Source organism: Hemiscyllium ocellatum, chromosome 29 (genome assembly GCF_020745735.1).
Source record: "Hemiscyllium ocellatum isolate sHemOce1 chromosome 29, sHemOce1.pat.X.cur, whole genome shotgun sequence".
Lineage (NCBI taxonomy): Eukaryota > Metazoa > Chordata > Chondrichthyes > Orectolobiformes > Hemiscylliidae > Hemiscyllium > Hemiscyllium ocellatum.
The window spans coordinates 55352637-55475422 of NC_083429.1; the positions used below are offsets into that span (position 1 = coordinate 55352637).

General features: G+C 44.7%; 2 protein-coding genes across 3 annotated transcripts; both read right to left on the reverse strand.

Annotated features, from left to right (window-relative positions):
• Positions 1-51642: 51642 nt before the first annotated feature.
• c1qtnf5 (C1q and TNF related 5) lies at positions 51643-59372 on the reverse strand. 2 transcript variants are annotated; one of them, XM_060846857.1, is made up of 3 exons: positions 59222-59372; positions 56770-57013; positions 51643-52346 (listed from the first exon to the last, which is right to left on the reverse strand). In XM_060846857.1, the coding sequence occupies exons 2-3, from the start codon at positions 56984-56986 to the stop codon at positions 51829-51831; spliced, it is 735 nt and encodes a 244-aa protein (XP_060702840.1). In that variant the 5' UTR covers positions 56987-57013; positions 59222-59372; the 3' UTR covers positions 51643-51828. The 2 variants fall into 2 exon arrangements, with proteins under 2 accessions (XP_060702840.1, XP_060702841.1); XM_060846858.1 differs by lacking the exon at positions 59222-59372 and adding an exon at positions 58073-58367.
• A 1284-nt stretch (positions 59373-60656) lies between these two features.
• LOC132829676 (membrane frizzled-related protein-like) lies at positions 60657-121080 on the reverse strand. Its single transcript, XM_060847024.1, has 12 exons — positions 120891-121080; positions 119766-119960; positions 113896-114124; positions 106972-107102; positions 93532-93657; positions 90998-91074; positions 74695-74843; positions 73868-73998; positions 72453-72587; positions 66312-66439; positions 62106-62318; positions 60657-60812 (listed from the first exon to the last, which is right to left on the reverse strand). The coding sequence occupies exons 1-12, from the start codon at positions 121078-121080 to the stop codon at positions 60657-60659; spliced, it is 1860 nt and encodes a 619-aa protein (XP_060703007.1).
• Positions 121081-122786: the final 1706 nt, after the last annotated feature.

Sequence of the window (122786 nt, forward strand, 5' to 3'; positions counted from 1 at the left end):
GGATGGGACGTCCTCCTGTCTGTCCCACCCTCAGTGACGGTGGATGGGACGTCCTCCTGTCTGTCCCACCCTCAGTGACGGTGGATGGGACGTCCTCCTGTCTGTCCCACCACAGTGACGGTGGATGGGACGTCCTCCTGTCTGTCCCACCCTCAGTGACGGTGGATGGGACGTCCTCCTGTCTGTCCCACCCTCAGTGACGGTGGATGGGACGTCCTCCTGTCTGTCCCACCCTCAGTGACGGTGGATGGGACGTCCTCCTGTCTGTCCCACCCTCAGTGACGGTGGATGGGACGTCCTCCTGTCCGTCCCACCCTCAGTGACGGTGGATGGGACGTCCTCCTGTCTGTCCCACCCTCAGTGACGGTGGATGGGACGTCCTCCTGTCTGTCCCACCCTCAGTGACGGTGGATGGGACGTCCTCCTGTCTGTCCCACCCTCAGTGACGGTGGATGGGACGTCCTCCTGTCTGTCCCACCCTCAGTGACGGTGGATGGGACGTCCTCCTGTCTGTCCCACCCTCAGTGACGGTGGATGGGACGTCCTCCTGTCTGTCCCACCCTCAGTGACGGTGGATGGGACGTCCTCCTGTCTGTCCCAACCTCAGTGACGGTGGATGGGACGTCCTCCTGTCTGTCCCACCCTCAGTGACGGTGGATGGGACGTCCTCCTGTCCGTCCCACCCTCAGTGACGGTGGATGGGACGTCCTCCTGTCCGTCCCACCCTCAGTGACGGTGGATGGGACGTCCTCCTGTCTGTCCCACCCTCAGTGACGGTGGATGGGACGTCCTCCTGTCTGTCCCACCCTCAGTGACGGTGGATGGGACGTCCTCCTATCCGTCCCACCCTCAGTGACGGTGGATGGGACGTCCTCCTGTCTGTCCCACCCTCAGTGACGGTGGATGGGACGTCCTCCTGTCTGTCCCACCCTCAGTGACGGTGGATGGGACGTCCTCCTGTCTGTCCCACCCTCAGTGACGGTGGATGGGACGTCCTCCTGTCTGTCCCACCCTCAGTGACGGTGGATGGGACGTCCTCCTGTCTGTCCCACCCTCAGTGACGGTGGATGGGACGTCCTCCTGTCTGTCCCACCCTCAGTGACGGTGGATGGGACGTCCTCCTGTCTGTCCCACCCTCAGTGACGGTGGATGGGACGTCCTCCTGTCCGTCCCACCCTCAGTGACGGTGGATGGGACGTCCTCCTGTCCGTCCCACCCTCAGTGACGGTGGATGGGACGTCCTCCTGTCCGTCCCACCCTCAGTGACGGTGGATGGGACGTCCTCCTGTCCGTCCCACCCTCAGTGACGGTGGATGGGACGTCCTCCTGTCCGTCCCACCCTCAGTGACGGTGGATGGGACGTCCTCCTGTCCGTCCCACCCTCAGTGACGGTGGATGGGACGTCCTCCTGTCTGTCCCACCCTCAGTGACGGTGGATGGGACGTCCTCCTGTCTGTCCCACCCTCAGTGACGGTGGATGGGACGTCCTCCTGTCTGTCCCACCCTCAGTGACGGTGGATGGGACGTCCTCCTGTCTGTCCCACCCTCAGTGACGGTGGATGGGACGTCCTCCTGTCTGTCCCACCCTCAGTGACGGTGGATGGGACGTCCTCCTGTCTGTCCCACCCTCAGTGACGGTGGATGGGACGTCCTCCTGTCCGTCCCACCCTCAGTGACGGTGGATGGGACGTCCTCCTGTCTGTCCCACCCTCAGTGACGGTGGATGGGACGTCCTCCTGTCTGTCCCACCCTCAGTGACGGTGGATGGGACGTCCTCCTGTCCGTCCCACCCTCAGTGACGGTGGATGGGACGTCCTCCTGTCCGTCCCACCCTCAGTGACGGTGGATGGGACGTCCTCCTGTCTGTCCCACCCTCAGTGACGGTGGATGGGACGTCCTCCTGTCTGTCCCACCCTCAGTGACGGTGGATGGGACGTCCTCCTGTCCGTCCCACCCTCAGTGACGGTGGATGGGACGTCCTCCTGTCTGTCCCACCCTCAGTGACGGTGGATGGGACGTCCTCCTGTCTGTCCCACCCACAGTGACGGTGGATGGGACGTCCTCCTGTCCGTCCCACCCTCAGTGACGGTGGATGGGACGTCCTCCTGTCTGTCCCACCCTCAGTGACGGTGGATGGGACGTCCTCCTGTCTGTCCCACCCTCAGTGACGGTGGATGGGACGTCCTCCTGTCTGTCCCACCCTCAGTGACGGTGAATGGGACGTCCTCCTGTCTGTCCCACCCTCAGTGACGGTGGATGGGACGTCCTCCTGTCTGTCCCACCCTCAGTGACGGTGGATGGGACGTCCTCCTGTCTGTCCCACCACAGTGACGGTGGATGGGACGTCCTCCTGTCTGTCCCACCCTCAGTGACGGTGGATGGGACGTCCTCCTGTCCGTCCCACCCTCAGTGACGGTGGATGGGACGTCCTCCTGTCCGTCCCACCCTCAGTGACGGTGGATGGGACGTCCTCCTGTCTGTCCCACCCTCAGTGACGGTGGATGGGACGTCCTCCTGTCCGTCCCACCCTCAGTGACGGTGGATGGGACGTCCTCCTGTCTGTCCCACCCTCAGTGACGGTGGATGGGACGTCCTCCTGTCTGTCCCACCCTCAGTGACGGTGGATGGGACGTCCTCCTGTCTGTCCCACCCTCAGTGACGGTGGATGGGACGTCCTCCTGTCCGTCCCACCCTCAGTGACGGTGGATGGGACGTCCTCCTGTCTGTCCCACCCTCAGTGACGGTGAATGGGACGTCCTCCTGTCTGTCCCAACCTCAGTGACGGTGGATGGGACGTCCTCCTGTCTGTCCCACCCTCAGTGACGGTGGATGGGACGTCCTCCTGTCTGTCCCACCCTCAGTGACGGTGGATGGGACGTCCTCCTGTCTGTCCCACCCTCAGTGACGGTGGATGGGACGTCCTCCTGTCTGTCCCACCCTCAGTGACGGTGGATGGGACGTCCTCCTGTCTGTCCCACCACAGTGACGGTGGATGGGACGTCCTCCTGTCTGTCCCACCCTCAGTGACGGTGGATGGGACGTCCTCCTGTCCGTCCCACCCTCAGTGACGGTGGATGGGACGTCCTCCTGTCTGTCCCACCCTCAGTGACGGTGGATGGGACGTCCTCCTGTCTGTCCCACCCTCAGTGACGGTGGATGGGACGTCCTCCTGTCCGTCCCACCCTCAGTGACGGTGGATGGGACGTCCTCCTGTCTGTCCCACCCTCAGTGACGGTGGATGGGACGTCCTCCTGTCTGTCCCACCCTCAGTGACGGTGGATGGGACGTCCTCCTGTCTGTCCCACCCTCAGTGACGGTGGATGGGACGTCCTCCTGTCTGTCCCACCCTCAGTGACGGTGGATGGGACGTCCTCCTGTCTGTCCCACCCTCAGTGACGGTGAATGGGACGTCCTCCTGTCTGTCCCACCCTCAGTGACGGTGGATGGGACGTCCTCCTGTCTGTCCCACCCTCAGTGACGGTGGATGGGACGTCCTCCTGTCTGTCCCACCCTCAGTGACGGTGGATGGGACGTCCTCCTGTCTGTCCCACCCTCAGTGACGGTGGATGGGACGTCCTCCTGTCTGTCCCACCCTCAGTGACGGTGGATGGGACGTCCTCCTGTCCGTCCCACCCTCAGTGACGGTGGATGGGACGTCCTCCTGTCTGTCCCACCCTCAGTGACGGTGGATGGGACGTCCTCCTGTCTGTCCCACCCTCAGTGACGGTGGATGGGACGTCCTCCTGTCCGTCCCACCCTCAGTGACGGTGGATGGGACGTCCTCCTGTCTGTCCCACCCTCAGTGACGGTGGATGGGACGTCCTCCTGTCTGTCCCACCCTCAGTGACGGTGGATGGGACGTCCTCCTGTCTGTCCCACCCTCAGTGACGGTGGATGGGACGTCCTCCTGTCTGTCCCACCCTCAGTGACGGTGGATGGGACGTCCTCCTGTCTGTCCCACCCTCAGTGACGGTGAATGGGACGTCCTCCTGTCTGTCCCACCCTCAGTGACGGTGGATGGGACGTCCTCCTGTCCGTCCCACCCTCAGTGACGGTGGATGGGACGTCCTCCTGTCTGTCCCACCACAGTGACGGTGGATGGGACGTCCTCCTGTCTGTCCCACCCTCAGTGACGGTGGATGGGACGTCCTCCTGTCCGTCCCACCCTCAGTGACGGTGGATGGGACGTCCTCCTGTCTGTCCCACCCTCAGTGACGGTGGATGGGACGTCCTCCTGTCTGTCCCACCCACAGTGACGGTGGATGGGACGTCCTCCTGTCCGTCCCACCCTCAGTGACGGTGGATGGGACGTCCTCCTGTCTGTCCCACCCTCAGTGACGGTGGATGGGACGTCCTCCTGTCTGTCCCACCCTCAGTGACGGTGGATGGGACGTCCTCCTGTCTGTCCCACCCTCAGTGACGGTGGATGGGACGTCCTCCTGTCTGTCCCACCCTCAGTGACGGTGGATGGGACGTCCTCCTGTCTGTCCCACCCTCAGTGACGGTGAATGGGACGTCCTCCTGTCTGTCCCACCCTCAGTGACGGTGGATGGGACGTCCTCCTGTCTGTCCCACCCTCAGTGACGGTGGATGGGACGTCCTCCTGTCTGTCCCACCCTCAGTGACGGTGGATGGGACGTCCTCCTGTCTGTCCCACCCTCAGTGACGGTGGATGGGACGTCCTCCTGTCTGTCCCACCCTCAGTGACGGTGGATGGGACGTCCTCCTGTCTGTCCCACCACAGTGACGGTGGATGGGACGTCCTCCTGTCTGTCCCACCCTCAGTGACGGTGGATGGGACGTCCTCCTGTCTGTCCCACCACAGTGACGGTGGATGGGACGTCCTCCTGCCTGTCCCACCCTCAGTGACGGTGGATGGGACGTCCTCCTGTCTGTCCCACCCTCAGTGACGGTGGATGGGACGTCCTCCTGTCTGTCCCACCACAGTGACGGTGGATGGGACGTCCTCCTGTCTGTCCCACCCTCAGTGACGGTGGATGGGACGTCCTCCTGTCTGTCCCACCCTCAGTGACGGTGGATGGGACGTCCTCCTGTCTGTCCCACCCTCAGTGACGGTGGATGGGACGTCCTCCTGTCTGTCCCACCCTCAGTGACGGTGGATGGGACGTCCTCCTGTCTGTCCCACCCTCAGTGACGGTGGATGGGACGTCCTCCTGTCTGTCCCACCCTCAGTGACGGTGAATGGGACGTCCTCCTGTCTGTCCCACCCTCAGTGACGGTGGATGGGACGTCCTCCTGTCTGTCCCACCCTCAGTGACGGTGGATGGGACGTCCTCCTGTCTGTCCCACCCTCAGTGACGGTGGATGGGACGTCCTCCTGTCTGTCCCACCCTCAGTGACGGTGGATGGGACGTCCTCCTGTCTGTCCCACCACAGTGACGGTGGATGGGACGTCCTCCTGTCTGTCCCACCCTCAGTGACGGTGGATGGGACGTCCTCCTGTCTGTCCCACCACAGTGACGGTGGATGGGACGTCCTCCTGCCTGTCCCACCCTCAGTGACGGTGGATGGGACGTCCTCCTGTCCGTCCCACCCTCAGTGACGGTGGATGGGACGTCCTCCTGTCTGTCCCACCCTCAGTGACGGTGGATGGGACGTCCTCCTGTCTGTCCCACCCTCAGTGACGGTGAATGGGACGTCCTCCTGTCTGTCCCACCCTCAGTGACGGTGGATGGGACGTCCTCCTGTCTGTCCCACCCTCAGTGACGGTGGATGGGACGTCCTCCTGTCTGTCCCACCCTCAGTGACGGTGGATGGGACGTCCTCCTGTCTGTCCCACCCTCAGTGACGGTGGATGGGACGTCCTCCTGTCTGTCCCACCACAGTGACGGTGGATGGGACGTCCTCCTGTCTGTCCCACCCTCAGTGACGGTGGATGGGACGTCCTCCTGTCTGTCCCACCACAGTGACGGTGGATGGGACGTCCTCCTGCCTGTCCCACCCTCAGTGACGGTGGATGGGACGTCCTCCTGTCTGTCCCACCCTCAGTGACGGTGGATGGGACGTCCTCCTGTCTGTCCCACCACAGTGACGGTGGATGGGACGTCCTCCTGTCTGTCCCACCCTCAGTGACGGTGGATGGGACGTCCTCCTGTCTGTCCCACCCTCAGTGACGGTGGATGGGACGTCCTCCTGTCTGTCCCACCCTCAGTGACGGTGGATGGGACGTCCTCCTGTCTGTCCCACCCTCAGTGACGGTGGATGGGACGTCCTCCTGTCCGTCCCACCCTCAGTGACGGTGGATGGGACGTCCTCCTGTCTGTCCCACCACAGTGACGGTGGATGGGACGTCCTCCTGTCCGTCCCACCCTCAGTGACGGTGGATGGGACGTCCTCCTGTCTGTCCCACCACAGTGACGGTGGATGGGACGTCCTCCTGTCTGTCCCACCCTCAGTGACGGTGGATGGGACGTCCTCCTGTCTGTCCCACCCTCAGTGACGGTGGATGGGACGTCCTCCTGTCTGTCCCACCCTCAGTGACGGTGGATGGGACGTCCTCCTGTCTGTCCCACCCTCAGTGACGGTGGATGGGACGTCCTCCTGTCTGTCCCACCCTCAGTGACGGTGGATGGGACGTCCTCCTGTCTGTCCCACCACAGTGACGGTGGATGGGACGTCCTCCTGTCTGTCCCACCCTCAGTGACGGTGGATGGGACGTCCTCCTGTCTGTCCCACCACAGTGACGGTGGATGGGACGTCCTCCTGTCTGTCCCACCCTCAGTGACGGTGGATGGGACGTCCTCCTGTCTGTCCCACCCTCAGTGACGGTGGATGGGACGTCCTCCTGTCTGTCCCACCACAGTGACGGTGGATGGGACGTCCTCCTGTCTGTCCCACCCTCAGTGACGGTGGATGGGACGTCCTCCTGTCTGTCCCACCCTCAGTGACGGTGGATGGGACGTCCTCCTGTCTGTCCCACCCTCAGTGACGGTGGATGGGACGTCCTCCTGTCTGTCCCACCCTCAGTGACGGTGGATGGGACGTCCTCCTGTCTGTCCCACCCTCAGTGACGGTGAATGGGACGTCCTCCTGTCTGTCCCACCCTCAGTGACGGTGGATGGGACGTCCTCCTGTCTGTCCCACCACAGTGACGGTGGATGGGACGTCCTCCTGTCTGTCCCACCCTCAGTGACGGTGGATGGGACGTCCTCCTGTCTGTCCCACCACAGTGACGGTGGATGGGACGTCCTCCTGTCTGTCCCACCCTCAGTGACGGTGGATGGGACGTCCTCCTGTCTGTCCCACCCTCAGTGACGGTGGATGGGACGTCCTCCTGTCTGTCCCACCCTCAGTGACGGTGGATGGGACGTCCTCCTGTCTGTCCCACCCTCAGTGACGGTGGATGGGACGTCCTCCTGTCTGTCCCACCCTCAGTGACGGTGGATGGGACGTCCTCCTGTCTGTCCCACCCTCAGTGACGGTGGATGGGACGTCCTCCTGTCTGTCCCACCACAGTGACGGTGGATGGGACGTCCTCCTGTCTGTCCCACCCTCAGTGACGGTGGATGGGACGTCCTCCTGTCTGTCCCACCACAGTGACGGTGGATGGGACGTCCTCCTGCCTGTCCCACCCTCAGTGACGGTGGATGGGACGTCCTCCTGTCTGTCCCACCCTCAGTGACGGTGGATGGGACGTCCTCCTGTCTGTCCCACCCTCAGTGACGGTGGATGGGACGTCCTCCTGTCTGTCCCACCCTCAGTGACGGTGGATGGGACGTCCTCCTGTCTGTCCCACCCTCAGTGACGGTGGATGGGACGTCCTCCTGTCTGTCCCACCCTCAGTGACGGTGGATGGGACGTCCTCCTGTCTGTCCCACCCTCAGTGACGGTGAATGGGACGTCCTCCTGTCTGTCCCACCCTCAGTGACGGTGGATGGGACGTCCTCCTGTCTGTCCCACCACAGTGACGGTGGATGGGACGTCCTCCTGTCTGTCCCACCCTCAGTGACGGTGGATGGGACGTCCTCCTGTCTGTCCCACCACAGTGACGGTGGATGGGACGTCCTCCTGTCTGTCCCACCCTCAGTGACGGTGGATGGGACGTCCTCCTGTCTGTCCCACCCTCAGTGACGGTGGATGGGACGTCCTCCTGTCTGTCCCACCCTCAGTGACGGTGGATGGGACGTCCTCCTGTCTGTCCCACCCTCAGTGACGGTGGATGGGACGTCCTCCTGTCTGTCCCACCCTCAGTGACGGTGGATGGGACGTCCTCCTGTCTGTCCCACCCTCAGTGACGGTGGATGGGACGTCCTCCTGTCTGTCCCACCCTCAGTGACAGTGGATGGGACGTCCTCCTGTCTGTCCCACCCTCAGTGACGGTGGATGGGACGTCCTCCTGTCTGTCCCACCACAGTGACGGTGGATGGGACGTCCTCCTGTCTGTCCCACCACAGTGACGGTGGATGGGACGTCCTCCTGTCTGTCCCACCCTCAGTGACGGTGGATGGGACGTCCTCCTGCCTGTCCCACCCTCAGTGACGGTGAATGGGACGTCCTCCTGTCTGTCCCACCCTCAGTGACGGTGGATGGGACGTCCTCCTGTCTGTCCCACCCTCAGTGACGGTGGATGGGACGTCCTCCTGTCTGTCCCACCACAGTGACGGTGGATGGGACGTCCTCCTGCCTGTCCCACCCTCAGTGACGGTGAATGGGACGTCCTCCTGTCTGTCCCACCACAGTGACGGTGGATGGGACGTCCTCCTGCCTGTCCCACCCTCAGTGACGGTGGATGGGACGTCCTCCTGCCTGTCCCACCCTCAGTGACGGTGAATGGGACGTCCTCCTGTCTGTCCCACCACAGTGACGGTGGATGGGACGTCCTCCTGCCTGTCCCACCCTCAGTGACGGTGGATGGGACGTCCTCCTGTCTGTCCCACCCTCAGTGACGGTGGATGGGACGTCCTCCTGTCTGTCCCACCCTCAGTGACGGTGGATGGGACGTCCTCCTGTCTGTCCCACCCTCAGTGACGGTGGATGGGACGTCCTCCTGTCTGTCCCACCACAGTGACGGTGGATGGGACGTCCTCCTGCCTGTCCCACCCTCAGTGACGGTGAATGGGACGTCCTCCTGTCTGTCCCACCACAGTGACAGTGGATGGGACGTCCTCCTGCCTGTCCCACCCTCAGTGACGGTGGATGGGACGTCCTCCTGCCTGTCCCACCCTCAGTGACGGTGAATGGGACGTCCTCCTGTCTGTCCCACCACAGTGACGGTGGATGGGACGTCCTCCTGCCTGTCCCACCCTCAGTGACGGTGGATGGGACGTCCTCCTGTCTGTCCCACCCTCAGTGACGGTGGATGGGACGTCCTCCTGTCTGTCCCACCCTCAGTGACGGTGGATGGGACGTCCTCCTGTCTGTCCCACCCTCAGTGACGGTGGATGGGACGTCCTCCTGTCTGTCCCACCACAGTGACGGTGGATGGGACGTCCTCCTGCCTGTCCCACCCTCAGTGACGGTGAATGGGACGTCCTCCTGTCTGTCCCACCACAGTGACGGTGGATGGGACGTCCTCCTGCCTGTCCCACCCTCAGTGACGGTGGATGGGACGTCCTCCTGCCTGTCCCACCCTCAGTGACGGTGAATGGGACGTCCTCCTGTCTGTCCCACCACAGTGACGGTGGATGGGACGTCCTCCTGCCTGTCCCACCCTCAGTGACGGTGGATGGGACGTCCTCCTGTCTGTCCCACCACAGTGACGGTGGATGGAACGTCCTCCTGCCTGTCCCACCTCAGTGACGGTGGATGGGACGTCCTCCTGCCTGTCCCACCTCAGTGACGGTGGATGGGACGTCCTGAAGCAGGGTTACACCTGGAACATTGACCTCTTCAGCTCCTGATGCTGCCTGGGTTGCTGTGTTCTTCCAGCCTCCTGCCTGTCTACCCGCGGCCCACTCTCACTGATCACAGATGACCCTGCCGCTAAAAGCTACAAACAAAGTAAAATGAAAAATAAAGGAAAAGGGAAAATTAACACAATAAAGAAAAATGGTTTATTTATATTCCTGCATTTAGTTATTTAATTCCTTTCAGTTATCTCCTGACCCAGCTCATGCCTCTATGGTGGCTGGGTCAGGGAGGATCGGTCAGTATTTCTCAGGAAAGCAGCTGGTCCACTGAAGGGTCTCCCTCCATTTGAAACTGAGAGAAGAACCACTTTAGTGGCGGCACGGTGGCACAGTGGTTAGCACTGCTGCCTCACAGCGCCAGGGACCTGGGTTCAATTCCCGACTCAGGCAACTGACTGTGTGGAGTTTGCACGTTCTCCTCGTGTCTGTGTGGGTTTCCTCCGGGTGCTCCGGTTTCCTCCCACAGTCACAAAGATGTGCGGGTCAGGTGAATTGGCCATGCTAAATTGCCCGTAGTGTTAGGTAAGGGGTGTATGTATGGGTGGGTGGTGGGCCAAAGGGCCTGTTTCCACACTGTAAGTAATCTAAAAAAAACTTTGTCACAGGTTTCTCAGTCTGTGCAGTGCAGGGGGTGAGGGGACAGCACAGCACAAATCCTTTACGATGAGTCTTTGCCCAAAACATGTGCTTTCTCTTGCAGCTGTTTAGTGACCCATAAAACTTGTTGATATTGTTATAACATTGAAGGCATGTACTGTACCTTTAAGAGAGAGAAAATGCTATTATGAACTGAGAACTTACAGGCAGCTCTGTATATTTCAAGATGATAGTCCCAGAGTGTACTGGAAAATTGAAAATACAGAACAACCTCAATTATCTGAACAAGATGACCAGTGAGTATGTTGTTCGGATATCTGATTGTTTGGATATCTGATTGTTCAGATAACTGATCTGATCATACACAAAGAACATAAAGCATAAAAAAGTATGTTTACAGAGTTTTTATTTCATTCAATCAATAAAATGTGTACAAACACTGGATATCGCTTAAAAATTCATGATATTTTACAAATAAAATCACTTTCTGTGTAAATAAAATCCATTGAGGTGGAAGCCAAATCCTCAAATATTCCTTAAGCACTCTCAGTATTTCCAGAGGAGATTTGAGGATCTAACACTGTGTTCAACCAAATAGTTTGTTTAAATCTATTATTTTGAAGAGTATGCTGTCTAAATGAACTAATTCTGCATTCTGCAAATTGCAGCTGTTTAAATGTTTTGTTCAGCAGTAGCTTGGTATTTTCGCGACAGGAAGTAATACGAGAGCAACATTCCTGGTTGTGAGGAGCAGAGTGCACAAGTCTGGTTAAACTGGCGAGGGCTAAACCCTCCCCATCACACAAATATGGAAATCCCAGCATTAAACAAGGTCCCGAACAGTATCTAAAAACACAAGAGCATTTGTCAGTTTCTGCTGAACTCAGCATCGCAATAGAATGACAGAAAAGCTGCCTCACTCACTCGTGTGTTTACTTCCTCTGCCTTTTTTTAATGAACAGCCAGCAAAGTGATGGGAATAAAGTACTTACATTTACAAAGGGCTGTGTAACTAAACCTTCCATCAAAAAATCCAGTCGGTGTTGCTTGAGCTACTTGTGTTTCTTTGCTTTTGTCAATGTTTTCACATGTTCTTCAGTTCAGGTGATCCGAATTCACTTTTAATCATTTTAAACAAAAGATGTGATCATTGCACCAGTATCGGTAATACATCTTTGATGTAACGTTTTTATGGGATCTTGAGATCTTGTTTGGATAATCCAAAATTCGGGATAATTGATGTTCAGATAACTGAGATTGTTCTGTATGTAACATTTTGGTTGCAAAATGGATACCTGAGTTTTTGTTGCTGTTTTCCCAATAATTTAATCAATCAGTTTAAATTATGCCCCAGGATACTAAAACCCAATCGAGTTTCAATTTATTGTTTTGCCAACATTACACCAATGAGATGATCTGATGTGGTGGTGGTGGGGGACAGCGGGGGAGATGTATAACATGTGGACAAAGAATAAAGAACAAAGAAGATTTACAGCCCAGGAACAGGCCCTCCGGCCCTCCAAACCCGATCCGATCCAAATCCACTGTCTAAACCTGTCACCCAATTCCTAAGCATCTGTATCCCTCTGCTCCCCACCTACTCATGCATCTGTCCAGATGCATCTTAAATGAATCTACCGTGCCTGCCTCTATCACCTCTGCTGGCAACGCGTTCCCACCACCCTCTGTGTGAAGTACTTGCCGCGTGTATCCCCCTTAAACTTTCCACCTCTCACCTTGAAAGCATGACCTCTCATTATTGGATCCTTCACCCTGGGAAAAAGCTTATCTCTATCCACCCTGTCTATACCCTTCATGATTTTATAAACCTCAATCAGGTCCCTCCTCAATCTTCTTTTCTCTAATGAAAACAATCCTAACCAACTCAACCTCTCTTCATAGCTAGCACCTTCCATACCAGGCAACATCCTCGTAAACCTACTCTACACCCTCTCCAAAGGGTCCACGTCCTTTTGGTAATGTGGCACCCAGAACTGTACACAGTATTCTAAATGCGGCCGAACCAAAGTCTTGTACAATTGTAGTACGACTTGCCAGCTCTTATACTCAATACTCCATCCAGTGAAGGCAAGCATACTATATGCCTTCTTGACCACTCTATCCACCTGTGCAGCAACCTTCAGGGTACAATGGACCTGCACTCCCAGATCTCTCTGCTCATCAACTTCTCCCAAGGTTCTTCTGTTTACAGTATAGTTCATTCTAGAATTAAACTTCCGAAAATGCATCACCTCACATTTGCCTGGATTGAACTCCATCTGCCACTTCTCTGCCCAACTCTCCAGTCTATCTATATCCTCCTGTATTCTTGGACAGTCCCTTATGCTTTCTGCTGTTCTACCAATCTTGGTGTCATCTACAAACTTGCTGATCATACCAACAGTGCCCTCTTCCAGATCATTTAAGTATATCACAAACAACAGTGGCCCCAGCACTGACCCCTGTGGAACACAACTGGTCACCTTTCTCCATTTCAAAAAACTCCCTTCAACTACTACTCTCTGTCTCCTGTTGTTCAACCAGTTCTTTATCCACCTGCTAGAACACCCTGCACACCATATGACTTCACTTTCTCCATTAGTCTACAACGGGGAACCTTATCAAATGCCTTACTAAAGCCCATGTATATGACATCTACAGCCCTTCCATCATCTATCACCCTGCTCACTTCCTCGAAGAACTCTATTAAGTTGGTTAGGTACAATCTCCCCCGCACGAAATCATGTTGCTATCACTGATAAACCCAAATATTCTTTTCCAAATATAAATAGATTTTATCCCTCAGTGCCTTCTCCAGAAATTTTCCCACCACTGATGTTAGGCTCACTGGTCTGTAGTTACTTGGAATATCCCTACTACCCGTCTTGAATAGGGGGACAAATTTAATAATCCTCCAGTCCTCTGGCACCTCACCTGTATTTAAGGATGTTACAAACATGTCTGTCAGGGCCCAAGCTATGTCCTCTCTCGCCTTCCTCAGCAACCTGGGATAGATCCCATCTGGTTCTGGGGATTTGTCCACCTTAATAACCTCTAGACTACCCAACACATCTTCCCTACTTATGACAATGTGATCCAGACCAATCAAATGTCTATTTCTAATCTCAACATTTATCATGTCCCTCTCCTCAGTGAACACTGATGCAAAATAATCATTGTGAATCTCACCCGTTCTCTCAGGTTCGACATACAGCCTTCCTTCATTATCCTTTAGTGGACCAATCCTTTCTCTAGTTACCCCTTGCCTCTTATATAAGAATAAAAGGCTTTGGGATTCTTCTTAATTCTGCATCCTAAAGGTATTTCATGACCCTTTTTAGCCTGCTTGATTCCTCATTTAAGACTGGTCCTACTTTCCCAATATTCCTCCAGGGCCTGTTCTGTTCTTAGCTGCCTAGACCTTATGTACACTTCCCTTTTCCTCTTGGCTAATTGCTCCTGTCATCCACGGTTTACGAATCTTGCGTTTCCTATCCTTTGCCTTCAATGGGACGTGCCTATCCTGCCTATCTTTAACCTATCTTTGAAACCTCCCACATCTCAAATGTGGACTTCCCTTCAAATAGGACACTTTAAAAATTGGTCAGAGAGCAACTGCCATGGAGAGAGAAACTCAAAAAGAGCTAATTGTCCATATAACATCTTGCTCTCCAAGAAATTAGGAAATCCTCTCTATTAAAGGGACCTTTTTCATGTGAAACACACTTGCAGTAAAAAGAGAAAGGGGTTTAGAATTGTGAATAGTTGTTGCTTATTATGAAGGTGTAGAAGTATACTGTACCTTTAAGGACTTGGAGAGTGCTGGAGATTTTACAATGTAACATGTGGTCCTGCAGCAAGACTAGCCTGCATACAAAAACAAACTCGAATGTGGCCAATCCGTTTAAATTATACACCCAAAAAAACCAAACTCCAATCAAGTTTGAATTTAATATATTGGCAATATTAAAAGCCAATGATACAATCCGATGCTTTGGGATCGAAGACTGGGAAAACTTGAAAGAACTGCCAAGCCTCCAATATGTGCAGATTGCCAGGAACATTCGCTCTCTTAAAGGTACTTTTATCCATCAATGACCAATGAAAGAGAAATCCTAAGAAGATGAAACTCTCCAGAGGAAGATACAAAGGGAAGGTTTGACAGCTGCCTGGTTTGGGAATATGAATTTTGGTCAATCTTAATCGGGGGTTTATTGGACTAGTATTATAGAAGGGAAGGTAAAGGATAGGTTAGAGGAAGGAGTTGTAAATAGTTGTGAGTTAATTATTCTCTATTATACTTTAAGAAATAAAGTTGTTACTTTTTACTTTAAATAATTCATGACCTCTTGAATTTTCACAGATTACTGCATGGGATAAATCTTTTTTGTGTTGCTGGTTTTAGTTAACAGGGGAGTTTACCTCATGTTGTAACAGGTTTAATGTTCACTTTAAAGTTAAAAAATAAATTGATGTTATTTTCTTTAAATAGTGGAATTTGGGAGTTCTCAGTCACTTGTATTTTAACAGATTATGAGGAGAGGTTTTTCTGTGTTTGACTTAATGAACAGAGGGTCTCAGCTCCATGGCGTAACTATAAGCAGCTGTCTGAAATCTTCAAAACTTTGCAGCATCAGGCACAAATCATATTGAGACAAGTAAAAGAATAATTCACTCCCATCTTTCAGTCTGTATCATGTATAACTTAGTAACACTGCACAGCAAGCTAGTACAAATAACGAAGTTATAATAAATATGGAATTATTACAGTGCAGAAAGAGGCCATTCAGCCCACATATCTGCAAGGGCTGTCTGAGCATTTTAATTTAGTACCAATTTCCTGTTTTTTTGCATAACACTGCACCTATCAAGCTGGTAGGGGAGGAGCAACACAGCTTACAGCTTCCTGCTCAGGATTCATCCACTCGGGCTGCTTTTACTTTCTCTCTTTCACTTATTTTCTCTTCTTTCAGTACTTTCTTTTCTTAGTTTAACCCACTCACCTTATAAGTGGGGCATGTTTGTACAGCACAGGGGAGATTGTTGTAGAAGAGATCAAGCCAGCACAGAGAAGGTGAGCCCATTGTGGGAACAAGAGAGTTCCCTGGCCCCCATGGCAGTCGTCCTGAGTGGCGGAGAGAGCAAGAACATGATGCCTGAGGCAACCACTGGGAAAATGCAGCTGAAGGTGGTGGGTGGCGAGAGCAGGCAGCCCCAGGCCGAGCCCCGAACAGGGCGATATTGAGCCTTGAGTGAGGTGGAGGAGTGCAAACCCAGTGTGGCCAGGCACTTTTGGATCATGGTGTTCAACTGTTAACGGTGTTTCTTTGTTTTACTCCTTTTTAGTCAGAAGGACAGTAATGTTTAACTCCTTAACTTGGTTTCCTTTATTTTTCTGCTGTGTCCCAGGATCTTGTACCTTTGTGATGAATTGTAAACTTTTCATGGTCCTCATGTGAATGTATGTGACAATAAAGCTAATTCAATTTAACGTTACTTTTAAATAAACACAACAATCTTTTGCCCTTTTTTCCTAATTGAACCAGCTTCGACCACACTTCTGCACTAAATTCCAGGCCCAAACCAGTCACTGGATCAGAATGGCGTTTTCTCATCCCACATTTGCTGCTTTTGCAAAACTCTTTGAAACTTCCCTCTACTTCTCATACCTTTTACATGTGGACAAAATTTCTTACTATCTATTTAACTTGCCCGTCATCATTTTGAAATCTGCAAACAAATCTCCTCTTAGTTTTCCTCTCCCCAAGGAAAACATTCCCAACTTCCCCAATTCTCCCTTGTTATGAAGTGTTCCATCCCTGGAACCATTCCCATAAACCTGATTTGCATTTCCCTCCAATCCTTTCACATCCCTGCTATGGTTTGCCTCCCAGAACTGGATACAATATTCTACCTGAAGTCAAACCAGTGTCTTGATTGATTGATTTATTGTCGCGTGTACCTTAGTACAGTGAAAAGCTTTGTCTATGAGCTGTTCAGGTGGATTATAATAAGCAAGGACATACAGATCATAGAGTAAAAAAATCATGGACAGAGTGAGACATACAGGTGACACTGCACAGGACACAGGGCAAGATCAGCATCAACAAGTTCAGCATTATTTGAAGTTATAGAGTCCATTCCTCAGTCTAATAATGGTCAGGAAGAAGCTGTTCTTGAACCTGGTGATGTGTGTTCAGGCTTCTGTATCTTCTGTCTGATGGAAGAGGTTGTAAGAGATCATTACCAAGGAGGGAGGGGTCTTTGATGATGTTGGCAACCTTTCTGCAGCAATGAGCCATATAAATGGAGTCCATCGATGGAAGGCTGGCTTCTGTGATGGTCTGGGCTGTGCACACAACCTTCTGCAGTTTCTTACAAGTCCTGGGTAGAACAATTGCAGTCCCAGGCCATAATGCACCCGGACATTATGCTCTCAGTAGTGTATCTGTAAAGGTTGGTGAAGGTTCTTATGGACAGGCTGAATTTCCCTGAACTGCTTGAGGAAGAAGAGGCGTTGTTGTACCTTCTTGACTGTTGTATCTACGTGGGAAGTTCAGGACAGATTGTCAGTTATCTGAGTAACTTGATGCTCTCCACACTTTCAACCTCTGCTCCATTGATGTAGATGGAGGCATGTTTTCCTCATTTCTTTCTGAAGTCAGTGATCAGTTATAGAGATGTACAGCATGGAATTAGACCCTTTGGTCCAACGCGTCCATGCCAACCAGATATCCCAACCCAATCTAGTCCCATTTACCAGCTATGAAGATGTGGGTGTACTTTTAAGAGAGTTAAAAGCAGCAGAACTACCGGACCCAGCACCAAGTGTGCTCAAAAAGGTAACAATATAATACTGGGCCGAACCATTCAATTAGTTCATTGCTTGGAGACAAAAAAAAATTTGAATTCAGCCAATCAGTTCAAATTACACCCAAAACATATCAAACACCATCAAGTTTGAATTGAATAAATTGACAATCTTAAAAGCCAATGACACAACCTGATGCTCTGGAGTATAAGACTGGGGAAAATTGAACAGTTGAGAGGAGATCTGCCACATCCTAGCATGCAGGAGACAACTTGGAAAAAATATCTCTCTTAAAAGTCCTTTTTTGATCAGTAACCTGTGACACAGAAATTCCTAACAAGGAGAAAAGAAGACACAGGAAGATTTGAAGACAAGAACCTATAGCTGCCTGGTTTTGGGATAAAAAGTGTTGTTTAGTAAATCTTAATTGGGAGTTTTATCGGACCAGTATTATAGAAGGGAAGGTAAAAGGTAGGTTAGAGGAAGAAATTGTAAGTAGTGGTTAGTTAATTGTTCTCTGTTGTACTTTAAGAAATAAAATTGTTATTTTTTTCTTTAAATAGTTCTTGGCCACTTGATTTTTACAGATTACTGCATGAGATAAATCTTTCCTGTGTTTCTGGTTTTAAATTAAGGAGCGTTTACCCCATGTCATAACAGCGCGCTCACGATCCATGTACCTCCAAACCCTTCCTATTCATATACCCATCCAGATGCCTTTTATATGTTGCAAATGTACCAGCCTCCACCACTTTTCTTTAGTTTTTCTGATATTGGGAGAGCGGTTGTTCTTATTACACCACGACACCAAGCCCTCTATCTCCTTTCTGTATTCTGACTCATTGTTGTTTGATATCACAGTGGCGTCATCAGCAAAATTGTAGATAGCATTCGTTTGGAATTTGGCTACACAGTCATGGGGACAAGTGTACAGCAGGGGGCTGAGAACACATCCTTGGGGAGCTCCAGTGTTGAGTGTTAGCATGGGGGAGGTGGAATCTATTTTCATTAATTGAGGTCTATGGGTCAGGAAGCTGAGGATCCAGTTGCAGAGGGTAATAAGGCTAATGGAATGTTGGGCTTTATTTCAAAGGAGTTAGAGTATGAGAGTAAGGGATTCCTATCACAATTGTACAAGGTACTATTGAGAACTCTTCTGGAGTACGGTGGGCATTATCTATTTAAGGAAAGATATCATTCGTTGGAAGTCATTTAGAGGTTTGCGAGAGTGATTTTCTGCTTGCAAGGATCGTCTTATGAGCAAAGGCTAAACAGGTTGGGACTTTACTCACTGGGGTTTAGACAAATGAGAGGGACCTCATTGAAACATAGAGGATTCTTAAAGGGCTTGACAGGGTCAACACTGAGAGGATGTTTCCCCTCAGGGGAGAGTCTAGGACCAGAATGCATCGTCTCAGAAGAAAGGAACACCAACTTAAGATGAGTAATTTAAGATGAGGACGATATGATTTCCTGTCAGAGTTGAGAGTCTTTGGAATTTCTTGTCACAGAGAGCTGTCTGGGTGGATTCATTGTCTATGTTTGAGGTTGAGATGGATTGAGATATGTCCATGGGGAAAAGTGGGCATGAGGAATGTTCAGTGAGCCTTGATCCTGTTGAATGGCAGAGCAGGCTCAAGGGTATGAACAACCTTCTCCTGTTCCTTATCTTCGGGTCTTGTATAAATTAAAATCAGGAACTCCATGCTCTTGTATCCTGTCCCGAGAATATTGTCGGCTTCAATAACAGCTCTTTCTACTTGTTGTGCCACATTTGGAGAGAGAGAAAACAGAAAAGGTTTGCAGATGTTGCCTGGTTGGAGGGTCTTAATTATGAGGAGGGATTGGACAAACTTGGTTTGTTTTCATTTGAACATTCTTTGCAGCTATAACATTGTATTTTTTGCTGTGTTCTATTACCTTATGCACTAATACGTTATGACCTGCCTGTCAAGCACGCAAAACAAAACTTCTCACTGTATCTAGTTAATTTGACAATAATAAATCAAATATATGTTTGAAGTGTCTTTGGATTTTCCTTAATACTGTTTGCCCAAGATAGTCCATGGGGAGGGCTAACTCCTCATTCCTTTCTCGAGTTATTTTCTGCTAACTTTGTAATCTTCAAGGGCCTGACTGTCATAGTCATAAAGAGGTACAGCACGGAAACAGACCCTTCAGTCCAACCCGCCCATGCCGACCAAATATCCCAACCAAATCTAGTCCCACTCGCCAGCACCCGGCCCATATCCCTCCAAACCCTTCCTATTCATATACCCATCCAGATGCCTTTTAGATGTTGTCATTGTACCAGCCTCCACCACATCCTCTGGCAGGTAAAAACAATGACTGCAGATGCTGGAAACCAGATTCTGGATTAGTGGTGCTGGAAGAGCACAGCAGTTCAGGCAGCATCCAAGGAGCAGTAAAATCGAGGTTCTGGGCAAAAGCTTGATGAAGGGCTTTTGCCCAAAACGTCAATTTTACTGTTCCTCAAATGCTGCCTGAACTGCTGCACACTTCCTCTGGCAGCTCAATCCATACCCGTAACACCCTCTGCTTGAAAAAGTTGCCCTTTAGGTCCCTTTTATATCAGTCTCCTCTCACCCTAAACCTTTGCCCTCTACTTCTGAACTCTCCGACCCCAGGGAAAAGGCTTTGTCTATTTACCCTATTCATAGAACATAGAACATAGAACAATACAGCACAGAACAGGCCCTTCGGCCCACGATGTTGTGCCGAACATCTATCCTAGATTAAGCACCCATCCATGTACCTGTCCAATTGCCGCTTAAAGGTCGCCAATGATTCTGACTCTACCACTCCCACGGGCAGCGCATTCCATGCCCCCACCACTCTCTGGGTAAAGAACCCACCCCTGACATCTCCCCTATACCGTCCACCCTTCACCTTAAATCATGCCCCTCATGATTTTATAAACCTCTATAAGGTCACCCCTCAGCCTCTGACACTCCAGGGAAAACAGCCCCAGCCTGTTCAGCTTCTCCCTGTAGCTCAAATCCGCCAACCCTGGCAACATCCTTGTAAATCTTTTCTGAACACTTTCAAGTTTCACAACATCCTTCCGAAAGGAAGGAGACCAGAATTGCACGCAATATTCCAACAGTGGCCTAACCAATGTCCTGTACAACTGCAACATGACCTCCCAACTCCTGTACTCAATATTCTGACCAATTAAGGAAAGCATACCAAACGCCTTCTTCACTATCCTATCTACCTGCGACTGCACTTTCAAGGAGCTATGAACCTGCCAATTCACCTAACCGTTGGACAGTGGGAGGAAACCCACGCAGACACAGGGAGAATGTGCAAACTCCACACAGAAATATCTCCAACTCTGTCTTAAAGTGTGCAATCCCTTATTCTGAGATTGTGCCCTCAAGTTTTATCTTCTACAAAGGGGAAGCAATCGTTCTGCTCCGACCTTGTCACGTTCTCTAAAAATTGTATATGCTTTGAAAAAATTGCTTCTTATTCTTCTACATTCCAAGAAGTACACGCTCAATCTACTCAACTTCACCTCATAAGGTATTTCCTTCATACCTGGTATCATCCATGATCATTGATCTTTGGATCTGATGGGACCATACTAACATCTTTGTGGTTGTGGATGGTACATTGAAAACCTCCATCGGATCATGCCCATGTTATCCATGACGTTTCTGGAATACCTTGACCATGAAATTTGAGTCCTGAACTGATTGGATTCAGTTGGTAGACCATATTAGGTGAAGAATTTGGTCAACATAATTTTGGCAGAGTTTCTCAGGAAAACCTGGGTCCATGCCGGTAAGGATATATGGAGATCGCCATTTTGTTTTGGGCAGGGTTCCCACACAATCCACTAACGGGTCGCTGAATGGTTCCACAGAAGGCATCATGGGAATCATCAGTGCAGGTCTTATCGTGGCTTGGAATTTTCACATTGTTTACAAAATATTTGTTCACGCAAGTTTGCATTTTGCATAAACCAATATGGCCAGCCATTTGAATCTTGTAAGCTCATCCACAATATTTCTCTTGATATAAGTGAGCAACAGCACTCTTTGTTTGCAGATTGGTCTCCATTTCATCCTCAGTGCCGCATTCTTAATGTAGTAACATTCAGGGATTACATCTTTCTCAGCTTCCGTTTGAGCAGTCTGAGCTAGTGTTTTTAAATAGTGCAGGATGTGGTGCTGGAAAAGGTCTAGCAGCATCCAAGGAGCAGGTAAATCGACATTTCTGGCATAAGCCCTTCATCAGGAATGAGGTGTGTGTGTGTGGAGAGATAAATGGGAGGGAGGTGGGGCTGGGGGGCTTGGGGGGTGGGGGGGAAGGTAGCTGGGAATGTAATAGGTGGATGATGGTGAGGGAGAAGGTGATAGGTCGGAGAGGAAGGTGGAGCGGATAGATGGGAAAGGTGATGGACAGGTCAAAAATCGAATCTAATCTAAAAAAAGAGGGTGGTGCTGAGTTGGAGGCTTGGGACTGGGGAAGGGAAAATGAGGAAGCTGGTGAAATGCACATTGATCCCGTGTGGTTGCAGTGTCCCAAGGTGGAAGATGAGGCATTCTTCCTCCAAGCGTCGGTTGGTTAGGGTTTGGAGATGGAGGAGTGGGAGGTGGTGTTAAAGTGTTCGGCCACGGGGCAGTGGGGTTGGTTGGTGCGGGTGTCCCAGAGATGTTCTCTGAAACATTCCACAAGTTGGCGTCCTATCTCCCCGATGTAGAGGAGACCACATCGGGTGCAACAGATACAGTAGATGATATTGGTGGAGGTACGGGGTAAATTTCTGTCAGATGTGGAAGGATCATTTCTGGCCTTGGGTGGAGGTGAGGGGGGGAGGTGTGGGCGCAGGTTTTGCACTTCCTATGGTGGCAGGGGAAGGTGCTGGCAGTGGGATGTGGGCTGGTGGGGGGCATGGATCTGACAAGGGAGTCACAGAGGGAATGGTCTCTCTGGAACACTGATAAGGGTGGGGAGAGAAATGTATCCAGAGTGGCGGTGGGCTCTGTTTGTGCAAGTGGCAGAGGATGATGCGATGTATCCGAAGGTTGGTGGAGCGGAAGGTGAGGACCAGGGGAGTTCTGTCCTTGTTGCGTTACTCTATTACAAAACCATGGACTCCCACAGAGACTGGGACTACACCTCCTCCCACCCGTCTCCTGCAAAAATGCCATCCTTTATTCCCAATTTGTCTGCCTCCACCACACCTGTTCCCAGATGGCCAATTCCACCATAGAAAATCCCAGATGGTCTCCTTCTTCAAAGACTGCAATTTCCCCTCCCACGTGGTTGATGATGCCCTCCAGTGCATCTCCTCCACTCCTGTACCTCTGCCCTAGAATCCCACCCCTCCAATCGCAACAAGGACAGAACATTTTCTCTCTATTTACTCTACTCAGAATTCCCAGTTTTCTTTTCTCCAATGAGAATAGTCTCAGCCTTTCTAATCTACTTCAGTATCTGAAATTCCCATCCATCAAACCACTGTTGCTGACCTCTCCCAGACGCTCTCCATTACCTTCACATACTTCATAAGGTGAAGATCTGTGTAACCATGTGTCCATTCAGTGCTATCCTCCATGTTTCTCTATGATGATCACTACTCTCAATGACAAAAGCCTTGCACTCACACTGCAATGACATGGTGCCACTTATGTTTGTGATGGACTCCGTTATTGAGGTTCACTACCTGTACAAAGTTAATCATTGCTGGGTCTTTCCTTATCCCTTCAAGGGGAAGTGGCTACCATTGTCACTGCCTCCATCATCGCCTCCTATACATCTGTGCCAATCTCAACAGCTGTGCCACCTATTCTGTATCTGACAATGCCTACTAATATGAGGGAATTGCTGGACTGCTAGATTGAAATAATTCTGACTCCTCAGATAAAATTGTCTTCAAGATGTCCACTGGAACGAAACCCTTGACTCTGTCTCATTTTCTATTGGACCGTCTGGGGAAACATGATATATAGAAAAGAATTGTTCTTTGAACTTAGCCCCAATGCTTCAGTTTGATCAGAAACTTTCAGTGTCATAAAAGGCCTTTATAGTTGCCATTGGTCACACAACATAGAATTCCCACCCAACAAGTCCACACTGACCTTCCAAAGAGTAACCCACCCAGGCCCATTCCCCTACCCTATTACTCTACATTTACCCCTGACTAATGCACCTAACCTACCCATCCTGAACACTATGGGCAATTTAGCCTGGCCAATTCACCTAACCTGCACATCCTTGGATTGTGGGAGGAAATTGGAGCACTCGGAGGAAATCCACGCAGACACAGGGAGAATGTGCAAATTCCACACAGAGAGTTACCCGAGGGTGGAAACCCACATGGCTGAAGGGAGCATGGATGCAACTATCTCTCTACTTACATTCAGTGGCTCCAATTTCACCTCACCCTCAGCGACCCTTCCAATCTCCACTGCTTCAGCATTGACTGGTGTCACCACTTTATCGCCTGTCCATTGATGCTCCCTAGAATCAGAAGCACACTTCTTCTGCGGGTGCAGACATATGCCATGTCAGGCCTGTTCCACAGCCTGGCTACACTGCTAATTCAGAGCACTATAAACCTACAGCACCATTTACTGTGATAGCAACAAAGAGAGTCCATTCAGCCATCGCAAAACAATACTCACTTCTAACTCACCATAGGGTTTGGATGTGCACAAACTGGGTGATGGTGCCTGGCCGTGCTTCACGATTGGTCAATCACCTGACCTCACATTTCAGGGGAACACGTTCAATTGTTGGGTAACCAGTTTATTGTACAGTACTGAGGAATATTGCATTACTAAATGAGCCATCTTTCAAATGAGACAATAAACCAAGGCCTCAGCTGGTTCTCAACTGGTTAGAAAGAATCACATGGCATTATTTGAAGAACAGCATGCGATTTCTCCCTGGTGACCTAGGTAATGTTTATCCTCCAACCAACACCTGAAATCAGATCATCTCGTAATTCTCGTCGTGCTGTTGTGAATTAGCTGTGTGCAAATTGTGTGCTGTTTCCTACATTATGTAGTGACTACACTTCAACAGTATTTCATTAAAAATGTTGCAATATCCTGAGTGCTGAAAATCACTATAAATACAAGTCTTTCTTCTCTCAGTGTCACACAGGGAAGTGCAGCTACCTGCTGAGACTCCACAGGATGGTGGAAATTGAAAATGCCTTTCGAAATAAGCAGCAGCCTCTAGTAACTGATGCTATCTGAACTCTATTGATTTTTAAGAAAAGCAATTTGTTCAAATTCAGTTTTTTAAAATGTTTTAGGCGGAAGAACAGTGATTCCAAACATCTTAAGGCCATAACATTCACAAATTAAATTTCCAGCTACAGATTGCAGTGTTGGGAAAGATCACAGTGATCAGATTTTCCTTTATATGTAAAAATAAAAGATTTGAGCTCCACCATAATCATTAGAAGTACCAATAAATTCTATCTTTTCCACTTGAACTCCACATTCAAGTGACCTGGGGCCATATCCAGACTAGGGTCTGATTCTCAGTAGGCAGCAGATCCTCTCAGTTGACTTGTGTCGGAGTACATTTGCACCAATGAAAGTCACAAGTGGCCAGTCTGCCGGAGTGAGACAAAATAATGAATGTTCCCTGTGGATTTGACCAAATAGTGCAAGTATTGAAGCTGGCATTGTCCTCACCCTCTCCAGCAAGGAGCTGCCTCTTACTTGGTAAAAGAGGATCAGAATTGTGAGGCTATTCCTGTTCATCTTTCAAGGTTCTCTGCACTGGCTGAGGGACCACAGAAATGACAAGGTACCAAGCCTTGACCTTGCTTTTTAGCAAAGAAACAGTAATTCACTGATTCAAATTTCTCTTTTCTGTCGTAAATGTGTGCCTGATAAATCTTCATATTTTCAAATAGTCATTTGCAATCAAAAATTCACTTCATGCAGAAATATTTGATTCAGACTGATACTCTAACCCCCCATGGTTTACCACCTGTGTCACCCTCCTGTCAGGGGGAATCACAACTTTAAACAGCTTGGCCCTTCCTTTAAATGCAAATTATCTTGGCAAATCCTGAATACAATCAATTATTTATGGAATTCTGGTTCAAGGATATGTGTAAAGCAAATCACAAGCATTGAGTTTTATAGATGCCTGGTTGAAGATTTGGAAAAACAGAGGAATTAAAAGAAACTCCATTCAAAATCTACAGAATAAAATAATCACTGAGGCTGGTTCAAGAATTTTCTAATCCTTTATCTCAAGATAGAATTTCATTATTTGTGTTTTGTGCTCTCTCCTAATCTTTCCTCAACACTAATTTTTGAGATTATAAATCCATATTAAACATCTGTATCCTCAATGATGGAAGGGCCGAACACTTCAGTGCTAAAGATAAAGTTGAAGCAATCGCAGCAATCTGCATGATCCATCTCGGCCTCCTGCACAAGTCCCCAAAATCACAGGTGCCAGTTTTCAGCCAATTCTGTTCACTCCCCGTGATTTCAAGAAACAATTGGAGGCACTGAGCACTGCAAAGGCTATGGACCCTGATATCACTCCAGCAATAGTACGGAGCACTGTGCTTCAGAACTTGATCCCTATCCCCCCCACCCCCTCCCAGCCAAGCTGTTCCAGTCCAGCTACAAGACTGGCATCAACCCGGAGATGTGGAGAATTGCCCAGGTGTTCTTGCATATAAAACACATGGCAAATCCAACTCAGTCAGTTACTGCCCCATCAGTCTACACTTGATCATCAATAGTGCTGTTAGGCAGCACCTGCTCAGCAACAACCTGGTCCCAGTTTGGGTTCCCCAGGGCCACTCAGCTCCTAGCCTCATTACAGCGTTGGTTGAAACATGCACAAAGGAGCTGAATTCCAGATAGAGGAGGGGAGAGGGACAGCCCTTGACGTCAAGGTACATTTGACCAAGTGTGGCATCAAGGACCCCTGGCAAAACTGGAGTCAGTGGGAATCAGAGAGCAGACTCTACTGGTTAGAGTCATACCTGGCACATAGGAAGATTATTGTGGTTGTTGGAGGTCAGTCATCTCAGGATATTTCTGCAGGAGTGCCTCAGGGAAGAGATATTTTCAAATTACCAGTTGAGAGGGGCAGGTGGGATTGGAACTGAGGCCTCCGGGCACAGAGGCACACTGCCATTGCATCGCGAATCCCCAAATTCCTCATGGCTTTATTCTCAGCCCAACCATCTTCAGCTGCTTCGTCAGTGACCTTCCCGCCATCATAAGGTCAGAGGTAGGGATGTTTGCTGATGATTGCACAATGTTCAGCACTGTTACTGACTCCTGAGATACTAAAGCAGTCAATGTCCAAACACAGTAAGACCTGGACAATATCCAGGGTTGGGTTGAAAAGTGGCAAGTAACATTTTTGCTATGCAACTACCAGGAAAAGACTGGCTCCAATAAAAGACAATCTAACCACCACCCCGGAGATTCAGTGGCTTCACTATCACTGAATCCCCCACTACCAGCATCGTGAGTGTTACCATTAACTGGAAACTGACAGGACTCACCAAATACACAGAGAGTGGTTTGTGTGTGGAATGAAGTGCCAGAGGAAGTGGTGGATATAAGTGACATTGAAAAGACATTTGGATAAGTACATGAATAGGAAAGGTTTGGAGGGAGATGGGCCAAATGCAGGCGAGTGGTATCAGTTTAGTTTGTGAATATGGTCGGGATAAACTAGTTGGACCAAAGGGTGTGTTTGCATTCAGAACATTGGGAATGGATGGTAGGGCAGTTGAATGCTCCTCCTGTAGAATGTGGGAGGTAAGGGTCCCCACTGACATCATCTGCAGGAAGTGCACCTAACTCCAGCTCCTTGGAAACCGCATTAGGAAAACTGATCTGGAACTGGATGAACTTCGGTTCATTCGAGGGGTGGAGGGGGTAATTGACAGGAGTTACAGGGAGGTAGTCAGACATTAGATACCAGACGTTGGTAGATGGGTTACAGTCAGGGGATGGAAAGGGAACAGACAGGCAGTGCAGGGATCCCCTGTGACCATTCCCCTCAATTACAAGTATTCCGTTTCGGATACTGTTGAGGGAGAGACTTAACAGGGATAAGCCATGGGGGTCAGAGTGTCGTGCTGGAAAAGCACAGCAGGTCAGGCAGCATCCAAGGAGCAGGAGAATCAACATTCCTTGTGCCCGAAATGTTGACCCTCCTGCTGACCTGCTGTGCTTTTCCAGCACCACACTCTCAACTCTGATCTCCAGCATCTGCAGTCCTCACTTTCTCCTGGTAAACCATGGGGTACGGGTCTCTGCCACAGAGTCTGTCCCTGTTGCTCAGAAGGGAAGGGGGAAGAGGAGCAGAGCAGTTGTCATTGGGGACTCCATAGTTATGGGGACAGAGAGGAGGTTCCGTGAGAACAAGAGAGACTCACAGTTGGTATGTTGCCTCCCAGGTGCCAAGGTCCGCGATGTCTCTGACCGTGTTTTCAGGATCCTCAAGGGGAGGGGGAGCAGACCAAGTCATGGTCCACATAGGCACCAACGAGATAGGAAGGAAGAGAGATGGGGATTTAAGGCAGAAATTCAGGGAGCCAGGATGGAAGCTTAGAGATAGAACAAACCGAGTTGTTATCTCTGGTTTGTTGCCCATGCCACGTACTAGCAAGGCGAGGAATAAGGAGAGAGAGGAGTTGAACACGTGGCTACAGGGATGATGCAGGTGGGAGGGATTCAGATACCTAGATAATAGAGGCTCTTTCTGGGGTAGGTGGGACCTTTAAAAATGACATGGTCTTCATCTGAACCAGAAGGGGACCAGTATCCTGGGGGAGAAATTTGCTAATAGTCTTTGGGAAGTTGGGGGTGGGGGGGGTGGTTTAAGCTAATTCAGCAGGGGGATGGGAACCAGAATTGTAGCTCCAGTGTACAGGAGGTTGAGAGTAGTGAGGTCAGAAATAAGGTTTCAAGGTCGCATGTGGGCATCAGCAATCAGGAAGGTGTGTCTATTTCAACATCAGGAGCATCCAGAATAAGGTAGGCGAACTTGCAGCATGGGCTGGTACCTGGGACGTCGATGCTGTGGTCATTTCGGAGACATGGATAGAGCAGGGACAGGGATGATTGTTGCAGGTTCAGGGATTTAGATGTTTCAGTAAGAACAGAGAAGATGGTAAAAGAGGGGGAGGTGTGGCATTGTTAGTCAAGGACAGTATTATGGTGGCAGAAAGGATACTTGAGGACTCGTCTACTAAGGTAGTATGGGCTGAGGTTAGAAACAGGAAAGGAGAGGTCCCCCTGTTGGGAGTTTCCTACGGGCCTCCAAATAGTTCCAGAGATGTAGAGGAAAGGATAGCAAAGATAATTCTGGACAGGAGCGAGAGTGACAGGGTAGTTGTCATGGGGGCTTTAACTTTCAAAATATGAACTGGAAACGCTATAGTTCGATGACTTTAGATGGGTCAGTTTTCTTCCAATGTGTGCAGGAGGGTTTCCTGACACAGTATGAGACAGGCCAACAAGGGGCAAGGCCACATTGGATTTGGTACTGGGGAATGAACCCGGCCAGGTGTTAGATTTGGTGGGAGGTGAGCACTTTGGTGATTGTGGTCACAATTCGGTTATGTTTGCTTTAGGGTTAGGTATATACCGCGGGGCAAGAGTTATAGCTAAGGGAAAGGCAATTACGATGCGATTAGGCAAGATTTAGGATGCATAGGATGGGGAAGGAAACTGCAGGAGGTGGGCACAATTGAAGTGTGGAGCTAATTCAAGGAACAGCTACTGCGTGTCCGTGGTAAGTATGTACCTGTCAGGCCGGGAGGAAGTGGTCAACTGAGGGAACCATGGTTTACTAAAAAAGTTGGAGGAAGAAGGCGGCTTATGTTAGGATGATACGTGAAGGATCAGTTAGGGCGCTTGAGAGTTACAAGTTAGCCAGGAAGGACCTAAACAGCAAGCTAAGAAGAGGCAGAAGGGGACATGAAAAGTCATTGGCGGACAGGATCAAGGAAAACCCTAAAGCTTTCCATAGGTATAGCAGGAATAAAAGAATGATTAGAATAAGATTAGAGCAGTCAAGGACAGTAGAGGGAAGTTGTGCCTGGAGTCTGAGGAGATAGGAGAGGCACTAAATGAATATTTTGCATCAGTATTCACACAGAAAAAAGACAATGTGGTCATGGAGAGCACTGAGATACAGGCTACTAGACTAGATTGGATTGTGATTCACAAGGAGTAAGTGTTAGCAAGTCTGGAAAGTGTGAAAATAGATAAGTCCCCTGGGACAGATGGGATTTATCCTAGGATTCTCTGGGAAGCCAGGGAGGACATTGCAGAGCCTTTGACTTTGATCTTTATATCGTCATTGTCTACAGGAGTAGTGCCAGAAGACTGGAGGATAGCAAATGTTGTTCCCTTGTTCAAGAATTGGAGTAGAGATAATCCTAGTAATTATAGACCAGTGAGCCTTACTTCGGTTGTGGATAAAGTGTTGAAAAAGGTTATAAGAGTTAGGATTGATAATCATCTAGAAAGGAATAATTTGATTAGGGATAGTCAACATGGTTTTGTGAAGGGTAGGTCATGCCTCACAAACCTTATTGAGTTCTTTGAGAAGGTGAACAAACAGGTGGATGAGGATAAAACAGTTAATGTGGTTTATATAGATTTTAGTAAAGCATTTGATAATGTTCCCATGGTAGACTATTGCAGAAAATACAGAGGCTTGGGATTGAGGGTGATTTAGTGGTTCGGATCAGAAATTGGCTAGTGGAAAGAAAACAGAGAGTGGTGGTTGATGGGAAATGTTCATCTTGGAGCTCAGTTATTAATGTTGTACTGCAAGGATCTGTTTTAGGGTCACTGCTATTTGTTATTTTTATAAATGACCTGGATGAGGGTATAGAAGGATGGGTTAGCAAATTTGCAGATGACACTAAGGTCAGTGGAATTGTGGATAGTGGAGTAGAGTGGTGCTGGAAGAGCACAGCAGTTCAGGCAGCATCTGCGGATCAGGAAAATCGACGTTTCGGGCAAAAGCCCTTCAACAGGAATACAGGCAGAGCGCCTGAAGGGTGGAGAGATAAATGAGAGGAGGGTGGGGGTTGGGGAGAAAGTAGCATAGAGTATAATAGGTGAGTGGGGGTGGGGATGGAGATGATAGGTCAGGGAGGAGGGTGGGGGAAGGTAGCAAAGAGTACAATGGATGGTTGGGGGTGGGATGAAGATGATAGGTCAGAGAGGAGGGTGCAGTGGATAGGTAGAAAAGAAGATAGGCAGGTAGGACAGGTCATGGAGACAGTGCTGAGCTGGAAGTTTGGAACTCCATGTCCTCAGCAGAGTGGGAGGGGGAGTTGAAATGTTGGGCCACAGGGCAGTGTGGTTGATTGGTGCGGGTGTCTCGGAGATGTTCCCTAAAGCGCTCTGCTAGGAGGCGTCCAGTCTCCCCAATGTAGAGGAGACTGCATCGGGAGCAACGGATACAATAAATGATATTAGTGGATGTGCAGGTAAAACTTTGATGGATGTGGAAGGCTCCTTTAGGGCCTTGGATGGAGGTGAGGGAGGAGGTGTGGGTGCAGGTTTTACAGTTCCTGCGGTGGTAGGGGAAAGTGCCAGGATGGGAGGGTGGGTTATAGGGGAGCGCGGACCTGACCAGGTTGTCACGGAGGGAACAGCCTTTGCGTAAAGCAGAAAGGGGTGGGGGGGGAAATATATCCCTGGTGGTGGGGTCTGTTTGGAGGTGGCAGAAATGGCGGTGGATGATTTGGTTTATGCAAATTCGTGAGAGCCTTTTTCCTTGGATGGTGATGGCTAGCCTGAGAGGACATAGCTTTAAATTGAGGAATGATAGATATTGGACAGATGCCAGAGGTAGTGTCTTTACTCAGAGAGTAGTAGGGGCTGGGACACACTGCTTGCAACAGTAGTAGAATCGCCAACTTTACGGGCATTTCAATGGTCATTGGATAAACATATAGATGGAAATGGAATAGTGTAGGTTCGATGGGCTTCAGATTGTTTTCTCAGGTCGGTGCAACATCGAGGGCCGAAGGGTCTTTACTGTACTGTATTGATCCACGTTCCATGCTGTATGACTATATGTATAAATATACATGCAGTGGCTACAAGAGCAGGTCAGAGATGAGGAATCCTGCAGCAATAACTCACCTCCTGACTCCCCAAAGCCTGTCCATCATCTACAAGGCACAAGTCAGGAGTGTGATGGAAAACTTCCCACTTGCCCTGATGGGTGCAGCTCCAACAACACTCAAGAAGCTTGACACCATCCAGGCCAAAGCAGCTCATGATTAGCACCACATCCACAAACATCCATCACAGCAGAGTGCACTATCTACAAGATGCGCTATAGATATTCACCAAAGATCCTTAGACTGCAGCTTCCAAGGCCACAACAACTATAATATAGAAGGACCAGGTCAGCGAATACCCAGGAATATTGTGTGCAGGTTGGTCTCCTTAATTGAGGAAGATGCTCTTGCTATTAGAGGAAGTGAAGCAAAGGGTTACTAAATTGCTTCCTTGGAGGTCAGGACTGATGTATGAGGAAAGACTGAGTCAGTTCGGAGTGTATAGAAAAATGAGAAGGGACCTCAGAAACCTGTCAGATTCTAACAGGAATAGATAGGTTAGATATAGGCAGGATGTTCCTGATAGTGGGGAAGTCAAGAACCCAGGATAAGGAGGAAACCTTTTAGTATTTTTTTAGATTAGATTTCCCACAGTGTGGAAACAGGCCCTTCTGCCCAACAAGCCCACATCGACCCTCAGAAGAGCAACCCTCCCAGACCCATCTCCCTAACACTGTGGGCAATTTATCATGGCCAATTCACCTGACCTGGACATCTTTGGACTGTGGGAGGAAACCGGACCACCTGGGGGAAACCCGCGCAGACACGGGGAGAATGTGCAAACTCCACACAGACAGTCGCCTGAGGCTGGAATCAAACCTCGGACCCTAGTGCTGTTTGAGACAAGAACTTTCTTAACTCAAGAGAAAGTGCCACAGAAAGTGGTTAAAACCAAACATTCTGGTGTTTTCAAGAAGGAGGGTACACCTATACCTCTTATTGCTAAAGGGACCAAGGGATATGGGAAGGGTGCAGTTAGGGTATTGAGCTGGATGAGCAGACATGATCATACCGAATGGCTTACTCCTGCACTAATCTTTTGTATTATATTTGGAACACCACCATCTGCAAATGCTTCTCCAAGCCTCTCACTATCCTGAGTTGGAAATATCTTACTGTTTTTTTTAGTATCATTAGGTCAAAATCCTGGATTTCCCTCTCCAGTGGCATTGTACATCTATCTACAACACATTGACTACAGCTGTTCCAGGAGGCAGCTCACCATCAACTTCTCAAGGACAGATGAGACGGGCAATACATGTTGGTCCAATACCACGGGTCAGCTGAAGAACATTAAAATCCAGCTAGGTTCAGTCTATCCACCTCCTTCTTTGACCGTGGAGAGGGAGATTCATTTTCTTACCCTAAACAAATCAACTGGTTTAACGTTGGGTTGTGGATGTGTTACTAACACCAATCAGTGCCTCAATATACTATTCTGATTAGATTAAAATCAACAGAATCACAATATTATTGATAAACTCTTGAATCCATGTCACTAGTATAAACCAGAATGAATAGGGTGTGCTTAGTGAGGGAATGCAGAGCTTTGGATCCAGATAGCTTGAAGGCACAGCCACTATTGATTGGCAAAGGAGGTGGGAAATGCTTTGGTAGCTAAAATTAAACAAAGTTCTTGGAGGGTTGTGAGATTGGAGGAAGTTGGAAAAATATGTAGGGCAAAACCGTGGATGGATTTGAATACAAGGATGAGAACTTTAAAGATCAATAAATTCCCATACCAGGATCAGAGATCAGTGGGGTGATCCGTAAACATGATTGAGTATGGACTAGGATATGGGCAGTAAAGTTTTGAATGATCTCAAGTTTACAAAGGCTGGATGCTTGATGCAAGAGGCCACTTGAATTTGGGTTGCCTTTGTGATGTCTTCCTTGATGGATTATGGGGAGCAATGAATGGTAATAAAATAGAATGTAATTCCATTGTAATGAACCCTGTGGGATCTCAGTACATCATTCACCCACAACTGAAAAGGGGAAGCAATTATGGCATCCAAAGTTTCCATGTAAGTGCCACTGTTTTTATGTGAATGGCCTAAAAGGCAGATGGAACAAAATGGTGGAATCAGTGTATCACAGAAAGACAGAATGACTTTGACGCCAAGGTCCCGAGAATTGGTCTGAGCTCAGTAGCAGTCGAATATTTTAATGGAATATCAGGAGCAGTTTGCAATGTTGGCAATGTTTATAAACAAGCTGTCAGAGATGAATAGAAGGGATAGGTGCATCATGTGGTTTGTTTCCGTTGTGGATTGCTGTCTGTTCACTAATGGACATTAATGGGCTACAAAGCTGGTAATTGGCACAAATGGACGGAAACTGAGGTAAGTAAAAGCAATCGACAAATCACTGTCTCATTTTCCAACAGAACAGACCTCACAGAACCCAAAGCCTTATGATGTATTTGCTTTCCTCAGATAAGGTTCTGTTAACATCAAACCATATAAAAGGAAACCTGTAAAGTACAAGCAGAGTTGGTGGCAGAAGCCTCGATAGTTGACATCATTAGAGTGAAGCAGCCGTTAATTCTAGGGATTTCTGTCAATTTCCCTTAGGTTTATTACTGAACAATTTTGTTTATGCCAGGTTTAATCAGGTGACTTCAAACAGTGCAAAATCAGCTGTGTGTTTTTCCATTCTATATTATACTAAATGTGGCAACAATTCAAAAGCATTAATTTGGCTTTAATCGGCTTTGGGATGTCCTCATACGATGAAAGGTACCTTACATTTGCAGATCTTTTCATCTGTGATTCTTTCCATGACATGTTTCCAACTCAGCCCTGATATCAACCGGCTGTAACTGGAACCAGGGAAAGAGGGCAGAGGCAGGGGAACAGTACAAAACAGGCCTGAGATGGTAACCCAAGGGTCTGACTGAACCTGGACCAGACAGGGAGCAAAAATTGAAGGTAGCATAGAAATTGCACAGAGAAGACACCAGGAATATGAGACAGAACTCAAAGGCAACGCATTAGATTACAGTGTGGAAACAGGCCCTTCGGCCCAACAAGTCCACACCGACCCACCGAAACGCAACCCACACAGACCCCCACACTTACCCCTTACCTAACAATACAGGCAATTTAGCATGGCCAATTCACCTGACCCGCACACCTTTGGACTGTGGGAGGAAACCGGAGCACCCGGAGGAAAACCACGCAGACACGGGGAGAACGTGCAAACTCCACACAGTCAGTCGCCTGAGTCGGGAATTGAACCCGGGTCTCAGGCGCTGTGAGGCAGCAGTGCTAACCACTGTGCCACCGTGCCGCCGCATATTCAAGGACAATGAATAGAAACTGAACAAAGCGAAAAGTTGAGGTCAGATGTAGAGCAGCAAACAGTAACCTGGGTGGATAATGAGGAGTGACTGACTGTCCTATTCCATCACCGATAGAGGCATGACTCAATGGCCACGCAACAATGTTCCTCTACTGCCATCTATTGGATAATTATGTAAGATTTTAGTTCCCTCAGAAAATAACTCAAAACGAATATTGATTAATTCCTTTGCATTTTCACCACCTAAACATAGCCAGGACATATCCTAAATTGCTTCTCTTCTCTCTCATCACTCAGCTACATCAGGGATCCATAAAGGCTCAACTTTCGGGGTGACATGGTGGCTCAGTGGCCAGTACTGCTGCCTCACAGCACCAGGGACCCTGGTTTGATTCCAACCTTGGGTGACTGTCTGTGTGGAGTTTGCACATTCTCCCTGTGTCTGCGTGAGTTTCCTCCCACAATTCAAAGATGTGCAGGCCAGGTGAATTGGCCAAGCTAAATTATCCATAGTGTTAGGTATGGGTGGGTTACTCTTCGGAGGGTAGGTGTGGACTTGTTGGGCCAAAGGGCCTGTTTCCACACTGCAGGAAATCCAATCTAATCTCTTTGTTGCCATGAGCAACTTCACAAGGAAATGGGTAAGGGTAAGCAAATGGGTATGGAAATGGGTATGGGTAACTGCCACACACTGTTACAGCTGGATGGCGGGGGATGAAGTGGCTCTCCTTCTTTATTCACCTGCCCCCTCAGTGGTTACAACAAGGTTAATTTAGAAATGGATCCCCTCCTTTTGGATAACTCTCTCTCATACCCAAATAAACTTCTCTAAAAGGAACCAATCTAACCAGGTGTTGTTGAATTAACAAGGAGTGAGTTTATTAGACACTAAATGCCAGAATAATTACTAGCAGAACACGGATTAGAAATAAAATGTGAATCCAAAAAGAAAAAGATGTTTAAAAACAGGTATACCGATCAGTTTGAATTATTTGCAAAAGATGGATAGTTGAATATTATAGCCATTGCAGGGGGGTTACTGACAGTGTTCCCATTGATAGTTGAACTGTCAACATCAGGATACTCTGTTTTGGCATTGGTTGAGATTTAAGTGTTGGATTCCTTTAGATATTGACTGAACTCCAGGATTCAAAGTGAATTTGTTACCCTGTTTGCTTTTGCCCAGTGTATGAGCTGGTTGGCTGCTAGCACTCGAGGGAGTGCCTTTATCTGCAAACGGAGGTGACGAAAGGATAGTTCTTTGACTGTAACATTCTCAGTATGCCCACACCCAAACCCAGGCCTCACACGGGTATTTTAGTCTACTGGGACACACAAGAACATTCAGTCCCTTGAGCACACACAATTAAAGTGAGAACTGACTTTTTAAACATCTATCTTTTGTTGTCTCCTAATGGAAAAGTACAAAATATGTCTGCAGTTTGGGACATAATCTAGAAGGGGTTGTTTGCTGTTGATCAAGGGCCCCATTATGTTCGTAGTCATAAGAAATCATAGTTCAGTCTGTTTTGACTTGCCTCTTCCGCACATCCCTAGGTGTGACATTCCTTCTTCCTGTCTGTCTGGGACAGACACTTCATTTACATCCACAACCATTTTTGGTTGTATCAGGTTTCTTTTAAAAAAACACATTTTGGAATTACGAGTTGAAAATATCCATTGTACTTCAGGGTTCCCACCTGTGGTTAAGGCGACTGTTGCTGCTGAGCTCTGTATCTCCAACAATTCTCACAACACCATTCCAGCATCAGGACTTAGATATTAAGAATTAGGAACCAGGCATAGGCCATTCGACTGAACATGTTTGCTTTGGTATTCAGTAAGATCTCAGCTGTTATCAGTATGGCACTAGCTCCATTTTTATGCTTATCCACTCCCACCAACACCAACTCTTGAATCCCTTGTAGACTAAACAATTCTGTAAATCAAAGATTGGATGTTGTCTATGTCCATTGCTCTCTGTGGAAGTCAACTCCAAAACCTATTGTCTCTCAGAAAAGAAATTCATTCTCATTTCCATTGTAAATGGGGCATAGCTTTTCAATATTTCCCATTGGTTCTACATACCCTCAGGTTGGGAAACATTCTCTCAGCCTCCATCCTGCAAAATCCCCTTACAACTTTATTTCAACAAGATCTCATCTCATTCCTCTGAACTTGAATGAATGAAGGACTAACCTGCCCAATCCTCTCACTACAGGAATCAGCCTTCCCTGATGCTTATTTCTATCCAAAATTATTCGACATCTTGATTCTCTAACCAAAACGCATTTCTCACTATTATACTGACCCATCAATCTTTATTAAAAGAGCAACTACACAAATATATTATGGACAAAAGGGTAACTAGGGAGAGAATAGGGCCCCTCAAAGATCAGCAAGGCGGCCTTTGTGTGGAGCCACAGAAAATGGGGGAGATACTAAATGAATATTTTGCATCAGTATTTATTGTGGAAAAGGATGTGGAAGATATAGACTGTAGGGAAATAGATGGTGACATCTTGCAAAATGTCCAGATTACAGAGGAGGAAGTGCTGGGTGCCTTGAAAAGGTTAAAAGTGGATAAATCCTCAGGACCTGATCAGGTGTACCCGAGAACTCTGTGGGACGCTAGAGAAGTGATTGCCAGGCTTCTTGCTGAGATATTTGCATCATCGATAGTCACAGGTGAGATGCAGGAAGACTGGAGGTGGCAAACGTGGTACCACTGTTTAAGAAGGGCGGTAAAGACAAGCCAGGGAACTGTAGACCGGTGAGCCTGACCTCAGTGGTGGGCAAGTTGGTGGGAATCCTGAGGGACAGGATGTACATGTATTTGGAAAGGCAAGGACTGATTCGGGATAGTCAACATGGCTTTGTGTGTGGAAAATCATGTCTCACAAACTTGATTGAGTTTTTTGAAGATGTAACAAAGAAGATTGATGAGGGCAGAGCAGTAGATGTGATCTATATGGACTTCAGTAAGGCATTCGACAAGGTTCCCCATGGGAGACTGATTAGCAAGGCTAGATCTCATGGAATACAGGGAGAACTAGCCATTTGGATACAGAACTGGCTTAAAGGTAGAAGACAGAGGGTGGTGGTGGAGGGTTGTTTTTCAGACTTGGAGACCTGTGACCAGTGGAGTGCCACAAGGATCGGTGCTGGGCCCTCTACTTTTTGTCATTCACATAAATGATTTGGATGTGAGCATAAGAGGTACAGTTAGTAAGTTTGCAGATGACACCAAAATTGGAGGTGTAGTGTACAGCGAAGAGGGTTATCTTAGGTTACAACAGGATCTGGACCAGATGGGTCAATAGGCTGAGAAGTGGCAGATGGAGTTTAATTCAGATAAATGCGAGGTGCTGCATTTTGGGAAAGCAAATCTTAGCAGGACTTATACACTTAATGGTAAGGTTGTGGGAGTGTTCCTGAACAAAGAGACCTTGGAGTACAGTTTCATAGCTCCTTGAAAGTGGAGTCGCAGGTAGATAGGATAGTGAAGAAAGCATTTGGTATGCTTTCCTTTATTGGTCAGAGTATTGCGTACAGGAGTTGGGAGGTCATGTTGCAGCTGTACAGGACATTGGTTAGGCCACTGTTGGAATATTGCGTGCAATTCTGGTCTCCTTCCTATCGGAAAGATGTTGTGAAACTTTCTGAAAGGGTTCAGAAAAGATTTACAAGGATGTTGCCAGGATTGGAGGATTTGAGCTATGGGGAGAAGCTGAACAGACTGGGGCTGTTTTCCCTGGAGCGTTGGAGGCTGAGTGGTGACCTTACAGAGGTTTAGAAAATTATGAGGGGCGTGGATAGGATAAATAGACAAAGTCTTTTCCCTGGAGTCGGGGAGTCCAGAACTAGAGGGCACAGGTTTAGGGTGAGAAGGGAAAGACATAAAAGAGACCTAAGGGGCAACATTTCTACACAGAGGGTGGTACGTGTATGGAATGAGCTACCAGAGGATGTGGTGGAGGCTGGTACAATTATAACATTTAAGAGGCATTTGGATGGGTATATGAATTGGAAGGATTTGGAGGGATATGGGCCGGGTGCTGGCAGGTGGGACTAGATTGGGTTGGGATATCTAGTCGGCATGGACGGGTTGGACCAAAGGGTCTGTTTCCATGCTGTACATCTCTATTAGTCTATGACTTAGTATATTTTCTTCCCAAACTTTCAAAATGTCAGATTCCTCTGAATATTTAGGTTCCAGCCAAGACCACTTCACAATCATGTCGCTGTGAACATCTTCCTAATATTCTCACTTATTTCTATTTGAGTGCTCAGTTCATTCATCCAGTTATGAATGCTATATTCATAAAATAATTCTTTTATAAACCTTTAATTCTGTCTTTTTACCATTTTTCCTCTGGGATGTGAGAATGGGCCTCCTGGCTCAGAGAAAGGGACACTACTACTATACCATACGAAGCCCAATCCCCTTTTCTCTGCTGGGTCTTGCTGTATCCTAATTAACTGTGAGAAAGGAGACACAGCTATAAAGTCTTACAAGAAGAGGGATTCACCTTGCCTTACAGTATATTGCAGATTAGCTTTCGGTTTTAGTAGCATTAGCGGGTTGGCATAACTATCAGGAGCCGAAATTCATCTCTCCCACATAAAGCTTTAATCCATGAATTCAACTCATTGACCCCTGTCCAAGAGCTGAAATTATCAAGACTTTCCTCATTTCAACATCAGGAAGACTGAAATTGTAGTTCTGTTCTGTGACCAGTTTTTGTCTCTGTTTCTCCCTCAATCCTCACATTGCTTACAGTCACTCTCACCTCCAGTTGGTATTGTTAAAAGTATCTGCTTGTTGGGCTTCAATCCTTTAATTTCCATTAATCCCACCTTCCTGAACATGTTGCATCCTGCATGTGCCTGACTCAACTGCAACCCCACCAGTACTGACTTACGAGGCAGAAGTGGGGACTGCAGATGCTGGAGATGTGAGTCACGGTTAGTGTGTCCTCATTCCTGATGAAGAGCTTTTGCCCGAAATGTTGATTTTCTTGTTCCTCAGATGCTGCCTGACCTGCTGTGTTTTTCCAGCACCACCCTAATCAGTACTGACTGACGCTGGGTAATTATCCTCAGTTAATAATCATTGTCCTGCTTTGTAATTCTCTACAGAACCTTGTCGTACTTCTGTAATCTCCTCTATTCTTTTGCCTCTCTCCTTGTTTTCTCATCCCCCAGTGACTCCTCATTCCCTATTCTATTATTGGAGGCAGCCTTTCCTCACTCTAGCCTCTCTGTCCTCCAGAATTTAACTGGATTATCTGAGCCTTTATTAAATGTTTTCTTAAAATGCTTTCATATGTGAACATAAAGAGATTTGACAGTCATGAGAAGCTTCACCACCTGCCACCGATACTCAGTGAGGATTCCCACTGCCTAGCTGTGTTGACAAGGGATTGCCTGAGTGTTTGATACTCACGTTTATGATTCTGAGAATCAAATTCCTTCAGTGTTTGGGATAATTCAGTGGGAATCTGATTAGGAAACCTCTTTTGCTGAGAACATCAGAGATAAAAGTTCAGATTACAGTACAAATGCTGGATGGAGCACATTTCAAAACATTTTCTTGAAGTAGTCTACATTCTTTCCAATCAGCAAGCATTATATACTCCATGGGGTTATCAGAATGTCTATACAAGATAGTCACAGCCAGATTGACCATAGACATTTCCATGTTTTGACAGAGTTCTCCTAAATGAAAAGGTTTTAGAAATAGGAATAGGCCAATAAATTGAACAAGTCCATTGCTATTGATAGATCAACTCCCAACTCTCTTGCTACAAAATTGCTACTAATTTTCTCTATTCTCTTCAATTACTTTCCCTGCCAATGTGTCTCGCAGGAATTTTATTAACATTGTCACTATGCCAACACAAAGCCTCTCTATGGTTACTTTCATTAATTTGTAATGCATCCTGGAAATATCATATGTTTGCCTGTTATTGTGAGAAACGTCAGAAACAACACTAATCACTCTATTAGTGATCTCATCAAAGCTTTTGACTTAGTCAAATCAGGAAGTGCAAGGGAAGTCCTTGTCAAAGGCTGGCAGTCGAGTGAAATTCATCAACATGCTCCATCTCCTTCATGACATGATGTTGACAATGATCCTAACTGACAGAATCAGTCCCACCCCTTGTCTCCATCTTCATCACCACCATTCCTCTCCTTGTCAGAACAAGCTTCCCAGTTGTGTGGCAATCTCGGAGACAACGTTTCCACCTCAGCCGGATGAAATCCAAGAAGGAAATTACACTGACCTCGCTTGTAGAACTTTAGTCTGTAGTTGACAATGTCATTTCTGCTCTCTTGGAACAGAATCTTCAAGCCTCGCTTAATTCCTTCAAAGAAGCATACTAAAGAATTGGTCTCAGTCTCAACCTCAAGAAAATGCAAATCCTTTATCAAACCATCCAATCTCTCCATTAAGATCAATGCAGAAATTCTACCAAACATGGTACATTTCACCTGCCTGGGAAGCTACCTCTCTTGTATGATACATTGATGCAACAATTTAACACTGCATCCAATCCGTGAGCACCACCTTTGGACATCTAAGGATGAGAGTCTTTGACGTCTGTGTTGATACCAAAAATCCTATGTATAAGGCAGTCAGCCTTCGATTCTATTAGCTTTGAAAATTGGGCTACATAAAGTTGCCATCTCAAAATCCTTGAGACATATCATCAATGTTGTTTGAGATAGATTTTCCACATCAGCTGGGAGGGCAGACACATTGACATCAGGGTCCCTGAAGGAGGCAATAGCACCAACATCGATCCTATGGTTACCCGGAAACAACTCCCCGGAGCCTGCAATGTGCTCGCGATGTCTGAATTCTGATTGTCAAAGCAAAGCTTCTTTGCTCAACTCAAGGAAGGTACAATGAGAGGAGGACCATAGAAACATTTCAAAGACTTGCTAAGACTTCCCTCAAGAAATACGACATAGGTATCAATGGAGACCTTCATTCAGAAGAAGCTAATTTGGAGGAAACTCCTGTAAGAAAGGACACAATTATCTGGGAACACTTATAGGCAGGAAGAGGTAGGGAAAGGAACTGGAGAAAGAAAGGCCAATAATCTCAAGGCCAAGGACTAATTCCCTTCCAGAAACACTTATATAGGACATTGGTTGGCACTCTGTTGGAGTTCTACATGCCACACTGCAGGAAGGATGTGAATGCAGTGGAGAGAGTGCGGCAAAGGTTTAAGAGAGTGGTTCCACAGATGAGAGACTTCAGTTGTGAGGGTAGGTGGGAGAAGTTGGGACTTGGAGAAGAGAAACATAGAAACACCAGCAGGAAGAGCAGGATAAGGCCAATCAGCAACTCAACCTTGCTTTACCTTTCTAAAGGACTGGGGCTGATCTGCTCCAAGCCTCATTTCCTCTTTTGTGCCAGTTCCTCATAGCTCTCAACTCCTTGATTTTTCAAGCACTCTTTAAGTACTCTCAGTGATCTGACCTTCAAAACTCTTAGGGATTGTGAACTCCAAACATGTAGTACCTTCTGAGGGAAGGAATTCCTTCACGTTTCAGTTTTAAGGGAGAATCTCCTCATTCTGTAACTAGGCGCTTGAGTTGGAAATTCCTCCCCTTGTGGAAACATCCTCACCGTGTAGCCTGCCAAACCCAATCAGGATGGGTTCCAAGGAAGGGTTACTCGAACCGATACAGTAGCTCTCCACAGTTTTTCCAGATATTTCCGATTTTGGTTCTGATTTCCAGCATCTGCAGTTGGTTGGGTTTTTTGTGCCATCAGGATCTTATATGTTTAGGTAAAAGGTAGTCCTTCATTTGTCTAAACTGTGATTAGTAAAGGCCTTGACTGTTTAGCTGTACTTGATAAGTTAATCTCGTTACTCAAAAAAACCAGCCAAGTGAATCTGTTTTGAATTACTTCCAACACCAGTATATCCTTTCTTAAATCCCAATACACTGTACAGTTACAACAAGACTTCCCTATTTTTTAAACTCCAACCGTAGTGACAAAGATTGACACCCTATTTACCTCCATAATTACTTATTGCGTGTTAATTTTGTGTTTCATGCATGAAAACACCCAAATTCTTCTTAACTGCAATATTTTGTAGACTCTTATTTAAATAAAAGTCTGCCTTTCTTTATTCTTCTTACCAAACTGCATGACTTTCCTGCTTTTGCCAACTTGCTCAATCCTATCTGAATCCTTTTGCAGATTCTTTACGTTCTCACCACAACAGAACCTCCCAAATATTTTGGTGACAGCAGTAGGTTTGGATGCACAGCACTCTGGCCCCTCCACCAAGTCATTATTATTGATGTTAAATAATTGAGGCCCTCGCACTGATCCATATGCCACTCCACGAGTTCCTTCGATTGAACCTGAAAATATCCCAGTAATGCCGATTCTGTCTTCAGTAAATTAACTCATCTTCAATCCATCCACTCATCTCCAAAACCGGGAGCTCCTCTCTTGTGCAATAGTCTTATTGAAAACCATTTTATAAATTGAAATATACTATATCTACCAGTTCCTCTTTCTCAATGATACTTCTTATATTTTCAAAGAACACTAGCAAGTTTGTCAAACATGATTCCCTTTTACTAAACCATGACAAATCTGTTTAATTGCATTAAACATTTTGAAAAGTACCTGCTGAGGTTACCATAAAGAACTCTCCTTCTCACCTTCTCCCTTTGCCTGAGGTATGGTGACACTCAGGTTAAACCACCACCAGTCATCTCTCTCTCTCTCTCTCTCTCTCTCTCTCTCTCCCTCTCTCTAATGAGGGTCAGCCCTATGGTCTGGTAAGACAATGATGTCTTTATCAATTTCTTCCTCAGTTACATGGTCTGAGCAGTATCCTCCTGCCTTTATTCCTGATGTAGGGCTTTTGCCCAACACATCGATTTTGCTGCTCCTCAGATGCTGCCTGAACTGCTGTGCTCTTCCAGCACCACTAATCCAGAATCTGGTTTCCAGCATCTGCAGTCATTGTTTTTACCTCTTCCTTAGTAAAGACAAATGCAAAGTATTTGTTAAAACAATCAACCATGCCCCCATCTCCATTTGCAAATCCCCTTTTTGGTTCATAATTGGCCATACTACTCCTTTTACCAATGTTTTACTGTTTTTGTGCCTTTCAAAGACCTTTCAAACATGGGCCCGGCCGAGATGCCCTTAGTTTATGTTTGGTCTCCCCAATGTAGAGCAGACCACATCAGGAACACCGGATACAGTCAACTAGTTTGGAGGAGAGGCAGGTGAACCTCTATCTCACCTGGAAAGGCTCCCAGGGGCCAACTGGACCACCCTGCCACCATCCATTTTAATTCCCCTTCCCATTCCCTTTCCAAGATGACCATCCTAGGCCTCCTCCATTGCCACAGTGAATCAAACTGCAAGTTGGATGAAGAATACCTCATCTTCTGCCTGGACAGCTATAGTCTGGAGGACTCAACATTGAGTTCTCCAATTTCAATCCCCCAACTGCCTGGTCAACCCTTCCCCCACCCTTCCATTGCTGTGATTGACCCTTCCTTCTAGTTACCAACCAGATTCATTCCTCCCATCAACCAACCAGATCGTACTCTCTACCTGCGTTCACCTATCCCTACCTCACACACCATTTCCCCACCCCCACTTCCCCACAATCCCGCCCCCCCCCCACCACCACCATCCCCTTTACCTGCAGTTCCCCTTACACCCACCCCAGTTTTGAAGAAGGGTTACACCTGAAACATTGATGTCTCCACTTCCTGATGCTGCCTGCCTTGCTGTGTTCCCTCTGCCTCCTGCCTGTCCCTCCTGATGCTGCCTGCCTTGCTGTGTTCTGCCTGCCTTGCTGTGTTCCCCCAGCCTCCTGCCTGTCCCTCCTGATGCTGCCTGCCTTGCTGTGTTCCTCCAGCCTCCTGCCTGTCCCTCCTGATGCTGCCTGCCTTGCTGTGTTCCCCCAGCCTCCTGCCTGTCCCTCCTGATGCTGCCTGCCTTGCTGTGTTCCCCCAGCTTCCTGCCTGTCCCTCCTGATGCTACCTGCCTTGCTGTGTTCCCCCAGCCTCCTGCCTGTCCCTCCTGATGCTGCCTGCCTTGCTGTGTTCCCCCAGCCTCCTGCCTGTCCCTCCTGATGCTGCCTGCCTTGCTGTGTTCCCCCAGCCTCCTGCCTGTCCCTCCTGATGCTGCCTGCCTTGCTGTGTTCCTGCCTGCCTTGCTGTGTTCCCCCAGCCTCCTGCCTGTCCCTCCTGATGCTGCCTGCCTTGCTGTGTTCCCCCAGCCTCCTGCCTGTTCCCCCAGCCTCCTGCCTGTCCCTCCTGATGCTGCCTGCCTTGCTGTGTTTCCCCCAGCCTCCTGCCTGTTCCCCCAGCCTCCTGCCTGTCTCCCTTAGATTCCAGCATCTGCAGTTCTTTTGTCCCTAACAAAGAGCCAGGTTTAGCAGTTGCCTTCTCTCTGACTGAACCGGATCCCGATTATTACAGACAATTCTCCTGAATGTTTATCCCTCACTTCTCTTTACATCAATTACTCACATATAGTCGAGGATAGTGATAAAGTTCCCAATTGTAACAATCTTATGATCTTTGTACGTGTCTAATTTCATTGCTAATTTGTTCCTCCACCTCCTTTCCAAAGATTAAATTGAGCTATGTAATTGCCTCCTTTTTGTTCCTTAATTCTACATGGCAATCTCCAATTCTATTGACTATACTCAATTCAGAGTCAGTGTCAGAGTGGTGCTGGAAAAGCACAGCAGGTCAGGCAGCATCCGTGGAGCAGGAGAATCGACATTTCAGACAGGAGCCCTTCATACCTTCATGCTAATGCGGTGTAAACCGAGTTTAGATTCTGTTTCCTTCTTCCTTTCTTTAACTCCACCTGTTAACTTATCATTCACAATTCTAGTGCTTTCTGTCAGCACCCCCACGGTGTTTTTCGCTCACTGGTATTATTCTAATAAACTATCCTAGCTCTTGCACCCCTGACAAATTTGTTTAAAGACCTCACAACAGTAATAGCAAAACACCTGTAAAGAACTTAGTCCCTGCTCTATTCAAGTGCAATCCATCTGGTTTGCACAGGGACCACTTTCCCAAAACTAATCCCAGTGTCCCAGAAATCTTAAGCCCTTCCTCATACACCATCTCACTAGCCATATCTTCATACATCTTAACTTCCTATTTTTGTATGAACTTGCATGTAGCGCTGGCATTAATCTGGACATTAATACTTTTTAAGACCCTGCATGCTAATTTTCGACAAAGCTTCCTAAATTCTGACTGCAGAAGCACATTCCCCTTCATGTCCATCATTGGCACCAAAATGGACCTCATGCTGCTGCTGTTCACCCCACCCACAGAAGAATGTCCTCCAGTTCCTCCATAACATCTTGACAATGGCAATGTCCCACCCTGGTGTCACATCTACAGCCCAGGAAACGCCTTTCCATTTCCCCATCAAATGGGTCTCTGTCACAACTTCTGTCCCATCCATCATCTTTTCTTTCTGCACAGCTGGGTCATCCATGGTTACCGTTCCTGCTCTACTCCTCCAAGGAACCCATTGCTTTTATTAGTATCCACATGAAAAACTGATTTGTGAATGGGACATCAGGGGACTCCTGCATAACCTGCCTAGCTTTCTTCAACTGCCTGATGGTTACTTATTTCCCTTTCTTCCTATATGTCCATGTCCTTCAGCGTGAAGCCTCTCTGAATATGGTATCCACAGAGTTTGGCCCAACCAGTCCACACCAACTCCGAAGAGTAGCCCACCCAGGCCCATTTCCCTCTGAATAATACAGGTAACACTATGGGCAATTTAGCATGGCCAATTCACCTGACCTGCTCATCTTTAGACTGTGGGAGGAAACCGGAGCAAACTCACACAGACAGTCGCCCAAGACTGGAACTGAACCTGGGACCCTGGTGCTGTGAGGTAGCAGTGCTAACCACTGAGCCACCATGACACCCATTATATTTTCAATGATCCTGGTTTTAAGACATAGTCCCTAGAATCAGCTGTACTAAACACTTCATTAAGCGAACCTAATTTCTTGCAATAAATCTTACTTAAAGCATTTCTTTCCTGTACCCATGCACCAAATTCCCACTTTTGAATCAAATTCTCCAAGTACTCATTTTGTCTCATCTTACCCTGATATAATTTGATTACGTACTGCTTCCTTTCAGACTACACATGATCTAACCCTTATTTTAGGATTGGACCAAGTAGATTTAAGTCAGGCATTTTTCCAAATTTATTTTGTTATTCTCAATTATTTTGAGAAAAGTTTGGTGAAAAGACACATTAGGTGTAGCTTTTTGAGTAGTTTAGCTTGGAGATGTTTAGACTTATTCTTTCATGTAATATGCATGTCATTTATTAACCTTGAACTGAATGATATGCTAGAACACTATAAAGTGTAAGCCATATTGTAACTTGCAATGTTGTGGCTGTAGAGTCACTAGCAACAATAGACACAGTGGTGGCCATCTTCCAAAGTTCTTCAGAATAGTCCCTACAATTTGTTCGGTAGCTAATGTAGTGCCACTATTTTAAAAAGGAAGGTGAAAGGGAGCCAGGGAATTATAGACCAGTGAGTCTGACGTCAGTAGTGGGGAAGATGCAGGAGTCCATTATTAATGATTTTATACCTGGGCACTTGGAGACAGTGATAGAATCAGATACAGTCAGCATAGATGTATGAAAGCAAAATTATGTTTGACAAATCCTCTGGAATTCTTTAACAATGTAATGAGTAAAGTTCTAGAGTCATAGAATCATAGAGATGTACAGCATGGAAACAGACCTTTGGCTCCAACCCATCCATGCTGACCAGATATCCCAACCCAATCTAGTTCCACCTGCTAGCACCTAGCCCACAGCCCTCCAAACCCTTCCTATTCATATACCCATCTTGATGCCATTTAAATGTTGCAATTGTACCAGCTTCCACCACTTCCTCTGGCAGCTCATTCTAGACACGTACCACCCTCTGTGTGAAAAAGTTGCCCCTTAGGTCCCTTTTCTATCTTTTCCCCTCTCACCCTAAACCTATGCCCTCTAGTTCTGGACTCCCCACCCCAGGGAAAAGACTTTGTCTATTTAACCTATCCATGCTCCTTGAATGTGATTTATTTGGACTTTCAGAAACATTTTGATAAAGTCCCTCAGAGGTGAATGTGTGAAATGAAAGTCCATTGAGATGTTCAGAGAATTGGTTCATAGACAGCAAACAGGTCTTTTATTTGAATGGCAGGCAGTGAATAGTGAAGGATCCATGCGAGACCCCAGCTATTTATAATATGTGTTAATGATTTAGGCAAGGGAACTAAAAGTAATATCTCAAAACTTGTAGATGAAAAACAACCAGGTGGAAGGGTGAGCCGTGAGGAGGATGCAGAGACGTGGCATTGCGATTTGGACAGGCTAAACGACTGGGTAAATGCATGGCACATGCAACATATTGTGAATGCGTGTGATGTTTTCCACTTTGGTAGCAAAAATAGGAAGGTGCATTATTATTTGAATGGCAATAAATTGAGAGGGATGTTCAAGGAAACCTAGGTGTCCTCGTTCATCAGTTGCTCAAAGTAAGCACGCAGAGGATTTGAGTCCAGGAACAAGAATGCCTTGTGATTATTACAGGCCATTTGTGAGGCCGCACCCAGAGAATTGTGTGCAGTTTTGATCTCCTTATCTGAGGAAGGATGTTCTTGCTGCAGAAACAATGCAGTGACGTTTACCAAATTGATTCCTGGGAGGGCAGGACCAATGTATGAGGAGAGATTGAAATGGTTACGAATGTATTCATTGGGGTTCGGAAGAATAAGGGAGATCTCATAGAAATCTACAAAGTTCTAACAGGATTGGACAGTTTAGATTCAGGAAGAATTTTTCTTGGAAGTGCAGAACGAGGGGTCATAGCGTCAAATAAAGGGGTAAACCTATTAGAGGTAAAATGTCTTCACCCAGAGAGTGGAGAGCCTGTTGAATACACTGCCACAGAAGGTGACTGAAGCCAAAACATTGTGTATTTTCAAGAAGGAGGTAGATGTACAGCTCTTGTGGTTAAAAACAATCCAAGGGAGATGGAGGAAGACTGGGATTATGATATTCAGCTCAGTGATCAGCCAAGATCATATTGACTCTGATGGTCTTATGAATGGTGAAGGACACTTAAGGGATTGCTTGACCGACTCTTATTTTCAGTCTCTCTGAGTCTTGTGTAGACCAAGTGAGGATGACACATTTTCATTCCTAGTCTGACAAAGGTATAAATCATGGTTTGAGCAGCAGGTGGCAGAATTGAGATGTGTTACAAAGGTGGAAGTAGGAGCCATGTGGTCAAAAGCTCAACTCAGATGAGAACCGACAGTAGCAAACAATCTGTTTTAGTGGTTAAATTGAAATGAAAGAAGTAGCTGGAGAAAGGAGTTTGTAGTGGAGAGTGAAGATCATGATTTTGTGGGTGGCACGATGGCACAGTGGTTAGCACTGCTGCCTCACAGCGCCTGAGACCCGGGTTCAATTCCCGACTCAGGCGACTGACTGTATGGAGTTTGCACGTTCTCCCCGTGTCTGCGTGGGTTTCCTCCGGGTGCTCCGGTTTCCTCCCACAGTCCAAAGATGTGCAGGTCAGGTGAATTGGCCATGCTAAATTACCCGTAGTTGTTAGGTAAGGGGTAAATGTATGGGTGGGTTGCACTTCGGCGGGTCGGTGTGGACTTGTTGGGCCGAAGGGCCTGTTTCCACACTGTAAGTAATCTAATCTGATCTTTCTTATGTTTAATTAGGAAATTGTGGCTCATCCAGACCTGTATATCAAACAAGCTGTCTGACAATGGGAAGGAACTGTAGATTCAAGTGAGGTAAACCTGGGTGTTTTTAGTGTGGGGAACTTGATCCCATTTCCTCAGGTAATGTCAACAAGAGGCTAGATTAGAAACAAGTGGAATCAAGAAAGGTATTTCAGATCTCCAGAGCCTGAGAGGGAAGCAAAACCATTGCTGGAGAAGTTTTGATAACAAATCAAATAGGTAAGGATAGCATCAGGTAGGGCAGTCCCTGTGAATTGGAAAATTAAGGACAATTACGGTGTCAATTATGTTGAACAAAGATTGAAGTGGATAAGGAAATCATGGTGGGCGGCATGGTGGCACAGTGGTTAGCACTACTGCCTCACAGCGCTGAGACCCGGGTTCAATTCCCGACTCAGGCGACTGACTGTGTGGAGTTTGCACATTCTCCCCGTGTCTGCGTGGGTTTCCTCCGGGTGCTCCGGTTTCCTCCCACAGTCCAAAAATGTGCGGGTCAGGTGAATTGGCCATGCTAAATTGCTCGTTGTGTTAGGTAAGGGGTAAATGTAGGGGTATGGGTGGGTTGCGCTTCGGCGGGTCGGTGTGGACTTGTTGGGCCGAAGGGCCTGTTTCCACACTGTAAGTAATCTAATCTAATCTAATCTAAACATACAGGATGCTGTTTGAGACTTTCATTTCAATGTTGTGACGGGTTGGAATCCTGATTAAACTACTTTAAATATGGAGCTGTGGAAAAGTGGCCATGAATTTGGGAGACAACAATATACATTCAAGAAATTCAATTAGAAATAAGGGAAAGGAGATTGGAGATGGAACAGTAGTTAGCACACAGTGAGTAATTGAAAGTGGTTTAGGGAAGGGGGAAGTAACAAACGCAGATTTCAAAGTGAGGGAATAAAATGCCATGAAAAAGAGCCATTCATGACCAAGCAAGTATGGGAATCAGGAATTATTGTAACTAGGTTAAATTTATGAAGAATTGCTGCACTGAGGATTTGCAAGTTTGTGGGTGTGTGAGAGCCAGGATCTGCAGGTGTGTGGTTTCGTTTGTTTGCAGATTTGGGAATTTGCAGGTTCACTGGTTTGTCCTTGTACACTCATTGATTGGAGGAATTACTGTGATTACACTGTTGTTTTGTCATGCTACTTTCCAACTTGTTTTGTCCTAAATTTTGGAGCTGATCAACTTTCCTTCCACTTTCATCTGGTCTGTATTTTCATCCTACGTTTATATGATCAAGTGTAGTTTTCACACCATCCGACTCCACTGATTTAGGTAGCTTGGATTGTAAGGTCAGTGCTCACCAATATTATGGCATGGCCCATGTTGGTTATTTGGATAGGAACACTGGTGCAGCTACTGAATGGACTGCCTGTCTTTACCTTCTTGGTGAAAAACAGACAGAAAACTGAATGCCTACAGAACACTAAAGGAAAAAGGTGATTTGGAGATGCCGGTGTTGCACTGGGATGTGCAAAGTTAAAAATCACACAGCACCAGGTTATAGTCCAACAGGTTTATTTGGAAGCACTAGCTTTCGGAGCGCTGCTCTTTCATCTCCAAAGCACAACCACCTGATGAAGGAGCAATGCTCCAAAAGCTAGTGCTTCCAAATAAACCTGTTGGACTATAACCCAGTGTTGTGTGATTTTTTTTAACCCCTTACTGCCTGACCTGGTCAGATCATTAATTTAGCAGAGTCTGAGTCTGGAGGGCCAAAAATAGGTCTTCCTGCCTCATTCCCATGACTGCTGTGACCCTGATCTGTGTGCACCTTGGCCCAGAACATCTCTCTGAGAATGTTCTCAGGTAACTGAAAGGAGCAGAGGTATGATGTAAGAGATCTTCAAAGTTTTTTCATCTTCATGCTGTAACACAGTTGAACACTGGCCAATGTAATATCATAGAAGGAGAAAGTGAGGTCTGCAGATGCTGGAGATCAGAGCTGAAAATGTGTTGCTGGAATGATGAAGGGCTTATGCCCGAAACGTCGAATTTCCTGTTCCTTGGATGCTGCCTGACCTGCTGCGCTTTTCCAGCAACACATTTTCAGCAATGTAATATCATAGTCAACCCATCAGAAGAAAATAGGCAAAGACAAAATAGACTTCGTTTATAAACAGACATTGGATTTGGTTTACATTTCAGGAACAGGATGTAACCGTACAGGTGATGCAATGTACGCAAAGAAGTATTGACTTTCTACCAATATCATACATTTAAAGTTCAGTTTGATGCAAAGTACAATCCATACATGATATAGCAATGAGCAAAAGTAACAACATTAAACCAGAATTTGAGCATTTTGCCAATCAGAATAGACTAAAAACCCAGTGAAGGTGCTGTCTGTCTTTACACTAGAATAAATCCCGTTGTAATCTCCCACTGCCACTTGCACCCACACCTGGTCCTTGGCGTCCAAATGCATGAGAGCCCCACCTGACAGTGAGACAGGCTTTGGCCAGTTGTCATAGTACTGGAAGAAAGATGACATGGAAACATTGTTCTTCATGATGTCAAACTGCAGGCTGGTTTTGAAAACGGTGGAATGGACCACGAAATAGTAGAGCCCTGGAATCTCACAAGTGAATTTTCCTGTCTCCGGGTCATAGTGTCTTTGATCGTTGTATATAATCACATTGAACTGGACTGCTTCCTCAAGCTGGGGCAGGGTGTGAGTTTTGGAACGTTTTGCACTGAATGCTGAGATGTAGTTAATTATACTGTCCCCTTTGACTCCTTTCTCACCTATTGGTCCAGGTAGCCCTGGATTTCCTTGCTCCCCCATTGGACCACGCAAACCTGAAAAGTAAAACCATTATTTAGATCACAGCAATTAGAATTCTCTGTTTCTCTCCTCACAGACAGCAGCTGTAAAAATGTCCTGCCTTACTCTGAATCAAGATCCCATTCACACAGGATTGAAGATGCTCTTTGCCTGGAACTGTATGGGAAGCTGTTGAATTGTATCTCCATTACAAAGCACTACAAAGAATTTTAAACCCTCAAACAGGCCATTAAGGTAATGTTGGTGTTTATACTGTGTGGGATCTTCTTCCAATCTTTCAGCGCCTAATGTTCTCAGTGTATCTTTCTATTTGTTTTGTCCTCATGTAACTATTTCGCCTCCTCCTAAAACACATGTGCTGTTCATCTCATATTTCTGACCAATGAGTAAAAATGTATAATTTCCATATTGGATTTATTACTGACGATCTTAGAGTGACATCCCTTACTTCCTACATGTGGAAACATCCTCCCATGTGCCAGATAGAGAGGATGATAGAATAGTAAATGTTCCATCACATTCGGATAATATTCAGCCGATCAGTGACAATGCCAGCTTTCTGAAAGCAATCTCCATTTGATTGTGCTTTTCAACTAAAACAACAAAAGAGAAATACAGCCCAGGACCAGGCCCTTCGGCCTTCCAAGCCTATGCCAACCATCATGCTCTCACTAAACTAAAAAACAAACCTTCTGCCCTTATTCGGTCCATATCCCTCTATTCCCTCTTACTCATGTAACCATCCAAACGCCTCTTAAAAGTCACCAATGTGTATGCTTCCACCACCTCTCCCAGCAGTGTGTTCCAGGCTCCTACCACTCTCTGTATGAAAAACTTCCCTCACACATCTCCCTTAAGCTTTCCACCTCTCATGTTGAACCTGTGTCCCCTTGTAAATGAAATTTCAACTCTGACTACTCACCCTATCTATGCCTCTCATAATTTTGTAGACCTCTATGAGGTCTCCTCTCAACCACCATCTTTCCAGTGAAAACAACCCCAGTTTTTCTAACCTTTCCTCATAGCCAAATGACTCAGGACCAGGCAACATCATGGTGAACCTTCTCTGCACTCTCTCCAAATCTTCTATGTCCTTCTTGCAGTGTAGCAACAGAAACAGCACACAATACACTAAATGTTCTTAATAGCTGAAACATAGTTTGCCAACTCTTGTACTCCATGCCATCGCTGATGAAGGCAATATGCCTTGTTAATCACCTACCCCGCCTGTGTCGCCTCTTTTAGGGAACTATGGGCCTGCATGCCCAGATCCCTCTGTATGTTCATGTTCCTAAGGACTCTGCCATTTACAGTATAATTCACATCTAAATTTAATCCTCCAAAATGCATCACCTCATATTTGTCTGGATTAAACGCCATCTGCCATTTCTGTGCCCAGTCGCCAATCTATCTCTATCCTGTTCTATCCTTTTACAATCATCGGCACTGTCAGCAATTCCATCAATCTTTGTGTCATCTGCAAATTTACTGATCAAATCACTTGTGCAAATATTTGTTTGAAAATATTTATTCACTTCTCTTTCAATAGTTATTATAGATTCTGCTTTCACCAGCATTTCTGGTCAGGTATTCCATACTTTAACTAACTAGGGAAAAGATCATTTTCCTAAAGTCTCATTTAAATGTATACCTTCAATGTGTTTGTGATTGACGCATGTTAAAGTGAGGTACTCAGGAGAGCACTAGATAATTATTTAGATAAGAACAATGTGCGAAGGTTGGGAAGAAGCAGGAGATTGGCACAGAGTACTGATACTCATTTGGGAAGGTGGCCCGAGACTGATGGGCCAAATGGCTAAACTTCTGTGATTCTGATTCACTGTTCAATGTAAACACATTTACTCTGAACTTGCACTGCTCTAATAGAAAGAGTCTCTATCACTTGTCATTCTTAATAAACTATGCTTTCCATTTTTAGTGTTATGCTGTTAATCGTTAACATTGTCTCAGTGACAGTGGCATCATCCTCAATACAGGGCACCCAATACTGTATGCAAAATCCTATCTGTGGGCCAGCTGACTCAAACTTGACTTGAGTGTGAATTACAACGGAGCTCTTCGGGGAACGAAGCAGAGGAAGGGCAAGCAGAAGGAAGTGTTTATTTTGCTTTGCCTAAACTTTTTCAGCTCGGACTAAACTCCTCATCACACTCAGCACTTCACATTAAAAGTTCTAATCTTTTAATGGGTCAGTAGGTAAATGCACCACCTGTGTAGCACAGCACTGTATGGGTCAGGAGGAATTAGGTTCTTCCCCGGTCAGCCCCGCGTTATGATGTTGCCTTCAGTGCTCTCTGGCTAATGGCCGGAAGAGTGAGTCAGTGTTATTACTCCTGATAAATGTCAACTAACTCTTGCTGGAAAATGGATTATCATGGATGTTGGTTCAATGCCAGGATTAGGCAGCAGCTCAACGTCAAATAGCAGAAAAACAAAAACTCAAAATCAGCATGTCAGTTAGCATTTGGCATTGGAAAAGATGTGTTAAAATTGCAAGTGTGGCAACCTAATCAGAAATTTATTTTCCTTCAACTCTGGCCTCTTCACAACCTTCAGCCCACTGTTGGCAACTGTGCCTTCAGCTGCTTAGGTGCGTCCATTTGGAATTCATCCTCTGAACCCATCTTTCCCTCTTCCATCCTGTAACATACTTCATTAAACTTACTTCTTTGACCACCCTTTAGTCAGCTGTCTTTTTGTGGTTCAGTGTCACATTTTGTTAAAATTTAAAGGGGCTATGTAAATGCATGTAGTTGTTATTGAAATGTAAACTCTACTTTTCAGACGCTGACCCAGCTGTATGCTTCCATCAAATTCGAACTCCACAATCAAAGTCCCAGTGATGCTTCCTGGAGTGAGTTGGTGAAAAGGCGGCTGATGCTAGTGGACCTTTAGCCAAACCACAATCAGTGTCTTCAACAAAAGTAAGGAGGAAATGCTGAGAGACTATGGCTGACTCTCTCAACAGAAGCAAACTTGGGACTCAGTCCAAATTAACTACGGGGCACCATTTCATAAGAAACAATAGGAATTTTTCATCAAAATAAAATAAATCAGACCCAAGGGCATATTCCAACTTGCTTTAAATAAAAACAAAATTACTGAGTTACCCAGATCGTTCCTCGTAAACCCCAGACACCCTTCCCAGCTTCCAGCTGAAAATAATTCAAAACAGAAGTGAGTAATAAGCAATTAATCTGTCCTTGAAAACCCAAAGCATATTCCTTAAAGGGACGCTGCAGTAATGGGGGAAACCAAGTGTTTTGACAAAATGTTTTGATAGTCACAGTAACTGTTAATCTTTCCAACCAAGTAATAACCAATAAATTTTAATATTTTATATTATTGATATGTTTTTAAAAAGCATCAAACTTTGGGATAATGCCTCAGATAGAAGCTTCTGGATAATTTAGGCTGAGATGAAGAAATGCAGTAGCCAGGATGTTATGCTGAATGTTATAAAGTTTCACTGATACCACAACTAAGAATTACCTCCAGTTCTGGTCACCACACCTAAGGAAGGATGTGAATGTCTTTGAAAGGGTACAGTGAACATTTCCCAGAATGGTTCTAAGAATGATGGAAAATGATACTGTTCTTGGAGCAAAGGAAATTGGATAGAGATGTGAAAGAGATGTGCCTGATTGTGAAAAAGTCTAGATGTAAGTAACATAAACAAAACAAAACAAAATAAAACTTCTATTAGCTTATGGTACATTCCTAGGGGGCCAAGAATGCGTTACCTGTTGGATGACATTAAATGTTGGCTGGTAGCCAACTGTGGCAGCATCATAGTTGAGTTAGTACTGTCCTCAACTAAACATGAAATGATATTTGACTACTGGATGTAGGTTTGCTCGCTGAGTTGGGAGGTTCATTTCCAGATGTTTCATCACCCTACTAGGTGACAACTTCAGTGGACCTCAGGGGAAGAAGTGTACATGATTCCTGCTTTCTATTTATATGTTTGGGTTTCTTTGGATTGGTGATGTCATTTCCTGTGGTGATGTCATTTCCTGTTTTTTTCTCAGGGGATTTGAAGATGGAGTCTATCAACAAACACATTGAGGTAGACCCCATCTACCACCCCCTGAGAAAAAGAACAGGAAATGACATCACCACAGGAAATGACATTACCAACCCAAAGGAACCTAAACATATAAATAAAAAGCAGGAATCATGTACACTGCTTCCCCTGAGGCCCACTGAAGATGTTACCTAGTAGGGTGACAAAACATCTGGAAATGAACCTCCCAGCTCAGTGAGCAAACCTGCATCCAGAACCTCAACCTGAGCTATACAACTTCTCAAAACTCGCTAATATCTGACTACTGTTGGCTCTTCGATATAAAATATTTCCAGATTTCAATCTGGGTCATATTAATGAGGTCTGAGATTAGTGGCCAGGCTCCTTACCTTGTATTCCTGCTTCGCCCTTCTGTCCTGGTAATCCAGGCATTCCATCCCTCCCATTTCTCCCATCCCGCCCCGGCAGCCCTGGATACCCATTACGTCCTGGAGTTCCTGGAATTCCTGGATGTCCAGCACAAAATCCGGAAAGGTTGTTATCTTTAATGTTGGCCAAGGCACATGACAGCAACAAGAGCAACACAGATAAGGTAATACAACTCATCCTGAGGCTCAGGGAGAGACTCCAACCCTGTAAAGAGAAACGGAATGACTGGTTATGCCCCACCTGAAGAATTATAACTAATTCTAGGCACCACACCGTAAGAAGGATGTCAAGGGTTTGGAATAAGTGCTGAAAAGATCTATTTGAATGTCTTCAAGAATGCAGGATTGCAGCTTCATGGAAAGATTTGAGAAGTTGGTATGAGCTTCTTAGAACAGAGAATGTGAAAAGGAATGTTAATAGAAGCATTCTGCATTGTAGGAGGTTTAACAGAGTGAGAAAGGGCTGGTACTCGAAGTACACGGCTTTGAGATGATTGCTAAAAGACTCACGGGAGTAGAGCAGAAATATTTTTACACGTCAAATTGTTGGGATCTGGAAAATGCTGCCTGAAAAGGCAATGAAAGCAGATTTAAAAGTAAATTTTGAAAGGAAATTTAATTAATCTTTAATACATGCTTGAAGGACATATTTACAAGACTGGGAAAAGAGCAGATTGACTGGGATTAATTAGAAAACCCTCTCAAAGACCTGGCAGAGGCATGATGGGTGGAATGGCTTTCTACAGTTTGATTTAATTTAGGCTTACTCAGCTTTCTTTGCCAGGGACAAAGGGCTGTTAGGGTGACTGTACAAATATAATCCTCCTTCCCACTGCCCAAATTGAAAGTCATGGGATTTGAACAAGGAATAAACCAAATGCTCACACTTGGTGCCAGTAGGTCAGAGCACCACGGAGGAAATATTCAACACTTCCGTGGAGAACGGACAGATTGTTTTTGACACAAAAGCAGAAATTGTTGGAAAGGTTCAGCAGGAGAGAAATCAGAGATTAGGATTCTGAGGAAGGGTCACTCGAGCTGAAATGTTAACTTTGATTTCTCTGCACAGATGCTGCCAGACCTGCTGAACTTTTTCAGCAATTTCTGTTTTTGTTTCTAATTTACAGCGTCCACAGTTCTTTTGGTTTTTAGATTGTTTTTGACCACTGTTCTGCTGTCAAAGGCAAAGATAGTGCGGGTTGTCGGAAGTTTCGAGAAAAGCAAAAACGCAGAAAAATACTGTTGTGTATAAAGCATCGATTACCTTGTTTCAGCCCTCAACACGATCAACATCAGAAAAAGCTTTAGCATCAAATCGAGCTCACCCACTGAGTTAGGACAGCAAACAGGAAAATTAGCCAGGAAATTGTATTTGTTGCAGGTTGAGGTGCTAACAGCGTCTGGTTCAGCCTTGCAGGGATCTCTGATTGCAGTTGCCTCACGGTCTGTCTCTGTGAACCAGATGTGGATGACAAACTGTCTGCTTGGCTGCAGATCTTTTATGGTCCCCTCATTGCAGCTGCAGCAATGGTCATTGACAGTTTATATACTCTACCCCTTTCCACCGTACAGTATATTCTGGATAAGGTCTGATGCCTGATCAGTGGAAAGGGATGACTGATTGAGAAGGTATTTGTTAGATCCCCAGGGTGGGAAGAGCAGTTTGTCAGGAAAATGTCGTACACAAGCGATATGATCTATTCTCTTTTTTATTCTCTTGCATTGCATATTAAAGGGATTGTCAAACTTTATGAAATGAAAGCCATGCCCCTTTAATTAGAAGTGTAAGCAGAGCTCTGAGCTGCCCGCTTTACTCTGCTGTAGTGTTTCTGAAGTCTTGTGACTGAAACTGTCTCATTTCTGTCAGTATAAACCCAAACTGGCCTCAGGATTAAAAAACAAATGTTCAACTGCCAGAACTGGAGATTTTAAGAATTCAATAAACCATTCATCTTTTTACAAATAGAGGGTACATTACCCAATCAAGACAAACCATCACATACTCACATTTTGGTCAACTTTTTCTTTATTCTAGAAACAAAACTTGTTTTTAAAACAGTCTGCCTGCAGCCAGTCCCCTTTTAAATCCTCTTATTTGTTGCATGAAATTAAAGCCCTCGTTTAAAATTTACTCCATATTTCCAATTCTCTGAATACTGCACAATGAAATAGAATTACCGGATTGGAATTCTCTTAAGTTACAATTAGAACTTTCTAGACAGCAAGCTGCTGTCTATCTGTCCAAAGCGCAGTATTTTGAACCTGACCCATAATCAACAGTGGAAGCTGTCTCTGTCTCCACAGATGGGAGTGTGTACAGGAAGTGCTTAGATTGTTAGTAAGAGTTTTAAGTTCCATTCCTTCATGCTCCTATAAAGGCACAGTTTTCTTTAAAATAATATTAAAAACTTACCAGTAAAGATCAAGTATTTTCCAGTTCTACACCAAGAGTTGCTGGTGACAGCTCTGTTACTGACGGCTTTTGTCAGCGTGACTCTTTGTAGACTCTTAGTCTCTGATTAGGCGGCAACACCACTCAGCTCAGTTCAAAGGGAATGAGAAAACTTTTAGTCACTGGCTCTGACTCCAAGAGGAAATGGTTGGTGCGTTCAGAGGCAAAACCAGGAACAGCAGGATGGGAGAAGACACAAAGAACAGCAACAGAATGAGTAAAAGATTTGAAACTGTGAACAGATTAAGGGGAAACCAATTCCCTATAAATGCATTTTTCTTTTCAAAGAATTACTCATTCTGAGACTAATAAAAGTTATACAAATTAAAATATGTTTAGTGCTGTTCCCAAATTCAGGCCAATCCTGGAGCCGATAATCATAAGCAGCAAATCCAACATTGAGGACTTGCCGCATTGTGGTCCAGTAAATCACATTAAACTAATATCTTAACTCCCATGTGATGGCCAAAGGCATTACTCAAAGATTAGGGAGTCTAATATTCAATCCTCAATCAATACTATGAAAAATTAGGCTAACCCCCGTTCACTCAAACCACATCCAAATTCCATCGGACATGAAGCAGCTCCAAAGGATGTGATAAGAAAGAACCTAACAGCAAGGAACGTGATAAACAGGTCCTCATTCCACCAAAAACTATTTATTTCAGTGAATATATTGTTGTTCTATTTATTTCCATATGTAAGTTAAAATAGTTATTTTAAATTTGCATAGGATACAGGTAAGTTGCAACAAGTGTATTACAGTGTAGGCTTTCCAGTGTGATTCAGGCTATTTATCCTTCTGTTTTCTGCAATTTTTCTCCTCTTCTGAAGTTGCAGATCTTTTGAAAACCTCATCCAAGTCATTATTCTTTAAGTGTGACGCACAACAGTAAGTTTAATATATAAAGAAGGTGCTGAAACAATGGAGCAGGTCTGGCAGCATCTGTGAAGAGACAAGGTCTAAGTTTTGAGTGTGATACATCTCTTCTTCAGAATTGAAAAGAGATGGAAATGTGATGAGTGTTATGTTGAAAAAGTTCAGTGAATGGTTCAGTGCCATTATAGGTGGCCCAAAGAGGACAGATGAACAAAAAGGAAGCTGTCTTTTGGAAGTAACAGAAATTTTTATAATGACTTCAAGAAGTGAAAGTTTAAACCTGACTGGTTGATCAGAAGGTCAAGAAAGTGAAAATTAAATTGGCAAGAGCTGAGAAATAATAAACGTGATTCAAATGGAATTGACCAATAAATGTATGGATGTTTTCACCAAGAGCACAGTCCCACCCAGACCACAAATTAAGGATTTCACTGGTTGCTGGAGATTGCAGAGCAGTGGCTGCCTTTGCCCCAACATCACCAGCCAAGCCTGGGACTTGGGAACACTCAGAGCCCATTAGACAAGGACCTGAGGGTCCCACAGTCCTTGGCTCTGGTGTGTGAGATCACTCTGCTCAGTCAGAGTTTGGGAACAGCAGCTGGGAGGAGGATAGATGGCCGTCATTTCTGTCCCGAGTTTTCCACCAACTGAATTAATCACTAACAAGAAGCACTAAAAGTAAACAAAAAACAGATGGTACCAAAGGAACCGGTGCTGACACGCCCCAGACTGAATCAGCATGAAGATGTGGGAAGGAGCATCAAGGAAGTGGCCAAACATTACCGGGAATTGGTCATCAATTTTGAAAACTCATTAACATAAAATAAGGATGGGGTAGTGAGAATCAGCACAGACATCACTGTGTGCAGTATGTGGTGATCTCAGTATTGCTCGTGTCGATGATTCCTGGCCTTGCGGCTGTCACAGGCCTTGTTTAGATATGCACCGCAGCTGGCAGCCATTTTGTCAGCCATTTTGGCATTCAGAGTAACTCCTCTGGTTCAAAAATGGGACAGAGAGAAGACTGAGGAATATTAGAAATCAACGGTGTGATAGAACAAAAGGCAAAGGAAATGTATGATTATAGAGAGGTAATAAAGCTGGGGTTTAGAGTAGGTATCAGTCATAGAATAAAGGCCAGCTATGACAAAAAGCAAAACCATGGCAGGGTTTATAGTCTGAATTCAAGATGCTGAATTCAATGTTGAGACCAGAGAGCTCTAAAGTGCCTAATTGGAAAATGAGATGCTGCTCCTTCATCTTGTGTTGACCTTCATTGGTCACATTGAGTTCCAAAGGAGAATTGTACTAGACTTGAAACATTAATTCTGTTTATCTCTGCACAGATGCTGCCAGACCTGAAGAGTTGGAGGTAATTGGTTAGCTTGCCGAGCTGTTGTGTTATCATAGAGACATTTCATTTCCATACTGGGTAACATCATCAGTGAGGCTTCCATGGAGCGCTGTTGTTCTGTCCCGTGTGGTTTTTACATGGTCTGGTCTGTTGAGGTAAGTATCACTTCTGTGTCTTCTCTGCAGCGGTTTGTACACTACGTCTATCTCTGTGTCTGATGATAGCTATTTTGGTTGTAAAAACCAGGCTTCCAAGAACTCTCTTGTGTGTTTCTGGATGTGGGGTGGGTGGGGGAGGTGGGGGGGGGGGGAGGGATAGTGGTTGGGGGAGGGGGTGGGGGCTGGGGGGATCTGTGACATTTCAAAATTGCATCAATTTATCTGCAGGTGTTAGGCCACTTGGCAACCATGAGCTGTCCTTAAGTGTTAATTCCATCATCATATTTTTGGTCTTGTTGAACATATATAAAAACTTCACTTTTACAAGAAATACATAATTAATGTTTTATTAAGATTTGTTCCTGCAGTCTCCTAGATGCTGTTGTTTGCAGAGTAAGATGAACATTAGTTACAGGTCTGGATGGGAATGGTGGGTTATCTCTATGCTCTCACGCATTCAATTGGATCATCAGAGACTGGGAAAATGTTACAGTTGAAAGGCCACATTATGCCCAGAGACTCGAGTGAATGCTGACACTGTTTCTCAGCAGATTGGCAGAGGGACTGGCACGGTGGCATCACTCCACCATCCTGTGTACATTTAGGCACAATGATGCTGCAGGTCAGTAGGCGTAGAGTCTCATAGCAAACCAACTCAGTCAGAAGCTGTCAGAATAAAAAGATAAAGTGTTACTCTTGAGGCATCCAAAGGGTTACAGCTGGTGAAAATCATTAGCACTTGAATTTTGTTAGAACAAATCAAACAGCCAATCACTCAACAGAAAGTTGAAAGTTGAATAATTCCTATTCAAGGGTCAACCAATAACAGACTCCATTAAAAGGAGAGGCATGACCAATGCCATTTTATCCATTAAGAATCAAATTAATAAATGTTTGATTGTGATGAGGATCTCACTATTTCTGCAAACCTAGAATGATTCAAACTCACAGCACAGAAATAATTCATGAAAACTGTGCTCCCTAGAATTACCCCACCTTCCTGCTCTGACTCATTATCTACAGGGACCTGTGACACTCCTCAGGTCCTTGAGTTTTCTGTCCTACTCAGAATCTAGAACACAAACTTATCATCACCCAATACTTAGTTCATCTCATCTGCTCTTTTAAACTTTGAATTTCCCTTGAGTTATGGGCTTTACCCTGCATTTCTAAGAGACATGATGTCCCAGTATTAGATTTCTTACAGTGTAGAAACAGGCCCTTCGGCCCAACAAGTCCACACCGACCCGCGGAAGCGCAACCCACCCATACCCCCACATTTACCCCTTTACCTAACACTATGGGCAACTTAACTTGGTCAATTCACCTGACCCGCACATCTTTGGACTGTGGGAGGAAACCGGAGCACCCAGAGGAAACCCACGCAGACACGGGGAGAACGTGCAAACTCCACACAGTCAGTCACCTGAGGCAGGAATTGAACCCAGGTCTCTGGCGCTGTGAGGCAACAGTGCTAACCACTGTTCCACTGTGCCACTATTGCTGAGACTGAGCTGCTTCTCTGCACCAAAACAGGGACTTATTCTCACGGAAGCAGGGATTTCCCTGGAACAGGGAAGAGTTAGGTATTGAAGTGTAGTAGTCCAGTGTGCAATAGTTGATGGGTGAGGATGGGTAAATATTTTGAAGATTTGTTTAACTGTCATTAGGTATCAAGGAATATTTATGCAGATTTTTTGACAGAGGAATGAATGATTGGAGTGAAGATTGGGGTATCCACTGCATGTTGAATGTGTGGGCCATTTGGACATAATCCTCTTTCTATATTGAATGGAAGCATACCACTGAGTCTCTAACTATGCCCGAACAGCTCCTAGCTCACTGTGCAATTCAATTTCAAGGAAATTTATTGAGTTATTTCCTTTTGCTGTTACTTCTCTTACGTGGTCTTTCCCACTAATGAGGGGAAATGTGAAGTTTATGTGCTTTGGCAGGAAATATTTGGCAGAGTAGAGGAGCTGGATATTATTTAAACAGAGAAAAAATGCAGAAAGCTACACAGCAGGTATTATGGGAGCCATTGTGCGTGAATCACAAAAAAAAAGAATCCAATTTCAGCAGGTGATGTGGAAGGCAAATGGAATATTAGTTTTTATTTCAATGGGAATAGAGTATGAAGGTAGAGCAGTTTTGCTAAACCTACACAAAACAATAGTCAGACCAGTTAAATGTCACTGCAGTAGTAATCTCAAATTCCAGATTAAAACTCTGGAACCTGGTTCAAATCCCATCATGGCAGATGATGAAACTTGAATTAATTGAAAATTTGGGACATGTAATTACTTTAAAATCTGATTGAAGATTTGTAGCTCGGGTATCCGTTGTTGTGGTTCTGCTCGCCGAGCTGGAAGTTTTTGCTGCAAACGTTTCATTCCCTGGCTAGGGAACATCATCAGTGCTTTTGGAGCCTCGTGTGAAGCGCTGCTTTGATGTTTCTTCCGGTATTTATATTGGTTTGTTCTTGCCGCTTCCGGGTGTCAGTTTCAGCTGTAGTGGTTTGTATATGGGGTCCAGGTCTATGTGTCTGTTAATGGAGTTTGTGGATGAATGCCATGCCTCTAGGAATTCCCTGGCTGTTCTCTGTCTGGCTTGTCCTATGATGGTAGTGTTTTCCCAGTCAAATTCATGTTCCTGGTTGTCTGAGTGTATGGCTACTAGGGATAGCTGGTCGTGTCGTTTTGTGGCTAGCTGATGTTCATGGATGCAGATTGTTAGCTGTCTTCCTGTTTGTCCTATATAGTGTTTTGTGCAGTCCTTGCATGGTATTTTGTAAACTACGTTAGTTTGGCTCATGCTGGGTATTGGGTCCTTTGTTCTAGTGAGTTGTTGTCTGAGCGTGGATGTTGGCTTGTGTGCTGTTATGAGTCCTAAGGGTCGCAGTAGTCTGGCTGTCAGTTCTGAGACGCTCCTGACGTATGGTAGAGTGGCTAGTCCTTTTGGTTGTGGCATGTCCTCGTTCCTCGGTCTATCTCTTAGGCATCTGGTGATAAAGTTGCGTGGGTATCCGTTTTTGGCGAATACCTTGTATAGATGTTCCTCTTCCTCTTTTCGCAGTTCTGGTGTACTGCAGTGTGTTGTGGCCCTTTTGAATAGTGTCCTGATGCAGCTTCGTTTGTGTGTGTTGGGGTGGTTACTTTCATAGTTTAAGACTTGGTCTGTGTGTGTTGGTTTCCTGTGTACCCTTGTGGTGAATTCTCCGTTGGGTGTTCTCTCTACTAACACGTCTAGGAATGGGAGTTGGCTATCCTTTTCCTCTTCTCGTGTGAATCGGATTCCTGTGAGTGTGGCGTTGATGATTCGGTGTGTTTTTTCTATATCTGTGTTTTTGATGATTACAAAGGTGTCATCAACATATCTGATCCAGAGTTTGGGTTGGATTTGTGGTATGGCTGTATGTTCTAACCTTTGCATAACTGCCTCTGCTATGAGTCCCGAGATTGGTGATCCCATGGGTGTTCCGTTGATTTGTTCGTATATCTGATTGTTGAATGTAAAGTGTGTGGTGAGGCACAGGTCCAGTAGTTTCTTAAACTATGAAAGTAACCACCCCAACACACACAAACGAAGCTGCATCAGGACACTATTCAAAAGGGCCACAACACACTGCAGTACACCAGAACTGCGAAAAGAGGAAGAGGAACATCTATACAAGGTATTCGCCAAAAACGGATACCCACGCAACTTTATCACCAGATGCCTAAGAGATAGACCGAGGAACGAGGACATGCCACAACCAAAAGGACTAGCCACTCTACCATACGTCAGGAGCGTCTCAGAACTGACAGCCAGACTACTGCGACCCTTAGGACTCATAACAGCACACAAGCCAACATCCACGCTCAGACAACAACTCACTAGAACAAAGGACCCAATACCCAGCATGAGCCAAACTAACGTAGTTTACAAAATACCATGCAAGGACTGCACAAAACACTATATAGGACAAACAGGAAGACAGCTAACAATCTGCATCCATGAACATCAGCTAGCCACAAAATGACACGACCAGCTATCTCTAGTAGCCATACACTCAATCAACCAGCAACATGAATTTGACTGGGAAAACACCACTATCATAGGACAAGCCAGACAGAGAACAGCCAGAGAATTCCTAGAAGCATGGCATTCATCCCCAAACTCCATCAACAGACACATTGACCTGGACACCATATACAAACCACTACAGCTGAAACTGACACCTGGAAGCGGCAAGAACAAACCAATATAAATACCGGAAGAAACATCAAAGCAGCGCTTCACACGAGGCTCCAACAGCACTGATGATGTTCCCTAGCCAGGGAACGAAACGTTTGCAGCAAAAACTTCCAGCTCGGCGAGCAGAACCACAACAAACATGTAATTACTGTCGATTGTTGTATAAACCTATCTAGTTCATAATATCCTTTAGGAAAGGAAATCTGCTGTCTTCCCCTGGTCTGGCCTACATGGTCTTAATGACCTTCTGGGAATGCAGGATTGGCAAAGCATGCTGGACAGTAACACACACATCTCATGGACGATTTTTTAACGAAGAGAACAATACACCACATTCGAACAGTGGTATTGCTCACTGAGAATTCTGTACCAGTGGCAAACTATGGTATCTCGAGGTCGGGTTGCACTCGCCGAGTCCCTCACCTTGTAGTCCTTCAGGGCAGAAATAGCACTCCTCTGATCTGCAATTCCAAGCCAAATATTGGGGAATGAAGTCTCATTATAACTGAGGCCTTGACACATCTCCACCTCAATCTTCTCACAATTAGCTTCTGGGAAGGAAGAGCAAGAGAGCCATTATGTGCCTGAATAAATCACATGACTGTGGGGCAGTTCTCCAATTTCTACGTCTACTTCCCCCAACCCTCTGTCTAGTGTATATATGTACGGCCAAGGGCCATACTAGTCTTTGACCAGAAGATTACCCAGGCTCACTCTGTGTTCTGAGTTCAGTTATAAGGGGTAAAGTTGATGTTTCAGCTAGGAAGGTTATCACGGTGGAAAAAAACTTATCACACTGTCCAGTTCAAATCAAAAAGTGTAACTCCTTCGGCTGAGTACTCAATGATAATGATGATGTTAAATCACTCAAATCAGAATGTCCCAATTTAAATCCTAAAAAAGGACTCTGTAACTTCATTGGAAGAACAGAAAAAAGTGAGAGGGAAATTAAGGAGAGGGGGAGAAGGTTGTTACATTTTCGTCCAAAAAGAGTAATAGATCAGCTTTACAACTCATAGAGTCATAGAGATGTACAGCAGGGAAACAGACCCTTCGGTCCAACCTGTCCATGCCGACCAGATATCCCAACCCAATCTAGTCCCACCTGCCAGCACCCGGCCCATATCCCTCCAAACCCTTCCTATTCATATACCCATTCAAACTGTTAAAAAAAAATCCTTTCAGAACTACGTGAATTTTGTTAACAAAGCTACATTTGAGTTTAGAAGACTGAGAGGGGATCTGATTGAGACGTGTAAGTTTATGAAAGGATTGGACACTCTGGCAGCAGGAAACATGTTTCCGCTGATGGGTGAGTGCTGAACCAGAGGACACAGCTTAAAAATACGGGGTAGACCATTTAAGACAGAGCTGAGGAGAAACTTCTTCACCCAGAGAGTGGTGGCTGTGTGGAATGCTCTGCCCCAGAGGGCAGTGGAGGCCCAGTCTCTGGATTCATTTAAGAAAGAGTTGGATAGAGCTCTCAAAGATAGTGGAATCAAGGGTTATGGAGATAAGGCAGGAAGAGGATACTAATTAGGAATGATCAGCCATGATCATATTGAATGGCGGTGCAGACTCGAAGGGCTGAATGGCCTATTCCTGCACCTATTGTCTATTGTCTAAATACTACCAGACACCACTCCCTGGAAGATCCTGTGAGATTTTCAACTTTAAGCCCTAGGTTTGAGCTTTATTTGACCTGAGGGAATGGATGTCTTTCACTCCTTTCCTTTCAGGCTTGTCAGTAGTCTCACTCTACCTCTGTTTAGAACATAGACCACCTAACTCTTCACATATTTATCTAATAAAATACATCAATAAGTATCAAAGATACTGTTACCAAGTAGTCAATCTGGGGCTACAGGTTCCCTAGGGAGACATTAAAAGGAAATAATATGGATTCATCGAGATGCAGATTGGATAGAATTTATTTCAAAAAATAATATTTTAGAATTCGATATCGGAATAATTTGAGACATAGCATGTGGCTTGGGCGAAATAGGTGAATTTGGATGGATGGATCACAGCACTGAGAGTGTTTGTCAGTTCATGTCTCACTCTGCTGTAGACTTCCTGATAGAAATTGTTTGCTATGAGTAGAAATAAGAGTGGTTTAGTGCGCAGTAAGACAGGATGGAATCACTGTCAGCTTGGTGAATAATGGAGGGGGCGTTTGGTTTTCTTTTTCTTTTATATTTATCAGCCTCCAGTAACCAGGAGTTAAAAAGCTGCACAAAAGGGCAGGGTTCAAAAAAAAATCAAAGCGACATCAGAAGAGAATTGGAAACTCATTAAACTCATCTTCAGTTTATTGTTAATAGTAGAAAAGTATGTTTCAGTTACATACAGAGCAGCTTAGACATGTGCAATGGCCATTCTGTAGCATTTGGGGGATGAGAAAGCTGAAGCTCTGGGTTTCAGAATCCGAGTGGTAGTTGGGAGTGACTGGGGGACATGCCCAAGGCTGAGTTACATTGTTAGCATGTTCAGGGAAGTGATCACAGCACAAGTTAGGGGCCTGCAGGGCAGAAAGGGACTGTTGAATGCTAATAGTCCAGGAAAACCAGGCAGGTAGAGCAGGAGTTTGCAAAACCTCACCTAAGAATTGGTTTTCCATCCTGGATACTTGTGAAGGTAATGATTCCTCAGGGATTGCAGCAGCCCCATGGGTGGGCCAGCTGTCAAAGTGGGAAGGAGGAAAGGTGGAAGAATCATATTGCTAGGGGATTCATTAGTTATGGGAAGAGACAGGCATTTCTGTAGCTGGAGATGTGACTCCAGGATGGTAGCTCCTTGGTGTCAGGATCAAGGATATCACAGAGCAACTGCAGGAAATTCTTCCGGGGAGGATTTCCACCAGATGTTGTGGTCCACAGTGTTATCAATGATAGCAGTAGGAAGGAAATATGGCCCTACAAATACCATTCAGAGAGCTAGGTAGAAAATTTGTAAGCAGGAACTCAGTAGGAGTAATCTCCAGAGATAGCACAAAAGTGTATAGAAATAATAGGAGGATAAGACAGCTGAGTGTGTAGCTGGTGTAGGAGGAAGAGCTTCAATTTCCTGGAGTGCTGGGACTGGCTTGGGCAGGTTGGCACCTGTCCAAGCTGGACACTTTGTGGTTGAACATAGCCAGGATGTCCTTGCACATGTTTTGTCAGCTCTGCTGGACAGGGTTTAAACTAATCCAGCTGGGTTGTAAGTACTATCAGAGAATAATAGAGTAGTCGCAGGGTTTACATAAATACAGGAAGAAATAGATACAACTAGACCAGAGAATAATAAATGAAGTTATTGTAAAGAAGAAATTGAAACTTTTCAAATCAGGGTTATACAGCATGGAATATTGTAAATAGGGTTGGTGAGTTAATAGGGTTGTACAAGATAATGCATGGCTTAGAAAATGTGGATACTGGGAATTTGTTTCTATCAGGCAGGGAGACTCGGACCCATGGGGACTGCCTTAAAATTAGAGGGGGTCAATTTAAAATGGAAATGAGGAGACAGAGAGTGGTGGGCCTGTGGAATTCATTGCCACGGAGCGCAGTGGAGGCTGGGACGCTAAATGTCTTCAAGGCAGAGATTGATAAATTCTTATTCTCACAAGGAGTTAAAGGATACGGAGAGAGTATGGGTAAGTGGCTGAAATGCCCATCAGCCATGATTGAATGGTCGATGGGCTGAGTGGCTTTACTTCCACTTCTACTTCTTATGGTTTCATTGAGTTACAGGTGCTGGTTGCCAAGTGATTATAACATTATGGTCATAACAGCGACCTGACTGAAGGAAATATTTCTGGTTGCAGGGTGTTCATGAAAGACAGAAAAAGAAGAAATGCAGGAGGGGTGGTACTATTGGTTATGGAGAGTATTGCAGTGCTAGAGGAAGAGAATGTTTCAGAGGGTTCAGAGAATTATTTTGGATAAAGTTAAGAATTAAGAAATATGCAATTACATTGCTCAGTGTAGTCTATAGAATACAAACAAGTGAGAGGGAAGTTATAGAGGTGCAAGCATCATAGAGTAGTTATAATGGGGAATTTAATTATGCAAATGTAGACTGCGATTTTGGTTGCGATAATCCAATCTTCTTGAATTGCTTTCGAGAGAATTTTCTGAAGCATTATGCATCTACTCCAACAAGTAAGGAGTCCAACAACTGCTAGATCTGGGTCTTGGGTACATGATGGCCAAGTAGATCAAATGACAGTTGAGGGACATTTAGGGAACTGTGAGCATTACATCATATGGTTTAGGGAGATGGTGAGAAAGGGTAATGGATAATCAATTAATTAACCAGGATTGAGCCAACTCCAGTGGAGCAAGAACAAAGCTGAACTGGATAGACTGAAGACAAACATTAATGGAAAAAACTCTACCTGAATAATAGTCATGATTTGGAGATGCCGGTGTTGGACTGGGGTGTACAAAGTTAAAACTCACACAACACCAGGTTATAGTCCAACAGATTAGTTTGTTCTACCTTTCCCTTTTGAGGGAATGTTCCTTGATGTAGTTGTCACATTTTTTTTTGAAGTAGCCCATTATTCAGGTAAAAATCACACAACACCAGGTTATAGTCCAACAGGTTTAATTGGAAGCACACTAGCTTTCAGACTGGTACCACCTGATGAAGGAGCGACGCTCCAAAAGTTAGTGTGCTTCCAATTAAACCTGTTGGACTATAACCTGGTGTTGTGTGATTTTTATCTGAATAATGGGCTACTTCAAAAAAAAATGGCACAACTACGTCAAGGAACATTCCCTCAAAAGGGAAAGGTAGAACAAATTAATCAGAGCTCCCGAGTTGAGAAAGGAGATAGAAATTAAGATAAGAAAGAAAATGCCTGCTTCTGCCAGTTATTGGATAGAAAATATCGTTGAAAATCAAGCTGAATACAAAACGTTCAGAAAGGAAATGGAAAAAACAACTAAAAGAAGGAAAGAGGAATGACATAACGAGAAATTTTAAAGTCTTATATATACAAGTAAATAGCAAAGATTGGTTAAGGGAGGAGTAGGACTGAATGGGGACAAAAAAAATGAGATTTACACACAGAATAAGGGGCACGGCTGAGATATTAGGCTGATATTTTGCATCAAACTCAGCCCGTAGTGACAAAGGAGAAAACTTAGTTACAAGAAGCATTTAAATTGAGAAGAAAGAGGTATCAAATTAGTTGCTAGTACTGAAATGTTGGTAAGGCAGCAGAACCAAACATCCTGAGAGTGGATAATTGCAGATAAAATGGCCATAATCTTTAAATCTTTCCTGGACACAGTAGTGGCGCCAGAGGGCAGGAAAATTGCAAGCATTACGTTGTTGTTCAAAACAAACTGAAAAGGAAAAGGGCAGCAATTACTGACCATTCACTTTAACTTCTGTCATGGGGAATCATTCAGAAAGAATAATTTGGTGAAGAACTAATCACCATATGAACAAATATCAGTGAATTAGGAAGAACCAGCATAGATTCCTTCAGGGAAGATCATGTTTGGTGAACCAGTTGGGGGGAACAGAGATGTTTGACAAGGACTTCCAAAAAGCATTGACACAGTGTCAAACAACAGCTTTGTGGACAAGAGTTACATCTCATGGAATAAAGGGGACGGCTGCAACATGGATGCAAAATTAACTGCGAGATAGGAAACAGAAAGGAATGGTCACAGGATACATTTCAAACTGGAGAGAGAGGTTTGTTGTGGAGTTTTCTAGGTCAAAGAAAAACAGAAATTGCTGGAGAAATTCATTAGGTCTGGCAGCATCTGTGGAGAGAGAAAGAAAATTAACATTTCCAATCCTGTGACCATTCTTCAGAACTAGAAGCAGCAACAAAAATACAGTGTTTCAGCTTGTGGTGGAGTGGGGGAGAACAGGAGTGAGAGGATAGATGGAGAGGGAACCCTTAAAGAGAAAGGAAAGAGCAAACAAATAAAGGGATTGTTGATACAAGGCGAAGAGAAGGAGAGAAGCTAGAAGATGATAATAGGGACTACGTGTTGTTGAAAATGTTTTTGGCTGTGCTAAAAGCAACATGTTTCATAACAGGACGCAGGATTGTGAGGGCAGGTAATTGGACAAGGAAGGGGTATTCATGTTCAAACATTGTGAAACTTGATGCTGAGTCCTGAAGGTGCTAAGGAACCGAGGCAGAAGGTGAGGCTTTGATCCTCCAGCTTGTGTTGAGCTTTGCTGGAGTTTTGCAACCAAATGGTTTGTGCCCAGAATTCATTTCCAGGATAAGGGGGGTTAAGGCATTCAAGACAGCATTAGCAGATTATTTAACAGAAATAATGTGCAAGGTTCAAGGGAAAGAGTGGGCTGATAGCATGAAGTCATGATGCTCATTCAAGATGTCATTGCAGACACAATGAGCTAAGTGGTCTTTTTCCACACGTAACAATTCTGTGATTAGCCACCAGATCATCATCATTCTATACTCTAACAAGATGGTTGATGATCAAATCAGTGGATTGCAGAGTTTTTGCCTCCAGCAGTTTCTAGGTTCCTGTAGGCAGCTGTGTAACATAGTTTCATTAAGCCCGAATCACCGTCTCATACCATAAGGGAGATGGGTAACATCACTGCAGTTCATCTCATCGCTCCCATCTGAGCAGTCATTCCAGCCATCACACACCCACTGCATTGCTTCACACTGTCCATCTATACATCTGAATTCATGAGGGCTGCATGTTGCTGTGAGAGAAAAAACAGGAAAGAATCATTAGGGTGAATGATCTAACAATATCTGAGTTTTGTAAACTTTTAAAAGCTCAGCATGCAGTGTTATTTCTTTTCCCAATGTCACAAATAGAACAGAAAACTTGAAAGGGAGGGAAAATATTGGAGTGTGAACAGATCTGAGTAACAGCACGTCACGAAGCCTATCAGGGGATAAGGGTTCATCAGAAAAGGGAAATTGAATTTTCATTTTGAATATTTTATCCACTGAATCCATGAACATTGGAGTTGTATCACCAAGTTGACACCCAGAAGCCATCAGGTATATCCTCGATTCGTTGCTTATGTGTCACAGGTGTCCAGTTGCAGTACAGTACCTTTCTGATTTTTGTAAAAATTAAAGCAAGAGTCACTGTGGTCCATTGTTCACAACAACTTGTTATCTGTTTCAGCCAAAGGATCTACACTTCAAAAATACTTTGGATGAGAAATAGTATAGGATTCATGAAGGCAATGAAAACTGCTATATGATAGAAATATTTCTTCCCTTTTTAAATAATTTTTTATGATGTAGGAGATTAAAGATAGAAAATGAATTACTTAAAAAACAAAAAGTCAAAAATTTAAACCTGAAACAGGATATTATAGAAATAACGATGTAGCACAGCGTCGTGTTCAAATTCCAAATAGAACGTTTTATTCACATTTTCCATTTAGAAGTAATGCTGTGAAATGGGAGAGGGTAGAGTTTAAGCCTGTGGTCCCTATCAAACTTCTTTACTGATCTTCAATTGTACATGTATTTTACATGTAATCTGTGAGTCATAGAATAATTACAGCACAGGAGGCCATCATTAAGTCTGTACACTGGGGAATGTACAACATTAAGTCTGGCCCATTAGTGTCTCTGTAAGAGTAACTCACATTGTCCCAGATCCAAGAAGGTTCATAACTTTATCCTCATGAACCAATGTATGACAGTGTCTCACATATTGAAGATGTTAATAATTTCCCTTTTAAAAATTTGTTGAAACTGTGATTAATGTACTAGGTGAGCAATCTAGAGGATTAGCCCATTTGATATGATGGGTGAGCAAGGGAGAGAGCAAACCCTTTAATTCATTTATTCAGTTATACCTGAAACATAGACGATCCCAAGGAGAGCTCAACCACTCATTCCTTCCTTAAGGGTGTTATATAGCACAGAAAGAAACCAAAGCATAATCATCAACTTGAATTGATAAACAGTTCTGTGAGGCTTGAGAGATCAGGCAAAAGTCTGAAGTGTTTCTTACCCTCACTCCTGTTTATTGATTGGTAGGTGGCAAAGAATCCCGCCTCTGATTCTTCCGCATCAGCCACAAAAAGAACCAGCATCTCGTGTCGGGCTGATGTCAGAACTGGAGGGAGTGAATGCCCACAGTATCTTTAAAAGGAAAGAAGTGTCTAAACTTTGTGCTTTTCACGCCTCTTTGAGCCCACCTTCTCTCAAACTGCCTTCCAACTCCTTGAAACCTCACAGTCAGAAGGCTTTGAGACGTTACATGAGTTGAACAACAGTTTTCATCAAAGCAGCATTTTAAACGTAATGAACAATCGATAATGTTTCAGGGAGAGTCAGTAAACAAAATATAACACCAGACAGATGACCAAATGATTGTTCACTGAGGTAGGATTTAAGAAGTGTCTTAAAAAGGAAAGAGAGTGAAAGAGAGAGTTACAGAGCTTTGAGCTGACGCACTCAAAGAATGGCCACCAATGGTAGAACGACTAAAATTGGTCAAGAAGCCAGAAGCAGGAATCTTGGATGAGATGATAGAGAGAGTGAGTGGTGAGACCAACAGTGGATTTGGAAACAAGGATGAAAATGTTCATATCAAGTTGCTGCTTAGCCTGAAGTCAGTGTAGGATTGCAATTATGTGAGTGAAGGAAGAAAGGGTTACATTACAGGATAGGGCTCAGAGACTTAGATCACCACAATTTTAAGGAGGGAGATGTAACGGCACACTAATGATGAGACTCTCTGGGTCAGGTAGTTTAAATCGGGGTCCAGAAGGAAAAGTCTTACTCCGTTGGTCTGTGATATTATACTGTGCCCTGTGGATATTTTATACACATTACCTGCCCATGAGACGGCTGGGACTGCTGTTCACCTGGTCATGTACCTCCACAAAGTCATAGCGACAGTCAGCTGCAGGCTCCAGGCTGAAGTTGTGGAATAGCAACTGAATGACATGATCCTGAGGAACTGATATGTGCCACACACACACCTACACAACAGAACACAAAAACTATCGACCAGTACATTGTCTGTAAAATTATACCATCAACAATTAGAATTCTTCACTGAAACAATTTTAATTACTTCCATGAGGTAAGATGTAAATCGACAGCTGGAGAAAGAGAAAACCTGACAGCACGCAGAGACGGGTAATAAATCCTGGCCAGCCACAAACACCCATGTCCCAGGGTGAATCAAACCAACATTGGTTACAAGTGCTGTGAATGGATCATAGATGCAGACTGATCTGGAAGGTGTCCAGAAAGAAAAGCTTGCATTTATATAGCACTTCCCACAACCTTCAGGTCAAAGCAAAGTGTCTCAAAGTAGTTTCAGGGTGATGTAATGTAAGAAAAACTGGAGCAGCTTGAGCACAGCAAATTTCTCAAAACGGCAGAATAAACAATGAAAATGTTGTGGTTATGTTACCTAAGGGAAAAATTTTCATCAAGACATCAACAGAACATTTCTTTTTTTTCAAATAGTTCCATTGAGATCTTTCACATGCAGCTGAGAAGATCAATGCTGGGTCCATTGCTTTTTTTCATTCATATAAATGATTTAGATATGAACATTGGAGGTATAGTTAGTAAGTTTGCAGATGACACCAAAATTGGAGGGGTAGTGCACAGCAAAGAAGGTTACCTCAGAGTACAATGGGATCTTGATCAGATGGGCCAAAGGGCTGAGGAGTGGCAGATGGAGTTTAATTTAGATAAATGCGAGGTGCTGCATTTTGAAAAGGCAAATCAGGGAAGGACTGATACACTTAATGGTAAGGTCCTCAGGAGTGTTGCTGAATAAAGAGACCTTGGAGTGCAGGTTCATAGCTCCTTGAACGTAGAGTCACGGGTAGATAAGATAGCGAAGGTGGTGTTTGGTATGCTTTCCTTTATTGGTCAGAGTATTGAGTACAGGAGTTGGGAAGCCATGTTGCGGCTGTACAGGACATTGGTTAGGCCACTGTTGGAATATTGTGTGCAATTCTGGTCTCCTTCCTATCGGAAAGATGTTGTGAAACTTGAAAGGTTCAGAAAAGATTTACAAGGATGTTGCCAGGGTTGGAGAATTTGAGCTATAGGGAGAGGCTGAACAGGCTGGGGCTCTTTTCCCTGGAGCGTCGGAGGCTGAGGGGTGACCTCATAGAAGTTTATAAAATCATGAGGGGCATGTATACGATAAATAGACAAGGTCTTTTTTCCTGGGATCGTGGAGTCCAGAACTAGAGGGCATAGGTTTAGGGTGAGAGGGGAAAGATATAAAAGGGACCTAAGGGGCAACTTTTTCATGCAGAGGATGGTGAGTGCATGGGATGAGCTGCCAGAGGAAGTGGTGGAGGCTGGTACAATTACAGCATTTAAAAGGCAAATTGATGGGTATATGAATAGGAAGGGTTTGGAGGGATATGGGCCAAGTGCTGGCAAATGGGACTAGATTAATGTAGGATATCTGGTTGGCATGGACAAGATGGACAGAAGGGTCTTTTCCCGTGCTATACATCTCTATGATTCTATAAGACCAACAGGGCCTTAGCTAAATACTTAATTCAAAACACAACGCTTCAGCACTAAAGTGCCAGCCTAGATAAACTACATGATACAAAAGACTGTGAGCCCCAACAATATTCAGCTATAGTACTGAAGACTTGTGTTACAGAACTAGCCATTTACCTAACCAAACTGTTTCAGTACAACTCCAACACCAGAATCTACTTGACAATGTGGAAAATTGCCCAGGTATACCCTCTACAAATACAACCCAGCCAATCCCAACCCGAGCAGATTGATAAAATGATAGAAGCTCCCCTCGAAAGTGAACACTGAAACAGCAATAACCTGTTCACTAATTTTCCGTTTAGGTTCCACCAGGGCTACCTAGCCCTGACATTTTATAGCATTGGTCTAATAATGGACAAAATAGCTGGATTCAAGACAACATTTGAGAGTTATTATCCTTGACATCAAGAGAGCATTGACAGAGTATGACATCAAGGTGTTCTGGCAAGACTGAAATCAGTAGGAACCAAGGGTAAGTTTTATGGTTGTAATGGATCATGCCTGTCTTCATAAGTCAGTCCTGCCATACCAGGAATCATTCTGGTAAACCTTTGTTGCTCTCCCTCCATTGCCAGAACATCCTCAAATAAGGAGACCAAAACTGCTCACAGTACTCCAAGTACGGTCTTACCAAGGCCCCATACAACTGCAGCAAGACATCCCTGCCCCTGTATTCGAATCCTCTCACCATAGAGGCCAATGGTGTGCCTTTTTACCACCTGCTGCACCTTCTCCCTTTCCACAGTTGGTGTTGAAAGGCACCCAAGTCTCACTGAACCTCCCCGTTTCCCAATCTGTTGCCATTCAGATAACAACCTGCCTTCCAGGTTTTACTATCAAAGTGGATAACTTCACATTTATACACATTACTTAAACTGTAATGCATTTGCCCACTCATTCAACTTGTGCAAATTATATTGAAACATCTCTGCATCCTCCTCAATGTCTGTCCTCCTGCCCAGCTTTGTGTTGTCTGCAAACTTAGACATATTACATTTAGAACTCTTATCAAATCATTGATATATGTTACATAAAACTGGGAATCAAGCACTGATCCTTGCAGCACCCCACTAGTCACTGCCTACCACATGGGGACAAAACATTTATTCTATTTTTTTATTGCAGGTCAAGATGCAGATAAAGCAAGCAACTAAGAAAGAAAATTATATGCTGATGTTTATTAGAGGGAATTTTGAGTCTGGGAGTAAAAACGTCTTATTGCAATTATGTAAAGCCTTGGTGAGATCTGGAGTATTGTTTGAAATTTGCTCTTGTTATCTACAGAAAGACAGACTTGCCATAGAAGGAATGAATTGAAGATCGACCAAACTAATTCCTGGTGCAGAGAGACGTATTTTGATGAAAATGTAAATAGACTGGACCTTTATTGTCTGGAATTTAGCAACATTAGAAATGATCTCATTCAAACATACAAACTTCTTCCAGGCATTGACGGGGTGGTACCGGCAGTAGGCTCCTCTTGGCTCAGGACTCTAGAATCTGGGATAAAGACTCATAGTGAGGAATCTAGGGCTGAGATGAGGAAGAATTTATTCACCACAGCATGGTGGAATCAGGGGCACTACACAAAAGTAGTGTGGAAGAAAATCTCTCATGGCCTAATTGAATGGTGGAGCAGGTTTGATTGGCTGACTGGCTTTCTCCTGCTGCTCTTTCTGTTCTATAAGACAATCGGAACATGAAAAGATGAACTCCCATCACAGATAAGCTCTATCCATCAGCACTATTCCTGAGAGGGTGGGTAACCAATTTGGTACCAGTTTGGTTTGAATTGTTCCATGTAGCAAAACAGGAATACGTGTTGTTAGAATTAAGGCTGGAGGAGACCATTCTAGTCCCACAACTTCATTGGTTACCGCACATAAATTTTAAAAAGCTTTTTCCAGTTATTAAGATGATCAATTAGATACCATATCTAAAAATAGGTTTTAATGACAAAGATCTATCAACCAGGTTTCTTAATATCCAAAATTATGGATTTATTATCAATACAAAACTTATTCAATAAAGATGTAATACTTGATTAATATTGGGATGCTCAGGAGGATGTATTTATGTTTATCTTTATAAATATCTCCCAGACAAAGTCTTTAAGAAAAGAGGAGAAAAAAAGAACAGATTTTGCTACAGAAATTTTCTTTTAAAAAAAAACTTTGGAAATGGATTCTACAATGTAAGAGGATAAAATGGAGAATATTCCAGTTGCTGTGATGTTCTGCTGGTCAAGTCATTAACCTGAAGCCTTGCAGATACAGCTTCTTAACAAAATACAACCTTGACAGATTGTTTTAATGATTTTTTGAGAAGAATAAGTAATTTCTGCTGAATGTAACAATGAAGAAAGAACACTACAGCACGTGAACAGGTCCTTTGACCCATGAAGCCTGTACCAACACATGACGCCTTACTAAACTAGAGAAAACCATTGCCTCAGCGGTGTCTGTAACCCTCTATTCCTCACCTATTCATTATTTGTCAAAGTTAATACCCTCCAAACTAGGCAACATCCCAGTATACCTTTTCTGTGCCCTCTCCAATGCTTCCACACCCTTCTGCTAATGTGACTGTCAGAACTGTATATGACATTCAAAATTTTGCTGAGCTATACAGCTACGATGTAACTTGCCAATATGTTATATATTATTTGCCTGACCAACAAAGATAAGCAGATGCCTCCTTGACTTTCCTCCATCTGAACTGGTTTGCGGGTGAGTGAGATGGGGTGGGCGAGATGGGGCTGGATGTTGGTAGAGGAGGATAAGGAACTTCTCCAAACAATGCTAGTCAAAACAGCCCCAGCAGCGGCAAGAGTAGAACAAGCAATTATCACTAGTTCTGTGATTTTTAGGAAGCTTGGTCGAAAAATTGTCTGATGTGAACTTTCAAGTAACACTTTGAAATAAGCCACTCCAGGTGCGTCCACACAACTTGAAATAAACTCCTTTTCTTCAAAACCTAAGCCCCACAAGCTGCATTAAATATAAAGCATCTTTATAATAGTACATACACTTGTTTCCAACCTCAGACCTCATTAGGAAACATATAACTACAAGCTATGAAGTATTATGTAATAAACCTACCTTGTTCAACAAGACTGAGCCTGTCCTCTGAAAGACTGTGTGTGCAAATTTCCCAACTTGGTAGCAGTAATTTAGACTAATACCAAGAGGAAGGATTGATGACAGTGAGTCTACCAAAAGCATCTCAGATGGATCAAGTGGGCACCATAACAACAGATACCAACTTTTTAAAAAGTTTTCATGTTCACATCACCATCTGCAAGTTTGACTCCGAGCTGTGCACACTACTCTAACCTGGAACCGTGTCATGGTTTCTTCACTGACATGGGATGAAAATCCTGGAACTCACTTGCAAACACCGCTACTGGTCTACACACACCATACTGACTGACTGGCTCACTGCCACCATATCAAGTCTAATTTGGACTGGGCAACAAATGCTGGCCTTTACAGTGATCAAAAGAATAAAAAGTACTTTCTGGAATAGTTTGCACATTAAAGACTGCGATGAGGAGGGGTTTTTTTTCTGTTTGAGGATCATGAGTCTTTGGAACACTCTTCATAGAACTCCTAATGTGGAAGAAGGCCATTTAGCTCATACTAACACTCCGATCTAGAAATCTTCCCCCCTCCCCACCCAATAACCTTGCATTTCCAATGGTTCATCCACCTAGCCTGACATCCCAGGACATTAGAATGGCCAATCCATCCTAACCTGCACAACTTTAGACTGTGGGATGGAATACAACGCAGACATGGGGAGAACATACAAACTCCACACAGACAGTCACCCAAGGCTGGGTTGCTGGCACTGTGAGGCAGCAGTGCTAACCTACTGAGCCATTGTCCCTGTCTTCCCCAAAGAACAACTGAGATCACTGATTATTTCCAAGGAAGAGGTAGATAGATTATTGATTAACAAGGTCATCAAAGGATATCGGTAATTGATGGGTGTGTGTAATTGAGACCACTGTGCCTTTAGTTAAGAAAGGCTGTAAGGAGAAGCCTGGGAACTAAAGACCACTGAGTCTGACATCAGGTGGGTAAGTTGTCTGACATCAGAGGTGGGTACGTTGTTGGAGGGAGTTCTGAGAGGTAGGACTTACATGCATTTGGAGAGGCAAGGTCTGATTAGGGATAGTCAGCATGGCTTTGTGTGTGGGAAATTGTGTCTTACAAACTTGATTGAGTTTTTTTCAGGGTGCATCAAAAAGATTAATGAGGGCAGAGTAGTTAAGGCATTGTCTACATAGAATTCAGTAAAACCTTTGACAAGGTTCCACATGGTAGGCTGAATAGCAAAATTAAATCACATGGGACTCAGGGAGACCTTGCCAATTGGATACAAAATTGGCTCGACAGTTAGGACAGTAGGTAGAGAGTTGTTTTTCGGACTGGAGGCTGATGACCAGCAGTGTTCTGCAGGGATGGTGCTGGGTCCACTGTTATTTGTCATTTATGTCAACGATGTTTTGTTTATCAGCAGGAAGAGCAGGAGCAATGCCCAGGGGACAGTCAGCAAGGAAACTGACTGCTTTAAAAATTTACCTCATGAATAGGCGGAGCGCACGCTGAGCAGGAGTGGACACCGGACTGCTGGGGAAGTGAGGTTATATGTTTGGGTGGTTGCATTACCTGAAACACTACTTAGATAGTATCTCCCACCCATCCTCCTCTGTGGGACTGACAGAGACTCACAATTGGTGTGTTGCCTCCCAGGTGCTGGGGAAGGTGAACAGTAGGCTATTCACCTACTACGGAGGCTTGGGATTGAGGGTGATTTAGTGATTTGGATCAGAAATTGGCTAGCGGAAAGAAGACAGGGGATGGTGGTTGATGGGAAATGCTCATCAGTTACTAGTGGTGTACCGTGAGGATCTGTTTTAGGGCCATTGCTGTTTGTCATTTTTATGAATGACCTGGATGAGGGCGTAGAAGAATGGGTTAGTAAATTTGAGGATGACACTAAGGTCAGTGAAGTTGTGGACAGTGCAGAAGAATGTTGCAGGTTACAGAGGGACATAGATAAGCTGCAGAGCTGGGCTGAGAGGTGGCAAATGGAGTTTAATGCAGAAAAGTGTTAGGTGATTCACTTTGGAAGGAGCAACAGGAATAAAGGGTACTGAACAGTGTGGCATGGTGGCTCAGTGGTTAGCACTGCTGCTGCATAGCACCAGGGTCCCAGGTTCGATTCTAGCCTCAGGCGACTGTCTGTGTGGAGTTTGCACATTCTCCCTGTGTCTGCGTGGGTTTCCTCCGGGTGCTCCGGTTTCCTCACACAGTCCAAAGATATGCAGGTTAGGTGAATTGGCCATGATAAATTGCTCTTAGTGTTAGGTGCATTAGTCAGAGGGAAATGGGACTGGGTGGGTTACTCTTTGGAGGGTCGGTTTGGACTTGCTGGGCCGAAGGGCCTGTTTCCACACTGTAGGGAATCTAAACTTAAAAAAAAATTAATGGTAAGATTTTGGTAGTGTAGATGAACAGAGAGATCTTGGTGTCCATGCATATAGATCCCTGAAAGTTGCCACAGGTTGATAGAGTTGTTAAGAAGGCATATAGCTTTTATTGATAAAGGGATTGAGTTTCGGAGCCACGAGATCATGCTGCAGCTGTACAAAACTCTGGTGTGGCTGTACTTGGAGTATTGTGTGTAGTTCTGGTCGCTGCATTATAGGAAGAATGAGGGAGCTTTGGAAAGGCTTCAGAAGAGATTTACTCGGATGTTGCCTTGTATGGAAGGAAAAGCTGAGGGACCTGAGGCTGTTTTCTTTAGAGAGAAGAAGGTTGAGAGGTGACTTAACTGAGACATACCAGATAATCAGAGAGTTAGATAGGGTGGACAGGGAGAGCCTCTTTCCTCTGATGGTGATGGCTAGCACGAGGGAACATAGCTTTAAATTGAGGGGCAATAGATATAGGACAGATGTCAGAGGTAGTTTCTTTACTCAGAGTAGTAGGGGTGTGGAACGCACTGACTGCAACAGTAGTAAATTCGCCAACTTAAATGCCAAGGGCATTTAAATGTCTTTGGATAGAATATGGCTGAAAATGGAATCGTGTAGGATAGATGGGCTTCAGATTGGTTCCATAGGTCGGCGCAATATCAAGGCCACAGAGCGTGTACTGTGCTGTAATGTTCTATGTTCTATGATTTGGCTGAGAATTTAAGAAGCATGATTAGTAAGGTTGTGGATGACATCAAAATCGGTGATATAGGCAACGGTGGAGAAGGTTATCTAAGATTACAAATGGATCTTGATCAATTCGGCCAAATCGCTGAGGAGTGGCAGAAGAGGTTTAATTTGGATAAATGCAAGGTATTGCATTTTGGTAAAATGAACAAAGGCAGGAATTAAACAGTTAATGGTAGGGCCTTGGGTAGTGTTATTGAACAGTGAGAGACTTGTGGGTTCAGGGTGGTTAAGGAGGTGCTTAGCACACTTGCCTTCATTGCTCAGACCTTTGAATATAGCAGTTAGGACATCATTTTGAGATGATACAGCCCATTGGTGAGGTCACTTTTGGAGTACTTTTATTGAAGGAATATTGTTAAATTGGAGAAGGTTCTAAAGAAATTTAACAGGATGATGTTGGGACGGGAGGGTTGAGTTATAAAGAGAGGCTAAATAGGCTGGGTTTTTTTTTAACTGAAGCATAGGAGGTTGAGGGGTATAGAGGTTTATAAATTCATGAGGAGCATAGATATGTTGAAGAGTAAAGGTCTTTTCTTCAGGCTGAGGTGAGTTCAAAGCTCGGGGACATATTTTTAAAGTGAGAGGAGAAAGATTCAAAAAGGACGTGAGGGGCAACTTTTTCAAACAGAGGGTGGGTTTATATGTGGAATGAACTGCCAGAGGAAGTGGTAAATGCAGGAACAGTTACAACATTCAAAAGACAGTTGGATAGATGTACGAGTAGGAAAGGTTTGAAGGGATACGGGCAAAATGCAGGCAAGTCAGACTAGTTTAGCTTGGGAAACATGGTTGGTATGGATGAGTCATAGAGTCATACTGCATAGAAACACAGCCTTCGGTCCAGCCAGTCCAAGCCAAACATGTCCCCTCTTTGCCCTCATGATTTCTCTCTTAAGAATGTCCCTAGATGCTTTGTATTAATTAATTGAACCAAGTTGTCTATATCTAAAATAAACTTCCATTTTATTCTTGACTGGAAGCTCAATATCTTTATGCGTCCATTGTTCCTTAAATTTACTAACTTTACCCTTCACTTTAACAGGAACAAACTACCGCTGAACTCTCGTCATCACGCTATTGAACGCCTCCCACTTGTCAGACATCCTTTCACCTGTGAACATTCCAATCAATTTTTGGAAGTTCTTGTCTCATACCATTACAATTTGCCTTACTCCAATTAACAACTTTAACTTTTATGAAAGGCTTATCCTTTTCCAGAACCATTTTGAAACGAATAGAATCATGATTGCTAGACCTAAAGTGTTCCCCCACTTTTACTCCAGCCACCTGTCTTATTGCCCAAGAAAGGGCCACCTTTTGCTTCTCTACTGTGAGTAGCCATATATCGACTTAGAAAATTTTCTTCATCACATTTGACAAATTCTTCATCATCCAAACCTTTAACACTATGGTAGCCCCAGTCAATATTTGGAAAGTTAAAATCCCCCATTATTACAACCTTATTATGCTTACATATATCTGAAACCTCCCTAGATGTTTGTTTCTCAATGTCCCTCTTACTGTTAGGGAGCCTGTAGCACAATCCCATCAAAGTGATCTTTCCTTTCTTATTTGTAACTTCTACCATTATGTTTTCACAGGACAATTTTTCAGAAAGATTTTCCCTAGTTATCGCACCTTATACAAAAATGCCACTCCGCCCCCTTTCTTGCCTCCTTTTCTATCCTTCCTATAGCATCTAAATCCCAGAATGTTGAACTCCCGGTCTTGTCCATCTCTCAGCAAGGTTCTGGCAGAGGCATGACGTCCTACTTCGATGTTTTTAAACATGCACTGAATTCATCAGCCTTTCCTGTCAGATTGCTTGCATTGAAATACATGAAATTTAGTGCTTCAGAGTTACTATATACTCTGACTTCCTCATCTTTCTTTTCTAATTGACGCAGTCTCCTCACATTCAGAACCTTCCCCATCAAACCTTCCATTTACACTGTGACTTCGAATTCCTCCATTCCCTTCTCTATCAGTATAAAGTCTCCCTTAATAGAATGAGCAAATATTCCTGCTAAGATATTGGTCCCTTTTCAGTTTAGATTAGGCCCATCGTTTTTGAACAGGTCTTTTCTATCCCAAAAGACTTTCCAATTGTCCAAAAACTCGAATCCCTGAACAATGTACCAGTTCTTCAGCCATTGATTTATCTCCCTTAAACTTTTGTTGCTTCCTTTGTTTAGTCTGGCATTGGAAGGAAACTAGGAACTCCTACTTTCAAGGTTCTATTTTTTAATCTTCTACCTAACCTCTTAAATTCATTTTATACTGCTTTCATTTTTTCCCAAAAAATGTTATTCCTCCCAATGTGTACAATAATGTCTGGCTTCTCAATCTCACTTTTAACAATATGTTTGAACATTTAGAGACGTTCTTAATCCTAGCACCAGGAAAGCAACAAACCATGTTAAATTTACCCTCACTGCCATATAATCTCCTGTCCATGCCCTGATAGGAGAGTCCCCAATAATAATAATTCTATTAAATCTTGGCAAACACTGTTGAACATAAGAATCATTCCAAGTGTCCAATAACTGACTGCCCCTTCCTTGGCGAGACAATCCCCTTCTACAATTCCAAAAACTGAACATCTATTTGACAGAAGAATAGTCGCCAGAGACTTTTGAACCACCTTCTTACCTTTCCCCATGGTCACCCCTCTATCGAACTGATCCTGCTGTGTCATAATCTTTCTAAATCTACTAGTCATCTCACTCTGTATTTCATATATGCCCTTAAAAATGCTAAGCCTAAAAAATTGGCTGTTTAAATAACACCTTGTGTATATGTAAAAAAAAGCTACTTTCATTACTGACAGAAAATAATGTTAAAATGAAAAAAAATAGATTGGGGGAGTGGATTTCCTAGGTATTAGAAGATACCAATTAAGTGGCTAGATATTGAGGCCTCTCAGGCAAATGTCCCCTCATCAGCCTTTTATTTTTAGATAAAATGTAGATGGTCATGGAATATTGCCATAATCTGATTGTTATTAATAATGTTAAAGCATGGAGAATAATACGGCAGAGGGTGGGTAATATGTCCAAAATGCCATTTCTTACCCCTGTAGTGGATATGCCGGATTTTCAACCGGCCCTGGATTTAAGATCTAAGTGCCAGGCAGCTAGGGGGATCTCCAGTTTGGGTGAGGTAATGAGGTCCTTTGACCAACTAATTCATAAACATGGTCTAGTTAGCAAAGACCTTTTCCTCTTTTTTTCAAGTCAGGGATTTTACTCCAAAAGGGACCACGCTCTTGACCAACTCCTGAGATCTACTTTGGAAAAGAGGGTGCTTTATGCTATAAGGCAAAAGTGAGGACTACAGATGCTGGAAACCAGAGTTTAGATCAGAGTGGTGCTGGAAAAGCACAGCAGGTCAGGCAGCATCCGAGGAACAGGCAAATTGACATTTCAGGCAAAAGCCCTTCGTCAGGAATAGAGGTAGGGAGCCTCCAGGATGGAGAGATAAATGGGGGGGGGGAGGGTGGGGGTGGGGAGAAAGTAGCAAAGAGTACAATAGGTGAATGGGGGTGGGGGTGGAGGTGATAGGTCAGAGAGGAGGGTGGAGTGGATAGGTGGGAAGGGAGATTGGTAGGTAGGACAGGTCATGAGGATGGGTGCTGAGCTGGAACTGGGGGAGGTGGGGGGGAGAGGAAATGAGGAAAGTGGTGAAGTCCACATTGGTGCCCTGGGGTTGAAGTGTTCCGAGGTGGAAGATGAGGCGTTCTCCTCTGCCCCACCCCCTCCCCATTTATCTCTCCACCTTGCAGGCACTCTGCCTCTATTCCTGATTAGATTAGATTAGATTTACAGTGTGGAAACAGGCCCTTCAGCCCAACAAGTCCACACCGACCCGCCGAAGCGCAACCCACCCATACCCCTACATTTACCCCTTACCTAACACTACGAGCAATTTAGCTTGGCCAATTCACCTGACCCGCACATCTTTGTGACTGTGGGAGGAAACCGGAGCACCCGGAGGAAACCCACGCAGACACGGGGAGAACGTGCAAACTCCACACAGTCAGTCGCCTGAGTCGGGAATTGAACCCGGGTCTACAGGTGCTGTGAGGCAGCAGTGCTAACCACTGTCCCACCGTGCCGCCCAATGACGGGCTTTTGCCTAAAACATCAATTTTCCTGCTCCTCGGATGCTGCCCAACCTGCTGTGCTTTTTCCTGCTTTATGCTATAAATACTCTCTCTATTAGTACACTTTATCATATGCTGGGAGGGTGATCCTTCAGAAGACGTTGAGCAGCTTTGTGGGGTTTGGGAAGGGGAGTTAGGAGCTGAAATTTCTATGGAGACATGGGATGACATTTGTGAGAATGCGAGGAAGATCTTGATTTGTAATAGGACCCATGCCATACTGCTAAAGATTTGCATAGGGTCCATTTGGTGCCAGAATGTCTCTCAAAGTTTAAAGTGGGAGCATCCTCCTTTTCTCTTAAGTGTAAGATAAACCTCAGTACTCTCACTCATTCTTTATGGTCCTGCCACAGGCTCTGTATATATTGGAGTTGTGTGGCAGGGCTTATAGAGAGGGTCTTGAGGGCTGAGGTTAGGATGGACCCTATCTCTTTCCTCCTGGGCCTACCCAAAATACCCTCTTCGGATCGCATAGGAAAAAAAATCTCTTTAATATCCTCACTTTCTGTGCTGGGAAAAATATTTTAACGTGTTGGGTCTCTGACGCCACACACACACACAAACACACACACACTATGGGTCTGTTGTGTTGGCATAGACTTATTATGGGAAAATATCCCTGTGGACTTTCTCACGAACTTGGTGTACCAGAATACAGGACATTTTTGTAGGATATGGCAGCCCTTTCTGGACTACTTGGATGCAGATTTATCTGCCGTTTTAAGTCGGGCTTTCGTACAGCCATGGCATTCTGATTTAGTTTACTTGATGTCCTTGAAGGAGGAATTCCAAATATTTTATGTGCAGCACTTAGTGTTCTTGGAGGTCGGGAGCTAATATCTTGTTGTGCTGAGCTGTTCTGCTTGTTCATTTCTTCATTAACTCCCTTTACTGATTTGTCGGTGTTGCACATGAGTAGAGTTGTGTTTCAGGCGTGTTGTTGTGGGTTTTTTCCTCTTTTTATGTCATTGTTATATGTATATCGAATAACATTTGCTGGTGTTGTAATTTATATTCCTTGTATTTATGGTTTTGTAGGACTCTCGGAACAAAAAAAAAGCTCCTTATTAAAAAAAAAACTTCCATTTTTAAAAACATTCAATTTGCATTGTAAGAAAAACACATGAATTGGACTAAAGGGTCTGTTTCTGTGCTCTCTTACTCTATAAATTAGAGACTCCCAAAATGTAATCCATTGTGCTGAAATAACTATAGGATTGATCTTGATCAGCACAGTACAAATGATCTCAGTATCTTTGGGATAGTGAAGAGAGAAATTCAAATTTCTACTTTCTCACTGACATCCAGTATGTCCAATGAAAAATGCCCCTGTATGAACGTCAGATGAAGATGTGATGGGAGAATCATTAGTCATTCCAAGTTCCAGTAGTAAAGGACATTATGTATTCTTAGACTGATACCTTGAGGTGACAGTGTTTTCTGAAAATAATGAATGAAAATTGAAGTGGGAAATTTCTGGATAATCAAATAATATACATGAACGTACGGAAACATGGAGACCGACAGTCACAACATTAAAGTGAACAAATATGCCATTGTTAACAGTCCAGAATTTACTTAAAGTAGAATCACTATCCTGACCACAGACACACAGGCTATCAAACAAATGCACATGAATACTTGGAGTTTCTCTTAGTGGCATAATCCAAGTTGTATGTTTCATTCTTATGATTGTATTTGTCTGTGCATAACACCTCCTGCTTACTCCCCTAATTCTCTGTTGTTCAAGGCAATTTGTAACTTAGACATACAGACCACAAGAACCCAGATTCAGTCCCCAATCCAGGGTCTGCTGGGTAATATCAGATATTACCCCCAATCCAGGGTCTGCTGGGTAATATCAGATATTACCCCCCAATCCAGGGCCTGCTGGGTAATATCAGATATTACCCCCCAATCCAGGGCCTGCTGGGTAATATCAGATATTACCCCCCAATCCAGGGCCTGCTGGGTAATATCAGATATTACCCCCAATCCAGGGTCTGCTGGGTAATATCAGATATTACCCCCAATCCAGGGCCTGCTGGGTAATATCAGATATTACCCCCCAATCCAGGGCCTGCTGGGTAATATCAGATATTACCCCCAATCCAGGGCCTGCTGGGTAATATCAGATACTACCCCCAATCCAGGGCCTGCTGGGTAATATCAGATACTACCCCCAATCCAGGGCCTGCTGGGTAATATCAGATACTACCCCCAATCCAGGGCCTGCTGGGTAATATCAGATACTACCCCCAATCCAGGGCCTGCTGGGTAATATCAGATATTACCCCCAATCCAGGGTCTGCTGGGTAATATCAGATACTACCCCCAATCCAGGGTCTGCTGGGTAATATCAGATATTACCCCCAATCCAGGGTCTGCTGGGTAATATCAGATATTACCCCCAATCCAGGGTCTGCTGGGTAATATCAGATACTACCCCCAATCCATGGCCTGCTGGGTAATATCAGATATTACCCCCAATCCAGGGCCTGCTGGGTAATATCAGATATTATCCCCAATCCAGGGTCTGCTGAGTAATATCAGATATTACCCCCAATCCAGGGTCTGCTGGGTGATATTACTATTGGCCTTGGCATCTGGATCAAATGTTCACCTTGGTCACATTCAAAATTGCAATGTTTGCTGTCACATGACGTGTGAGCTAATGGATACCTGTAAAGGTTCAATGGGTAGCACTCTCATTTCTGAATTCATAATTTGGAGGTGCTGGTGTGGGGCTGAGCAGTACAAAGTTAAAAATCATACAACACCAGGTTATAGTCCAACCGGTTTATTTAGAAGCACTAGCTTTCGGAGCGCTTCTCCTGCATCCACCTGATGACCACCTGATGAAGGACCATAAGACCAAAAGACAAAGGAGTGGAAGTAAGGCCATTTGGCCCATCGAGTCCACTCTGCTATTCAATCATAGCTGATGGGCATTTCAACTCCACTTACCCGCATTCTCCCCGTAGCCCTTAGTAGTAGGAGTGGCGCTCCGAAAGCTAGTGCTTCCAAATAAACCTGTTGGACTATAACTTGGTGTTGTGTGATTTTTAACTCTGAATCCTTAAGTTATCGATCCAGGTCCCACTCCATAGACTGAAGAATCATAGAGTATTTACAACATGTAACTAGGCTCTTTGGTATGTCATATTCATCCACACACTCTGATCCCATTTTCCAGCACTTGACCTATATGGCATTTCAAGTGCTCCTCTAAATAATTCTTTCATAACTTGAGGGCTCCTGTCTCTAACACCCTTTCAAGCAGTGAGTTCCAGATATCCACAACCCTCTGAATGATAAGAATTTTCCTCAAATCCCCTCTAAACTTCCTGCTCCTCACCTTAAATCTGTGCCCCCGGTCATTAACTCCTTTATTAAGGGGAAAGGTTTCTCCCGATCTATGACCCTCAGAACTTCGTATGGCTCGGTCTCTGCCAGGCTTCTCTGCCCAAAGGAAAGTCAACCCCAGCCTCTCAGGTTTTTCTTCATAGTTACACCTCCCCAGCCCAGGTAACATCCTGGTGAACCTCCTTCATACACTCTCTCTAGTGTAATCCCATCCTTCCTGTAATGTGGTGACCAGAACTGCATACAGTATTCCATCTGTGGTCTAACTAACATTATATACTGGTACAACCTTATCCGTTCTTTCTAAGAGTTCCTTCCATAACTAACTTCTCACTTTAAATTTTAAAATTCATCATCTGGTCATTACTCTAGTGCTGTATGTGGGATCTTGCTATCTGTAAATTAGTTATTATATTTTTTATGTTAAGACAATTAATACAATTCAGCAATGTGGGTCATAGGGACTAAAGTGCTTTTGGGGCATCCTCAGGCTATGAAAGGTGCCCTTGCTATCTTTCAGAATGTCTGTTACAAACACTATGCTGGAAACCGTAGCTAATTAGAGCACCCAGAGTTGGAAATTTTTCTTTCTTTTAGCTGTAGAGTGGCTATTTAACATTTGGCACCATTAGATCATTCACAAAGGAGATCAAGGTCAGAGGGCATTGAATAGAAGGACGTTGGTCTGGAATTAAAAGTCACTGGAAGAATCTGGGACCGGTAAGTTGTTGAGGTAGTTTGGAAATCATGGAGATGGAATATTCCTATCTGGATAGGATGCTATCAATGATGATTTAAGCAATGCCAGGGTTACGTACTTGCTTGTGTGGATACAGCTCAGGGTGTTTCGGAGTAGCCAGAGATCCTTCCAGAGCAGTCAGAATCCCACCACAATCTAAAGAGAGCAATGGAGACATTGGTAATGAATTGTCAATTGATGCATTCAAGTCCTTCATCAGGTATTTAGCACCAAAAAAAACTTAATTTATATTAAAGAAATTTTAAATAATCAATGGTGGCATTGTGCCTTTATATGAGCACAGCCTTTCAATTGTGGTCTGTGTTCCTCAGCTACTCTGCACTAACTGTTTTAAGATCAGGACTCTCCCATCCTGGAGAAGTCTACCACTGCCATTTTGCCACAACAGATGACCTTGTAGTTTCTAAACGAGATTGACAATTGCGGGGAGACTTTCCTGTATAGCGTTTGTTATGAAGATGTGGGCGTACTGTACCTTTAAGAGAGTGAAAAGCTGGTAGACCTACCTGACAGCACCAAGTGTTCTCAATAAGGTAGCAATGCAACCCTTGGTCAAAAGCTGAATTAGCTGGATGCCTGGAAACGACAAAATAGATTTGAATTAGGCCAATCAGTTTAAATTATACCCTGAAAAATACCAGACTCCAATTCAGTTTGAACTGAGCATATTGACAATCTTAAAAGCAAATAACACAGTACAGTGCTTTGGGAGTATAAGATTAGGGAAAATTGAACAGTTGGGAGGAGAACTGCCAAGCTACCAACATGTAAAATGACTGCTTGAAAAATAGCTCTCTTAAAAATACCTTTATTGATCAGTAACCTGTGAAGCAGAATCCCTAAGAAGAAAAGAAGACACAGGAAGATCCAACTAGAAGAACCTACAGCTGCCTGATTTTGAGATAAGAAGTGTTGTTTTGTAAATCTTAATTGGGGGATTTATTGGACTAGTATTATAGAAGGGAAGGTAAAAGATAAGTCAGAGGAAGGAGTTGTAAATAGTTGTTAATTAATTATTCTCTGTTATACTTCAGGAAATAAAGTGGTTAATTTTTACTTTAAGTAGTTCTTGGCCTCTTGAATTTTTACAAATTACTGCACGGGATGAATCTATTCTGTGTCGCTGGTTTTAAATTAAGCAGAAGGGTTTACCCTGCGTCATAACAGTTTGGGGGCTGACACGGGGTGAACCCTCCTGCTTAATTTGAAACCAGCAACACAGAATAGATATATCCTCTGCAGTAATTTATAAAAATTCAAGAGGCCAAGAACTATTTAAACTAAAAATTAACCACTTTATTTCTTAAAGTATAACAGAGTAATTAACTAACAACTATTTACAATTCCTTCTCTGACCTATCTTTGACCTTCCCTTCTATAATACTATAATAAAACCCCTGACAAAGATTTACAAAACAACACTTCTTATCTCAAAACCAGGCAGCTGTAAGTTCATCTAGTTGGATCTTCCTGTGTCTTAGAACATAGAACATAGAACATAGAAGGATACAGCGCAGTACAGGCCCTTCGGCCCTCGATGTTGCGCCGACCGAATCCTACCTAACCTATACTAGCCCAATAACTTCCAAATGCCTATCCAATGCCCGCTTAAATGACCATAAAGAAGGAGAGTTCACCACTGATACGGGCAGGGCATTCCATGAACTCACAACCCGCTGTGTGAAGAATCTACCCCTAACATCTTCTTTTCTTCTTCTTAGGAATTCTGCTTCACAGGTTACTGATCGATAAAGGCATCTTTAAGAGAGCTATTTTTAGGCAGTCATTTTACATGCTGGTAGTGAGACAGTTCTCCTCCCAACTGTTCAATTTTCCTTAGTCTTATACCCCAAAGCATCAGATTGTCAATATACTCAATTCAAACTGGATTGGAGTTTGGTTTTGGGGGGGGGTATAATTTAAACTGATTGGCCTAAATCAAATCTATTTTGTTGTTTCCAGGCAACCAGCTAATTTAGATTTTGACCAAGAGTTACATTGCTACCTTATTGAGAACATTTGGTGCTGTCAGGTAAGTCTACTAGCTTTTCACTCTTTTCAAGGTACAGTACACCCACATCCTCATAACACCTTCCCCATGTGAAGCTGCACCCAATATAGCATCCATCTCCACATGTGAACATCCAGCATGTAAGAAAAGCATGTGGCCAATGGTGATGAAAGGCATAAGCAGCATCTCCAGTTGGTGCAGTACTAAAGCAAAAATGTGACATTCACCTTGGAGGTGCAGTACCAAGGGATGTTCTGCATGGGATCAGCAATATCTCTGTACAGTTACACAATGAGTGACTCTTGCACCAATAAATGCTGACTTTTCATAGTTGCTCATTAAGTTTCCTTATGGTGAATAACCTGTCATCTCCATGGTTACACAATATGGGCCTAATGTTCTTGAATAAACACTCATTTGTAATGTGTCTTATCACACTCCATTCTTCTGCGGGAAGGCCAAATGTTTTACAGTGGGATTGGGGATTGGGGATGGGTTTGACTGCAATGTTTGGATAGCTCCTCTGTGCAGAATTTTGTCAGCTTTCCAAAGTCCGTGCACTGAATGAAGATGATACCTACCATGTTGTTGATCAGCACAATTCAGCTCATCAGTCTTGTCCAAACAATCATAAAAGTTGTTGCAGTTAAAGCTGGTGAAAAGACAGCGGCCATCATCGCACAGAAACTCATCCCAGGCACAGCTCTCTGAGAGAAGAAAGACTTATCATCAACAGCAATCCTCAGTTGGCAAACCAGCCCTTCCTCATGAAAGGCAAGCAATGTCCGACAGTAACACACCATACAAACCTTAACAATGTAAAAACCTGTCTTGCCTGTGATAAACATCTGTGTTTAGATACCTCATCTGGCCTGTGATTACCTGTCTGGTCTGCAGCAATCTCAGTGAGACTTGCCATTCTGGGGAGTTCTCAGAAACAGGACAGACATCTTCGACTAGAAAGGAAAACTGACAGTAATCCATATCCATGGAATTGGTTTTCTATCACGAACAGGCTCTCTGGTGCTCTACCAGAACTATATGAATGAAACATTGATGTGGCTTCACTTACAATTCAACTAGAACCTATATGGCACTGGGTCAGTGGTTACACCTTGGTCATCAACTCTAGTGAAGATGTGAAGCAAAGTTTTTACTCTGATCTTGGTGAGGTCCTTCTTGCTATCTCACAAGAAAAAGGAGCTCTGCAGAAATTCCAATAATTCTTCCATCACAAAATCTGGATTCAATGGGGGCAAATTAACACTAAATTACCCAAACAGGAAAGGTTTGTCAACACCATGCTGATATGAAACCAGGCTGCCTGAGATCAGTAATACACTGGGAGCAGCCTTCATTAAAGTTAATGGAGCAATCAGTCCCACCTGGGCTGAGATGTGGGGGCTGCTCCTAACCAAGCGGACTCCAAGAGACTGCCTGACAACTCCATGTCCCAGCAATACCAGGATGGAGTTGTAGCCACTACTGGGGCTTCTATGAAAATGCAAAAGTGTCAAATCCCAGGCTACAGTAAATCTGGCAATTTAGCAATGCTTGCCTGACAGATCCCTGTAATGCCTCAGGGTATTATGGCCAATATGTATCATTCCTCAATGGCTCCTGACAAGGGCTGATTAACCAATAATACTCAAGACACTTTGGTTTCTGAGACACTGCAATATGCTACAGCAACAAACCATCACAGATATATAGGGACCAAACCTTGTAGAGCAACATCATTCATCTCTTCTTGTACAATATACAGCCCAGGTCCGTTATTATCTTCTGAAGCAAAATACTTTAGCTGCTGGAAATTGGAAATAAAAATTGAAAATGCTGGAAATTCTCAGTAGGTTAGGCAGCATCTATGGCAAGAAACAGACGTAATGGTGACAATTTGGTGACTATTCATCAGAAGCAGATCCATGGCCCAGATTACCCAGAGATTGAAACATACCCTGAGCACATGCACTGGAATCCCTTGGAAGGATTGACGGGCAGAAACCGCGTGAGAAGTTTAAAATTTACAAAGTGCAATTGCCCAGTCTCCTAAACCTTCTGAAAAAGTCAAAATTAGATTTGGAGATTTCCATCTTATTTAAATGTGTGGTAACCCAGGCAACATTTGACAGAAAAAAAAATCTCCAACTCTGGCGTAACTATGCAAACTACCCCTCTGAACACAAGTAGCCTTACTGACGCTCTGATGTTCCCACCAGCTCTCAATCACCTTTGCTCCAAAACCCAATCTTGACACTTGAACCTTGTCCTGGTTCTCTGACCAGCCCTCCCATCAACACCCCAACACTCTGACCTTCCCCACCTGATTTGCCAGCCCTGACTATACTATCCAACTTGTTCCCCCACTACCAACTCCCCCAAACCTGACTTAACTTCACTAACTACCACCTAACCCCATTAGCTCAATCACTTTGTTCAATAACACACCATGAAACTACTAAAATATCCCAAAACCTTTCAATGTATTTGTGAATATGTCAGCTGGTGCTGTGAAAGGGCTCTGAAAACAGCCGTGCTGGGCAGTTTTGAAGAATTCCAGTTTGGCCATTTGGGCCAGAAATGTGAAACTTTGTCAGATCACAAAACAAAAGTAGAGAGCGAGTCGATCAGCTGGTGATTAGCTGGTTTACTAACCTGGCCCATAATCCCTGAATGTGGAGCCCAGACAGTCTGTCTAAACTGAAACCATATGGATGTGCACAATGATTCCAAAACCTTGGCCAGGACTTTCTATGACACTCTGGCTTTTCACAATTTAAAAAATATAAACTTAAGAAACTCAATTGAGCCTTGCTCCATCTTATATACTTTATATCCTTCAACCAACATTTCTCAAGCAAATGATTTGGTAATTATATCTGTTTGTGGGAGCTTGCAGTGCACATACTGGCAGGTGAGCCTTCTACATCGCAACCGTGAGTAAACTTTATAAAGTTTAATTGATTGAAAATTATTGTATAAAATCTTAAGGTATGAAAAGTGCTACTAAAACAAGAAACCGTACATTCTGACTCAGGACTGGTTGACTGCAAACAAAAGAATACATTAAAGCCTTGCACCTGTTTCAGGCGCTCCTGGGGTGTATGATTCCCCATTGCTATAATTCCCCGTTGCTTTCTCTATGACAGTTTCTCAGTTAGAATCAACTCCCAAGCAGTCAGCACTCTTTACACCTACATCACAAATTACCATGATGATTTGAAATTTGACATTCTTGGATATTTCCTGATGGATGTGAGATGCCTCTTTTCAGTGATTCTTTTATTCCATAAAGGACATTAGTAAACTAAATTTTGGGTGAAAATCCTGGAATTCCCTCCCTAATGGCTTTGTGGATCAATCCACAGCAGGTGGACTCTAATCGTTCAAGAAGTCAATAAACACTTTTCGCAAGGTTTGTGAAGGGTTGTAGCTCAGGTTGAGGTTTAGGGTGTAGGTTGGCTCACTGAGCTGTAGGTTTGATATCCAGGTGTTTCATTACCTGGCTAGGTAACATCATCAGTGGTGACCTCCAAGTGAAGCGAATCTGTTGTCTCCTGCTTTCTATTTATATCTTTCCCCTGGATGGGGTTCCTGGGGTTTGTGGTGATGTCATTTCCTGTTCGTTTTCTGAGGGGTTGATTGATGGTATCTAGATCTATGTGTTTGTTTATGGCGTTGTGGTTGGAGTGCCAGGCCTCTAGGAATTCTCTGGCATGTCTTTGCTTAGCCTGTCCCAGGATAGATGTGTTGTCCCAGTCGAAATAGTGGTTTTTTTCCATCCGTGTGTAGGGCTATGAGGGAGAGAGGGTCGTGTCTTTTTGTGGCTAGCTGGTGTTCATGTATCCTGGTGGCTAACTTTCTTCCTGTTTGTCCTACGTAGTGTTTGTGGCGGTCCTTGCATGGAATTTTATAGATGACGTTGGTTTTGTCCATGGGTTGTACTGGGTCTTTTAAGTTTGTTAGTTTTTGTTTGAGAGTGTTGGTGGGTTAGTGTGCTACGGGGATTCCGAGGGGTCTCAGTAGTCTGGCTGTCAGTTCTGAAACTTCTTTGATGTGTGGTAAGGTGGTTTGGGTTTCTGGCTGTGTTTGGTCTGCTTGTCGTGGTTTGTTCTTGAGGAATCTGCGCACTGTGTTTTTTTGAGTATCCGTTCTTCTTGTTTCTTCTTCAGAAACCCTAACCACCTTACCATACATCGAAGAAGTTTCAGAAATGACAGCCAGACTACTGAGACCCCTCGGAATCCTAGTAGCACACAAACCCACCAACACTCTCAAACAAAAACTAACAAACTTAAAAGACCCAGTACAACCCATGGACAAAACCAACGTCATCTATAAGATTCCATGCAAGGACTGCCACAAACACTACGTAGGACAAACAGGAAGAAAGTTAGCCACCAGTATACATGAACACCAGCTAGTCACAAAAAGACACGACCCCCTCTCCCTCGTAGCCCTACACACGGATGAAAAAAACACCATTTCGACTGGGACAACACATCTATCCTGGGACAGGCTAAGCAAAGACATGCCAGAGAATTCCTAGAGGCCTGGCACTCCAACCACAACACCATAAACAAACACATAGATCTAGATACCATCTATCAACCCCTCAGAAAACAAACAGGAAATGACATCACCACAAACCCCAGGAACCCCATCCAGGGGAAAGATATAAATAGAAAGCAGGAGACAACAGCTTCGCTTCACTTGGAGGTCGCCACTGATGATGTTACCTAGCCAGGTAATGAAATGTCTGGATATCAAACCTACAGCTCAGCGAGCAAACCTACACCCTAAACAATAAACTCTGCCCCCCCCCCCCCCCCCCACAGTGACGCCCACACCCCACAGCACAAATACATTTAAAACTGGATTTTTCTGACAATCGACAACAGTTTCATGATCATCATTAGATTATTAATTCCAGATTTGTATTGAATTCAGATTCCACCATCTGCCACAGCAGAACATGAACTTAGGCGCCCAGAACATTACCTGGGTCTCTGAATTAATAATGTAGCAACAATACCACAAGGGCCATTGTCTCTCCTTAATGTTTAAGTCTTTCTTTCTTTCAAAATGACTCTTAAAAACTCTTGGAACTGTATCATTCAGACAACATGTATGAATCCATCATAATACTAATGAGTTCGATATGCCCAACTCTGAAACATTCTCTTTGCCTGAATACTGAGTCTCAGCAGGAGAGGGGCCTGGAAGCATCCCGTCAGCTCTCAGGTAAACATAAAAAGGGAAGGCATCCTAATACCAGGAAAGAGGCAACGTATCTGGGAAAGGACAGAAAGGGGATGTGGGGGTGGGGAAACAGAAAAAGCCACTTATGGAATAGGAATCTTGTTTGCTAACATTACTTAAATCTGTGGTTCTTCACTTATTTTTCCAAATTTTATATAATAATTCCATTTTCTTCCCAGTACATTAGTTGTGTTGTTGCTTCTTTGTATATGACGTTAGCACAGGTCATTATACAGAAGGAATATCATGTAATCTGCTCATAGTTAGGTTCAGCAACTGAGCAGCTATCTCCTATTCTTAGTTTGATGCAGACAAATAAAGTGCCTCTACACTGTACAATTGAGCACTTTTCAGGCAGATGCATCACAGGACAAGATTTAAAGTGAGGCTCCCTTAACTCTTTTAAACTAAAATAAAGCTCTCGCTGCATTGTCCTCATCAAAAGTGTTGCAGTTCAGGTTTTGCACAGGGTTAACTATAGGGTAAAACTCTATCTATTCTTTTAAACTGAAAGTTAACTTTACACTGTCCTCATCAAACACTCCCAGGACAGGCACAACACATGGTTAGATACAGAGTAAAGTTCCATCTGCATTGTCCCAATTAAACACTTCCAGAACAAAGTTAAAAATCACACAAGACTAGGTTATAGTCCAACAGGTTTAATTGGAAGCACACTAGTTTTCAGAGCGCCGCTCCTACATCACTAACTTCCACAACAAGTATTGTACAGGATGGCTTAGATGCAAATTTAGTAACAGACTAAAACTGTCTGAAGTACCCTGTCAGGAATTCACAGGGTAGGACCAGCGCTGGTAGGAGTTCAGCTTTATCTAAGACTGGATTATTCAGTGCCTCTTTCATGGGGCTGTCACCACAGACTTGCAGACACAGCAGGAAGCACATTCCACTTTGGAAAAATCACTCTGCTCCCAAGACCAAAACAAACAGAGACACTTCCTTGAAAAATTGGAACATTACCAGTTGAACTATGGAACTGACCCCTCCCTTCATTGTTCTGTTAAACTTAAAACATTTAAGAGACCAATGAACAGTTCACTATGTTGTCTTTTCAGATACAGTTCGACACTTCACATCGTCACAAAGGGTGTACTCACCAGAGTCCCCAAGCCCAACATGCTGCTGGAGTAGCAGAACGTCAGGAAATTATACAAAGCAGCCACAAGGGTCTGGGACCAATCTGGGAACCTGGAAAGGTGCAATCTGGGGATGGTCCAAGAATGGAGGATAAATTAGAGGATGAAGAGTCTAGGAATTGTCTGGAATAATCAGCCTGCAAAAAAGTTCCCATCCAGCAGTCTGGGATGAGCAGCTGTTTGGCTGTCGTGTCTCCCTCCATGAAGACAGGTGCCTGGCTTTATGTGATGGGTACATGTACAGAATAGTATGTACTGTGGATTATGTAATAAATAAGGGCACAAAGTGAGAAAGACCTCTTCATGGAATCATACAACAAAGCAGGGCATTGTGTCTGTGCTAGATATTTCAGTTCAAAACAAAATCAGCGATATGAACATTCCCAATTGCCTTCTGGGGGTGGTCCCACTGCTTTCTGAAACTACTGGAGTCGATCTGGTCAAGGTACACTCAGTGCTTTGAGGAAGGGAGATCCTGGCTTTTGGTCTGGCAACCGTGATAGTACGAGAGTTGGAATTTAACTTACAAGTGGTGGCTTTACATGAGTCAGCTGCCCTTGTCCTTATAGGCACTAGAGGCTGGTGGAAGGTAAAGTCAAAGAAGGCTTGAGGGGTTTCTGCAATGTACCTCTTGTAGATGGTGCACCCAGCTGCTACTGAGATAATGGAGGGGATGAAACACTGAAATAGGTGGAAGGAACACCAACCAAACGGACTTTCTCAAGTATTGTCATAACTACACTTATCCAGGCAAGTAGGTTATACCAAAATTGGAGGTGTAGTGGACACTGAAGAAGGTTACAATGGGATCTTGATCAGATGGGCCAATGGGCTGAGGAGTGGCAGCTGGACTTTAATTTAGATAAATGTGAGGTGCTGCATATTTATAAAGCAAATCTTAGCAGGATGTATACACTTAATGAAAAGGCCCTAGGGAGTATTGCTGAACAAAGGGACCTTGGAGTGCAGGTTCATAGCTCCTTGAATTTAGAGTCACATGTAAATGGGATAGTGTAGAAGGTGTTTGGTATGCTTTTCTTTATTGGTCAATGTACTGAGTACAGGAGTTGGGAGATGAAAAATGTGTTGCTGGAAAAGCGCAGCAGGTCAGGCAGCATCCAAGGAGCAGGAGAATCGACGTTTCGGGCATAAGCCCTTCTTCAGGAATCCTGAAAAATTCCTGAAGAAGGGCTTATGCCCGAAACATCGATTCTCGTTCTCCTTGGATGCTGCCTGACCTGCTGCGCTTTTCCAGCAACACATTTTTCAGCTCTGATCTCCAGCATCTGCAGTCCTCACTTTCTCCACAGGAGTTGGGAGGTCATGTTGTGGCTGTACAGGACATTGGTTAGGCCACTTTTGGAATACTGTGAGCAATTCTGGTCTCCTTCCTATCGGAAAGATGTTGTGAAACTTGAAAGGGTTCAAAAAAGATTTACAAGGACGTTGTCAGGTTTGGTGGATTTGAGCTACAGGGAGAGGCTGAACAGGCTGGGGCTGTTTTCCCTGGAGCGTCGGAGGCTGAGGGGTGACCATATAGAGGTTTATAAAATCATGAGGGGTATGGATAGGATAAATAGACAAAGTCTTTTCCCTGGGGTTGGGGAGTCCAGGACTAGAGGGCATAGGTTTAGGGTGAGAGGGGAAAGATATAAAAGAGACTTTTTCACGCAGAGGGTGGTACGTGTATGGAATGAGCTGCCAGAGGAAGTGGTGGAGGCTGGTACAATTACAGCATTTAAAAGGCATCTGGATGGGTATATGAACAAAAGGATTTGGAGGGATATGGGCCAAGTGCTGGCAAATGGGACTAGATTAGGTGGGCATATCTGATTGGTTGGGACGAGTTGGACCGAAAGATCTGTTTCTGTGTTGTACATCACTATGATAAGGTATTCCATGATATTCTAGTTTGTGTCTTGTAGTTAGTGGGCAGGCTTAACATCCCCTGTTCATCAGTACCTCTGGTGTTCAGAACGATTAAAAATGAGGTTGTCATTCTAGTCTTGATGAATAAGTTATTTCTGAGATATGAATATCAATAGGTGAGTATCAATGTAATTCTTCTCATTGTTGAATACCACAATAACATTACCATGATGTGGGATGACACTTGAGTGAGGTACCTGTCATTGATTAGGAACCTTGGGAAGGGGAGGAATTTGGTCATCTCTGGCACTGAAGCATGATCGATGCAGGAGGATATACATCGATGCCTGTATATAATAGCTTTATGTCTCTTGGAATTGTTTGATATTACTTCAAAAGTAATAAGAGTTGGATTGACTGTGTGCAGAGGTATAAAATAGATGGCAGCAAGTCACCAGTTCCTTTGCACTTTTATTTGAATTGAATTCACTGTCATGCAAAGTCAAACCCACTCGATTAGATCAGCTTGAAGTGCAGTGACTATTATTCAGTTCTGTATGTAGGTTTGCTCGCTGAGCTGGAAGGTTCACTTCCAGATGTTTCATCACCCTACTAGGTAACATCTTCAGTGGGCCTTCGGGCAAAGCATTGTTGATAATTCCTGCTTTCTATTTATATGTTTGGAATTCTTTGGGTTGCTGATGCCATTTCCTATGGTGACATCATTTCCCATGGTGACATCATTTCCTGTTCTTTTTCTCAGGGGGTGGTAGATGAGTTTGTTGATGGGTTGGAATGCCATGCTTCTAGGAATTCTCGTGCATACCTCTGTTTGGCTTGTCCTAGGATGGATGTGTTATCCCAGTCAAAGTGGTGACCTTCCTCATCCGTATGTAAGGAAACTTGTGAGAAAGAGTCATGTCATTTTGTGGCTAGTTGGTGTTCATTTTTCCTGGTGGCTAGTTTTCTGCCTGTTTGTCCAACATTGTGTTTATTATAGTTCTTGCGCAGTATTTTGTAAATGACATTAATTTTGCTTGGTGTCTGTATAGGGTCTTTCAAGTTCATTAGCTGCTGTTTAAGTGTGTTGGTGGGTTTGTGAGGTAGGTAAAAACAATGACTGTAGATGCTGGAAACCAGATTCTGGAGTAGAATGGTGCTGGAAAAGCACAGCAGTTCAGGCAGCATCCAAGGAGCAGGAAAATCGATGTTTTGGGCAAAGGCTCTTCATCAGGAATACAGGCAGAGTGCCTGAAGAGTGGAGAGATAAATGAGAGGAGGGTGGGGGTGGGGAGAAAGTAGCATAGAGTACAATAGGTGAGTGCGGGTGGGGATGAAGGTGATAAGTCGGGGAGGAGGGTGGAGTGGATAGGTGGAAAAGAATATAGGCAGGTAGGACAAGTCATGGGGACAGTGCTGAGCTGGAAGTTTGGAACTGGGGTGGGGTGGGGGAAGGGGAAATGAGGAAACTGTTGAAGTCCACATTGATGCCCTGGGGTTGAAGTGTTCCGAGGCAGAAGATGAGGCGTTCTTCCTCCAGGCGTCTGGTGGTGAGGGAGCGGCGGTGAAGGAGGCCCAGGACCTCCATGTCCTCAGCTGAGTAGGAGGAGGAGTTGAAATGTTGGGTCACAGGGCGGTGTGGTTGATTGGTACGGGTGTCCCAGAGATGTTCCCTAAAGCGCTCTGCTAGGAGGTGCCCAGTCTCCCCAATGTAGAGGAGACCGAATCGGGAGCAATGGATGCAATAAATGATATTGGTGGATGTGCAGGATGTGCAGATGGATGTGATAGGCTCCTTTAGGGCCTTGGATAGAGGTGAGGGAGGAGGTGTGGGCGCAGATTTTGCAATTCCTGTGGTGGCAGGGGAAGGTGCCAGGATGGGAGGGTGGGTTGTTGGGGGGCGTGGACCTGACCAGGTAGTCTCGGAGGGAACGGTCTTTGCGGAAGGCGGAAAAGGGTGAGGAGGGAAATATATCCCTGGTGGTGGGGTCCGTTTGGAGATGGCGGAAATGTCAGCGGATGATTTGATTTATGTGAAGGTTGCTAGGGTGGAAGGTGAGCACCGGGGCATTCTGTCCTTGTTAACGTTGGAGGGGTGAGGTCTGAGGGCAGAGGTTCGGGATGTGGACAAGATGTGTTGGAGGGCACCTTTAACCATGTGGGAAGGGAAATTGTGGTCTCTAAAGAAGGAGGCCATCTGGTGTGTTCTGTGGTGGAACTGGTCCTGCTGGGAGCAGATACGGCAGAAGCGGAGGAATTGGGAATACAGGATGGCATTTTTACAGGAGATAGGGTGGGAAGAGGTGTAATCCAGGTAGCTGTGGGAGTCGGTGGGTTTGTAAAAAATGCCGGTGTCAAGTCGGTCGTCATTAATGGAGATGGAGAGGTCCAGGAAGGGGAGGGAGGTGTCAGAGATGATCCAAGTAAATTTAAGGTCAGGGTGGAATGTGTTGGTGAAGTTGATGAATTGCTCAACCTCCTCGCAGGAGCACGAGGTGGCGCCAATGCAGTCATCAATGTAGCGGAGGAAGAGGTGGGGAGTGGTGCTGGTGTAATTACAGAAGATGGACTGTTCTACATAGCCAACAAAGAGATGCCAAGGGGTCTGAGTAGTCTGGCAGTCATTTCCAAGATGTCTTTGATGTAGGGGAGAGTGGCTAGGGTTTTTGGGTGCATTTTGTCTGCTTGTTTGGGTTTGTTGCTGAGAAATCTGTGGACTGTGTTCATTGGGTACCCGTTCTTTTTAAATACTCTGTAGCCAAACAGAGACACGCACGAGAATTCCTAGAAACATGGCATTCCAACCAGACCTGTATCAACAAACACATCGAGTTAGACCCCCATCTACCACCCCTTGAGAAAAAGAACAGGAAATGGTGTCAGCACAGGAAATGATGTCACCATAGGAAATTACATCACCAACCCAAATAAAACTCAAACATATGAATAGAAAGAGGAATTATCAACAGTGCTTCACCCGGAGGCCCACTGAAGATGTTACCTAGTAGGGTGACGAAATGTCTGGAAATGAACCTTCCAGCTCAGTGAGCAAACCTACATCCAGAACCTCAACCTGAGCTACAAATCTTCTCAAAACTCACTAAGACCTATGGGCGCAAATGCTAAAACTGGCCCAAAAATGGGAAACGAATGCCATCCAACAGAGTGCCATCCGCGAACAGCTGTACTTGCTTCATGAATGCCTAAGGAAGCAGGTACGACCTAAATGCCTTCAATACAAACCTCCCCATAACGCCCACTAGCCAAAAGAATAGCAGAGCAAAACGGCTGCAGAATGCTGAGAGAAATGATTAATGATGCCACAACAGACTCCGTAAAACAATTGGGAAATTTTGAATCAAAAATCTTCGCTCACACATGCAACAGACAGTGAAAGGGACAGACAGCGACAAACACAGAAAATGAAAAACTAGACCTGCAGAAAAAACTAGACAAACTTACACAAAGTAACAACACTGACAACATAGAAGCTTGGACAGTCGTTTTAGTAGGAGCATTAAATTACAACTGCCAGGATGTGGATAACACTAAAAGATAACCAACTCACAGAAGAAACCCAGCAAACTATCAGACAGGTAGTTGCACCAACATTAAGCAGAAAAAAGGAAGGAAACACAAACACAAGAAAGGAAAGCATTGGAAAGACTTAAAAAAGATAAAAACATTGTTATCCTACCTGCAGACAAAGGACACTTGACAGTCATTCTAAATCAAAGAGACTACATTGAAAAAGTGAATGCACTACTCACAGATACCAACACTTACCAACAAGTGGCGATAGACCCAGCCCCACAACTAGAGAATCAAATCACAGCCCTACTCAAAAAACTTCAGAAATCTAGAGAAATAAATAAGACCAACTTCCAAAAACTGAAACCAGACGGGTCCAACACACCATGCTTCTCAGATCCATAGTCTTGCTACCAGGAACACCACCTTACAGACTGGCCAAGGAGATACAAAGACTAAAACATTTAGTAGAAGAGTCACGCCACTCCATCCACTCCAGTCAAGAATTCCTGAAGACCATCAAAGACACTAAGACAGAAGAGGATTAAATAATGGCCTCTTTGATGTAACTGCCCTGTTTACATCAATCAACATTAACCTGGCCAAGGAAACACTGACTACATTATTAGAAGACTCAAAGACACATACACTAAACACCGCTGACTTCATCAGCAAGGACAGTATCATCAAGCTAGTGGACCTATGCCTTACCACCCACTTCACCTTCAACAACAAAACCTACAGACAAACCAACGGAACACCCATGGGATCTCCGATATCAGGGTTCCTAGCAGAGCAGTAATGCAGAGACTCAAACAAACAGCACTGCCAACTATCCAACCCAAACTTTGGGTCTGCTACATGGATGACACCTTTGTCATCACTAAACGAAACAAGTTAGAGGAAATCTTCATGACCATCAATAATACCCTTACTAGCGTAAAATTCACTAAAGAGGAGGAAAACAACAAACTGCCATTCCTAGGTGTCGCAGTAGAGCAAACAGCCAATGGGGAGCTTCAAACCAGCGTCTACAGGAAAACAGCACATACAGACCAAATATTGAACTACAGAAGCAATCATCCCAACACCCATAAAACGAAGCTGCATCAGAACATTATTTCAATGAGCCACCACACAATGCAGCACAGAGGAGCTATACAGAGCAGAGGAAAATCACCTGTACCATGTATTCAAAAAGAATGGGTACCCAATAAACACACTCCACAGATCTCTCAGCAACAAACCCAAACAGCAGACAAAACACATCCAAAACCCTAGCCACTCTCCCCTACATCAAAGACATTTCGGAAATGACTGCCAGACTACTCAGACCCCTTGGCATCATGGTAGCCCACAAACCCACCAACACACTAAAACAGCAGCTAATGAACTTGAAAGACCCTATACAGACACCAAGCAAAATTAATGTCATTTACAAAATACCGCGCAAGAACTATAATAAACACAATGTTGGACAAACAGGCAGAAAACGAGCCACCAGGAAAAATGAACACCAACTAGCCACAAAACGACATGACTTTTTTTCACAAGTATCCTTACATACAGGTGAGGAAGGACACCACTTTGACTGGGATAACACATCCATCCTAGGACAAGCCAAACAGAGGTATGCACAAGAATTCCTAGAAGCATGGCATTCCAACCCATGGAACTCCAATAACAAACACATCGAGTTAGACCTCATCTATCACCCCTGAGAAAAAGAGCAGGAAATGAAATTACTGCAGGAAATGATGTCACCACAAGAAATGACATCACCAACCCAAAGAAACCCAAACATATAAATAGAAAGCAGGAATTATCCACAGTGCTTTGCCCAGAGGCCCACTGAAGATGTTACCTAGTAGGGTGACGAAATGTCTGGAAATGAACCTTCCAGCTCAGCGAGCAAACCTACATCCAGAACCTCAACCTGAGCTACAAAACTTCTCAAAACTTGCTACTATTAATCAGTGGTAAAGATATCAGCTATTGCGCGCAAAGAGAGGAATGCTTACTGTTTGTGGGATTGGTTGAATGGATGAACATTTCCAAGAAGTAGATGTCAATATAAATCCCTTTGATCTAAATATAATGATAACTGTGGAATCAATAGGTAAGACTGCCCAACCCCCAGCCCTACCTGCGGTTATTCACATCTATCCCAAACCAGCTGGAGCAGATTTCAGTTCCACTTACTGTCACTTGATGCAATTATCCAGTATCGTGCTGTGAAACCATGTCCAGCAACACTTGCATCAGACACAAAAGAAACTTTCAGCCGACTAGTGTTGGTATTGACAGTGGGAGGTACAACATTTCCACATAACCTGGTGAGAGGGAAACACAAAGTGTTATAAAAAACAAAGTCAGAATACTCATAACCTCCCTGCACTAGCCAGCTCGTGTTTATCCTGAGGTCGGATTTCCAGTCGATGAGGTTCATAGCACTTCGCCTCCTGTTTATTTATAAATGCAGTGGAAAGCAATAATTTATGAATTTACACAAACTCTAAAGATTAATACTGAATATAATAATATAATAATTCAGAGTCTGGAAATCTGAATTTCGTTTTTCTTAAAAATGCCAACTTTATGAACATACTTATGTTTAGTATACCTATTTCCTGTTGAGGTAGCTACTATTCTGTTCATCAGAACTGACAGAAATTTGCTGATTCCTGTAATAATGCCCATTTCACTAACACATGGAGTTTCCACAGCCTTTTTTATTCACTCAAGGAATGGGGTGGCACTAACTGCGCCAGTATTTATTGCCCATCCTTAGATGGCCTTGATGGGCAATAAATGTTGAGCCAGCCAGTGGTGCCCACACCCCATGAGTGAATAAAGCCATTTTTTTTCCTAGTTCTGCATAAAAGCTTCAAATCAATTTAACACTTTCCTGGGCAGTTTAGTTCAGTTCTCACTGCAAAGAAACATTTTATTATTATTTTTAAAGATGCCATTTATCACCACAAGAGGGAACATGCTCACACTGTGATCTTATAGTCCTCAAGATTTCTCAGTTACTGGGTAGGTAGGAGGGTATCATTACCTGGAAGAACATGTGTGGGGTGCATTAAAATCCATTTGCCGACACAGTGGTAGTGGGAGTGCCATGTTTTTGGTAATCACAAACAAATATGTAGAACTACAAGTTAGCAATTTAATTTCCTTTTTAATTTTTCAGTTGAACCTTCCCTCACCACCCTAGCAGGACATGCATTCTATATTTAAACCCCACATTGTGTGAATATTCTTTTTCATATCAGCCTTTGCTGCTTTTTGACAGTTACTTTAAAAGTGCCATCTCATTCTTCATCCTTTCAGAACTGGGAAAGTTTCATCCTAACTGCTCTGTCCAGATCGCTCTTGGTGTTATCCTGCTAGTTATCCATTTACCACCCGCAGGAAGCGGGGCACGTCTGCTCTTCATGGCCATTTTGATGGATTTTGTGGTTCAGTACTAACTTCAGTCTGTCCTCTCTCCTGTTTAGATTAGAGTGATGCTGGAAAAGCACAGCAGGTCAGGCAGCATCCGAGGAGCAGGAGAATTGACGTTTCGGTTAAAAGCCCTTCACCAGGAAAGGGCGTTTGCTTGAAATGTCGATTCTTCTGCTCCTCAGATGCTGCCTGACCTGCTGTGCATTTTCAGCACCACTCTGACCTGAACTCTGGTTTCCAGCGTCTGCAGTCCTCACTTATGCCCTGTTCTCTCTCCTCCCTAATGAATTCTCCTTCCTGGGAAAAACCAGCCCTCAAATATATGGTCCAATGACATTAGCTGCTCTTTATCAGCTCTGGAGCAGACCCTAAATGATTCCTAAAAGGACCATCATGTTTAACATTGTCACATGGTTTAAAGTATTCCCTCTCAGCATTCTCTTCTCCTGGGGCCACAGTCTGACCTTCTCCGGTTATTTGCAACTGGAATTCCTGAAATCTGAAACCATGCTCAGGAATCTAATCTGCACTCTCTTCAATGCGTTGACATTTTTCCTATAGTGCCATTTATAGAACTGGATGCAATATTCAGGCTGAAGCCAAATTAATGTCTTATATAATTTCAATATAACTTCCTTGGTCTTGTATTCCAGGTGCCTTTAATAAAGCCTACAATACGGTATGCTTTATCAACCACTCTCCCAACCTGTCCCACTGCCTTCAATGACCTGTGCACATTAGCACTCAGGCCCCTCTGTTTCTGCAAACCCTTCATTATATGTTGTTTCTGCATGTTCTTCTTACCAAAATTCATTCTTTTTTATTTGTTCATGGGGCCTGGGTATCACTGGCTGTGTTAGGATTGATTTCCCATCCCCGACCTGCCCTGGAGAAAGGTGGACAGCTGCAATCTGTTTGTTTAGGTTGACCCCAAGTGCACTTAGAAAGGGGCCTTTAAGATTCTGAAGGAATGGTGAAAAATGTTGTCGTGATTGAAACCAGGTTGACCTCATTAACTACGAGGTCATTAATTGGGATCGCTAATCTGGGCCAATCAGGAAAGAGCTGGCTGACCCCATCTTGGAAGTGAACCCCAGACAATGTCAGCTGGTTGATATGGTCATCAGGAAACTGCCCCACGACTGTAAGGCTGAATATCCCCCAATGCAGAGCCAGCTGATGAGGGAGTCCAAAGAGAGACAGAGAAACTGAGATGCTGCTACAGGGTCAGAGAGGAGGATGGAGTCCTCTCTCAGCTGGTTCATGGCAAGCAGAGGGAATTGAAGCGTTTTGTTTTCCCCCAATGCTTTCAAATGTCAAGTTCAGGCAGCAATTCACCATCAAGCGGAATACCAAATGATGGAAAAGCTGACCAGACAGTGGTGGTACCGGCCTGGGGTAGCTGCTGATATTAATGACCACCGTCAAAAATGTATTTTTGCCAAAGCAGGGACATGACTTCACCCCAACATGGGATCCCTGATCACCCTGAACTTCTAAAGGTCCTTTCAATGGAATTACAGACCTTGATCCGAGTAGTAACAGGATTGAGCACATTCTCATTCTTACAAATGTTTAAACTAAGTTCACAAAGACCATTTCAGCCACGAGTAAAAGACATAAAAGAGACCAGGAGAAGCTCAGCTTGTTAATCTGAAAGCTTTGTTTGTGCTGTCATGTGAATTGAGCTTCAGATCTCAGGCCCCATTGGAGTGAATTGTCATACATAGACAAACAGAAACTGGAATCAGCTCTTTTTTGTTTGAAAGAGTGCAATAACTTGGATTGTACAAGGTTGGATTTTCTTTGTATTTCATGTATTGTAAATTAAATAAAATATAACCAGGAGATGAGAATCTCGACAGTTCAGACAACTGGCTGCCAGTTGGCTGCCCCCAGCCAGTGTACTGGGCACCAGTAAATAAAGGGGGACTTGGTGATGGGGTACTGGCCTCTGAGCATTTATCTCAATTTTCAAGTCAGGATGTCAAGTGGTGGTGTCCCCATATATTCGTTGCCTTTGTCCTTCTAGGCGTTAGAGATCATGGGTTTGAAGTGCTGTTGAAGGAGACGTGGTGGATCTTGCAGATGAGATATCCTGCTGCCACCAAGTGCTGCTGGTGAAGGAAGTGAGTGTAGAAGGTGCTGGATGGAGTGGCCATAAATAGGCGGTTTTATCCTGGATCATGTCAAGCTTCTTGAACATTATTGGAGTTTTGACAATCTAGACAATTGGACAGAATTCCATCACAAGACTGACTTGTGCTTTGTAAATGGAGGTACAGACCCGGGAGACAGAAGTGAGTTATTTGCCACAATGGTCCTAGCCTCTGAACTGCTTTTATAGCCCCATGGTATTTATATGGTAACCCACAGGATGTTCAAGGGGAAATGGTTAAAGTCTCCTTTGTTGGAGATGGGAATGGCCTGGTACTTCTGCAGCCTAAATGCTACTTGTCAGCCCAAACCTGGATCACAGAATCACAGGGGGAAAGTGAGGACTACAGATGCTGAAGATCAGAGTCAAAGAGTGTGGTGCTGGAAAAGCACAGCCGGTCAGGCAGCATCCAATGAGCAGGAGAGTTGATGTTTGAAGCATAGGGCTTTTGCCCGAAACGTCGATCCTCCTGCTCCTTGGATGCTGCCTGACCAGCTGTGCTTTTCCAGCAACTCACTCTTTGTCACAGAATCACAGACTTATTACAGTACAGAAAAAGCTCACTAAGCCTTTCATGTCTTCAAGTAGGCATCTTCACTCAGTACCATCACCCTGCCGTCTTTCTGCACATTCTTCATTTTAAACAACCACATCTTTCCATCCGACCTCTATCCCTCTCCGAAGCAGTCCGTGCCAAACCCAAATCATATCTCTTTTGGGTTTTTTTTTATTAATGCTTTAAACCTATGCCCTCTCATGCTTGATCCTTTCGTGTTGGGGAACATCTTCTCCTTCTTTATTAAGTTCAGATATTACATAATTTTTTACTCATCAATCTATTTTCATAACTTAAATTCCTCATCCCTGGAATCATTCTTGTGAAATTCCTCCAGACTCTCTTCCTAATTGCGCCCACACCTCCCCCCTCACTTCCCTCCAAGGGCCCAAGGGATCCTTCCATATCCACCACAGATTCACCTGCACCTCCACACACATCATTTACTGCATTCGCTGCACCCGATGTGGCCTCCTCTATATTGGGGAGACAGGCCATCTACTTGCGGAACGTTTCAGAGAACACCTCTGGGACACCCGGACCAACCAACCCAACCACCCCATGGCTCAACACTTCAACTCCCCCTCCCACTCCACCAAGGAGATGCAGGTCCTTGGACTCCTCCATCGCCAGACCATAGCAACACGATGGCTGGAGGAAGAGTGCCTCATCTTCCGCCTAGGAACCCTCCAACAACAAGGGATGAACTCAGATTTCTCCAGTTTCCTCATTTCCCCTCCCTCCACCTTGCCTCAGTCCCAACCCTCGAACTTAGCACCACCTTCCTAACCTGCAATCTTCTTCCTGACCTCTCCACCCTCCCCCCTCCCACTCTGGCCTATCACCCTCACCTTAACCTCCTTCCACCTATCGTATTCCCAACGCCCCTCCTCCAAGTCCCTCCTCCCTACCTTTTATCTTAGCCTGCTTGGCACACCTTCCTCATTCCTGAAGAAGGGCTCATGCCTGAAACGTTGATTCTCCTGCTCCTTGGATGCTGCCTGACCTGCTGCGCTTTTCCAGCAACACATTTTCAGCTCTCTTCCTAATGCCCTATCCTTCCTAAAGCATGGTGCCCAGAACTGGACACAATATTCCAGCTCAGGCCATATTAGAGTCTTCTAAGCATTTGACATAGCCTCCTTGCTGTGATACAGTGTGCCCTTTTAATAAAGCCAACGACACTGTAGGTTTTGTTAACTATTCTCTCAACCTGCCCTATCACTTTTAATGATTATGTAAACACTCACCCAGGTTCCTCTCTCCTATACCCCCATGATTTCATATTTTCTATTTTCTTCTTAATCACCTCACACTTCTCTGCACTGAACAGCTAGCCACCCACTCCAACTTGTCCACGTGTTTATGAAGTTCTGTCCTCCTCGCAGTTTACAATGCTTTGAAGTTTCCTATCATGGGCAATTTTTGAAATTGTCCTCTGCCCACCTAGATCATTGATGTGTATTGAGATACACATGGGTCCCAGCACTGACCTCAGGGGAAGTTCACTAAAACAGCTGAAAAACATGTATTAACCATCACTTGTTTCCTGTCACTCAGCCAATTATGTATCCATTTTGCTGCTGTCTCTTTTATCCCATGAGCTCTAACTTTGCTCCACAGTCTGTTGTATCACACTGGACCAAATGCCTTCTGGATGTCCATGCGCATCACTTTAACAGCATTGGCCTGATCATGCTGGTGAGACTGCCCCTGCAGGTTGGACATCCCTACCTAAGGGAGGGTAGACCTGCCTTGGAGGGGGGGAGTGCAGCAATGGTTCACTTGGCTGATATTGGGGATGGTGGGACTGCCCCATGAGAGGTTGGTTCAACTGGGCCTGTATTCACCAGAGTTTAGAAGAATGAGTGGGGTTCTGACTGAAACATCTAAAATTCTAACTGGGTTGGACAGATAAAAGGACTCCCTAGTTGAGTAATCTAGAACTAGTGGTCACAGTCTCAGGGTATAGGGTTGGCAATTTTGAACTGAAATAATGAAAAATCTCTTCATTCAGAGTGGTCAACCTGTGAAACTCACTGCTACAGAAGGAGCTGAAGGTCAGGTCTTTGTACATGTCCAAGAAAGAAATTGATAAATTTTTTGATCTTAAACACATCAAGGAGTATGAAGTTACTGCACAGAGGCCAGTGTCCCCCTTTATTTCCTTTAGTACAGTATACTGGCTGTGGCCTGCCAACTCTGAGTCACTCCCCTAGACTGAGGAGATTCTACATCCCCTGTTTATATTGTTCAGCCAGGGCTTCCTAATTTGGAGAGAGTAAGGACTGCAGATGCTGGAAAACAGAGTTGATGAAATGTGGAGCTGAAACATCCTTTCCCCCTGCTCCTCTGATGCTGTCTGACGTGCGGTGCCTTTCCAGCTGCACATTTTATCGACCCAGGGCTTCCTGACTGGCCCAGGTGAACTTACCTGAGCCAAGGATCCTGTAGTCAACAAAGTCCACCTGGTTCCAATCACTACAGGATACACAGAGAAAGCAAGAATATAGGAGGGTGGCATCAGCCATGATCATAATGAACCTGGCGGTTCGAAGGGTCAAACAGCCGCCTCCTGTTCCTAATGTCTATGTTTCTAAACCTCTCTGTTACTTCCCCAAAATACTCCAGTGAGTCATTTGAGGATAACTTCCCATGAGGAAATTGATGCTTTCCAGGACTTCAGCATTTGCACATGAACGGCTTCAATATCTGACGTCACTAATGGTGCTGAACATTAGGAACTGGATGGAGAAGGTCAAAACAAGATTAGTAACACATGGATTAAAACTGACAGGTTCAGGAACAATACTGCTTTGTGCACACCAACTGATTTTACTCTCTATTAAATCTGTACAGATATAAATTTCACCCAGTAAGCTCAGATAAGATTACCCCAAATTCACTGGTGATCTCCAGTCGGTTTCTTTTTGAACAGAGTTTTGTCAGACTGCAGACTGACCTTGCTATCTGGTGAGAGTGAAGTCCATTCTCTGTCTCCTCATGGAGATCAAGCCAGTCAAAATGACACGGTGTCTTTCCTTCTATATTCATTGAGTTGATCTTAAACCGGATCACGTAGCCCGGTTCCGCCACAATGTACCAGACACAGACCAGATTTGCCGGATATTGTGCTGGATAACGGGGGCTGGAAAATGAACCCTCAGGAGTTTGAAAAATCTCACCACACACTGAAAAAGAGTAAGCATGAATCAGTGCAGCCAGTAATTGGCAACTTGAACTTCCTCCTGATATCTTCCTTTAACGTGATAAGGGTGAGGTGGAGCAGCAGCATCAGTGATCAGTTCCGACTCACATCGTGGGTAATCTCAGAATCAACAGAGTCATAGAGATTTCTAGCACAGACAAAGCCCTTTGCCCATCGAGTCTGCCCTGGTCAAAAACAACAACCTAACTTATTTTAATCCTATTTCCCAGCACTTGACCTACAGTTGATAGTTCAATGTTATGATGGTTTCTGCCTTTGCCACACTTTTGCCCAGTTAGTTTTAGATTCCCACTATCCTATCAGGGGAAAAGATTTCCTTACATTGTCTTTAAATCTCCTACCCTTAACTTAAATCTGTGGCTCCTGGTCTTTGATCCCTCCTTCCTAAATGGGCCCTATTCTTTCCCAAGTTGTCCTTTTACCCCTAATGTAAAATATTTGAGATTTCCTTTTACTTTACCTGCCATTATTCTTTCAAACCCCCTTTTTGATATCTTAATTTCCTTTTGAAGTTTCCCCTTGCATATCTATTTTCCTCTAGGACCTCACTGTTTGTCATAAACCTGCCTTTCCCTCCAAGCCTAACTTTGCACATCCCTTGTAGGATGTTACAGTTACTGCAGAAGCTGGAATCTGTACTGAAAACAAAAAATGCTGAAGACCATAGCGAGCCATGGAGTGAGAGTAAGTTCACATTTCATGTCTAGATGACTCCACATTAGAGCTGACATGAAATATGAAGGAGGCAGCATTTTTGCAATAATGGGGTTTGGGTGGAATTCTGGGAGAGAGGCTGCAGATAGTACACAGATTAAATAATTGGAATGGGAGAATGGTAGAACAATGGTGGGTCTAACTGTCAGGTGGTCCTACTGGGGTGGGGGGAGGGGAGAGAGGACATGGTGACAGTGAATGGAACAAGTAAAGCTACAAGGAAAGGAAAGGAGTGGGAGTGGGTTCACAATCTGAAGGTTCACAACTCGATATGGAGTCCTGAAGGTTGTAAAGTGCCTAATCTAAAGATGAAATGTTGTTCTTCTGCTTAATATCAAGTTGACCTCAATCAGGTCCCCCCTTAATCTCTTTTTTTCTAATGAAAACAGTCCTAACCTACTCAACCTTTCTTCATAACTAGCACCTTCCATACCAGGCAACATCCTCGAAAACCTTCTCTGCACCCTCTCCAAAGCGCCACATCCTTTTGGTAATGTGGCGACCTGAACTGTACACAGTATTCTAAATACGGCCGAACCAAAGTCTTGTACAATTTTAACATGACTTGTCAGCTCTTATACTCAATACCCCGTCCAATGAAGGCTAGCATACTATATGCCTTCTATCCACCTGTACAGCAACCTTCAGGGTCCAATGGACCTGAACTCCCAGATCTCTCTGCTTATCAGCTTTTCCCAAGGCTCTTCCGTTTACTGTATAATTCGCTCTCGAATTAGACTTCCCAAAATGCATCACCTCACATTTGCCCAGATTGAAATCCATCTGCCACTTCTCCACCCAACTCTCCAGCCTATCTATATTCTCCTGTATTCTTTGCAAGTCCCTTATGCTTTCTGCTACTCCAACAACCTTCATGTTATCTGCAAATTTACTGATCAGACCAACAATGCCCTCTTCCAATCATTTGTGTATACCACCCTCTGTCTCCTGTTGCTCAGTTCTTTATCTACCTCGCTAGAACACCCTGCACACTATGTCCAACAAATCCGAACCTCTCCTTCCTACACCATTCCTCAAGCCACCTGTTCATCCTGCCTATTCTTTCATTTCTACTCTGGTGAGCACGTGGCACTGATAGCAATCCTGAGATTACTACCTATGAGGTCCTCCTCTTTATCTTCTCTCCTAGCTCCCTGAATTCTACTTTCAAGACTTCATCTTGTTTTTTACTTATATCATTGGTGCCTATTTGCACCAAGACAACTGGCTGTTCACCCTCCCCTTTTAGAATTCTCTGCAGCCAATCAGTGACATCCCTGACCCGAGCACCCGGGAGGCAACGTACCAACTGGGAGTCTCGTTTTTGGCCACAGAACAGCCTATCCACTCCCCTCCCAATAGAATCCCCTATGACTATGGCCCTATGAGTCTTTTTCCTGCCCTTCTGAACAGCAGTGCCTGCTACGGTGCCATGATCCTGGCAACTGCTGCCCTCCCCTGGTGAACCATCTCCCCCAACAGTATCCAAAATGGTATGGAGGGAGATGACCGCAGGGAACACCTGCACTGCCTTCCTACTCTTTCTCTGTCTTTTGGTCACCCATTCACTGTCTCCCTCAGCAATTCTAACCTGCGGTGTGACCAGTTCACTAAACGTGCTATCCACAACCTCCTCAGCTGCTGCCAAATATATACTAAGTCCTTACCTTCCCAACAACCTCCTGATCCCAACGTTACCTCCACTCTGTCTCCTGCTGCTCCCAAACAGGAAAAAAGAATTATTTCATCTGCTCCATCTGTAGCCTCTTTCCTCCAGAACCCCACCCGTTCCCCCAGATAAATGCTGACCCCTTCCACACTTCACATCAGCTCTGATAAAGAGTCATCTAGACTTGAAACGTTAACTTGCTCTCTCTCCATGGATGCTGCTTGACCTGCTGATTTTCAGCATTTTTAAAAATTTCCTGTTCATCCCTTGACATGCAGGGTTTACAGGATTTGTTAGTGCCATCTTTATCTTTGGCCCCATACTCTATCTATTTCCTTCTTGAATGCGTTCCAATCCTGACAGATTTACCCACTTGTTCCCAGTCCACTCTGGTCAAACCATACCAGCTCCTATTAAAATTGGCCTTTCTCCAGAATAGAACTTTGATAACAGGCCCATACTGGTCCATTTCTAAAGCAATCCTGAATCTAACAGGGTCATGACCACTGTCTGCAAAATGCTCCCCCACAGTCACTTCAATCAGCTGTTCTGATTCATTTCCTAAAATTAAGTCCCTGGCATGGACGGGTTGGGCCAAAGGCTCTGTTTCTGTGCTGTGCATCTCCCTGATGGCCACTGTCTTGTTGAACCTTCTGTAAACTCTTCTGGAAATATTTTTAAAATTCTGGTCCCTATAAACCTTTCACACGATGACTATGCCAGTTAATTTTTAGCTAAGTTGAAATCTCCTACTATCACTACATTATTACTTTTACACTTCTCTGCAATGTGCCGTTCTGCTCTTCTATTTCTCTCACACTGTCAAGTGCCCTATTGTACATTCCCAGCAACGTGTTTGCTCCTTTTTGGTTTCCCAGTTCTACCCTTCTGGTTTCATTTGAGAAGCCTTCTAAGACGTTCAACAAGGTTCCTATGGTAGACTGGTGAACAAGGTTAGATCATATTCAAAATGTGTGGTGCTAGAAAAGCACGACAGGTCAGGCAGCATCCAGGAGCAGGATAGTTGATGTTTCGGGCATCAGTATGAAGTGCTTATGCCTGAAACGTCAACTCTCCTGCACCTCCTGCCTGACCTGCTACATTTTTCCAGCACCACACTTTTCAACTCTGACCTCCGGCATCTGCAGTCCTGATTTTCTCCTCAAGGTTAGATCTCATGGAATACAGGGAGAATTAGCCATTTAGATACAGAAATGACTCTAAAGTAAAAGACAGAGGGTGGTGGTGGAGGGTTGCTTTTCAGACTGGAGGCCTGTGACCAGTGAAGTGCCACAAGGATTGGTGCTGGGTCCACTACTTTTTGTCATTTATATAAATGATTTGGATATGAACATAAGAGGCATAATTCGTAAGTTTGCAGAGGACACCAAAATTGGAGGTGTAGTGGACAGTGAAGAAGGTTACCATAGAGTGCAATGAGAACTTGATCAGATGGATCAATGAGTTGAGGAGTGGCATATGGAATTTAATTTAGATAAATGGGAGGTGCTGCATTTTGGAAAGGCAAATCAGGGCAGGACTTTTATACTTCATGGTAAGGTCCTGGGGAGTGTTGCTGAACAGAGAGAGACCTTCGAGTGCAGATTCATAGCTCCTTGAAAGTGAAATTGTGAGTAGATAGGATAGTGAAGGTGGTGAATGGTATTCTTGCCTTTATTAGGCAGTGCATTGAGTATAGGAGTTGGGAGGTCATGTTGCAGCTGTACAGGACATTGGTTAGGCCACTTTTGGAATATTGTGTGCAATTCTAGTCTCCTTCCTACTGGAAGGATATTGTGAAACTTAAAAGGGTTCAGAAAAGATTTACAAGGATGTGCCAGGGTTGGAAGGGTTGAGGTATAGGGAGAGGCTGAATAGGCTGGGGCTGTTTTCCCTGGAGTGTCGGAGGTTTATAAAATCATGAGGGGCATGGATACGGTGAATATTCAAGGCATTTTTCCCAGAATTGGGGAGTTAAAAACTAGAGGCCATAGGTTTAGGGTGAGAGGGGAAAGATATAAAAGGGACCTAAGGGGCAACTTTTTTGCACAGAGGGTAGTGCATGTATGGAATGAGCTGCCAGAGGAAGTGGTGGAGGCTGGTACAATTACAACATGTAAAAGGCAGCTGGATGGATATATGAATAGGAATTATATGGGCCAAATGCTGGGACTAAACTAATTTAGGATATCTGGCTGCATGGATGAGTTGGACCAAAGTATCTGTTTCTGTGCTGTACATCTCTATGACTCTGTGATATCCTGCTTCACTGCTCGAATTGATTCCCTGATTTAAATTACAACACACTATCCTTGTTTATCTCTTTCCCTGCCTCACCTGAAGACTCTATATCCTGGGATATTGGACTCCAAACCTCTCTCTCCACCATATCTCAGTGAGAACAGTTACATCATAACCCCATGTTTTAATTGTGACCTCAACTCCTCTATCTCGTTCATCAGATTCCTAGTCTTAGAATCAATATCATTTGTTTTCCTTCGCATTCAATGACCCTTCCTCAGGACTAGTTCATTCAGTGTGTAACCGATGGGACGAATGGCAGTGAAATCCCTTCACCTGGAGCACCAAGGAAATGAACAAGTTAATACAAACTAGCACCTGACCAGCACTGACCAATCAGAAACCGGGCTCCCTTTCTTCCCCCTTGTGATGTCAGCAGGAGGCTTCCCTGGCTGTACGCTCCCTTTCCAGAATGGCACGATGGCCCAGTAGCTACCTCACAGCACCAGGAATTTGGGTTTGATTCCACACTCAGGCAACTGTCTGGGTGGAGTTTGCACATTCTCCCCTGTGTCTGCAAGTTAGGTGGATTGGCCATGCTAAATTACCAATCATGTCTCAGGACATGCAGGCGAGGTGGACTAGCCCTGGAAAACACAGGGAATGGGCGGGATACTGTTCAGAGAGTTGTGCTCGAAGGCCTGAATGGCCTACTTCCACACTGTAAGAATCCTTTGAAAGGAAAGTGCCTGTATGGAAACTAGGCCCAAGAACCTCCATTCTTGATTTTAAATCTTTCCCAGTTTAGACTCCTCCCTCTGGCTCCTGCTGCTGACTCCTCCTGAAAGGAATGTTCCCGAACTGAAACTCAAAAAATTAATTCATTGGTTGAAGAAGAAAAATTGAGGTGAGTGAGCAAGAGACTGGATGGGTCAGCTGTTTATATGATGGAACATCCTACATGGGTTGGGATACTTACATGGTGATGGTGTAAAGACCTGGGATGCTGCAGTAACTGCTGAAACACCAGGAAGTTCCAGGATCACATTCTTGGAGCTGGTGGTAGTACCAATGGAAGAGACCGTAAAAAGGCTGATGAAGGGCTGGTTACTATCATTTTGGGGAGTGATCATTTCCCCAGACTGATTCTCTGATGATTCCTGCATAATATATTCTATAAAGAGAAATTGAATGGATCTGGACAATGTTATCCATATTGACCGTAGCAACAGAGTTAGTCAGAGCTGTGGAATAATGCAGAGTTTTGGATACCTAAGTTGCGTTATGGGTTTGGGACAGTGTTGTTCAACCCACCCTTCCATTCAGGTTTGTACCCAGGCTGCAAATAATGGAGGAAAACAAGAAAGGAAAGGTTTATGATGGACTGAGGTGGTTGAACCTCATGGAATCTGGCCTAGTATATTAGACAGAACCTCTAGTATTTGGGCGCATTGAACACAAAATCTCGGCTGATTCTCTAGTGCAATACTCAGGGAATTTTATGCTTTTTGAGGTGGGGTCTTTTTGAAGAAATATTAAACTGGAGCCCTGTAATCCACCTCAAAAATCATAGGATTCCCTGAGTCTTGTACAAGAGAATCAGCCGAGATTTTGTGTTCAATGCACCCAAATACTAGAGGTTCTGTCTAAGGTACTAGCCCAGATTCCATGAGGTTCAATTACCTCTGTCCATCATGAACCTTTCCTTTCCTTTCTTGTTTTCCTCCATTATTTGCAGACATAAAAGAGAACATGACACACGTCAATGAAAAATTTGGAATCCTTTCTTAACATTCTGGCCAATATCTATTTCTTAATCAACATCATTGAAATGGTGACGTTAAATGGTCATTACCTCATCACTGTTTGTGGAGTCTTCTTGTGTGCAAATTGGCTGCTATATTTCCTAGATTGCAACTGTAAAATATTTCATTGGATGCAAAATGTTTAGGACATCCTGAAGTTGTATAAAGAATTAGTTAGTGTAGATCCTTTCTTTCTTTAAGGCATTCTTGTTTATATGGCAAGTTCTCCATGCTCTCTTTGCTAACGATGTAGGAACAGTCAACACATACAGGTACATTGATGGAAAGCTTCAATGTACCTGTTGGTGAATCACACGTGTGATTGATGGTGAAGGTGACAGCCGTGGGAAGTTTAGCTGGTTGGATCCAGAATTGGCTGAGTGGCGGGAAGCAGAGGGTGATGATCGAGGGGTGTTTTTGCGACTGGAAGCTCATGTCCATCAGGATTCTGCAGGGGTCAGTGTTGGGGCCCTTGCTGTTCGTGGTCATGTAGAAATAAATTAGACTCGAGAGTTTATGGGTAAGTTTGTGGCTGATATGAAAATTGGCTGGATGGTAAGTAGTGATGAGGATAGCCTTAGATTACAGGAGGATATAAATGGGCTGGTCAGTTGGGCTAATCAGAGGAAAATGGAATTCAGTCTGGATAGGTGGGAGGTGATGCACTTGGGCAGGATGAATACATGATGTAAGGTAGGATTCTGGAAAGCACCAAGGATCAGAGAGACTTTGGTTCCTTAACGTAGCAGGACAGCGGTTAAGAAGGATTTTCTTAGCTGAGGCAGAGAGGTTATGAGCAGGGAGGTGAGGCTGGAACAGTATAAAACGTTGGTTAGGCCACAGTTGGAGTACTGTGTGCAGTTCTGGAAGATGTGATTGCAGTGGAGAGGGTGCAGAGGAGATTTGATAGGATGTCACACGGGCTGGAAAGATTTAGTTATAGAGAGAGATTGGACAGACTGTTTTCACTGGAGCAGGGATGGTCGGGGGTTGGGGGGGGATGATTGAGATGTGTAAGATGATAAGGTAGATGGACAGGTGTGAGATATATAAGATGATGAGGTAGATGGACAGGTGTGAGATGTATAAGATTATAAGGTACATGGACAGGTGTGAGATGTGCACTTGTGATGCCAAATGCTGGGAAAAAGATTGTTGTTTCTCAACTGTTGTGGACTCAATGGACTGAAGGACATTTAACTTCTAACTCTATGATGTTTCTCCGCACTGTTGACAATTTGGAGATGAATCATGTCTGTTGGAATAAGAATGATTGATTTAACAATTACTACAGTCTCCAAAAGCATTCTTGATTATTTCCCCTGATTTGCCCAATCAGGGTTGACTGGGGTAAGTTAATGCTGCATTTGGTGTTGGGGTAGGACAGGCTGAACCAATTGTGTTTCTCCTTTCCCTTTTCCGTTGGTGATCTGTTTTCCAAGTTTATGATCCCAGTATTTCCACTGAGCCATCTGCAAGTCATAACTGAGTCTTTGTCCGTCACAATTGAAATCTTCATTTCTTATTAGCTCATGAGCAGTCCCACATCATTTAGCTGTAACATTTGGATTTATTGTCTGTTAGGACAGTTACACAACACTGACAGAGGGAGTCAGTGCTTGTGTTAGGCAGACGAGGTCAAAAAAGGATCACTACCTCCTGCTCCAATACATCCAAATACTCACGGACACTGAAGGTGATCAAACTCCCTCCGATAGCCAGGACGGTCACAATTCCAGTCCCTATGACAAACAGCCAGACCAAACTTGAGCATGTGCCAGTTTTCCCAACGAGTGTTTCCCAGGAACCATTCACTGGATTAGGAAAAGATCAATTAATTAACAGCTTCCTGAATCCTTAGCCTACATTTTTGATTTGATTATTTCTTTCAGATATTGCTGAACTAACCTGGTGCACAATTGTCCATCTGTCCTATTCTGTCTTTGGGCTCTATCTCCACCCATCATTTACTCCTCATCCCACACCCCCCAGCCTATCTTCTGCATAAAATACATTTTCCTAGCTACCATCAGTTCTGAGGAAGGGTCACTGGACCCGAAACGTTAACTCTGATTTCTTTCCAGTGATGCTGCCAAATCTGCTGAGTTTTTCCAGCAATTTCCATTTTTGAATGTTGAGAAGCAATTGATCAAAAGAGCATTACACATAACAGAACCAAGCTCAGCTATAATGAA

Excerpts from the sequence above, each read along its gene's own strand:
- c1qtnf5 (XM_060846857.1), bottom strand. The coding sequence starts at position 56,986 with ATGAGTTGTATTACCTTATCTGTGTTGCTCTTGTTGCTGTCATGTGCC. Across the intron at positions 52,347-56,769 it reads GGGCGAAGCAGGAATACAAG|GTTTGCGTGGTCCAATGGGG; the intron begins GTAAGGAGCCTG and ends TTTACTTTTCAG.
- LOC132829676 (XM_060847024.1), bottom strand. The coding sequence starts at position 121,080 with ATGACCACGAACAGCAAGGGCCCCAACACTGACCCCTGCAGAATCCTG. Across the intron at positions 114,125-119,765 it reads GGTCTTTACACCATCACCAT|TGTGTGGTGAGATTTTTCAA; the intron begins GTAAGTATCCCA and ends ACTCTTTTTCAG. Across the intron at positions 72,588-73,867 it reads ATCAATAAACAGGAGTGAGG|CAACATGCAGCCCTCATGAA; the intron begins GTAAGAAACACT and ends TTTCTCTCACAG.